The sequence below is a fragment of the Pholis gunnellus genome, assembly GCF_910591455.1.
Source record: "Pholis gunnellus genome assembly, chromosome: 8".
Classification (NCBI taxonomy): domain Eukaryota; kingdom Metazoa; phylum Chordata; class Actinopteri; order Perciformes; family Pholidae; genus Pholis; species Pholis gunnellus.
In genome coordinates, this window is record NC_136534.1 from 23,569,366 (window position 1) to 23,691,273 (window position 121,908).

A 121,908-nucleotide genomic window follows, 5' to 3' on the forward strand; every position below is an offset into this window, starting at 1 on the left:
GTGGTTAAAGTCAAAAGAGAGGCCGAGATAATCCCACCTTGAAAAATACTGGATCCTACAATTCCCATGATGCAACTTGATTGCTTTTTTGTTAGACCCTTGCTGCCTGGAAAACACCCACGTCTTTCAGACTGAACACCCTCCAGGTGTTGGTTGTGAGTGAACTGAAGTGTGAAGTCGATGCAGCCCTACTTCTGTCCTCATTTCTCTGCTCTGTTGGTTGAACTCTTGATGTTTCTCATGTGTTTCCACCATCTGCCTCCTCTCTCTCAGCTCTTGGCTGTGTTCCATCCCGACTCTTCACGCACTCCTCTGAACTCTCAACCGGTCTGATCACATGTTTGGCCAAGACTCAAATCTCAGTGCAGAGATGACCTCCTACTCCTGTCAATTAGAGTCCTTAGAACCTCATTACCAGCCTCCTCATCCGCCCACTCAACAGGGGAGTGGATGGAAAGAGGAGTCCTGAGGCTACACGGCACGGGGATCAATACCCGATTAAACTCATGGTAAACTCCTCGTGGTAGCCTTGATGATGTCCCCCAAGAATAGACTGTGCTCCTTTTTTTTATTAGATATTCCAAAGAAGATCATAGAAGACTTCTGGAATATAGACTGGACTACAAAGGGAATGTTGATATGATCTAAATCAGGGGTGTCAAACACCCGGCCCGCCACGTCATTTTATGTTGCCCGCGAATCCGCCAGCAAAAAAAAAAAAAAAGTAAAAGTCGGACTTGATACAATTTACAAATATCCTCTGCTCTCTGTATCGCACACGGGGGAGCTCCTCCCCGATCCGCGCGCGCACACCTCCACCAGCGTATGTGGCAGCAGCAGCAGCAGCAGCAGCAGCAGCAGCCCCCCTCCACCCCCGTCGACGACCCTTTGGGGGCAACCATGATGCTGATGCGGCCCCAGAGCAACAATGAGTTTGACACCCCTGATCTAAATCTACAGAACAGCTACTGAATGGACGTCGTGATACGATTGTTTTCAGTGGCACAAATAAACCTCAACACTAAAACAGTATGTATTGAAAAAGCTTTAGTTGATTGTGTGGAAAGATGATCATTTTACAAATCTATAGTATTATCACAAAGATTACAAGTACATGTAATTAATGACATTCACAGACATGTTTCTACATTTCATTATAAGTTATGTGGTTCACTGCTTTCCCCACAATGTGCCCTTTTTATTATGTGGAGAAACCGCGAACCACAGAGATGCACGAGGGAACTTTCTGCCCAAATGCGATGGCGTCTTTCTCTCATCGCAGCGGAGCTTCGTGTTGCCAGAACAGCTTAAAACTAAATGTTAGTTGGACCCTGTGAGTCACTACGTCGCATGCTGCTTCGCTGAAAGAGCTGCTCATCTACTTTATCCAGAGAGGTGAATCACAACCCTGTGATGAAAAGTTCAAAACAGAAGATGAATTACCGACCACAGTTTTCTGTTACAATCTTTCCAGCGGGAGATTATAACCCCTGATCTTTCCACACTGTCAATAAGGCGGACCGGCTCTGTGCAACCACTCAGAGTGATCCTGGAAATGTAATTTCTGCTTTGGCAGCCTTGTCCTTGTTACATTCATGCCAATAAAGCATTTTCAATTGAAATTGAATGTGGTGCATCATATGGAAAGGAGTAGCAAAGGGCTTCTCCCACCACTGTTTTATAGTGTTTTTAACTTTAACTTACAACACTGGTGCCAATAATGTATCACAATTAGCCGTTAAGTTTCACAGTAAAACAGCTTTACCATAATGTACTCTACGGTACAACAGCTCTGCTATTGGGTTTTATAGTACGATACAAAAGGCTTCTAAATTCACAAGAGGGATATTTACTGATGCATATTTTATATTGTATGTAGAGGGAGCCGGGACTTCAATAACGCGTACTCGTTTCCAGGTTGTAGGACTCATGGACGGACGGATGGAACCGCTCATCACGCTCTGCACCATAACTATATGAAAAGCAATTACGGTTGGGTCTACCTCTGTTTGTCTGAAGATATAAAAGTCTTTTAAACTGAATTCAGCTTTCAACGGTTTCCCTGGCAACAAAATCAATTTTGGATTTGTGCAGGATGTGACTGTCTGCCAAAGAGAATAAAGTGGGAACAAAATGTGTTGTGGGTGTTGTGACATTTTGGTCAAAAGCCTGCAAAACGAGGTGTATCAAAGTTTTCACGGATAAAGTGTGAACAGTTTTGATGTATCAAAGGATTTCATTACTCAAACTGCACTCTCAGTACTCGCTGCTGTCTGTCAGAATTGATGGTGATTGTTTCCGTTCCGAATCTGGCCCTTCACACTCATTGACGGAGCTCCTGAGGTAGAAGTGGAAAATACTGCATTTAAAAAAAAATGTGACAGGCAACAAAAATAACACTCACTTTGTGAATAAACTTTTCCTTCAGCAGTATATTAGAAGGTGACAACGCTGTGTGTGTTTTTTAAGATGCCAAACACTGAACGTCGAGTGGATTTGAAGCATTCTGGCTTTCAGCCCTCTGAATGGAAATCCAGAGTAAACCAGCAAGGCGTTTGCTGAAGACAGAGTTGCGTCATCTTTCACTGATTTATCACAGCTATGAAAACTCGTTAAAATCAGGGCAGATCTTAGGAGATTTATTGTCAATAGATCAGCTCCAGTTTTCACTTGAGACAGTCTTCATGTCTGCAAATGTTAAAGGATCAGTATGTTGAGGGACAGAAGGAGCCGGTTTCTGGACCGTCAACCACAAAAGGATTTACAATGGATTTTTTTTCTTGCAAAGCTACATTTTTCCTAAGGTGCATTAAGCTCACTGAATGTCAATGTTAATTTATTTGGTTTTGTTTCTTTCACACAGGCCATTTCTTTTTAAGCTATAATGAGGAACTTTAATTTCGTGTTGATTCTGGCGGCCCCTGTGGACAAAGGTGGTAGTGTTTTTGAGCACCAGAGTCCCTTTAGAAAATCTCTCATTATACTGCAGCTGGGTTTGACAGTCTGCCCCCTGGTTCTGGTTCTGGTTCTGGTTCTCCCGTGCCTCCTTTCACTCCAGCAGGCCCGGCAATCTGGTCTGTAATTACGTAGGTCATATCGAGGCGTCAGCATTAAATTGAGACTGTTTCATAACCAGTTAAAAGTTCCTCATAGTAACATTAAAGGAAGACATTTTGACATGCCACAGTTAGAAAAACACAGGTGTACATAATAAATGATTACTGAATTTGTTTTAGCTGACTTAGTTCCAGGGTCGAGTTAGAGTGCATGCTGGCTCACGATCCCATTCTCATGGTTTACTGGGACACTTGAATCAAACAGAGCCCTCGTTAATGTTATCAGAAGCACCTGTGCTTTTTCCTACTAAGACGAGTTGTGCTGGGGGGAAAAAACTACACACCTGGGTCAATCAATTAACTGAGGCACTTGAGACACACAATTTTGATTTTGGCCTACCTAGAAATACTTCCAGGCAGATGCATTTAAGTACATCACTTCATGTGACAGACTCCACACATGAGGCCTTTAAATCAGGCCTGACACCTACTCCCACAATATAAAGACAAATATATCTCCGACTGATCTTTGAAACGTGTACACTTTATCACTCAATACTTGCAAATGCATTTCATCCTGTTTGCCACGTGGGGGCAGCAGTGCACTGTGCTAACACAGTATTCCCATCAGTCCATCCATCGCTGGAAAAAAATAAAATAAATCTTTGCAAAAATAGCCCAGAAAATAACATCCATCATACACCCTCATAGAAAAACTGATGCATTTGCACTTAAAATGTTGACCTGCTGGATGGATAACCACTTTTCACAGCACATCAGTTTTACTGTCAACTACATAAAAATGTCAAATCTCGAGTGGAGCGAGTGACAAGAGGGATGATGCAGCATTCTTTTTTTCCCCAGAGTCGTTCAATCGAAGAAAAAATAAATACATTTTGTGGTAAAGAAATCAGAGAACACGATTATATTGGGACCATTTGCACTAAAAATGTCCTGAATGCACATGTTTAAGTCTTTGAATGCAATTCCTGCACTGACAGGGAAAAATAGAGGAAATATGGAGAGAAGTGAGTCCGCTTCTATATGTCCTTTAGGTAAATCAGACATTTACACTGGCAATAATATGCCACGTTTTCATCAAGTTTTGGTTCTCTGCCCTTATCACAAGTCATTTTGTTCAAACAAAATGCCAGAAATATAAAATGCATGACTTCCTGTGCACCAGATGACTTCGTCTTTGTGTTTAGAAATATAAAAGCTTTCATGAACTGCCAAGTCTGAATCTATATTTTTGATTGTCGGCCCACGACAACAACCTTTCCACTTAACAGAAAAATGCCAGGTAACATCAAAGGGCTGGCTGGCAGCCTGCATGTCATGTGTCGGAGGCACAACACGAGGTTTAGAGCTCCTGAAAAGTCACGGCCGCTGCCCGCTGTGAGCTCACCTGTCCTGGCTGTCGCGCGGTAACCCTGGGACGCCGCCACACAGTGACAGCCTCATTACAGTGATAACCTGTCCGGCTGAAAACATTTCCGCTATGTTTTTTTGTCCTCGTGATGTTATGATGTGCAGTGTTCCGGGGATGGGAGGGGTGGAGGAGGGGGGGGAGGGGCAGACAATTCTGCAAACTTCAAACTCCCGAGCTTCAGACTCCGAGATGCATTTCATCCCCGACCGACCTGCAGGCTGATGAAGGGGCAGAGGGAGCGGGTTACCACAGCGACACACCGCAGCATCCCCGGCTCATAAGCCGGCGTTGGTTTATCTCTATGTGGCTGATGCTTATCTTATCCACCCAGCTCTCCGGTGGCTCACACCTTGATAGTAAACAGGTCATATGGTGTTATATGAGCATACAAAAATAACATCTTCAAACAAGGCTATGATATTGTATATTGTCCTTTGATATTTGATACCTTGATATTACAAAAACAGCAATGCCCATCTGACCCAATGCCTTATTTTAATGCACATGTTTTGGATTGTTATCTCTGTACATTCCTGTGAACTTTTGCACGTTCCTTGGTCAATATGTTTGTATTTTATTGTCATTTTTTCTTTTTCTTGACTTTTCCAATACTTGCATTTCATTTTTATTTTCTCTGACTGTGTTTATTGTTATGCACCAATATCAAGGCACATTGTATGGGTTTTTATCTTTCAACAGTTTTGGCCTGGACCCCCTAAGAAAATAGGTTTTAAATCTCAATAGGACCATCCTGGATAACTATCTAAAGGAAACCAACCATTTGGTGTTTTACAGCCACACTACCGAAGTACTGAATTGTATTTTATTGTCCAATGACAGAATGGATAATTGTAAAATGTAAAAACTCAAAGCAGCAATGAATTTCCTCATTGGCTGCAGGTTGTGCCGGTGTTGTATTGCAGCGAGTGTAAATGTACTTGCCTGTAGGAGGCGACAGCAGCACGTCTACCTCTGCAGTTCTAAACTGCTGCTGCTATTATTTTCATTTCCTGAAGGTGGCGCAGGTCGTCAGGTGATACAACTAAACTATCACTCCCTCCAGGAAATACACGACACCTTTAGTTCTTTCTACTGATGGATTTACTCCTCCTTCTAAACCACCGTCCTCAATCCATCGTCGCGCTGTATGAATTACATTTAGACATACAAACAATCTGACGTTAACATTTACATAAACACAGTTTGCACGCAAATATGCAGGATGTTTACATGCGTAACGTAGCTCACTGGCTGCACACAGCCGAGAGGGAAATGAGTCCACTTGAAACACACGATCAAAGACGATCGCTTTAACTTGAACCGTAACACTTCAACTTTAGTTTACTTTAACACTTTTAGCCACTGTGCCACGGTCAAACACGTCCCAGTACAACACAGCACGCAACAATAGTTCCCCCCCTTTATACAAAACAAAAACCCCATACTCACATAAACAAACCAACCAATGTACAAACCAACAACATGTAAACAAGCATACTTAACAACGACATGAATAACCTCTATGGCAGTTAAATCTCTCGTAGTTGCCTCTTGTAGAGAATCTTGCAGCTTTCTCAATGTGAATGAGTGAGTTTGTGTTGGATCTGGGAGTTTTGTCTTCCTATAACTGCAGATAACATGGTGTCTAGTCATCAGTTTGACAGTCTAGTCTCTAAATTGGAGTTGATGTGTTGAAGACAAGACAAATGTTTTCATTTATTCAATGAGACGTTTTCAGCCACGTCTCCACATTGCTAACAGAATATGGAAACATGGACACACCATGACCTGAATGTCTGAATTTTATTTAATTGTTATATAGTTTTGAATAAATTTGGACAAAATATGTAAATTAGCCACTTCACTTTTAGTTTTTAGCAAAGTTTACTAAAACCAGTGCTCGAAGCGGGCCGGATTCAGGTTCTCTGGTTGATTAAAAATCATAAAGCCCAGCATAAGTGTTTCTGCTCCGCGCCTCATAAGCTGTATGGACATAAAAACAAGATGGAGAGCATCTGGACGAGCTGACGCACGACTCGGCACGGGGGGGAGGAGGGTGCTGTAATTTATCGAAACAATGTTCACGTCCTTTCTGTAAAATACTTACTTAACTACTCGGCATAACTTTTTTTAATTAGTGAACAGATATAATGAAATACAAACACAAAAGTTTTCTGAATCTGCTCTTTTGATTTACATAAAAGGATTTTTCAGGGCAGACATTTTCCAAAAGGTCCAAAATGATGTGATTAGTTTTAAGTAAAAAAAAACTTAGATTTTTCTTTCTTTCTTTCTTTCTTACTCTTCTTTTTAATCCTCGTATCTTGTATTCACTGTAGAAATCCAGAATGTATTAACGGTTGCTGTTAGCGGCCGTTCACACACCGTTCACACTGAATTGTTTATTTGTTAGGAACTATTTTTGGACTGATACACATTTGGACTCATTTGGTGTTTCTGGCTGCAGGACGGTGTCAGTACAGTCATGGTAATGAACAAACATGTCACCCACACCAACAGTGTGGCTCATTAAGGTGTTTTTAATAGCTTTTGGACCACAGAGCTATATGATCTATCAGGCTTTGGATGCACAGATGATACTTGTTAGTATTCATTGTTTATTTTAGTGTTTCTTTTAATTGGATTTGTTGACAGTAAGAAAAGAGAATATCACATATTTTCACCAAGAATTCTGAAACATTAAATGTAACACTGAATAATTTAGGATACCTACCTTACATAAGTACGATGCTTTCATCCAAAGCGCCACATATGTAAATGAACATCGATGTCGGTGGCCCCAGAGGGAGTAAAAGCATGAACTCTTGAGAGCTTTAATGCAGCTCTCTTCAAACCGAGCTGACTGAAATAAGCTCAATAAGTCTGAGCAGAAGATAAAATCGCTCTCTAAGCTGAGCGTTCACTCTGAAGGGCTCCAGGAAGGTTATATTAAGAGATTGTGATCTTCCAGCCACCACCAGCTTGCATAGTACCAGTGAATCTCTCATCCAGTATCTCCCAACTCTTTTCACAGATGCGTTCCCTCCATATGCGCCCAAATTAAACGCGCTAATGTCTTTTTTTCCCCGGGATGCTTATTTGGTTCCTTAGAAATGAAACGGAGCAGTGTCAGTATTTACACCGTCATGCATCCTGTTATATGAGACAGACATTGTCATGGAAGCTCACCTTCTACTAGTTCCCTGTCCTTGAAATTTATAGCATCTCTCAAATGTGTCCACACACGAGCGCTCACGGCCGGACGGTCGCTGTGTGTTTACTGCTCTGTGTTATTCATCAGGGTCAAAGTGTCCGTCTCACTTGACTGACACCAGTTTGAGCCAATAATTAATGGCTCAATAATTGATGGTGCCGTCAGATGGGCAGGGAGACTACGGAGAGGTGAGGTCAGCCTGTAGCGCATGCTAATGAGAGGTCACCAAACAACCCGCTGCCGTTCTGAAGACTGGACATTGACTGAGGTTTGAAGTGATGCATATTTCACTATTAATCGTTTTAGTTTCTTTAATACAGTAAACTACTCTATTTAAAAGTTTTCAGGAAAGCACTGGCTGAAAGCTTTTAAGGACTCAAATGCCTAAATTCATATATATATATATATATATTTGCATGTAATTCATCATTTTTGAGTAGTCACACAGTAAATACTACAGCCACAGCTGGTGAATGTGTGTCTTTGTAGAACATTTTAAATAATAATTTTTGCAAATGAATCATTACAATTCATTCATCAGTATTTGTGTTTTCAGTACTCGTTTTCTTTGAATGCTTTGCAATGACTTTATTTATTCCTCATTGAATTGAGTGAATTAATCACTTTTTGGGGGTTTTTTGCTCCTCGTCACTCTAAATTCACTTTAAATCCTACGTTTTTAAAGGAAAACTACGTTTCTTGTAAGTCTGCAACTAACGATTGTCTAAGTTTCATGGTTGTAAGTTAAATTATTTACCCTTTTCTTTACAGGTCCTTTTCTCTAAAGGTGTTTTTTTCCTTTTCTTCAGCAGCACAATACACCAAACTTTACAGTTTTATATTTCCGTCTACAGCCTGAACGTTTTTACAGAGGGGTGTTGTTCATCTATCATTCATAGCCTGATTTGTGTAATACTTTATTTCTAAAAACATGGTGAAAATAGATTTTTCTGATTTAAAGAGATATTTAAAATTCCCTCTTTAATGTCAACAAAATGAAAGCATAGAATCATGAACCCTGGCGGTAGGCAGACTTTCTAACCTTTGGACAGCGTCAGGCTGCTGTTTCCCTCTGCTTCCAGTCTTTGTGCTAAGCTAAGCTAACCGGCTGCTTACATATGACGGACAGATGTGAGAGTGGTATCAGTCTAAATCATGTATATCGCTGCCAGAAAGCCAAAGAGTGTATTTTCCAAAATGTTGAACTATTCCTTTAACCGTCTTGTTTTGGGACTTTACTCAAACGATTACTTTCGACTTGCAAAAGAAAACGACTTCGGTAGAGTGGACTACAATCAACATCAGAATCTAAAGAAGATGAACAGTTAAATAGCGAGAATGATTTTCTGAGTCAGTTGCTTTGTGTGAGTCACAATAACAGGAGAAGGCGATGCTGTCTATATTCATGAGCACTGTGATAAAACAGCTGTCAGCCAAGTCCTTGAAATGTTTTGGACTGCTCTCATTGTTCATGTACCCCTGTTCTTAGCGGAGTCCCAGAGTTTTCAAGAGCCAGATGCAAACCGGCGCCTGACAGTGAGACACTTCACGAGCTGCGTGTGATTGTAGTCACACTGAGGTACGAATCATGTCTGTGTTTTAGTCAAATTACAGAAAAACAAAAAAGTTAAATACAAGAAGACATAAAGCGTTAACTGCAAAATCCACTAATTCCACCTTCCTGACTGATTTTTTATTTTTATTTATATTATTAAACGAATTAAACCTGGACGGAAATATGATTCAAAATAGCTTTACTTTGTCAATATTTAGCCCTATTTGTAACATGAATATTTCGATATGTTTCTGTTTTATGTTTCATGAAACACTGACACTCTAGGGAACACAAATCAGAAGCTCTAATCCAAGCAGTATGTATTTTATTGAGCGCTGACAACAAAAACAGGTCCTCCAAATTAAACGACAAAATACGTTAAAGGCCCTCCAGAACAAGTCGGCACTCACTGCTGGAGAATAAATCAATATTGTGATCAGACATCGCTATGATGAAGTTGTGGTTATATTTTGGCACCAACACAACTTGGTTAAGGTTAGGGAAAGAGCATCGCTTGGGTTGAGATACATAGTTAAGGTTATAGGGGACCTTTGTCACCATGTTTACAGAAACAACCACATGATTAAGGTTATGGGACAATCGTGGTCATAAAAGAGCCCAATGTTTACTGACGGTTAGAAACGGGAAACGAACAGTTGGGTCCCACGTTTAAGTCCGACATTGGGGCTTTTTATTTTTACATCACTTGACTTTCGATTGACAGGAGACATAATTAACACGGCCACTAGACGGTCCCTTATACTTAAATCACTGATAGTAGCTACACTTACAAAAATGAATGCATTGAAATGTGTATTTTTGTTGCTGAAACAGTCACATTTTACTTCTGCTGCTTTCAAATTGAACCCTTCAGGTTGTATTTCTGACATGGGACGTGAGGTTTTAGCATTTGAGTGGCTGAAGTCGAGAGAAGGCCAGGTGACTGACAAAGGATATAAAAAAAGGATTTTGTGTCCTTGTGCCTTTTCAAAGACATTTTAAAAGTAACCTTGATTGGCTCTGACATTTTTTGAACTATCAGCATATGAACTTTTAACTTTTGAAAAACTTCCACTTAAAAAGTTGAGAAAAAAACTCATTTATTCATTTATTCAAATGGTCTCTTCTTGTAAAAACATGGTGAACACAACCTCGGTTCAAGTCGCCATCTGCCTCGTATATTGTTTGCTGCATATTATAGAAATTCTTATCATCCTAACATTGTTTTTGTGATTCTGAGGCATCAACAATAATCCAGGGTTTGGAAAACCCTTCAAGATGAGGTGAACTGTGTATGGGTTCAAATTGAAAATGTGAAGCGCACACACACACCTGAACGCATCATCTCCCCACAGGCTTACACCTGCCGGACATAAGAGTGATTTCAGTGTGTATGTGTTTGTGGATAGGTATATTTGTGAGTGTATGTGTATGTATCATGCATATATGTGTGTATGTGTGTAAGTGGGTGTGTTTACTTGTGCTCTGGGGACATACATCTGTTCACACAGTCACATTGTGGGGACCCGCCTTTCTTTTGGGGACAAAATGCAGGACCCCATGACGTAAGCTATTACATTTGACATGTTTTAAGGTTTAGGATATGGTTATGGTGAGGCTTAAGACGAGGCAAGTAACATTTAGGGTTGGGGTAAGTCTCCAGGAAATGAATGTAAGTCAATGTTATGTCCTCTAAAGTGATGAAAACAACACTGTGTGTGTGTGTGTGTGTGTGTGTGTGTGTGTGTGTGTGTGTGTGTGTGTGTGTGTGTGTGTGTGTGTGTGTGTGTGTGTGTGTGTTTGTGTGTGTGCAAAGGTTTATTTTACCGGTTTTGTGGGGACATAAATCTATTCACACAGTCACATTGTGGGGACTCACCTTTGTTATGGGGACAAAATGCACATCCCCATTCCTTAAACCAATACATTTTAGAGTGAGCACTTGGTTTGAGGTTTGGGTAAAGTTCGGTTTAGGTTAAGTTCGGTTAGGAACGTGGCATTCATGGACACAAGCGGAAAGAAAATTAAATGACTAAAAGAATAAAAACAAAGAATACAAATATTTAAAAAAAGGGTAAGAAGGTAAACAATTAAAAGGTTAAAAAGAACAAAGGAGCAGGTGCAGGTCCAAATATAAAAATCTGGTATGTTTAAAAGACAAAAATAAACAAAGGAATAGGTTAATAAGGTTAGGGTAAGAGTTAGGATTAGGCGAGTCACAGTGAGGATAAGTAAGTCTTCAGGAAATGAATGTAAGTTAATGTAATGTCCCCAAAAGTCATGAAAATGTATGTAGGTGTGTGTGATTATGCATAAAATGTGAGTGTGCGTGTGTGTGTGTCCTTGAAGTAAGTCTCAACCTTTCTGCTCTAAACCTATTTTGAGCTTCAGTGAGTCACTTGAAAAAGTAGCCAAGGTGTTCAGATAGCAACCGGTGAGCAAACCTTTCAGTGCCTCCTCTCTCGTTAAATCTTTATCTTTTGTTACTGGAGCCTAAAAGCCCTCTAAAAAAACAACCACACAGGACACTAAAACCAGGGTGCTTTTAATGCAGGTGTTCTGACAAATTCACAAGCGGGACCACGTTACAAGAAGATCGTTGCCCGCGAGAGAGCCTTTTTGTAAACGTACAAATAAAGTAAAAACGTCAAAGCCTTTAATAGACTGGAATGTTGATTGAGGCATTCATCACGACGTTGTATCAAAGCTTTTACACGGACGTGTAAAACGGGCTGCCTGGACCTGCCGGGAGTCCTGAGGGCAATGTCAGTGCAGCTCATGTCGAGTATCTGTTATAACATCTCGCCAGAGCGCTTCGGCCTTTAGAGGTTTCTCTTCTTGACCATATTTATATGAAAAATGAAAGACAACTTAGTTCTTGTTACGGTGCCTGCATAATAAATCTATCGCAAGACATTATTTTCTATTAATTATCTCCAATAACACTGAACTGTTTTATTTAAAGCTATGATTGCAGAAGCCATTCACCCACTTTCTACTCAGTATTATGTGTAAAATGTAAAAGGTTATACCTGTTGGCCAGTATTTTGAAAACAGATGTTGACACGCTCTTTATTGTTACCGTGGGGGTGCAGGGCTCCAAATAGAGTCATAAATAACTTTGTCAGACTTTGTGTTGTGCTATCATAATTGTTTTACAAGTCGAACAGTGCTTGTTGTTATTCAGAGCAGGTAATAACTGGACAATGTGCTGCTTTTATTCCATTGTTCTATTGTTTGTACGTCACGGCATATAAGGAAATGTCACATTCTTGGATCCCAGGAGCAGGAAATGTCACCTAATTTAGACCCAAGATCCGTGACAACAGACTTGACAGAAAATAATCCTTTTATCTATTTTTGGATCATAACGATGCTTCATCAGGCCTGATGATAATGATACACAGGTTTTGAATTAAATGAAAAAAGTGGCAGTTCAGTTTCCCATAAATAAATTCTAGTTAAGAGGTTTTTTTCCTCCTTCTGTTTTCTTACCAGCTCCTCTAAACTTTCTGCCAGTCGTGCTTCTGAAAACTGGATAATTTTAGCCTGATAATTAGACCGCATTGCCAGTTAATTTCATGCCATCGTTCAGACTGACATCATGTTGATATTAGCCGTGTTCTGTTCTGGGAGAGTTGTTTTGTTTTGCTCCAAATGATCAGATATTATTTTCAGGCGAAACGGATGCTGCAGCAGCTAGGAACAGTTAACAGTCTTTTTCATGTTAATCAAAGAAATATGACAAATTTAAGAATCTTTATTTCTTACTAATACTGCAAGCCTGTGCAGCTGTGTCGACCTCAGCTGTGCTTGTTGCCGTTTACACGGCTTTATTTTTTGCCTCCATTCTTCTGGCTCTGGCACAAGAACACAGGAAGTCCACAATCTTAATACCACAAACAAATCCACGATAGACTCAGTTGATTTTACAACTGGGAAAGCAGCCATCAACGAGAACAACCAACCTATAATTTGTGAGTTTTCAGCAACACAGTTTACATTCTTACTTTTGTTGGTTATTTTATTAACTAATTTTAGCAACATAATTGTTTTTTTGAGTCAGTGAAATGCATTTTCACCATTTTTTCCCAGCAATGTATTTGGACCTTCGTGTTAGAAAATAAAAATGACAAAATTATGATTTTTATGTTTGAGGTATTGTTACAATTTATACTTTATGTTTTTAATGTAACCCCAGTCGCCAGATGTTAGCATTTACCACTTTTGCAAATCAGAAATATGTTTTATATCTACCTTGTATCACACCTTGTAACACACGGTTTAGGCACCAAAACCACTTAGTTGAGGTTAGAAAAGAGATCATGGTTTGTATTAAAATAATAATGTAAAAACGTATCAGCGTAATGTAACTAGTGTAAAACAGCTGCTGTTAGTGAACATTCACACCAAACATGACGCAGTAAGCGTAAAGTCAACACTTACCTTCGGTTTACGTCAGGCAAACGCTTCTGATTCTTCTTGCTAAAACTTTGCTAAGCCTTCTAAGAATCTCTTCATTTTACTGATTCTAAAATATTCCAATAAAATAACAAACTTTTCTTCTTTATTATGATTTTATCTTGTTTCAGTTTTGAGGAATTTATAATGTCGACTTGGTTATTGTTTTTTTTACAAGCCTTTAATGTCAGTGTTTTTCATTATTGTTGTACTCATTGTCTTGTAACGGGCTTCAGCTTTGGTTCACTTGATTTCAGTATTAGTCTGGTTATAAGCTGGAGCGGAGAACTAAGACGTTCTCCGCTCTGAGTCACACTCAGGCGTATTCTACATTCCACCGCTCGCTTGGTTGGACGTCCAGCTGTTCACAGCGTTTTCCCCGCTGACAGCGACGGAGTCAGGCAGTGTTTTTCTGCTGATGGCTTTCCTGAACAGCAGATAGAGAGGCTCCGCATCCCACTTACAGATGTTTGTGATCATTGCTCCAGTGAGATTCAATGGAAGTGAGATGGGGCCCAGAGATTCTGTATTGGTTTTGGAGAGCGAGCAGGGGAAAGAGGCTCCCTCATCTGGCTGCACGGCCATCTTTCATGCCTCGGGGAGTTCGGGGGGTAGATGTGCTGCAAACGAGGGATGGATGAATAAGCTTAAGGGTTCATGGAAAAGTTCACAGACTGAACACTGAGTTTAATATGAAACGCATGAGTTATGGTGTTGTGGTGAATTGGGGTCCCTCCAAAAATGTCAGAGTTAGGGAGCTCCGACTTGCTTTTGTCAGTGATGTTATTTCCTGTATGGAAAAAAAGCCATGTGGTCTCCAAGATGTCAGACATCATGAATGTATTTATGGTGTGTGTATGTGCATGCGTGCATCAGTGTCTGTGATATATGGGCCGATGTTTGTCTGCCACGTGAATGTCTTTTATTGAATCCTCTGCGTGTGATAACAGCGGTATACTGCATCTTAGTCACATTTGTTTTTGATAGAAACACGTTAATTGCTGCAGAAAAATGTTTCCATCATGGTTACATCAATCAGTTTAAGATGTGCGGCTAACTCTGTAATTGTTTATTGTGTTTGTGCCGAATGTATCAATGTGGTGTACAACGTCTAAGACTTACTTACAGGACAATTATAGAGAAGTCTAGAGAAGAACTGCTAAATGTATTGTAAAGATGAAAGTATACAAACAAACTAGACTGGCGTCTGTCCAAAAGTGACGTCGCTGAATGTGATGTAGTTGCGCTGAAAACAAATTCCACAGACCCGGATCATGAAGGACAAGGGTTAAAGTTACTGTCAACAAATACCATGAGGAGTCCAAAACCAACAAGGAAATTCTCCTGCTAACAAGTAAAGTCTGTGTAGCCAAACATTGATATATATATGTATATTTTAGTCTATTATCCATAAACCATTAAAAACACAAATGAGTCACCCTGTTGCAGTGGTTGTTCCAGGTTGTTTGAGTCAATCCCACTGTCCCACTGCTGTAAATACTCAATATTGTGTTTTCGCCGTAGTCTGCTGGCGGAGCAGCATTGGAGCCGGAGACACCAACAGACTCAACAAACTGATTAAGAAGGCCGGCTGCAAACTGGACACTCTGGAACATGTGGTGGAGAGGAGGACACTGAAGAAACTATTATCCATATTGGATAACCCGGACCACCCTCTCCACCACCTACTGCAGGGACAGCGGAGCACTTTCTCCAACAGACTGATCCAGATACTGTCACAAGTACAGATACAGGAGAACATTCCTGCAATAAGACTTAATAATAAAAAATAAAAAATCATCCACAAGACTATAACACCGCTACACTGTTGTTTGTTTGCTGTGGTTAATCTTTGCACTAATGTTTAGTTTAGTTAATTTAATACTGTTTCATTGCATTCACTGTGCATTTTTATCGATATTCCAACAGCCGAGTCAAGTTCTACAGAATTTCGACCGGATCACAACCTTTTTGGAGCAGCAGGTGTTCCAGTTTAACGAGTGACCGTGTTAGCTGGTGACTTTCAGCCTTGCTTTTAGTAACTTATTTGAATAATCTTGCGTCGATTATAAACACAGATGAGTCTGTATTTTAAATTGATTGAAGGCTTTTAGAAGGATGCATTTAGCTGAGAGTCACCAGTTAACACGGTCACTCGTTAAACTGAAACACCGGCAACATCTCTATTCGTATTGTGCCACCTTGAGCCTTTAGTGTGGTTTTAGTTATCGTGAATCTTTTTTTTTAAAGCGCCTTTATATAGTTTAAAATAAACTCTCTTAATAAGATGTATAGTTACAATATTAGCACGAATCATAAAGTATTGAGAGATGTACTAACACACGTTTGTTGACGCTGAGAAAAATACAATTATCCTTTGAGGTAAAGTGAAGTAGAACAGTCGCCTCGTCAGCCGCTGCTGGAGAACAATCTGCTGCATTATTAATCCAGTAGGTCATCTGTCATTCAGTAAGCATGAATATACCCAAATGTAATACGTTTACCATCACTTGTGGACACGTCTGCTCTGCTGGCTCATTCTAGTTATATATACGATATGATGCTGTAAATAATTTAAAATGTACATCAGGATTATAGATTAGTTTTTTGTATTACAAGCACACATCGTGATACAAAGGAGGAGAGCTCACATCCTTCTGAAGCATATTTTGGTAGTGGTGGAAATGGAGTTGTGTTAGGAATTTTAATGCTGTATTCTGAATTTGAATTAAGTAGTCTGGATGTGTTCGTGCGTCGGAGGAACACAATGTGGTGGTAAGTGTTGCTGTAAATGCACAATTTGATACAAACTGAGTGAACATCCTTCAGTTCACAGCAAGAGATACATATTTCTATGTACTGTATTTTTGGATTCTCTTGTCCGTTTACAAAGTTATGATTTGAACTTCATCTGTATGAACTGAACTTCACATCACCAGCATTAACAAATTAGGACTCTTTTTATTTGAAATTGTTCACCTTTTACATACTTGACAGTTAATATACACAAGCCTTTGTGGTCCCTCTGGCCCGAGACATGGTCAGTGACGATGTGTGCTGGGTATCAACTAGGATGGCCTATGGTGGATGGGAAGCTCTCTCTCTCTCTCACACACACACACACGCACACACACACACACACACACACACACACACACATATCCAAATACACCCAGTCAAGCACACATGCAGAAGCACACGCTTGCACACACATACAGATTTGCAAGGACGGATACAAAAACACACATCACGACACGTACTCTAACAATCTAACACAGTCTAGCCAGCTAATGTAGACATCAACAGAGGAGGGGCTTAAAGTGCATACGTGAACAGAGGAGGGACTCACTCGCTCTTAAGATCAGTAACAGCCTTTTAAATAACGAGCGACAGTAATCCTCCACTAAAGCAATGATCTTAGTGCCACACTGTATCTTTGCAAAAAGCACAACCCTACTGTAGTTTAGCTCTAACTGTGCCTCGCGTCATGGAATAATGACACTGCATAGTTCACGGGGGGTTAGTCTTATACATTATTGCGGTACAATGTAGATCCAGGTCCGGGGTCCGGCTATGAGCCGGGGGCTGCAGGATGACACAGAAAGCATGTATATTGTAGTTTTCAGAGGGATTAGAGAAATAAATCCGTCATGAGAAGCTCCAGTTAAGTCTAGCTTTAAATGTGGGATAATCCATGTGAGGAGAGGTGAGAAGGTGTTCCCGGATGCATAGAAGGAGTGCAGATGCTGACGCGACTCCTCGTTCTGGTCTGGGTGGAGCACACGGTTTGGTCCTTGACGGGTGGGGCCGCAGAACCGCCCCGGGTCAAACAGGTCAATAGGGGGCAAATAGGACTTGTGGGTGGGAGGTCCTGACAGGCCCGGGGGCCGGGCGGAGCAGTGCAGCGGGGAGGTTCTGTGTCTGGAAGAGGGCAGTGGTCGGGCAGTGGTTGGTGACGTGGTTGGAGCGGTGCGTGAAGGCGTTGCTGAGGGCGGCGGCCACTGCTGCCAGGTGAGCGGGTAGGATCTGCGTGGTGAGAGGCGGACACTGGCGCTCCTTCAGCAGGGACAACGTTATCTGCTGGAGACAAAATACAGTCAGTACACTCTGTATGTTCACAGGGTGGAGAAACACGTCATGAAAAAGATTAAATTAAACTAAATCAACATTTTAAATCTCCCCATGAATAAACTTTATATTTTTATTCATGGGCTAGAAATACCTTTTTGATACTTTCAACACTACAGGTACCAAAAACAATACCTCACTGCGTGAAATACAAACAAAAGCCCTTTTTTCATTTCAACAAAAGAAGCCAATGACTGATAATGTTAAATATCTTCTAAACACAAGCTGTTGTAGTTAAGAACTAAATAAAAACCAGATCAGGAACTATTTCATCAAAAAACTCAAATCTGACTGGACATTTGATACTAACCCAATTTTTAGTGCCTAAATATTTTGCCAGTTAGTTAATTATACTGACAGAAAGTGAATCGACAAATATCTTGATCGTCAACACTTAATATCAACACTTCCTTTTTCCAGCATCTCAAATGTGAGGATTTCTTGCTTTAAATGTAAATTTAATAAGAACGTGCAATCTGAAGACGTCACATTGAGCGCTGGGATTGACATTTTTTTTTTAACGACCACATTTTTGATTGAATTACATTTTATTTGTATTGCCCAATATCTCAAATAATATATATTTGCCTCAGATTGCTTAACAGTCATATGTGCAGCATACAACATCCTCTACCCTTGCATTGGATAAGGGGAAACACCCCCACAACATTTTTATTTTAGTCTGCTAATCGATTCTTTTTTCAATGCAGTTTATCTGTTTTGTTGTCGTGATTTTCCAGACTGTTCGTTTTTACAATCCTGGATCAACAGAGGCAACATGGAGGTGTCCCTCTCAAACAATAGACACATGAATAAACAGAAGAGTGGCTGAGGACACAAAGGCAGTGCTGGCACAGAGAGAGTTGGGGGCCAGGGGATCAAACGGGTGCCAGAAATCAGCTGCTGACTGCTGAAAATGTTTCAGCTGATTTGTAAGACGCCACAGCTCACATTAGACATGTGTCTTTAATCACTGAACAATGTACATGCAATTTAGACAAGAGCCACTGGAAAATAAAGATGCTGAATCCAGACGTCTCTAATGTGTGTTTCCAGTGGTGATTTATTTATTCCAAAGCCAAAGTCCTTTCTTTCTGGATATTAGAAATTGAAGAATTGCTTGAAGAGTGACTATGGAGGTATGTAGTTTTTACTGAGGGAGACTAAAAAAAGGAGCGAATAAAAGAAACGACAGACGGCCAAACCTCCAAAAACAACCTAATAGGTTGAAAAGGTCGCCAAAGTTATCTGGCTTAATCTTCTGTATCAGTAATGGAAAATCTACGGTACCGCAGCACCGGGACGGCAGCCGTTGTCACGGGTTATCAATCACTGACTCAGGCATCGTAGCCCTATGGGAGGCATTCTTTGCTCTCCGCTCATCAAAGAAGCTCCTCTCCGTTAACTCAGTCAATGATGAGTTTCAGAAAAAGTCATTTCCCCCACACTGGTAACCTCCGCGCTTTGTCTCGGCAAACAGTGGGTGTGATTAATGCCGTCTTCTGAGAGCTTCTGTAGGATGGAAAGTCAGACACTCCCTTTATCTTTCCCCACATGGCTCCTTCATGCATCCTACAGATTAGGCGTCATGTGGCACTCCAAAAAAAAAAAATCCGCCTGACGTGCAAGAATGCCGAGGGGTTCGCCACATCGGGCATCGGAAAGTTAAACAATCAGCTTCAGGAAAGTATTCAAAAGTTCTTTTCAGTTCACTTCTCGTGTAAACTTGCACTGACACTGACGCAGAGGACCACACGCTGAGCTACTCCAAATAAGTTAAAACCGACATTTACAGCTGCTTATAAATAGCATTCGACCCCAGTCGGCGTTCCGCCTCCAGCGCGCTGACTCAGACGAGCCTTCATACATGGCGTTTTTGTCAATAAAATATCAAATTAAATCCCGCTGTTCCCTGCCAGTGCTCTTTAATAAAAAAAGCCAGGTAACAGGCGATCCGGTTATGAAAGTTGACATTTCCTTGGATTAGGTGCCGTCAGGCGGGGTTGAAGACACTTTGGAAGTTTTTGCTGATTAAAACAGAAACATCAAACTGCTAAATTTCGTTTGAAAGCAAGACATAATGACACTTATCATACCAATAACAGCTTCTCATGGCTTGATACATCTATTATAACTGCAGTCACTGTGACTGTTGCGATCGACACGAGGACTTTTGTTGCTGACGAAGATGACTGAGACTCACCGGCTGCTTGGTCTGGCCTTTCAGCGGTTTGCTGTAGGGGCTGTATTTAGGTTTGGCTGGTTTACCTGCTGCTCGGTCTTTATGACGCCGGCTGCTGATATGCTGTAAAGGAGACAGGAAATATGTTTATACTTGTTCATACGAAAAAAGGTGCCAGACGATCCACGAATGTCCTCAAATTCTAAAAACTATTGTCCATTCCCTCGTGCCAAGTTAATTTAGCTAATAAGTATTGTTAATAAGTTAGTTCATTTGAAAATAAAGACATTTCAAAGCAAGTTGGGTATCCCTGCGCTACAGGAAAAGTCTCGGGGTCATTCTGTGGGAAGCATCTTTTGATATTTCTTGTGTGCAAGTGGTCTGATTCACAGATAGCTTGTCAGACAAATGAGCTGGTTAACAGGAAGCTTTGACCAGTTTCATGGCAATCTGCTGACATGGTCGTTTTTTTAGATAGTGCACCTTTCTCTGGATAGTCCATAGACAAAGTGTGAAAATTGTCATTATGCTTTTATGACAGCGCTGCCCCTGTTGCCTCAGCCTCAGGCAGGTTTCAGGGTAAATAGCTTATCATGCGTTGAGGTGGGAACCTGACTAACAGAGAAGGAGAGGGCAGCACTGAAGCACACCTCCTCCCTCAAAGCGGACAGTATTACAGCTTTATTGCGACTGGAGACATCCGTGGTGAAGTACAATGCAGAAAGCATTTGCCAAATGATTAAATACAGTTGACAATGAGAAGTGATATGAAAGCTTTTCTGAAGACCAGAGATCGGTGGATCTGAATAAACAAAGAAAACACAGGAATCTGGAATGAAAAACACAGAAATCCTGTGTAACCTCGAGCCAATAAATGATTCAGTGTGGGTACACGTTGACAACAAAAGGCAGATATCTGGCTGTCTAAAGTCCTTGCAGCGGATTTACCAATCACACTTTTCCTCTGGTTTCGAGCTGGAACTGAAATTTGCCACGCTGGATCCTTTTCACAGAGAATCGCTGCTGTTTTAGAAGTACTCACTAAAAGCCCCTGCATGAAAAATTCATACAAAAGCCTGTCTTCTTTCCGGGAGGAATCTCAAGGATAGCTCAGGAAAAAGTATAGTGGATGAAATCCCCCCCCCCTCCCTCCCGTGACAGAATGATCAGCTACAAGAAAAGACAATTTGTGGGGCGCCCTAAAGCAACAACTAAGATACAAGTTCCTGCCATGCCACACTAAGGGAAATATCACAGAGATCAGATTCTTGTTAGCTCTCTAGCCTGATTTCCTTAACATCATGTCAACTAGAAACCCATTGCTTTATTTGAGCAGAGGGATTAGCAGAAACTTGGGTTATAGCTCCACTTCTGCAGCGGAAGCATAATTTCTTGGCCTTGTTTATGCTTTGCAAGAGACTTCTGATAGGAAACGCTTTGCTTCGACAGCAGCGCAGCAGGAGGAAAGGAAAGATCATTACTAGCGGCGGTGCATCTTTCTATCCAGAATATTTTTGTCTTAAATCCAACAAAAAGTTAAATCTCACACTGAAGCAAGTGAGTCTAAATGAGGAGGTTTTTCCAGATGAACATTCAGACCAATATTGTGTGCTTGATGACACATTGAGGCTATATGCAGCAAGAAAACTAGGTTTTAATACAGTCCAATTTAAGTCTTTCCTTTACTTACTTACTTACATTTATTTTTTAAAGCTTATGTCTGCAGGAAAGTTGAAGTTAGCGTTTGAGCATTTCAGAGTTGTCAAAGTCTTCCTCTGTCCCTCACCTGTTTTAGCTGAGTCTCTGAGTTGACGTGCACGTCGCACGTCTCACAGTAAAACGTTTTGTTCTGCAGGCCCGTTGTTGATTTGACGGTTGTTATAGCCAGTTTGCTTTTGACTCCCGGCCGGGGGAAAGACTTGATGGCGCCCACGCCGGTCCTGGCCTCGAGCATTGTCTTGTGCTTCGTACCTGCAGGTTCAAACAGGAAGCAGTCAGTACATTTACTTCACCCAATAGATGCTGCCTGAGGGAAAGGTGAGGTCAGAGGTTCACGGCTGTTATCTTGTCTCTGGTGCGGGAAATATGAAGGTCAGTGTTAAAGGGTCGTCTTGTAAATTAGACTACAACGTCTCAGATCAAAGTAGAGAACCCTGTTAAACTCAATCACACAAAATGTCATGGTTCCCACAAATCTCTCTTTTTTGGATGTCCCTGCAGGGCACTGTTAGCATTGATGTTTAGGTCAGCCTTTAAGTGAGTAAGGTTCGATTCCCTATGAAAGGAACACGGCATAACAACAGCTGCAGCGCTAAAATTACAATTTTTCGTGATGGATTGAGCTAGCTTCTCCTCAATGCTCCAAAATATAACACCACTGGAAATTCACTACATTTCAAACGTTTTTGTTCGTTTGTTTTGTTTGGATTTGCTCCCTTCGTCCCCTCTCGGATTGGGAAGGATTCTATTATATAAATACTTTTGATTTATCCTTTGGAGTTAATATTGGTAGAGTCGAATCCAACAGGTTATGTTCTATATATATTTATTATACACAAAATGAGCAGTTCCAATTCTCTGCAAAACTGTCACCTTTGGACTCAACCATTGCACCCAAAGACTTTTCCTACATCCCTCCCTTCACTGTTACATCGGCCAAAAGGATAATGCTGAGACGCCGGAGGAAATTCATCCACCAATTTATCAGGAATGGTTCACAACAATGGCTCAGCTGGCTGGGTAATGAAAGGGTCACATAGTCTCTGTTGAACAAGCTTGATCAATATGAGTTCACATGGGACCCTTTCACTGCCTGGCTATCTGTAGCTTTGAGGTCTCGTGTGGACTCATGTGCTTGAATGTGGAGAGGATGTCGGTGTGTTTGTGTCTGTCCTGCCCCTGTTGATTGATTACTTGACTTCCTTTCACTACCGAGATTCGATTTCGGCCTCGGGACGTCTTTTATCAGCAGATTGAACGGGTGTTATCAGAGGTTATCAGCCTCATAGATTTGGGTTGGAAGGGGCCTGCTACACCAACTAGTAGATTCCAAAGACCGTTATCATGTACAGACACGGTTGATCACCAATACGAATACAAGAACACGATGCCGACCTTTAGTGGGCAATGTCATTTGGATGGGAGCAAAGGAGGAAGTCACGTAGTATAAAGTGCACTTTCACCCATGAGACCGCTTTTACTGAAACTTAAAGTCAACTATGACTTATTTTACCGTACATTCGTACGCTAAGTTACGTAACTAATGTAACAAGTGTTCTTATTTGAACCCAAACCACAATCATTTCCTAACACTAACCAAGCAGTTTTGTTGCCTAAACCTAAAGTCCTTTTGTTTAAATTCACGAGTCAAGGTGTTTTGTCTTATGTACAAATACCTCGTAATTATTAGAAATGGCCAACTGGTGATAACATTTGCAGAAAAATGTCTCTCAGGCGTCTCTTACCGCTGTTGTGAGCCTCCAGCTGCGATGCAGAGTTGACCGCCACTTTGCACAGCGAGCAGTACAGAAGACGTCGAGCTTTCTCCTCCTCTGTTTCCGCGTCCGTCTCCGCCTCCGGTTCGACCTCAGGCTCCAGGTCTGGTTCTGAGGGCGAGTTGAGAGTCGAGTCCCCTCCAGCTGCTGAGGTAGTCTCCGGGGCAGTGGCCGCCGTGGTGCTCTGGACTATCGGCGAGGCCACAGGTGCCGGCGTTGGCATCGTGAGGGTCGTCAAGGATGCCAAAGGTAGCGCCGGTCTGAGCACAGGGGATAGCGGTACGGGCACCGCGCCAGGAACGGCATCTGCAGAGAGGAAATAGATTATTTATTTTGAATTATACGGCTCCATTCAACGTTTAGGGGCAAAGATGTTATGTTCATGTAATGTTCAACCAATAGGTGTTCTCTAGAGACTTTGAGATGTGGACTTAAAAGCAAGATTATTTCCACAGTTGAATCTGAGTGCTGTAACAAGATGGGTTTTTGTTAGGATAATGTGAGAGTTGGGAAGAAAGATAGATGTTCTGTTAATTTGCACAACATGTTGGCGTGTGAACATTTTAGTTTAAGACACTGCCAAAAAAACATTCAAAGAGTTTTTGAAGAAGAGCAGAATGTAGGGCTGGGCATTGAAAATAAAAAACACCTGTGCAGCATTTAGGAAATACGCTTCAGATATAGATAACAGGATCAAATATGGAAACGCTGCAAGACGCACAGAACACAACGGAAATAAGTTTAAAAAAACACAAAAGGTTCCAAGGAACAGACTTTAAGTGCTAATAGCCTCAAACACCAGAGATTAAGACGTGTCCACAACAAGCAGCAAGGCTCTCAGAGAGAAGACCCCACAGCAAAATACAACAGACTGCTTTCCCAGCGACATAATGAATACATGCTGCCTTTTTCATGGTAAAACACAAGGAGAAGATATGCAGGGTTGGACATTTTGAATTTTAACTGATGATAACCTGGTTGTAAACATTTCACAATGTGGGGATTATAAAGAATCTCGCACGAGGTGATTTTGAGCTTCAATGCATTAGTTTCGTAATGTGACACAAAATGTCCAAACTTCAATCGAAAAAGACTGTTTGTATGGTTTTGCTTGCAGATCATCACCGCAAGCGGTAACCGCTGTATGAGCGCTGTGCTGTGCTGTGCTGTGGCCATTGGGACTCACACAGCTTCCATTCAAATAATAGGTGTTTAATGAAGTACTTTATTGGTATCGGTATCACTCTAGGACTACTGGTATTAGTACTGTATTGATGATACCCAGCCCTACAAGTAGCCTACATTTATGTTAATGATGGTAAAGTATATGAATGATGAGTTATTCATGTCATATGTTCAATTTATATTATTGAAATATACAGCTCTGCAAGAGAAGCTGACCTTTGATTCACTGTTAATCCATTAATATGTCACACAAATAGCTGCTGTTATCTGAAAGAAATATTTTTAGGCACGAAGGCGGCAGTCGATCAATATATTTGACTCATAAAACAACACCACACGTCAAGTGTATGGAATACAGAGGACTTACTGCCACATATACGAAAATTTAATTTTGCCTTGGGAGCAGCATCTGATCGATGCCAATGCCTCTGAGTTCTCCGCACTCCGATGTCACAAAATGAAGATCAGCCAGCCAGGAGAGCAAATCAATAGTGAATTATGTCATGCTATTTTTGTGAGCCATCATATATGGGTCTCATTTATCCCAGCGGACGTGTCGGCTCCAGGTTGTATCGTCGCGGGGTTCACTTCAGGCAAAGGTTAAAAAAATACATCAAGAGGTTTGGAGCAGCAGGTATGTTTCTGTTCAAACCTGTGGTGAAAGAAGTATGGACATCCTTTACACGAGAAGAGTCAGAGAGGGCTTCTGGTGACTCTATTTATCCAAGCTGTGGTATTGAATGGAATCAAAGGATTGCAGCTTATTGCAACGGATGCACGTTGGATAAAAGCTTCGGCTAAATGCTTTAAAATGTATGCAAATGTATGCACTGTGGGTTTTTCTTTTCATCCATTAACCTTTGAAAAGGGTTTGAGGCATATTTATACTTGTTGTAATACTCTCCTCTTACTGTTAACTGACTCCAACTGTGAAATTCGCTGCACTTTTATGAAATCTTGAAAGTAATGAACCGAAGCAAGCGGTAAGAAAATGTACAAAAACAATAGGACGTCTGCATTGAAATGAGGGGCAAAGCTGTAGGAGGGTTTGTTCTGACATTTTGTAACAATATCATGAATTATATGATAACAAACGCTTCATTTTTTGGGCAGGATTGGTGAGCAACAAAGTAAAGCACAAATGATGGTATTTGAGAGTAACCTCCCTAAAGCAGTCTGCCAATGTATTGGTCAAGCTCCACACTCATTGTTTTGGGGTGTTGGCTATATTTACACAGCAGGCCTGCCTGTTCTGAATCAGCAACAAAAATACAACCAACAGCCAAAACAGGGTCCACCCTATAAATCTGCTTCTTATCAGTGCTTGAAGTGGAAAAAATCAAGTGCCAATACAACACGTATTCATGTACATGTGCATCGGACGTTATGAGCAATCATTATTATAGACTGAATTTCTTCAGTGAATAAAGGATTCTCGGAGATATTGCGTTTGGGGGTCATTATTATTTAAAAACAACTCAATTTCACATCATCTTGGACCCCTATTATTACGATAGATAACGCCCTCAAAGCTTGAAGACGAATCTTGCTATCGTCAGATCATAATTTGTATGTAATTTAAGTAATTATTATGAAAATGTTTGCCATTTAAAATCATATTCTGTAAATCAATAGAGGAGATTCAGAAAAAAAATTGAATTTGTTCAGAAATAAAAGCATAATGACAGTACGCTTTTTTGTTTTGACTGATTATTTTACAGACGATGTGAACATTTTTAAACACAAGGAAAAGTCATGGTGCACGAAAAAAGTAAATGAAGTGTTTTTTTTTTAATCTTCTACTTTGTTAAGATTCTCCATCCAACCTGGCTGCAGAAGCAACTAAGCAAAGTAACCAGCATCCGTCGCTACACCCTCCAGCTCCTCCTGGCGTTCTCAGGCTAGGATATTTAATCCCTTTAGTGGTCATCCCAAAGACCTCCTCCCACTTGGTAATGTCAGGAGTACCTCCACGGGGAGGCTTCCAGGAAGGATCCTAATCAGATGCCTGAACCATCTCAGCGGAGCCCTTTTAAAGCAAGAGAGCAGCAATTCTACTCCTCTCGAGCTCCTTCAGGATGTCTGAGCTCCTCAACTTATCTGTAACCGGGCTTTTTGCAACTGAAGAGCAGGAGCAAGGCCATTATTTCCAACGGGCTCTTTCCCGGGTATCTGCATGCGAGCCACAGCAGCAAGGTCAACTAAATACTCTGACCTCAACAAAATGTGTCCAGTGGGATTCAAGCGTTGTCGAGAGGAGAACGTTATGACGGTGACCATTTTACTAAAGAGAAGAGGGGGATACCAGGTTATGTAAGTGATACTGTGATGCTTTTAATTCTGTGCACTGCGTTAAACTCATTTTGGCCGCGATCCATTCTTTCGGCTGAATCAAGACCTCTGTAAAAAAACTAAGCTTTGTCCGCATTACTGCAGACACTGCACTAATCCGCCTGTCGATCTCCATCTTACCCTCAGTTGTGAACAAGACTCCAAGGTACTTGAACTTCTCTACTCAGGGCAGCTGAGATTGGGGATGCAAAGATACCGATGCTGATATTGCGCCGATACTGACTCAGATATCTTGATCTTGTATTGGTGACAATGGGGCAGATCTAATTAATTAAAATCTTATGTTTCTATACTATATACATTATGTATTGTAATTTTAATTCATGTATACGTTTTCACCAATTTGTTGATGCATTAAAACAGTTTTCACTTCAAATGTAATTCCTGTCCAAAATGCTGGTTTATTATTCTTAATAATAACAATTTAGTAACCTATATAATTATTTTTTTGTATTTTGTTTTACAAAGTTAGGTAAGTAATGCGAAGTCAAACCTGGTGTTGTCATGTACAAATGCAAGATTCAAGTAGTTTATATATATATATATATATATATTTAAACTATAAACATGCTTACATGGTGTGGTGTCTAAGCTTCTCTTTTCACTCTGTCAGTGTTGCTGCAGTAATTCTTTTAGACTATTTTGACTGTCGCTGACAGGATCTTTCCATCACATGACCTTAAGCTAGGTTGTCTAGATTACTGTTGCCAGCAGAGGATTGAGCGTTGGTGATGCAATGTGGTGCAGCTATGACTAATTGACCTCTACCTGTAAAGCTGTGTGTGTTTTCAGTAGACCATGCCGGTGGACTGATCTAAAGAAGAACATCTGGCATTAAAAGGCCATTATTCCAGGCTGTTACACTCAATACCATGACTGGAACATTTATTTAAAGCCTCTAGACGCTAAAAGAGGGGACCAGTGACTTCAGTTATTAGTAGCGCGTAATTTATGTTCTGTTTAATTTGAGTTCAGGCTGAATGCGCTACAGGCAAATCTACCCATTTCTTCCAATTTATAGAATATAAAAACTGCCACGCTTAGCTTTACAATCACAGCTTTTTGGAGTACAAAAAAGAACACTTCCATTTGAACTTCCGCTAATGCAACACACCTTTCCATGTTGCTTTCAAACCCTAATGGTTTAAGAGCCATCAACGACACAGAGTGTAACTTTGCATTACAATGTCCCATCAAGCCCAAGCCATTACCACAAGAACAATAATTAATCTGTGAACTATTTACGATGTGGCTGACCTTGTCACTCCTGATGAATAATGTTTATGCCACGAGCGGAGCGGCAGCGACCTCTTTGCCCTCTGCAATTAGCAACCACCTACTCCCAGTTGGCTCCGGTGTGCCAGGCATCAAAACAAACCTGAATTCACAGCGATTAACTCACTCGATGCAAAAAGCTGCCATCACACCTGCTTCTCTGGGCACCTTGTCAATGGCACGGTCACCAGGCCGAGTTTGGTTCCAGAAATGTGCAAGTGAAGGTTTGGCGTTCGTGTGAGCCGTCCGGGTTTTTACCTGCGAGTCGTCATTGAACTACTTTTTGGCAGATGTTCTCACCACGAGCGAGCTCAAAGAAACGCACCATCAGAATTATCTTGAAGTAGCTTTCAGAGGTTCTCCAGGCACTTATCTGTGCTTCACAGATTGCTTTTGTTTTTTTCTGTAGATGGCCTTCATTTTTTTTCCTCTTACATTTATCAACAGCTGAGAAGTACAATCTGCATCATTTTCTCACAAAGAGAACGTTGACTCCACATTGACCCGGTGTTTTGAACAGCAAACACCAGTTGGGGAGGTAAACAGTTCGGGAGCTGTTATTAAAGAATACTCCAGCACTTTGGCATTCTGCTTGTTTTCTCTGATATGTGGAGTGTGAAAATCAATATCAATTTCATTTTTTTTATGAATTCAGTAGAGAGATGGCTCCATGATTTTGTTTAGCCTAACAAACACTGGAAGGAGGGGGAAAACAGCCTCCAAAAGCTTTAAATATCGAGCATGAACGTTCATTCTTCAACCTGGAAAAAGTAGTTTGACATCTTATCTCAACTTCCTACTGGCTTCTCACAGCCACAGTCTTCATCAGGGTATGAAATCTGCTCAGTTTGTTGAGTATGCTTTGCAAAAGATTTAGTTTTTTACATATCAAACAAACAAGATATAACTAATCAGCTACAGAGGTGTTTTGGACAGAGTCAGGCCAGCTGTCCCCCCCCCCCCGCTTCCAGTCTTTATGCTAAGCTAGGGTAACAGCCTCCTGGCTCTTGCTCCGCACTTAACACACGGACATGAGAGTGGTATCAATCTTCTCATCTAACTCTCAGCAATAAAGTGACTCATTGTATTTTCCACAACGTCAAACTATTCCTTTTGAATTTAAACCCAGCTTGTGCCATGTTCTTGCTGCTAAGCTAGGCTAAACGTGTCAAGGACCTACCCTTGTAATGAAACACAGAGAGATAAAATTGATACACAGCTTTTTGACGAAACGTTTGTGTGCAAGCATATTTTCCAACATGACAGAGTTTTACTTTAACGACAGCAAGGACCAAGTCAGAGCTAATGGCTGTTTAATCTCTGTATGATAGAGTGAAGAAAATTAGTATTAATCAACAAAGTGAGAAAGGTTCTGTCTTCATCTGCCTACTCATTATATGGCCTAGTGGTTGGTGAGGCCATCCCATGTTAAGACATGGATGTCTTTGCCCTTGTGTTGGGGTGAACCCATCTACCACGGTGTCATTAAAGAGCCATTTGCGGATGGAAGGGCAGGTGATTAAAGTGTACTTTGGCTGGCCTAGGACGCCGTGCACTCTGGGAAGCCTCCAGTAATCCATATCCCCAGTCAGTGTGACCTAACTGGCTCTGCGAGGCCCAGTTAAGAACTCAATCCCCTCTCATTAATGGAGGTAATGACTGTGATCAATCTAAAGTTGGTATGGGGAGCGGAGCCCGACAGCAAGGTGGGAGGAGAAAGAAAGAGATAGAGAGGCCAGGTAAGAGAAAGGAGAGAATGAGAAACAAGAACAAAAGAGGATAGATTCGGAGGACAGATGGAGCTGGAAAAGGGGGAAAAGTTAAATGAAAGTGAAACTGGAAAAGTAAGCAAACTCGGATAAAACAACAGTGAAAAATCCAGTGTGTGGAATAAGGGGGAAAAAGGGGGGAGGCAGGTGAGGGGACGTGAGAAGGTGAGAGGAGAGAGATAACATTGAAGGAGAGTAATCGAGTGTGGGACACAAAGGGAGAGAAATTGAGAGGGTGGGAGTGCTGAAGGCGACAAAGATAGAGAATCAAGAGAAGAGCAGGACAGGTGCTGCGACCCGTCGAGACAGGACACCGCCTTTCTTTCTTTCCTCCATTTGTACCTCGGCCTCTCTTCACGCTCCCCTGAGATTTGCTTTGGCGATAGACGAGAAACGTCGCTCTTGAAATGCTTCCACTCTACTTAGGCTTTCAGGCAATCACAGGACTCCCCAGAGATCTGATTACCTTTCTCAATGAAGCCGGATTAAGCTCTTTAATTAAAATGATTGGGCCTTATTATATGCTGTCACAACTTAAAGGACAGAAATCCCTCATGGCTCTTGAGTTCTGTCAAATTTCATTTGACGGCAATGATTTTTCTTCTCCCCCTCCCCCCTTCCTCTCTTGTCAGTATTCAAAGTGAGTAAATGAGAAAAGTCACGGTTGAACGTTCCTAGAATAAAAGATTGATAAGGTGAAAAAAAATTTGCATTCACAAATAAGCGTGCATCGACGCTTGCAATCATCTTTTTTTGTGGAAGGGGGGGGGGGGGGCGACATTATCTCCGATATTTAACAGCGGCAGGAGTCACTGAATTGAATTCACACTGATTTATCTCTTTCCAATTTCATCCGAAAGCAAATGATCCGCGGCTAATTTCTGTTGGGAAGTTTTTTACGGTTGCACATCGCCGTCCAAAATCCCCCACAAATGAGAACATTTGCAGCGCCGCGCGCAGGTTACAGAGCCAATCTAATCACACACTCATCGGGTTTGCTGCCGTCTCTGACGTCTGTCTGTGAGCGCTTTTTCCAACCCGGCGCGTAACTACGAAAGACTTAAGACACAAAGGCAGTTATTTATTTTTTTCCTGGGTGGAGGAGGGGGGAGGGCGGACGGAGGACACCGGCAGCCGATGAGGGACGTGAGGAAGGAGGCTGTGGAGGGGAAAAAGCCTTAGCTAGCCTCCTGCCTCCCTGCAGCCGGCTCCGTTGTACAGCTGCTGTCAGTGCTGGCATGGCTCCCCTGACAATCTGCTCTTTAATAGCTAATATCAGGGTACATTTCCTCAGGCACTGGACTGGAACTGAGAGATGGCGGGCTGTGCTGTGGGCATTTCTCTCTCTCCCTCTTTGCCTTTCTTGCTCTATCTCTACTCGCAAGGACACACACACACACACACACACACACACAGAAACTTGACAGGCGGCCGCTGAGTCACCCTGCTAATCTATACTATCTCGCTGTGTCCAACTGTCGGTCCATCTCAGAACAGACACAAGTTCGAGGACAGGAGTGCATTTTATGAAATTGAACCTGCGATTACACGCTTTCACACAGACTCATTATCCCTCAGCGGTGCACTAAATGTGTTCTTCGCACATCAACTTAAACCGCCCCGAGCAGATGGACTGAATGAACAGTTTCATTCCACAAACAATTTCTTCCATTGCGTTGCTTAAGAAGTTGTGTCTCAACATTTCAACCAAGCAGTTTGTCTTTTGCTTGCTTCTGTTGTTACTCATACTTTCCTGTGATGATATACTGAAAACGGAACATATTGTGCCTACCGTGAATTATCATAAAGGAATCAACAAAGCTTTACCTTATTGTATATATTTAATTCATGTCGTTTTTATAAATTCCAAGTTCAATCACCATCTTCATTTTTAGTTTGTTTTCAGACCATTTCAGAACTGACTTGAGATGATGGGTTGAATGAACATACTGCTGAGAGTTCACTCCACTCATTAAAGAGGAGGGGAACTCCACAGTTGTTGATTAAACTTAATATCTTTAGTTATCTGAACTTAACCGAGTCAATCTCACATTTTTCAAAACTCTAGGATGACTTTTAGATGAATTAGTTGACTTGAATCAAATTTTAAGGGCAGCAGGTTAAATAGAGTTTTAAATTAATTGAACCAGCTTTAGATGTTTTACAGTGTTTTCTGACAAAATAACAGCTGCCACAAAAAAAAGAAAATTACTTACTATTACGGATGTAATCAATCCTCTTGTTAAAAAGCAGCTCTTGAACGACACAGGAAACGATCGGAAACAAAAAAATAAACAAATCTTACATTGTTCCGGGCATGGATATGTTGTGTTTTGGAATAAAATGATTACAGAGACCGGATATGTTTTTTTGTTGGTAATTTTAGAGCAAAACAAACCCATTGAAAGACCACTCTGCAAAAAGCAAACAGAGCTCTCCCTCCCTGTTGTTTACTCTCACGACGGCCATTATTCTTTCCTGATCTCTGCTTTTCATTAGAGCGAGCTCGGTGCCACTGATAAACCGTCAAATACTTCGGCCATACAGATAATGCAGCATTTACCCACCTCGACTATTCATTCTTCTGACACCCGAGCACATTAATATTCATTACCCAGAGCCATCTCTGACAAACCGCGCCCCCGTGCACTGTAGATACGATAGATGATGCAGGGGTTTTTCTTTGTAAGGGCACTGAAATGAATAGCCATTTGTCTGTGTAGTTATGAAGGCTTGTTGTTTAAGGTCTCTTGGTTTCTCTGCCTGTGTATAATGTATTTGGTATGTTCTGTAAGTGAATGTTTAATGTCCGTTCTGTGTAGAGTCTATAACAGATGGTGCAGGTACAGTGAGAGGACGTCTGAATGCCATCTTCACCGTCTAGCACTCATAGAGGGAGTCTGTATAAAGAGGGCTACGAATGCCAGCGTTCACCCAATATGGATGCAAGTTTAAAACTATATTTCCCTGTTAAGTAGCAGTATCACATATAATATTCTCTATCAGCATGATGTATATTTTCAAATAATAAAAACCCCAAACTTAAAGACAAATCCACTTGAGATCTTCTCTAGAATTTATATTTAAACTATAGGTTTGGTTTGTTGATGTTTTAGCTGCACATTATGAGTTTGTATTGACTGAAATCGACGAGTAATCTTTTCATTCTAAATCCAGTGTGCTGGAGTCGAGATGCAACACAACAAATACTGTATGTGTCACCACTAAACTACTTTTTGGCTGCTCTTATTTATTTGAACTTTTGCGATGTGAAATGCCAAAAATAATTGTTTTGAATCAATCAATGCTAACTTTTTCCAGATGCTCACCAGGAACAACTACAAACATAAATGTTGCTTTTGTCTGAGACTCTGTGATGACAAATGGGACGATCAAATAAACAGTCTTTATGGAGAATTGTGTTGTGAAATAAAAACAGACAGACCTCCGAAAATCTGAAAAGAAGCAGGATACAATTTCACATTAATGACCTTCCTTTTAAACATTAATGGGATTATTTCACAATTTTATGGTTTCATATTTCGTCTGCCGAGTGAAGCCAATGCGGAAGTGTCTTAAAACTAAAGAACGTATTGTCAGGAAACAAAAACAATGTGTCAATGTTCTGTGTGAACATTTTGCAAATATGTTAATTACATTTCCTGATTACACTTATTTAAAAAAATATTTGTGGGGGCATTCAAATTCTTTCCAAACAGTAGCATTATGCCTTTTTCATTGAAGTGTCTTTCATTGAAAATCTGCCTGCTTGATTATTAAATCTTGGATGCTCAAGGTTCCCACAGCACATGAAGCCCCCAGAGTTCATGTACTATGTGAAGACAAGTTAACAGTGAAGACACAGTTATAATAAAACTGCACAAAATGTGATCCTTTTGAAAGTTGCACTTTTAGAAATGCATCTAAGGTGTCAAAACTACTGTTGCTTGAGACCTCCAAGATGGCAGCCAAAGGGTTACGTCACCTGAAAGCTCATCTACGGTAAATGTCGACAAACTGGATTAGCTCAAGGGTTGATTAAGTGCAAATTGCTCCACTTAACGGTTTGACGTTTGTATAGCAGCTTAGTAAGTCTGTGGGATGCGAGGCAGTATGCTGCCAGGTGTGAAGCTCTGAAAATGACACAAAGATTAGCATGTGACCCCGTGTGAGGTTCAACATGGAGAATTAAGCACTTGCCAATAGTGTTTTCGCACCTACTTTTGAACTCAACAGAGAAACATTATTAGCATTTGTAGCATTTGTGAGGCAAAATCATCTGAACATCCCCACTGAGGCGTGATATGAATACCTGGTAGGGCATCTCAACCGTTTAATGGTTCAATTTTCACCTCAAGCGACCTTTAAGCTTCGAGCATGAATAGGTCAGACTTCACAAATAGGTCACGGTACACGATGAGCTCCAGAAATGTGCACCTGGCTTAAATACTTGTGGAACATTGGAAGAAGTGCATCGGCAGCGGTAAAAATGAATCCCAGAGCGAGACGGCTCAATGTGTTTCCAATTCCTCTAGAAAAACGTCTATTGCTACAGATAAAGGGGAAGACTTTCATTGGGCCAATTTCATGACATAATAATAGGCCGCTTAAGGAATATTACATCGGAGGAGACCAAGAGAGCGGAGCTCCTCAGCAGCCAAAGACGTTATCCTCCACACAACCAAGACGAAACACAGCAGATCAAATTATTTAAAATAATCTGCATCTGGTTCCCGTCGGGTGCTGGAAGTTGCGGTTCGTGTTTGTTTACTTTTTCAACACGTTTTAAAGCAGGGAGTTCCACCGAGAATAGGAATGTTTTTCGGCAGACACCTGGCCGAGATAACCGGATTTACACAGCCACCTGGCTGCGACGTGATGAATATTAAGTTGCACACAGTCAGCACGAAACAATGTGCACCAGCAAAAATGTAATTAAAAGTGGGATAACAGGCAAACGCAAAATACAAATCCAATATAGGAGGTTGCAACGTTTTCGGAAAACAGCAGCATGTTGAAGAATTCAGTGTGCTTCTTCGTACAAGAACTACAGCTTCAAGTTTACCTGATCTGAATGGCCAAATGGAGGACAGTTCACCCCAATATCAAAAATACATAATTTTCCTCTTACCTGCAGAGCTATTGATCCATCTAGAATGTTTTGGTTTGAACTGCCTAGTTTTAGAGATATAGGTCGTAGAGATGTCTGACTTCTCTCCAATATAATGGGACAATATGGAACTCTGCTTGTGGTGCCTTAAAGTGCCAAAAAAGAGTTGAAGAACACAAAAGAAACATCACTTTACAGAAATGATGACCCGGCTATTCAAGAAAATCTACAGACCTCGCTGTGAGCAGTTTCATACAGGAGCTATGGTTGAAAGAAAATAGTAGTATATTCGGGAGAAGGCAAACATCTCTACGGCTAACAATCTAGATGTATAAATAGCGCTACAGGTATGAGGAAGAGGGTAAACTGTCCCTTTTAAAGGCAAGATGAAAAGCCTGCCAGTATAGCCTCCCTCTCCAAGAACTCTGTTGCTCTTGTGTGTCTTTGCCGTGTCACCGCAATGAATTCAACACACGGTGATAATGGCACACCGTTACAGACATTCTCCCCTCAAAGGCATCCAATGGTGTTGCACTTGCTTTTACAAACAAAAAAAGTGACAAAAGTAGTTGTTCGAAGAATGAAGAAAAGAGAGCTTGAGAGGCAAATAAACCCACCAGCAACATTGTCTTTTAGGATAAAGAACAAGTTCATTTGTGAGACCAACGCATTTCAGATTGTGGCCTTCCTCAGGGTTATCATGCTCAGGCTGTTGTCATACAGAGGTCGTATCTATACCCACGGAGAGGATTGCGCTGTAATTTGTAGATAACCCACAAAATAAATTTGTTTGTAATCCACAAAAACCCACACAGGGCAGGCGGGATGGGAGGTGGATGGGTCAAACAAAAAACTGTGTTTCAGGACATTGTGCACTTTATATTGATTTATTTGTCACCATTTAAGTCACAGAACTTCTGTAGTCATTTTAACCCAAACCACAATCTTTTGTAGTTTTGTTGCCTGAACCTAACTACATTTATTTTTTGAAAGATTGTATGCTGGAAACAAGCGGAAATTGACGTATTGCTGCTTTTTCTCAGGAAAATGCACCAAAAATGAAGAATTACTTTTTCGTCCGATATCATACAAACCGTAGTATGAGGATACGTTGTTATATTACAAGTGATGCTGCAGTTTTTAAAGTTAAACCTCCCTTAATTCGGCTGTCAGAGAGATGGGGTTTAAGACACTTTAGTGACTGAAAACAGCCCTTTATTTCACCGCTGGGTCGATAATGTGGTCTCATTCCAATGAATAAAAGAGCCACGTTTTTCATATGGTGCTGTTGTCTGTCTGAGCGTGAGATGGTCTGACCGCCATCTAGTTTGAAGCATACTTATGCCCTACCTCCCTTTTTTTTTTGACTGCCTGGCTGCCCTGTGTGTCCTGCAGAGATCTCTGAACTCTAAAAATTAAATATATGAGTCAGTAGCCAGCCACTGGCAGAGCAGCCAACACATGCTCGATACAATCAACAGTGAGACCATCCAACACCGAAAGTAATTGGATGTAAATTGCCAGAAAAGGTTCATTCAACAAAAACGAAAACAGCAAAGAACATGTGTTGGGGAATGTGCAGCTAGCAGGAAAACACAAACCTTTCCTGTCGGTGCCGTTGGGGACCTGCGAGGTGTTGATGCCCTTGGCGGTCTCCTGGTTGGAGGTTTCCTTGGTGACCGCTGAGCCTTTGAGCTTACTCTTCGGAGCGTCCAGGGCTTTTAGCTTCTTGGCATGTTTGGTACCCTTATAGTGGGCCAAGGCCTGGCTCTGTGAGGAGAAGGAATAGCAGGCTCAAAATATCGCTGGGGATGCAGCAAAACACAGAGCCACAATTAAATGCAATATGAGAACTAGAGGAACACAGTTAGAGGCAACGAAGCACACGAAACATAATTAGCAGGGGACAGTTGATACGTCTCGCAGTCCTGTAGAAAGTGTAAACATTTGAAGAAAAAACATGTTTTATCTTACAAAACGATTGACACAGCCATGTAATTGGTTTTCTATGTAATTTAAGTGCTTTACTTTTTGGATGTATTGGGGGTAATGATTTCATGTTTTTTGTTGTGTACTGGAAAGGCTATATATTCGTAAATGCAGCATTTTGTTTATCAAAAATAATTAATTGTTAAATAAAAATGAACTTCTGTAGAATGCCTTGATGTCTTTTTGCTAAATCTGACATCAGTCATTTGTCCTCGTTTCCAGCTCCAAAATAGCTGTTGAGATTTAAAATGTATCTGGCTACAAACTATAAAGAAAAGACAATTCAGAGTGAATATGAAACAAATTTATTAACATTTGCATGTCACTGATTGAGAAATTTGTGTGACCCATGTATAATCTTTGGAGTGGCTGTTAGCTTTAAAGTCCGAACACGTAGTGCCGCTAAGATTCACCTTCACAAAACATTCACGAGGCACACAGAGGTGGGACACATGCAAAGACTTTGAGCTGTCCTTGTTTACTCCTGCACACCATCCCCGCATACTTTGCCTGTGGCAGGAAGGAAGGTATCAGGAGAGATGCAATTGCCTTTTGGAATAAATAAGTATGCCAACCATGCATCCCCAAAATCTGTTAGCATCTTTATTGATGGGCCTCAGTGGGGACATTCACTAAAGACTGCTGGGACAAAGAGACCATTCCAGGTACTCCACCATGCAAGCAACACATTAGTCTTCTTTCCTTTGTGTTCTTCTTCAGCAATTAGTGTCACTTGTTTTAGAAGTACTGAGACTCTGAGATACTCAAAGGTCTCCACTGCAGCTAACGGCGCTAACGGCACTAATAGTGCTGACAGAGCTAACGGTGTTTACCTGAGGGGGAACTGGAGGTTGGGTGCTACGCTTTCGTGACATCGCTTGGATTGGGACGGCGTTATCAGCTTTAACCGACATCTGAACGCAGTGCAGAGCGGCGGTCGTGAACTAGCCGCTCTGCAGAATATTATATTCTGTTTTTATCACTAACAAATGATTTTAATCTTGTGGCAATGTGGAGTCAAGTTTAGAGTCATTGCATACTACTGTGTAGATTATTACTGCATCATATCATGTCACCATATCATATGTGCTGTATGTAAAAAAAAAAAGAAGAAAAAACTAAAGTACAATACTTGAGTAAATTACCTATTTACATTCCACCACTGTTTCTAGCAGTTATTGTTTTAATTGTAAGAAAATAAGATCAGTCAAATTGGCCTTATTTAATTAGAATATTGATTGTTAACTTTCTTGATTGTGTGTGTGACAGCTTAAAATAAGGAGACAAGTAAGGAGGTTTCATTATACGAAGGGAATAAAGTTGCTGTAGCTCAGTCATTTTGTCGGCAATGGTTTTGAAATTGCTGAGGAACCTTAAACATTTTCCCTTCATCCTAGAAACCATTTTTGGATAAGGTGTTATTTTTTTCAAACTGAGTGCACATCTTGTTCTGGCATGAAACTATTCATTTTGACTCACATTCATCACTGTCCAGATCCCAAAGACATAACTTATTTTTTTTGTCAGGCGACTCAGGTGATATGGATGTGTGTTTAATGCGACTACACCAATAATTCATCTTTCATTTGAAAAATGAAGTGGAAGAATTGCTTGAATTCCAAGTTTGACACGCGTATGATTAACACAGAGGGATACCATTTGTTTTCCTTGCAGGTGCTCTGTGAGGTGGAAAAGACTTTAAACAAATCGTAGTCGGAGGTTTTTTTTAGGATTTATAGAAGCTGTCTGGAAACCTGAAGGTCACAGTTTAAATCACCGTGTATCCATCAACAGACATGTGGCCGTAAGCAAGATTACCCGTTTTGACAATGTATGTAAACCTGAATGAGAGTGTCTGCTAAAATGTAGATGGAGCTTAGTCCTCCATTAACATATTTCCTAAATATGATGTGGTCCGACCTGAACCAACCCAGTCGCCAGAAAGAATGTAGGCATTGAAGGTTTTTTAATGCAAACCACGGGATACACTGAACGTCGATGTTTATGAACCAAAAATACATTTTATAAATATGATTCATGAATACCTTTGCAGAAACAAACAATGCCACGCTGTTAAATTTGTGAAACGATTGGCTTGATTAAGGCAACAAAAAGTACTTTGTTATAATAACATTACGTAATAACATTACGCAACAGCATAGCGCTACAACGCAGCATAACAATGTTTAGGTTATAATTGCAAAGTCAACGTTTACTTTTGCTTTCACACAGATGAACACAGGGGTCTTTAGATATACTGCATCACTTGCTCTGACCTCATTAAAGAATGTCCAAATTCAATTTATCCGTGGTTTGCAGAAGCGTACAATGCTATAATTCTTTTGCTATAACACAACATTTTCTGCCAAATATTGAATTTATTTTGTCATTTTACGTGACAGATTTATACGTATATATTTGTGCTCCTGTGAGCTCAGTTTTTAGCAATATTTGAGCTTTTGGGTGATAATGAATAGGACAATACCCAAGGAACTTTAACTTTGATTGTTTGATTGATTTTTACATAAACTTTTTTTGTTCATGTTTCTAGTGCGAACACTCTAAAATACCCTTTTACAGCTGACGTCATCAGATATATGCGCACAGCATAACCTAGTTATAACAGCACTGACAGCACAGAAATGGAAAGTCCATTTGTTTAAATTGCATTGGCGATCTTTGGTGGATAATGTCCCGGCTGTACTACCGTTGCAAAACTGCATGCGCACACTTACGTATGCAATCATTGTTTGGAAAATGTGAAAGGGACTATAAACCGCACAGTGCACTACCCGGTCAGCCCCAAATGTCTGACAATTAGCAACTAGCTGGTGAACATAGCGGAGTATTTAATGGCTAAAGAGCCAGATATTCCCCTCCAGAGTTACCCGAGTCAAAAAGGTGATCGAAAAGATTCACCGGAAATGAGGAGGGAAGCTTCAAATGTTTGCTTTCACATCCCAGTGGCTCAATTATCGGATGATTGCAACAGTGTAGTTTATAGGTTCATCATCTGCATGTTTGAAAAAGGTGGTTGTCTTTTTTTGTTGTTGTGGGATTCACCAAACATCCTCCCTTCTGTATTGAAGTAATTCTATTTTCATCTGGATAAGGTCTTCAAGACAAAACATTCGAGTGAAGCTACTCTAAATACTGTGAACAGTCACTGTGAGTCACTGCAATCATCCAAGGATCTGACTCAGCAACTTGAAATGTTGTGTTTGTATTTCAATGTTTGAATGAATGAACGCTTTGTACAGAAATCTGAGCAAAAAAACCCTCATGTTTGACAATTTAGTTACAACATCAAACTCGTCATTGGAAGAAATTGGATAGTTGAGGTATCAAGACAGGGGGGATGCTTGTTCTAGAACATGTTCTGGTTTCGTAATTAAATTAACTCAGCATGATTCAAACAAGATTGCGATAAATATCTCCCATAAACAACAGAACGTTTTTTCAGAACAGAAGGAAAGCTCAAAGCGTAGGAAACTTTACAAATGTTACAGCTGCGTGTGTTTTCAGTTGCCATTGACTCCTGCTTCTCATTAGGCATCCAACAAAATGCTCATTAATTTAATGTTCAAATAAAAGAATCTCCAAAGCCCAACATTGATGTAATGGAAGGTAAACCATCTTAAATCATTTATATTTGTGGCACAGTTTACTCCATTTTGTTATTAATTCATGAAGTTGGAGTTGTCTCCCACTTGTATTTATGGAGTTCATGCACCATTTTTAGTCAGTCATAAATCTTTACGACCTACATTCCCAAGCCAAGGCTCGCAGCCAGTTGTATTATGGAAGGACAGTGTTTTTTAAGGGCAGCTGAAAATGTAAATGAAACCTTAGTGATGCCGATTTTAGGATGGCTTTCCTCTTGATGGTCCTCCTGGTTGTTGCCACAACATCTCAAAAACTCCCCCAGCATACTGTCCCCAATCACAAACAAACAAAGAACCAGTGCACATTGCCTCAGTGTCTGTGGGGGAGGGTAGATCAGGTATCATGGGGGAAAACCTGATTCCTTGTGTGAGTCAAATGTGCTGCGAAGGACATCTGAACCAAATGGAAATAAACAGATTCTTTAAATATGTTTCCCTCTAGCACTGGGCTGCAACCAACTGAATATATTTATTTTCCCTCAATAAAGTCCAAATCCGGCCTCCATCGGTGTTTACAAATGTTAGCTGTTAGTTTGATGTATGCTATGAAAGAAGTCAGGAAAACGAACTGAAAGTACAAGAACTGCAGCAAAATGTTAAATATTACTATGTATTACAATTGTTGAGTGTTAATTCTGATGCATCAGTGTGTGAGCAGCATTTTACTGTCGTAGCTGCTCGAGATGGAGCCAGTTTAAACTACTTCATATGCAGTTAGAGAGTTAAGTGCAATAGTTCAGGCTCCTCCAAAGGGTTGCAAGACAAATATGAGGGGTCACAAGATGATGAAGGGCCCGATCAGACAGAAGCATCATTCATTCATCATTTAGCAGCATGGTCTGCTACGTGCAGGAGCAACATGAACAACTTGAGCTTGTCTGAGCAGACAAGGGCCTGAATTCATTAGCGATCTGATTGTGGTGACATTTGCTGGATAGCCAGATTTATACAACTGGACCGAAGTTGTTTTCAGTATTAAAACTACTTGGAACTTTTTTTGGTAGTGTTGAACGGTAATGTTTTTTGCCTAAAAACAATAAAAAAGATCTGTTGAGGGCCCAACAAAATTCTGCTACAAACATTTTTATTTATTCTTTGGACTCACAATTATCAGCTTCTGTTATACAACACATTACAACAGACTGAGCCTTTTCATTGTTAAAAAAATAGTTTAATATGCAATTCATAGTTGAAATCAAACATTTAAAACATGTAAAAAGAGTTTACAACCAGATGCATTTAACACCAACATGGTGATCTGTCCTTTATTAACCTCAGGCCTTGTGATAAAACATTTTAAATGATGCTCTTCCTCCCATTACGAAGCTGACAGATCAGGACCATTGAGAAAACCATGCCCAGAATCATCAGGATGCCAGATGCAAATGCGATCCACATGAGTTCGTCTGACACTCTGTCCAACCACGTCATGATGTACGTCATGCACAGTGTCGAGTATATCTCCCATCCGTCCAAAACCGTGCAGTTTCTGGAGGTGTCTGTGCAGTTGCAAGAGTCGGGCACCACCGTCGAGTTGCCCCAGTCAAGATGTCCAACAACGAAACCACAACAGAACCCGGACCTTTCCACCTTCTGAAACGACACCCGAACTTCCTCGGGCTGTTCGCTCAGCGGGAGCAGCTGCTTCACGCGTTTCCTCACCAGCTCCTGGGCTGCTGCGGTTCTTGAAACGGCTCCCAGCGACACCACGACCGGCAGCATGAGGAACATTCCGAGGAGGCCGTTGAAGAACAGGACCAGCAGGCAGCGGCTCTCCTTGGCTGCTCCACAGCAGCCCAGGAAGCCAAAAACCAGAGTCATGGCACCGATAAACATCAGGAGGTGTATGGCCGGGAAAAGATCATCTGTGGTCCGGTTGTCTGCTTCGTTGATCCTGATGTGTGTGGACAAACTGACAATAATGATTCCACCCACAACAAACAAACAGTTGAAGATGAAGAGAAGGTATTTCATGACGTTGCCGACTGCCATTGTTCAACTCCACCATCAAGCCAGGAGCCAAATGACAAAGGCCCTACCACCAGGTGGTTAAATAGCTGCTTACATATGTTAAATGTGGGTGGAGCTTTGAAGCGGATGTTGGGGGCGTGTTCAGTGGGTGAGGGATCCCTTTGTTGAAAGGAGAGAACAATGAAAACTGGCCTGAGGTGGTAAAGAAAAGTTGTTGTTTAAGTAAATCGCAGCAGCTCCGGGTGTCACAGCCCTCCAGAGCAACTCTTGTTACTCACACAATGGGATGGCACGGAGGGAGAAAAAAATCTAAATTCATTGGGATCTAACAAATGATACCTCTTTCTGACCAAAGGAGCCACAAACTAAGGAGCCACAAGAGGCAATATCTGAAACCTCCCTGGTAGACATTATTAATAAACTGCTGTAATGCTCCAATAACAAAAATCCACATGAATTTCTTTGGGATTAGCAGAGAGTTATGCGGCTTAAAAACAGCTGTCAGAGTTAAGGAGCAGATCAATTGTACTATTTTTTTTACAGTTGAAACAGAAGTAATGGTTCATTTTCAGAGGCAGACTTCTAAAACATAATGAGTTTAGAACTGTGTTTGTAACCCGCTCTCAAAAAATAAAAAGGGAAAGTAATCAAGTTGATAAAACACAATGTCTTAAATAATGTCAAACAATTACATTTCTGTTTATTTCATTGAGCTGTTAAAGGACTGGGTTTCTCATGGACCTCGAACAGAACAAAACAGTGTTTGTGTCACTCACAAGGAAACACGACAGTCATTGTGTTCAAGAAAGTTATTATCAGTTTTGTGATTAATTCATTGTGTGCATTTATTTGAAAGACATTTCATTTCTATTTCTGTCCCTTATCGTAGATGTCCTGCTGTTATACCGTTGCTTTTAAATGATCCTTTTGTTGATATCTCATTTCAGTGAGGCCCTTTTCGTGGTTTAGATTTTAAATAAGTTTTGTCTCAAATCGTTCCGATTTTTTTAAATCTCTCTTTCTTTGGATTTCTATTGTAGTCAAACTCCACAGAACTCCGTTTCTACTCCATGTCCAATTCATTGATAACAGTGGCACGCAGCGCTTGTTTAAACTGCCAGGATGGTTCTTCAGAGCCGCCTGTCTGATGGTTGATTAGCTTTTGAAACACCCCCCCTACACACACACACACACACACACACACACACCTTTCTGATGTCAGATTAGGAGGAGGAAGCTTTGTCTGATCATTTTATTAATTTAAACAAAGATACAACATTCACGCCAATGAATGTTGTCAGGGTTCGTTCTCCCCTAAGCTCCTGTTTCTCAAGTCTTAAAACAATATTTATGTCACTTTCTGCATGCACATTATGTCATTATTCCCTTTTTATTTTACTTGCCCATCCTCAGAGAGGGATCCCTCCCAAGATTCTCTCCCTGGTGTTTCTTCCTTATTGTCCCTACTAAAGTTTTTTTGGGGGAGTTTTTCCTTTTCCAATACGAGGGTCCAAGGACAGAGGACTTCGAATGCTGCACAGATTGTAAAGCCGCCTGTAAAATCGCCACTCCAGTGTGACTGGTCGGGACTACTGCACCTCGTATTATCTAGTTCTACTGCGTGACAGCATCTTTAAATTGAAGGAAGCTTGAGGATTGTGTTTGACCCGTGAGCCCTGATAGTTTCCTGGACATCAGAAAGCACTACTTTTTTTCTTTTTTCTTTTTTAGCCGTGTTTCCACTGCAGGACTCAACACAGCATTTTGGTATCAGGTCCTTTTGTCTTATTGTTTGTTCACTGGCAGTGTAGGCAGGATTCTGCTGATCACCAAAGCAACCCCATGTGAAACTGCAGTGACATCATCAACGTCGGCAACCAAACGGAGCAACATCCGTCAGTTGTACGGCATAGTTTTGCGGGTTGACATAAACATTTTGTATTGCAGAGCCAAGAATACCAGCGTCGCACTAGTGACGATTCTCTGCGACCGTTAAGTGTTCTGCAGTGTTTTAACTCCACCTTCCAGAACCTCGACTGAGGTGGTACTAAAAAAGAAAGTAGCAGGTACTATCCACAACTTTTGATAAACACAAAAATAACCATTCTAATGTGTAACGAATTGAACTGGACTGCTTGCTGGAAGTACGTCTTTTGCAGTCCTTGAAATATGGAAGAGTTGAACTTTGGTTCCTCCAGTAGAGATACGGGACGTTCTTGAGTTCCTTACATGCTCTAAAAAGACTAAAAAGAGGTGATATGTACATTTCTTCATGTCTGTTTCAATAACATGTACAAAAAGGAAAATCCCCTTTTAGATTAACAGCTTGTAAAAACTGCAGGTAAAGAGCTAACGGAAGTGCTGTAAAAGCATCAAATGTAAACAGGTTATCCAGCGTTCCCTGTTAAAGGGAGTAGATCAGTCTGGTGACTCGCTCGCTGTCAACAAATTACAGACTTGAGTCCAGTTTACGATCTCGTCTCATAAACATGATCGCATCTAGTAAAGCAGAAACAGCTCTTTTCTCTTCATGATCTTCAGCTCATTGACTGGTTTACATACAGACTTTCCCAACAGAGCAGCTCGGATCCATTTTTAGCAGAACACCACAGGCTTCCTGCTCGCCATCATATCTCGGTCCACTTTATGATAAACTGCCACTGGAGAAAATTGAGATACTCTTCTGCTAACGGAAGCTGTGGTTTCACAACAAAGAGAGGAAAAAAACCACACCCTGAGGGTATGTCAGACCTCCCAGCTCAACACAGCTGTTGATTGACAGGTAAACACAGAGTCGGTCTCCCTAATGAAGCCTTAAAATAAACCGCTGACCAACAGTAAATATACACAGAGATAGATTTCCGCATGTAAAACATAATAACCTCATCCTGAGTAATCGCCGACACAGTCAGCGTGGGAAATAGATTGATTACTCCTTTAATGAAAGAGCGATGACATTACTATTTAGGGATGCCACTGATTTAACAACATGCAGCAGCGCCAGTGATTTTCCTTTCAAATATTTTGATTACTTTTAAAATGGTATGGAAATTGAGCGCGAGGGGAATCGAAACCCATCTGCTGGTCCATCGGTATGATTCAGCAAGCTTGTATTAGTGCAACGCATTTCATTACTGTATCGCAGAGTGCACGTATGAGCTAATGACTATAAACATACTTTGTAACAAGATCTCCTTCCTGGAATCCATTTTGCTCACACGAGGCCTTATATTGAAACCAAAGATAAAAGACCAGACATCCATAATCGTGCTATCATGAGCTAATCATGAGCCTAAGTTAGGATAAATGCAATGCAGTAAGAAGAGGAAGACGCTTTCACAATAAAAGCACATTAGACATTAAACTGTTCAACAGCTCAGAACAAAGCGTTCGTACTCGACTCCGTCTCTTCTGTTGTTTTATCGTCAGAAAGCTGATGGTGCATTCATTTCAATGTGAATGGGTTTTGTGTTCCATTGACATTATAAAATGTTTTGTTTTGCGTGCAATTGGTCATTTAACACATCAGTACAACCACGGTTGGGTTTAACCACTTGAAACCACCAAGAACAGTTTGAGAAACTCAGAAACTCAACTTTTTTTAAGACACGAAAAAGCTTCAAAATTCACAAAAGGGGTATATACTGCCATATTTTATATTATAGAGCAAAACGTTAAAATCTCTAAAGCTGGTGTAAACCACAGACCAAAAACCCGTTCCGAACACTCATTGACTTCAAGACAACGGACCCAGAAGGCCAAACATGCCAACTCATTTCTGTGTTTTAGGATTCTCTGCAGCGCTCTATATATCTGTTGATATTCCCTTATCGCAGATATAACAATAAATTGCAAAACAGAAATGTCAAAGATATGATTGAGGTAATTCAAACACAGTCACTGTTACATAGTTTGTCCACCAGAGAGCTATTTTTTTATTTTCTGACAGATAGCCGTCACTCGCTAACCAATCATTAACCGTTAACCGACGGGATTTGTGTCTTTCATGCAGTGGTGCTGTGGTTGAAGTGCCTAACAAGCCGTCCAGCTGCAACGATAACCCGGTTAAATGGTTAATTCTCTCTAACACACCTACGTGATAGTGTTTAAAGAAAGAGAAGGGGTGAGTGAGAGCCCAAACATGAGACATTAATCAGAATACAGATAAAAAATTCCCACATCTGCAGCTTCAGTCTCAAATGAAAACATCTCCCTCTTGTCATGGCTCTTAGGATATGATAAAAACTTCACAGCAAAGAACCATTTATACATCTTTAATGAAGGTGGTTTAAGAGATTTTTCTTATACCACCGTCTGTGAAAGATGTCGTTCAGAGATGGTTGTAATGATGAGTAAGTCCTGCTGCTTTTCCTTCACCTTCTGTAGCGCGACACAAACTCACAGACATTTTTCTCACATCTCTCGGTGCATCGGACGAAGCAAAACCTCAGCAAAATAGAAGCTAACAATGTGTGATTTTCTATCAACGTTTCGTGTGATTCACTCTCAACACCTACAGAAGACTGAGTATATGGACTGTATTTCAGCACCTTTTTGGAGTGGAACCTTCCAGTGACTCACATTCACTATTTTCTGTCCCCTTTCAGCGACAGAACAAATCCGTTGCCAATTATCACGAACCTCTATATCAACGTTTATTTGCTTTTATTCATATACAGTATGTCACACTGCGTTCATTTGCGTAACTCTGAACAGAAGCTCATTTGTCGTATAATCTGTGCATTATTTCTATATTAACAACACAGCGTGTTGATGATGGTTGTCTGTAACACAAGTGTTTGAGTCAGTCTGTGGTCTGAGATGGCCGATGCTGCAAGATGATTGGCCGGTCTGCGTTGGACGAGCGGGACTTAGCAAAGGGTCAAACTGGTATCATGTTTTAGTCATTCACTACTTGGTAAGATGGTTGCTGCTGCCTACAAATCAGGTTCAATACTACAGTTCAGCTGACCTCATTTAAAAATGTATAGGTCAGACCAAAAGGTCATTCAAACGGTAACACTGTTTAAATTGAAATGCTCCGTTGCTGGATGGACACAACTCGAGATGAGCTGAAACCCACAAAGACTGGACTCCAACAACTAACGACTGAGTAAATACACCAGACAACACGCTGAGTGCTCAGTAACGACTGCAGCTCTGGTGGTAGATGATCTACATCATTTAAGTAATTCACTTTTTAACAACATATGACCTGCCCTAACAGAACGATAACTATGTGAAGGACAACGCGGCTGACACCAGAGCAGGGGAACCACACTTCTTTATAGTTTGTAATGTGGTCAGCGGATTGTTTCCTGTTTATTTCACTCGCGACTTTTGAACTTTCACTCCTCTTCAGAAGAAAAAGTTGCTCACCTGTGAGTTGAACCTCAGCTGGCAAACGCTGCAGGAGACGTGCCTCCTCTTTACAGTGGGAGGGAGGCCGAGGGTGTGATGGAGGACGGCTTTCTGCACGGGGTCCATCTGCAGACCGGAGGGAGACACACGGAGAGATGGCTAATTAAAAGAGTTGCTAAAGCTGACCTGTAAATCACCTTCAGTCGTCGATCACTCGCTGGGCTGTGAAGTGAAAACAGGCTGCCTGGAGCTTATTTTAGAGAGCCGGCCGTTCATCTTTGTGGCTCAGACATTAACACTCAAGACACACTCGGGTGTTTGGCTGCGTAGATCTTACTGTAATCAAATGAGCACTTGGGGGACACTACTGGCGTCATTGCATCTCTTTATCATCACCATTTCCCTCGAACAGACTAAAACCAACAGTGAATTTAACCTAACAAGTGTCTTCTGTGAAGTCACAGTCTGTGTTAATGTTACAGTGTTTGTTTGCTGTCCAAAAAAACACATGAAAGAACCGTACTTTTTGCATTTGGTGAAGTATTTCTTCATTGTTTTCTGTGCGACGCATTGACATTATTGCTCACAGCTCATTAAATGATGAAAGCAGTGTAAAAAAAAACAAGAATCACACGCACGAGGCTGACGTCTTTGTGTTAAGTAAAAAAGCTTTTCTCAAAAGCGACGCGCAAGTGAGGTACAATTCAAGCCACCGTAGATCAGAGGAGAAGCCGTCGCTGCGCATAAGTGCTTCAACGCTCCACTTTCCGCCTAACACAAGTGAGGCTCGCAGAGCCATGAAGTAACGTATAAGTGCCGAGCAAATGACGCTCTAGCGACAAGCTGCAGTCGTTGAGTTGCCTCTGAATAAATTAATTCATTGTTTTGGATTGCAATGAAGAGATACTGTATATCAGCTAATGCTGGTTTTGGAATCCAGCCGAGTTCTGTAGAAGCACAAAGCAGCATCAAGCTGTGGCTTCACAGATTAAACCTGTTGGCAAGAGAAATTCATTGAGCCTCATGCGAGCAACAACTCGTACGAGCATATATATATATATATATATATTTTAAGTGATTTGTTAAAGATCAACATCTTTCCTGTATCGTCTCATCGGCCTGTGGTAGTCTGCAAGGAAAGCAAATCTGAATCTTAATGTGAGTACAGATGGAGATTAAATGTCACATAAATTAATTCACTTAAGTAAAAATTTAAAATTAACTGTGTGCAAAATGAATATTCTGTTCATAATATCGTATTTATCATGGCTTGTCAATTCACTGAGAGGTTTGATATAATACATATTTTGCACTTGGAATGATTTTATCTGCATATTTTGGCAATTTATAAAGTTTAGTCAACATTGTGTTGTTCTGATAATTGTAGCCTACTTATAACATCGAGTCCAGTAGGAAAGGCCAGCGTGCATTCTGCTTGTTTTACTGCTGAGAGGAAAGAAACGAGAGCCTGTTAACGCCGCCTATATACATTTATTTGGTCTCATTTATAAAGTATTTAACATGTGTATGTTTTTAAAAATCTGTGTATTGTGTAAAGTGTAAAGTTGCGGTTTATCAATCGTGTATCCCTTCCAAATTGCTTGTTTACATTTTCAAGAGAAGGTGAGGTGGAAATGGCTGTAAGAATGGTCAAGAACGTTCATGTACGCACCGATTCGCTCTTTACACAACTTATAGATGAGGCCTATTGGAATTGTTTTTGGAGTGGATGCTCCAGATAAAAAAAGAACAAAAGTAAAAAAAAAAAATTGCATGTGAAGATGCAGGGGAGATGTGGCGAGCTCACCAGCGAAGGAAAGTCACCACAAACACCACAAACTCCAGTGCACTGCGAAAAACAGAGAGCTTATCCCGGCGGCAGCAGCAGGATCAATCGTTATTGTGCTTCGGTAACATTTATACAAATGAAACTTGCCCACAAATGATAAACCATCGATTTAGTGTCGTGCAGTCGAGAGAGTTTGTTGAATCCGAACACTCGTGCAAGCAAGCCAAACACACACACAAAAAAAAATGAAGCACATTTTGTCTTTGAGAAAACACGTACACATAAACATGAAAACGAAACCAGCACAACAAGCACATGCGTTTTCATCTTTTAGACTCGGCATGCTGCTGCATTGCTGCACGCTGCCTGCCTCCCTCTGTGTGGTGACAGGGCTTTGAGGAATGAACAAACACATCTGCCTCGCAGTGAAAGTGTCTCAATAGGCACCACTTGGCTACAGAAGGAGGAAAGGTGCCGGCAGTGTGTGGGAGGATTAATCCACCTTGACAATTGTGCTGCAGAAGGTAGGCGCAACAATGTTACGCTGTCGCTTTCTGCGGACGCTGTTTTTTCATTATTTGTTCATTATTTGTTTATTATTTCAAAAGTGTTTGTGTGCAGAGGTGGAAAAAAAAAAGTTTCCTGAGATATTCACCTTTGGAACAAAAGTGGAAAACTACGAGTCCTTACTAAGTGTCAGTAATCATCATCGTACAGTATAAAGTGTTGGTGGTGGTCTTTGCTAAAAGGCTGATCTTTTCATCGTCACCAAGCATTGGCAGTAAAACCAGCCGAACGATTCCTAAAGGGCCGAGCCAGGAAAGGCGAGTAATCAGGTGCAGGTGACAGCAACGGCTGGAACGCTACCGTGGCTTGGAAACACACGCGATCTGCCAAAGAATGGCTGAGAACTGGTCTCAGTATCCACACTGTGACGGACTGAATGAGGAGCAGCTGGTTAAGCAGGTGACGGGGGGTCGGGTGATCTCTAGAGGAGGTAAACCCGCTAGAGGGCAACCAGTGACGTAAAAACACGGAATGGAAATTTCCAGAAAAGACACAAGTTGGAGAAGGAAAAGAAAGAGGCTGAAGAAAGGGGAAGAGAGAGGCAGTGCAGACATTAATTTGACAGAACAGAAGCCATGCTCTACGGACAAACTCCCAACAATTCCTCCAGGCTGGTCAGTGTTTCCCACCAAGAGCTTGGACACAGGATGACCTGGCTCAGAAGGACTGGATGGGGGATGACTGGGTCCCTCGGAGAGTAAGGAGTACTCGGGCAGAGGCCTGATGCGGACAAACTGGAACTGAAGCTCGGAAAAGGCAGACTGAACAGATTCTTTAAATACCCAGACACACCAAACCGACATCAAAGAACTAGCGTTGATGAAGGCCAACTGCTTTTTCCGCCTGGGTCGTGAACCGAAAAGTTGCGTTTGAACACCACGAAGGCTACAGCCAACTAGCATCGTTCATTCTGCGCCTGTGTGGATGGAAATAACCGGATGACCTGTGACTGCGAATATAAAGGCCGTTGTTATGATACACACATGAAACAGAGCTGCGTTTGTCGGCCATTTTCTCACCACGTAGCCTCAATCCAGATGGCGATGTCGAAAATAATTATGAAAATATTTGTGAATTGGAATGAGATGTAGATGAAAAAAGAGAACAGCCTTCGGTGTTTTGCCTCTTGACCTCAGTCGTTGGCTTGCTTCCCTCCCTTCTCTTCTCGTGCACTGATTCGCTGAAGCTAAAATAGTCAAACGGAGGGATTTCTGTCAACGACGGGCTCGGTTGGCGATAAAACAATTCGCTCAATCGGCCGAAAAGCCAACGAATCCACAAAAACTGGGGCCACATATGCTCACCAAGGGCTCGACACTTGCCGACTGGTGTGTCACGGCCTTTAGAAAAACAAGCTCTGCTAAGGAAACACGACATGGGTATGAAGTGGTTGCAGACTGTGATAGAAGGTCAGACACAGATTCAGGCTGATTCCTGGCACGTACACACAGGCTGAGAGGCAGCTATAGGCTCAGACTGAGAAGAAGAAAGAGGCACTGAATGAAAAGCAACAACTGGGTCTAACTGAGGAGACGCATTGAAGTTCAGACAAACAGCCTGTCAGAGACCAATTGAGAGGCAGAAATCGATTCAGGTTCAGACAGAAGAGACAAGTTCAGGCTTAAAACAGACACAGATAAAAGGGGTGAAAACTCAGCCGTCACAGAGAGGGACAGGGTGTAATAATAAACTGTATATATGTAGACGTAGTCAACCCATTGGTTTGTGGATTGCCGTTTTGAAGCCTTGACTTTGGCAATTTCGCTTTCTTGGATTACAGTCATCATTTTGTCAAATATGGTAACAGAAGTTACCATATTTGGAATGCGGAGGAGTGACGTAGCGACGCCGTATACGGCTCTGGTAGTGGCAGCAACCTGTCAGTCACAGTAAGCCCCGCCCTAAAGCACACTTCACTTTATGGTCCGTTAAGACTCTAAATGGACCATCATTTACTAAATGAACATCATGCTATTTTGAAGAATACTTGAAACTAGAGATTGAGACCATAAACTCATGTTTACAATGTTTACTGAGGTAATAAATCAAGAGAGAAGTAGAGTCATTTTCTGGAATCGAAGAGGTTCTAATGAAGTATACCGGTGCCTTCAGAGACAGAATCAGGTTCAGCCTCGGAAAGAGGGACGGCGGGGACATATAGTGGATTTATTGCAGGGTTGTAATGGGTTGCTGGAGTTATGGGCTCTCAATATGGTTCTGACTGACTTCAGATTTAATGCCCAAAAACGCAATAAAAGAGTTGCTCATTACTGATTTTTGACTGAGCAGTGAAGTCAAAATCTGTAAGTAGGCTATCTGTAGTGCATAATAAAGTATATTTTTTCATCCTGTTTTTAATCACTTACTCCTTTTATGTCCCACGTTTCACAGAAAGTGAGCTGTAACTGTAATATTTTTGAATGGTTCCACTTTCACAGATTGGATCCAGTCAATTTCTGTCAAAATGAATACACTTGGTTTTATACATGTTTTTAAAATCATGTTCCAACAATTAAATGTTCCTCTCAGCGAAACAATTACAGCAATTGAGCTGTCAGCGAAGTGAGGGAGTCTCACATGAATCGCTGGCAGTGCTTATGTTCACAGACAAAACTCAGCGTCACAAAGTAGTCCTCGGTGGGTGTTTTCAGACACTTATGATCCACTGTGGCACTCAACATAAAATGATTTCTGAGGAGTGGCATTGTGTTTCAGCTCTGCACCAAATTTATATTTCTGATAGAAAACGTCTCCACAAAGCGTTGACACAGAACATCTCGTTACTCGCGCTTGGTCGAGACCCACGGCGTCACTTTCTAACGCACTGGGTCAAACTATGACGCTCCAATACAGTCGCAGTAAACACGTGGTTACTGCTGTGAATTCAAACAATATGTCTTGCGTTTTTGGGAAAACAAGATCATGGTTTGAGTTTATCAAGTTTGTCAAGTAAAAAGTGAAAGGTTGTCAAGTTGTTGGTTTCACACAGGACACAAACTGTCATGTCCTGTGTTTGTTTGTCCCGTCCATACTCTGCCTTTTGGGGTTTTATTGTATGCCATCAAACACTTGGGGCATTTTTTTCTGAGCGTCTTATATTGACACTCAGGATGAGTGTACATTGCAGTCATTGAAAGCCCGGAGGTGCCTCGTGTGTCGGTATGAGACAAAACGTAGTTATTTGACCCCATGGGAATGAGACTGGACTGGAATAACAAGGTGTTGGTCTGCAGGGAGACTCGATGTGGTTTAAAGTGTCAATTGGTAGAATGACCCAAGATCAAACACAGCGTTTACAGCCAAAAAGTGTGATTTAATTGTTGGTGGAGACCAAAACAGATCAAAAGAGTAGAATACATATCGGGCTTAACATTTATCAGTTCACTGGAAACACAAATCCAAATGAATGCTAATGTTGCACCATGTCTGCTGAATGTGTAATCTATTGTTCACCAAACACATTCATCATATTAGCTTTATAAGGATACAATACGTTGAGTTTACAGCATGTTCCACTGTCGTACGTGGCCAAAAGACTAATGCAGCATTAAGGCAGAAACAAGCCCTCAGTTTTGCTCTTAAGGTACATTTAGATGTATTGAAAAATGAAATTCAGAGACAGCATAAATTCATTGAAGCAAACTGTGGCAATGTCAAAGCCCTGTTATGTTTAAAATGGTTACACTTCAGTGAAAATTTGCAGTTCTTCTGAATTGTATAGCTCATGAATGCCGTGACAATAAAAGCTTTTACGGCTTCAGCGGCACTCAAAGGCAGAATGATATAATACACACCTACTTAACAGTTGGAAAAAAAAATTGGGATACATTATCTGCTTTTAATGGAGAATAAATTTACAGAAAATATCTCTGAAAATGAAACATTTATATTATACAGAAGAGCATTTAGCAAATGTCAAAACTCGGTGACCGACTGCTATTAGACACCAGAGTTTGAACCACTATATCCATATCAACGAAGTGTTGTTGATTGCTCTGCTATGCTCAATCAGCATTATGAAAACATGCTGCACTAGATGTGTAGCCAACGTCAACGAGGTAGAAGCAAATAATACACAGTGAAATGTGCAGCTTTTCACCGGGAAAACACTGTAAAGTCTGCATTACATTACCAGAGCAAAGGACTCTCCTCTGCCTGTGCCCTGACACACACTGTGTTGCTAAATTGGAGAGAAAAGAAGGAGTTACGCAACACTCTACCTTTTGTACTGTAAATATCACCCAAGTCTTTTGGGAAGGGAGAAGAGGATGACACATTGAGTTGGCGAGGCTCGCTGGCAGAGGGGAAAAACACTACAGCAGAGAACCAGACGCACTGCAGCCTGAGCTCTGGGAGAGCTTACGCCAGTTAAAAACATCTGGGCCACGAGAGAGCCGGATGACCTCTTACTAGAAACACGCACTGGGCTAGAAACATGTTATTTGAATCGGTGGCGATGAGGCCGCAGAACATGGCACGATCCTGCAAAATCATCAGGAGAGATGTAAGTGCGTGGCAATATCATTAATCACCGGGTATAAAGTGGATTGAAAGTTCTCGGTCTAAATTCATCCCACTGCGCTATTCTTGGCAGTTGATTTACCCACAATTCACCGCTGAAATTCCACCTCCTCCTGTGTGTCTTTTCCATGTATCCCTTTTTAAGAAATCCCCCTGACATGCAGCATTTCGTTCCCTCCCCGCACTGAAACACGATGTGTTCGGGGCCTCGTCTGCAGAGAGCAGCTGCGGTGCCAGGGACATGTTATTCCCCGAGCTCCTACTCCCATCAGCCACCCACTGAGCCACACACTCCACATGGGCCACGCCTGCCAGCGACGGAAATGTCCCCGGAGCAAATGTACCGCGACACACATGTTAACGCACGCGCAAAAACACGCACAGCAATAGCCAACCCACGCACGCCAAAGCGCATCACACATGCCCGATTTTGAAGCCTGCGGTGCACGGTGAACTCAGTGTCATCTTTCAAAATCACTTCCTTAAGCGCTAATATGCAATTTTTTTTTCCTCAGTTGGTTGAGTTCCAGCAGCATTAACACTTGTCAATCATCCTGATGAGCCGTCTGCCTAGAAAACAGCTTCTTGCCTGAGGATGAGGTAACCGCAGAGCCGACGCAGACGATCAGAGAGCAGACGGTGAACGCAGCCAAGCTGCAATTAAAGAAAGAGATGTTTGTAGTGTCTTTGAACAGGTCTTGCACTCACATAAACATCCTTGACATTGCCGATAAAGCAATTGCAGGTAAACACGGAGGGTTTAGGATCTTAAACACAGAGTCAATGGCAAAGCCAGTATGTTTGGTTTAGCTTATAAAGATGTTGTCGAATGCAGATTTATTTTGCTTCATTTTCACATTTTAAAATCTACAATTTCCCTTTTGTAACCTGGCAGCAACCTCCGGTTCTGTTGAGTGAAGCCAATGCGTCTCAAACAACCTGCATTCTCTCTAATGACCATCAGGGGGCGACTCCTCTGGTGGCAAAAATAAGTCAGATTGTATAGAAGTCAATGAGAAAATGACTCTACTTCTCTCTTGATTTATTACCTCAGTAAACATTGTAAACATGAGTTTATGGTCTCAATCTCTAGTTTCAAGTCTTCTTCAATACAGCATGATGTTCATTTAGTAAATTATGGTCCATTTAGAGTCAAACAGACCATAAAGCAGAGGATGCTTTAGGGCGGGGCTTACTGTGATTGACAGGTCGCTGCCGCTACCTGACTAGTATACAGTGTCTCTACGTCACTCCTCCGCAATCCAAATATGGTAACTTCCATTCATTGGCTGCCAACATCTCAACGGCCGTAATCCAAGATGGAGACAGCGAAGTCTTCTTGCACGTCTATGTTTTTAACCTCCTATTATGTTTTCTCTTTTCCTTGGTTTGATGCCTTTGTTTGTTTTTTTCACTTACAAAATTTGGAACAAATTTGATTTAATTTTAAAGCTTGCAGTTAAATAAAAACTATGACATTTTAATGGTTGATTGTAATCGCTGGCCTTCTGAGAAAACCTTTCAGGAAATGTAAGTTGACCCGTTTTTTCCTTTCACTTTGATCTCTGTCTGTGGCTGTCGCCTTCCATTCTTCTGTCTGTCTTTGACTCGCACTGATGTGTCTTCGTCAGAGGAGACGTCGGCAGCGTGTCGACAGCGAGGGAGAATGAGCGGGTCATTTACCGGATACCATCTGACAGCCCACAGAAGGCCTGTCCGTCTCAAAGTTCAGCACAGACGCCGCCGCTGATGCTGACGCTCCCGCACTCACCGCTGACGGATAATGTGACAGGACAAGACAGTGATGAGCTGAGATGGCGGCCGAGACGGGCCGACTCGTACGACTGACGCCTGATAAAAGGGACAGAAACACACACTGTGTGCTCTTAGTCTCGGTCGTGCGAGGCTTCGTATATACCGGCGGTGGCTGATATCGGTTTGTGTGTGACAGAAGGAGTTAGTGTCACACAAACAAGCTGGCATTAAAATGCCCAACAAAGGATCGAATAATCAATTACGTGACATTTTGGTTTAATACGGCTGCCTGAATGCTTTCTGAGGAGATTAAAATGTCTTTGAAGGAGCAGTAAGTCACATATTTACTGCACGTCGAACATGTGTTCATTACTGTATTACGTGATGCAAGTTTGTAAAAGCATGATATTTGCTTTTTACAGCGACATATGGCACAACCTGCTTTTCGCTAAGGCATCATACCTCTAAATTGTTAATTATTGATTCTATCATGGTTTGTTTACATCAGTAAAGCAGTGAAACCAGTCTGTATTAGGTTAATCATCAAGCAACGCACACAATGTTTGTTTTCCATCAACAGTGGCCTAAAACTCAAACTTTTTCATTATGCATGTGAGTGTATATACATGATTTATGTGGTCAAACAAATTACAGATCAGAACATCTTGGACGTGTACATCTGCTCTCTATGAACAACACTGAAAGAAGGAACCAATTCATCGTTTAGATTGAAAAAGAAACAAGTTTTCACTCTTAAAAAGGTTCAGATTATTATGTTTTTGGATCTATCACCTCTATGGTGCTTTCTCACCCATAACCTTTTGGATCAACCACAGGATCTTTTTTGCCTGAAACTAAAACTTCTACTAGATATGTCTGCTGATCCTGAACTGTTCTTATAATCTTATAATCGATCTGTATAAGCCATGTATATATTTATGTAAATCATCGGTCGATTTGCAGTGCTAAAAGTACTAATAATGCTCGCGATCAGTTATTTATTCGAGAGCTCTTTGTGACACCAGAGAACATAATAAATATACAACTTTAAAGCACACAAGTGCAGCATGAGACTTTGATTTCCACCTGGTTCCATTTCCAAATGGACCGAACCGAGGGCACCTTTCAACACCATGGATAACAGATAAACAATTATACTTTGTCTCCCAAAATCCACATTTCCGCCGTGCTCCACCGAACATGTGGGCCGCTCTAATGGAGGAGTGAGCCCTTTAGAAAAGACCGACTTCCTCTTCCTAAGCAAACCTTAGCGTAGTGACTGTTGAAAACATGGAACATTTGAGTGTTTTGCTTGAAACTAGGTCAGTGCTGGACAAACCAGGACGTCTGGTCACCGTAATGTAGAGCCACTGACTAAGCTGCCGTATTCTGACAACTCTGGTTGTAAAAAGAGGTCTGATTGTATAGAAGTCTATGAGAAAATGACTGTACTTCTCACTTGATTTATTACCTCAGTAAACACCTCGGTTTATGGTCTCAATCTCTAGTTCCAAGTCTCCTCAAGATGAGCGAACGGCCAAATGCCAAACTCAAAGTTTGCACAAACCAACGGGTGACGTAACCACGACGTCCACCTGTTGTATACAGTCTGTGGTGCGACTTCATGTCGTTTGTAGAAACAAAAAAAGTCAGTGTGAACACGAACTAAAAGGAAACAATGTATCTTCTTTTTTTTTTCTGGGTCAAGACCAAACGAACCAAACTGCAGGTGTGCGAGCAGCCTAAAATTAGGGAGCGATGTCTGTCAAGGTTAAAAGCGACTGTTGACTGTTGGTAGGTGACGGAGTGTGAACCGCTTCCCCCGGTGTCAAATTCTCACACTTCAACCATCCGCGCCAGCTGTTGCTGCCTGTTTAAACAGCCAGACTCGTTAGTACTAGATTCTACTCCCGTTGTCTGAGTTTTGCTGAACACTGCTGCAACTGTATTTCACCTCGATCTTAAGTCCACATACGTCCTAAACATTTTGTGTTCTCGCTGCAAAAAGGCACCGTTCAGAAAACACGGCTCTCAATGTGCTTTAAGGGATATAAAATAGTCAAATATTCACATTTTAAAAGCTATTTAAATAAGGCATTTGAATAAATAAAACAAGAATTAATGGGCCCAGACAAAAGCCAAACCGGCGGCACATACGCATTTTAAATAATAGGGAATTTCTTTGCAGCGCTGGCAGTTTTAGAGGCTTTACAATGATGTCTCTCAAAGGTGCAGAGCCGCTGGTCAGCACATACCTGTCCAACAGACGCCTGTGTTTTGATCCATTATATACAATGTAGGCTATATGTGATGTATGTATATGACTGAGGCACATAGTGTTTATACTGGGTGTTCTCTTCACATGCTCCGGAGGTACTGAGGAATCTACTCTGTAATAGCAACATTTACATTCATATCTAATAAAATACATAAAGGAAGAGAGAACGACTGGTCAACGAGGGCTCCGCTGGTGAGGTCTAAATGCTCTATTCACGGACGCCAGCCCCGCTCACTATTAACCAAAGTGGGATGAATGACCTGTCGAATGTAATCCTCCCCTCTATGTGTCTCCCAATTACCTCCGCCGCCTGGCCCAGTCCGTTAGTTCATCATCAGATTGTTTGCCACACGGGAAGGACTTCAGGAAATTAGCAAGTCAAATCCGAGCGGGGATTTCATTGGCTTATAATGAACGAGATCAGGCTTTCAGGTGTTTCGGTACAAAAACACAGAACTTTGTGAGACAGGAGGAAGGTGAGAGGGGAGTGACCACCAGAGGATTTATCAGGTGGAAAATGCAGCGATGAGTCCAGCGGTGAGGTTTTAACTGTAAAAAAATCTGCGTTAAATCACTAAAGTCAGTTTGTAATGTTCTCAGATAACACGGAGCCTGAAATAATTAGATTGGACTAGATTGGCGTTATTGTCCAGCTCAGTGGATATTTGTCTTTGGATGAAGTACCGCAAAGTAAAATACGAGACACATAATAACTCGACACACCATTAAAAACATACAAATATACAATAGTGCAAATGGTTATGTAGCAGCAAATAAGTCTCATTTTGTGGTGAAATGGCAAAGAGAATAAAATCTATTTCAGTCAGGAACACTCTTGTTATAGATTTTAACCATTTATTGCAACAAATGGAATACAGTTAAACTTGGCGATAATGGCTCCGCTCTTTGAATGCTCCCCGGATTAGCCAGCAGCTACTGAGCTAAGAGCGGGAGCACCGAGCAATAACCCCCAAAAACAACGGAACCAAACGCCAAGACTGATAAGACGCCCATGCGAAGCATCAGCCAGACTATGGAAATCTACAAACTAAATACACCAATAAATAATATGAATGATTAAATCTGTGCCAAGACCTTGTAATTGTAGGAGTTCAAGTTTGAGTTTTTATCTTATTAATTGATCGGCCGTAAGAGTAAACAATAAGAAGCTTCTTTGTTACTGACTGACAATTCTTTTACTACATTTTCTCAGTTTCAGGGCTCCAGACCGTACGAGTAGGAACAGGTGGCCAAGTAGTGCCACCCGTTTGAAAGATGGATCAACGGATGAAATGTATGAACGAAATAAAGAATTAGCTCTGAGCCTGTTATATTTATTCGGAAATTGTATTCTAAAGTGTGCAATTATGTGCGGCTTTGGGTGTAATGACTCTGACAGACAGACGCACACACGTGGAAGAGAAGGCTGATAGATAGGAAGGCAAACGCGAGAGATTTCATTGTCGAGTGCTTCACTGGATGGGAAAATTCACACCGTCTGTGGTTTGAATGAAATTCATGTAATCTGCTCTCTGTCTTCAAACACTCGGTTTTAACTGAGTTTCCAAAGATCTATTCGATTTTCCTCAAAACTTTGGGGGAAAAGTCTGTTTCCACTTGATAACTTCATGTCCCTCTTGCACATTACGCTCAAACAGGTCAGTGTGTTGAGCTTTTTGCTAAAATGTAGAGCTTCTGCTTATTATTGAAGTCCAATTAGTTAAGACAGCATGATGAGGAGCAGGAGCAATGTAAAATACATCCTATCAACACATCGCATTCTTTTTTTTAAGGAGCAAGGTTGCTTAGTGATGGCAATTAAGGAATAAGATCGCCAAATGAAGGTGAAGAGACACATAAATAAGAAGAGGCGCTGCATGGGCCAAATGTTTTACTGTAGGGAAGGTCGAACATTGCACTTTATTTGCTTTCAATGTCTTTCTTTCTGTGTTTGTATACAAACAGTTTGGCTTAAAATAAGTATGTTACACATTATTTTAGTTACGGACATAAATTTAAAACATTTTTATTTGGTTTCACTTGGGATGCAAATGGTCGTCTCCCGCGTCAGAGTCCTGTGCGTGTTTGACCTTCCCATCCACCAAAACCAAAATGGACTGTTTCCCTCCAAACCTAATTGACAATGCAGTTTTGTTGTATTGGACCATCATTTCAAGAGACCAGACTGGCTCCAGACACCACTTCTTGTTCGTCTCCTCTTTTTCCATTTCTTCTCCCCATTTTTCTGTAACCCTGACCTTTTTTTGTCTGCACTTCCTTTTTTTTCCTTCCTCTGCTCCATTTGCACTTGTCTCTCACAGATGCTGTGTTTTTCACCGAGTATGAATGTTCCCTCCAGATTTTCCCATTGCTCTTCACCGCTGCGCTGACCCCTCTCACACCACTGGGCCCTCTCAGGATGAAATATTGAACTGGGAGAGCTCCCTGAAGGCATTTGGCAGGTACCCTGTCTGTCCCCCGTCCAGCTGAGATAAAAGATAACAATGTAACACCGTAACCCTCCTCCTGCACCAGGTTCTCCCATAAAGCTCCAGCATAGAGTTCTAACTGGCTGCGATGCTTTCACGTAGACTGTTTAAACTAATCATCCATTGTAATCTGATCTAACTGAAGGTCTAATGGGCTTCTATTTGTGATATAGCAGTATTGCTTGTCCAAAAAAATAAAGCTTTTACATCTGCCATCCTAAATCATCAAGGATCAAGAAAAGGTTCACGAACATTAGTGAAAAGAAATGCTTTGGCCTGTACAACATCACTGTACAGTGCAGGTTATGCCCTCCAGCTGTTAAAATGCATGCAAAGTGTGCATACTTAGCAAAGTTGTAGCTCACACTTAAATAGGTATAACATTGGTTATGTGGCAGCCAGAGACAGACGGACACATGCATCATTATGGAATACACCCGGTGACGGCCTATTACATAGAAACACAACTGTGTCATCTGTAAATGTGTGGCGTGAGGAGTGATGACAGCCAATGGGAAGAAGTAAAAGCAAACTGAAATGCTGCATGTGGTCAGTATGCATCCCTGAGATTGTCTCTGTACAGAAGAAGGCTAAATCGCCATCTACAGAAACCCGAACATTAACAGAAAAAAACCCAGTAAAAAGCTGTTACAGTCATTGTTTGATTGACATTTAATCTCTCTGACATTCAGTGAGAAAAACAGCAACAGCGTAGTGTTAAACATGACGGCAAAACAAAGAACATTGAAAAACCATCTGCAAGGAAAAGACATGGAGAGGTAATATTTTGCTTTTGATAAAGTACATGTGCTTCAAATAATAATGTATTTGTCTTATATAACATATACCATAATAAGTTCTGGAATAGTGCAATGTCAGGACATTGAAAGTCTTTTTCCAAATAAATCACCATGCATGCGGTGAAACCCAAGAGGGTGGACTTCGATCGTGTTTTTTGCTAAATTCCCTCACAGGCTAATTTCTAATCCATCATTCTATCAGAGTGCTTCAGCTACACCCACAGGATGGAGGAGAGTGTCTCACTCATGACAGGGTTCAATAAAAACTAAGATTAAACGATTTATCTTCTCATAATATTCCACCATGAATATCAAACAAGGCTGATGCTCTGGTAATGAGAGAGGAGCCCGAGGAGTGTGGCCATCTATTGGATTTCCAAAATCAATGCCCTTTGATAGAAAAAATGCATGAGCCACCTGCAAACACTGGATCTTAACAATGCAACGTGTGCGTCGTACTCCCTGTAACTTTCCCCACGGGCCCTGCGGGACATTAAGTTTCTAAGCCTGCTTTCATTGATGTTGCTATTCTTTAACTTCACTTTGGAAAAGCTTGCTGAGCAGGCGTGCTCTAGATCAACACTCCCTGCTTCTCATTTATTCAGTTAAAACATGTTTACACTTGCATAGCACTTGTACTCTTTGGCTGAATTTGAGGGGGGTTTCCTTAATGGTTTTGTGCTCTCCCTTAAAGTGCAACACAATGGCAGTTATTGCATTTTATTGCACTTGGATTCTCCCAGGCAGAGCAAAGAATTCAAACCACTGACTTTCTGCCCAGTTTCTTCAGTTCCAAGGAGGCTGCCACCTTTTTATGTGGGCTTTGTGGCAGAAATGATTTACAGTTGACCCTTGTTTGAGTTATCTGGGCACACGGGGGGACACATTTTTGTAAGCTCACGAAGATAAAAACACTGCTCATGAGAGAAATACATTTGAGAAAGCTTTACAGAGGGGAAGTATTGCTGAAGACAAACAGGGTGTGTCTGAAGACCTCATACGACTGTGTCCGCCCCGGGCTGTCTCATCAACACATTGATTCAATCCGCCGAGTCTGTCACTCCCGTAAATCCCCGGGTCAACCTTGTCTCCGTGCAAAAACACAACGTTGTATTCTCCCTCCGGGACTGGTGTGTATTTCATTATGGGGAAAAATGGTGTTGCAGGTGCAAACTTCTCGCACTCGCGCTCCAGCTGGTTCTGTTTAGACAGTGAAACATAGTACAGCGTGAGGCCAACGCTAACGCACGCACACACAGTGGAGGAGATTACTGAGGGACGGATGTCAGAGATGGAGCATGCTGGGAAGCTCACACACAGCTGTCTTTTAAGGGCACTAGTACTCGGATTTCTACTTGGACATTTGCAATGTGCAGATTGTTATACTGTAGTTTCATTGAGATAAACAATTCCTGGAGGCAGAAACAATTTCCGCTCGAGTTAAACCTCAATGGGAAAAGACAAACCACTGCTTCTCTGGCAAAGTATCGGATCAGACTACTGCCCCCAGTGAGACAGAAGAAGAAGATTATAATATGAAGCCACTGTTCTTGCTTTAAACTTGTGCAATTGAAACTTTGTCCCAGCCATACTATCCCATTGTCATCTATGATAATAGTTGAGAAACCTTTTGGCTTGCGACCCGAGCCATGTTTTCAATTAAAATATTTTCAGAGGCTTGAAGACATAACACCATTTTTAGGAATAATACAGAAACAAGATTAGAGATAGTGGGAAATAATACAAAAATCTGTGTAGCAGAAGTATGTTTTATTATAATCGTGTGAATCAATTGATCCTTTACTAAGCTCCGCCCCCTTCTGCTACTTAGTCAAGCTGTCAGAGCTACGTTACCATGGAGCCCACACTGTCACTAACTGCAGTCCCTGAATAAATATGATCTAACTTTTGGAAAAAAAAGAAAAAAGCGATTTCTTTGAGACGCAAACAGAAGGGTCTACAATGTGTGTTTGAAGGACATATCCAGGATGTCAAACTGATTGAAAACAGGTTGAAAAGATAAAGATAGAAGCTAAAGCCTACAGATCACAGCGTAAGCACCACATCACCTGGAGATCGAGACAGAAGACAATGAAATTAAGAACCAATGCTGTTTCTGTAAAGCCGGGTTGTCTTTCTTTACTGTTACAATCATTAAAAAGCAAAAGCAGCAAGTGTATACATTCAGTATATACCTTCAGTAGTTAGCGGAGCATAGAAGCGCTAACGCTAGCTAATTTGCTAACATACTCTGCTAATGTTACCTCCACAGGTTTTACGTAGAAACTATCTCCTTCCAATCTCTCTGGGTGGCGAGTATCACGATTACACAACGTTTAACCATGACGAGCTCCAAATCCACAAAACCAGCCTGAAAATATACAAAATCTCAGACGATTGCACGAGAGGCTATGGAGCAGAGCCGGATAGTTGTCAGAGCTAGCCAATGCTACATTGTGATTAGCATTGGCCAGCCATTGTGAACAATGCAAAACTTTCTGCTAAAGTACACTATACTTTCACGTCTGGAGCTGTTTCAGAAAGTTCTCCCGTCCTTTCTTTATCTGTAACTCTGGTGTTTGGTATGAAATCCATACATAGCAAGTTTGTAACGAAACAGATACAACTGAGTGGGTGGTTCAGGGGGGTGGACTATAGCCTTAAACTGCTGATTTTAACTGCAACACACCTTCTTGAATTTTCCAAATTGAGTTTCGTTCTCTGTTTTAAGATGACCAGATGGGCATCTAAAGCAGACGTATTTTTCTTATCACTTCAAAAGAACCCCAAGCACACAGTAACGCCATCAAATAAGCAAAAACAGATTGCTTCAGTCCGCCATTCCTCTCCCACATCCAAGCCTCTGATGTGCGGAGAGAGTGTGCCCTGAAACACAGGAGGGAAACAAATATACCTCACCGCTGTCCGACTCGCACCCCCTGTGTTCATCGGTTATCACACTGTGGCTGACATTTCACAGGATTCAAACACCCAGAGGAGCTTTGAGAGTTGTTAGCCTGACTGCGGTGCACAGTGCCAGGAGGTCACTGAAGACAAGGAGGAGACACTGGACTACAGCTACATCGGCTCAGCTTCGCCTGGGAAGCTGGCGCTAAGCACCTCCATAAAAAATCATCTTGAGCTCCCCACTATTATCTCTGCATTCCACCGGAGACGGAGCGAGCGGTGAGCTGGCAGCGATCCAGAGAGAGTGAAATATTATCGTGGGAGAACACATCAAGACGAGGTCCACCAACATAAAGCTTCCACTCAGTTCAGGGGGTTAAAAAGCCCCGGAGCCCGAGCTAAATGATAAGGACCGCTGTGCCGCCGCATTAGACAGATATGCACTCCACTCCACCGCAGCAGGTGTGACTCGCTGGAGGGGAAGGCGGCTGGCACACCGGTGGTCCCGCTCGCTCTCCGGCTTTGATCATTCCCCACCGTTTTTTTTGCGGGCTTGCACGCTTTCCCCCGGGAATACAATTTATTGAGTCCATTAGATGTTTATGGGACACGTGTAAATCAAATAAGAGTCTGCAATACAGCCCGACTCACCCTTTGTTCTTTTCATTTTATCTTCATACAGAGAAGGATTTGAGCAATCATTCGTCATTTGAAAGTCAACTGTGAAGAAATGAAGAGGATAAAGCTCATGGGGGGAAGGGGGGGGCTGCCAGTTCTGGAAGTAGTTTTCCCTTCCTGAATCCCTTTTTGAAGATTTTCTTTAAATGAAATCTAACGAAATAGAATAGGAGTCCCCTCGATAATGTAACAATACATAGGTTTAGATTGGAAAGTACTATATTGTGAGAAATTTGTCTTATTGTAAGATAAATAAACACACGTGTAGACGATAAAATGAACAATGACCCCGTTGTATTTAGTGTTCCGGCACCATTCCAGTGAGGCAGCATGCTCAATACCAGGGCCCTGACCCAACTAAATGGAACCGGGCCATAGTTAATGTTATTAATTACACCTGTGTTTACCCTTCAATGACATGTAAAAATGGCTGCTGTGTAAAGGGCCGGTAGGCTACAGATGAGCCTTTGCATCTGTTGCTATAGAGAGCTTTACATTTCATGCTGTTTTTTTGCCGTTAAACTCACCAACAGGTTATTTTTTAACCGTAAGCAGTGTGCGAAATACCCAGTGGCAATCAACCAACCAACCAACCAATGAGCACGACATCAAAACCTGCAGAATATAAATCAGAAATAAACCGGTGATGTTATTTATGGAAGAGCTACTGTCCCATAACATTAAGACCAGAACCCTGAACACACAAAAGAATTCCACTCACTTCACTTTGTTACTGTTTGTGCTTTGTCAAAGTGCACGTTTCCATTACAGCCGCTGATGCTAACGTTGACGTAGCGCGGGTGTGTACACATTGAAATGGACTGTGATGCTGTCGTGGGTGCAGACGGAGGCCCGTGTGTTCCCTGCTGCTGCAGGACTACAAAGCAATTTCCCAGCGTGCAGATCTGCGCGCAGAATCGATAAATCACAATCCTGATTACTCTACAGGGGGAAATGGAGTTTGTATTGTTTCGCCAAGACAAATGTAAGCTCCAGGCAAGATAGATCTTATTTCCAGGACCCAATGAAAGACAACCCAAACACACATACACCTACTCCACACTGAAAACTCCTTTTCACACTTCTCACTTTCATTACACACCAAAACTCACCCGTTGCTGTTGCGCTGCCCCCCTCCCCCTCCCCCCCTTTACCACCCCTGGTTTCTTCTCCTGTTTGCGCCATTTCTTTCAAGGTGGCAAGTTCAATAACTCTTCCACGATTGAATCAATTGAAAGTTTGCAGAGCAATCCCAAAAGTTCTGCAAAGCTCACTTTCTGGTTGTTTTCACTCTGAACTGGCCTCTTCCAAATTTCATTACAGGTCAACAGCAACACATCCTGACACAGACAGTATGTTTAGGTCAACAGGTGGGTCAAAATGATTCGGTGGTACAACTTCAAGGATTAAGTTCCATAGTTTCACATCGGTTGAAGGATTTAATTGCTCCTTAAACGGTTGAGAGCATTTTTGAATTCCTTCAGAAGAGCGACGTAATGAAATGTGACGCGATGTTCATCTTTTTCGTTTTAGATGCTCTGAATCCAAATTCTGGCCCCAAAGTGAAACAAAGCAAACACTGAATAGCTTTCTAATTAATATAGATTAGCCACTGATGTGTTCATCGACAGGACAAGCAGAGGTGCTGCTAAGAATGGGAACAAGGCCCCTGACTCTGATGGGTCTAACTAGGTTGGAAATATAAATTCAATCCTCCACAATTTAACTTGATGTTGCATTTTCTTTTTTAATACACCACAGTATAGTGAATTGTCCAGAGGTTCAGTTGATAGACTGTGAATAGATTAAATAAGAAGATGTGAATATCTGTTTGTTCCAGAGCCGGCAAGGCAACAATACAAATACAAAAAGAATCGATGCAAAATAAATCCCAAATTATAAATGTGGTTCAATAGATAAGGGAAAGTGTGAGGCCATGGACAATATAATGTGAACGGAGATGCTTGGATTCAATGTGTTTTTGTTTTGAGATATGTGTGTGGATATAATTTGGATTTTTAACAACTTTGTGTTCTTTTTTATGTCAGAATCCTAAAAATATTATTTAATTAATGCACGTAAATTATGAATGTGTGCACGCAGGAGCACTATCAATTGTGTTGCCTTGTTTTTTTACACCCACTTCACTTCACACAGAGCGAAAATTGGATTTTAGAAATGTTTGCAAATTATTTAAAAAGGGGGGGGGGGGGTAAATATCACATGAACACAAGTATTCAGACCCTTTTGTTACGACACCTCTTTGAGCTCAGGTGCCTCTTGTTAATCTCTGAGATGCTTCTTCACCTTGATTGGTGTCCACCTGTGGTAGATTCAACTGATTGGACATGATTTGGAAACGCACACACACCGGTGTGTGAATGAGGTCTGATGGGGCGGGTAAAACTTCCAGAAGGACAACCATCAGTGCAACACTCCACTGATGTGGACATTGAGGCAGCGTGGCCTCTCCTCAGTGAAAGACATGAAGGCGCCTAAAGGACTCTCAGACTGTGACAAACGAGATTCTCTGGTCGGGAAAACAAGATTGAACTGTTTGACCTCAATTCTAACGGGGCGCCACTCATCACCTGCACAATATCATCCTGACGGTGGAGCGTGGTGGTGGCGGGATTCGTGCTGTTGGGGTGTTTTTCAGCTGCAGGGACTTCAGGGGAACTACTAAGCTGTGCAGAGATATCCTAATGAAGACCTGGTCCAGGACCTCAGACGAGGAAGACCCAAAATCCAGGTGTACAAAGCTTGTTGTGTCATACCCAAGAAGATTATAAGACAAGAACAAGTACAATGATACGCCACTCGTATTCGGAGTTCATATTTGTGGACTCAGGCAACTGATTTTTTGCTAAGTCGGGGTTTATGGATTTCATCAAACCCAACTTAACGAAAAAGCAGTTGTCTGACGTCAAACAACAATTCTTTGGAAAAAACGTGACAAAAAAATATGGAGGCTGCACAGCTGAGACTTTAGTTGTGTGTACACTTGCCAAAGAAACATCAGTTTGTCACGGTCAGCCTTGGTTTGTGTTTAGCTTTGGCGTTGTGCACCTGGAACGCTGAAAGGTTGGAAATTTCAACTGGGAAAATTTCAACCTGAGTTGTCTGGAGAGCAGCATATGTACTGAGTTAAAGATCTGAATACTTGTCCATGTGATATTTTACTTTCCTTTTCCAAAAATGTGCACCAAAAACATAATCTTGTTTTCTCTTTGTTGCTATGGGGTAGTGAGTGAATATGTTCTTTGACTTTAACTTTAGGCTGCAACATAAAGTGAAAACTTTTTTCTGCGTTCAGAAAAGGGATCTGAACGCATGTAGATGAATGGATAGATACTTGAGTCCTGTTTTAAAGCATGAAACAATATAAAAAACACCTGTATAGAAATATGACAAATTCGAATAACACATCTATAAAAACAGACTTTATCAAATCAGTCAACCTTGTGATATTTAGGGTCAGGCTGTAACCTCTGAGTCTGAAAAGTGAAGCAGATGCTGAAGTGCCTAAACCTGCATTCTTTCTAATGACCATCAGGGGGCGACTCCTCTGATTGTATAGAAGTCTATGAGAAAATGACTCTACTTCTCTCTTGATTTATTACCTCAGTAAACATTGTAAACATGAGTTTATGGTCTCAATCTCTAGTGTCAAGTCTTCTTCAATACAGCATGATGTTCATTTAGTAGATTAGGGTCCATTTAGAGTCAAACAGACCATAAAGCAGGGTATGATTGAGAGTTGTTCTTACTTTCATCTTTGAACTTTAACTCTTTCACAGTGCGTTTTTAGTTAATGAGTTAAATGTAACATTTTGATCACCTACAAATATCTTGTTTCCATGTTCCTTTTGTAATTCTGGTTTTAAAAAAAGCAAGATGGCTTCTGTCAAAATGCCGAACCGAGCCTCAGACCTAGCCTAAGACCTAGCTTAAGCTATGTGGTACGACACGGTTACAGCGTTCTAAACGGTGTGCTCGGCCCGACACGTTTTTGGATATGCTAGAATGCAGAAAAGCATTTTTTCATGGTCTTTCATTAAATATTGTCTCAATAATTGCGGAATTGTAATCCTCACCCTTACAGTGGGCTGTCATGACCCCCACCCCTGCAGGACGCCTCAGTGAACCGAATCAATCATCCTCTGTGGTCATGCGCCAGCTAGTGAGCCTTTCGGCAAGTGCAGGACTGCATATTTTAACGTGCATGTGTTGAACCCCAACGATATGACGCCACGACATCTTCTCTTTTAACCCTCCTCGTGCTGATCTCATGGCTTCAAGGCGATAGTCCACATGGGTGACGTCACGGTGACTACGCCCGCTTCTTATACAGTCTATGTCAGGGGGTCAAGAAACAGAAGTAGATATAAAGTAGCTCAAACTGCTCCACACCTGGTAATAAAAAAGCATGACCTCCTTTCCTAAACTACATTTGTCTGAAAGCTCCTTTCAAACTTGAGCCTCCTGAAAGACCTTTTTTTACCGCCGTGTGTCTCATGAGCACATGTAGTTACATGCATGAGGTCTTTTTTTATGTCTTGAAGCCACATTTTTCTGTTACATTTCAGTGAATTAAGAGGCCCACGAGGGACAAAAGACAGCAAGAGGGATAACAACCGTCCTCTCTCTCCCTCTGGCTAAAGACTCCCTGATTGTGTCAGACACTCGGCCCAGAACACGACTTTGTTATTAGTCCCATTTCATGCAGGTGTGGACATGCACACACTTTTCAATATTCTCTATTTTCTTTTGTACAACCTGTAAAAAATAAATCCAATAATGTTGGAGTGTTCCTGGGTTGAAGTGTGTTCTTGCTGCGTTAATCTATAGGATTATTTTGTGTGTGTGTTTTCTCCTGAAATAAGGGGGCGTAAATGTTTATTGAGCCCCGGAGGCCCATAAGCAGATCTGACCTCATCTCAAGCAGATATAAAGAGAGTGCTGTCTGTGGGAGTTCAGATGGAAACAAACTTCAGCCTCATCTGCAAATCACAAAATCTGCTGCACTCCCATTGAAACAGCTGCTCGGTTTCTGTGCACGATTTATAATCAGAGATCCACGTCGTCTAATGAACTGCTTGACTGAAGCCATATTGCCCATATGTGGTGGCAGAAAGCAACATTCTAGTTAAAGCAAAGAAAGTTATTTAAGAAAATATATTAGCATTTACATTTGTACAGCTTTATACTTTTTACTGCTTCATTTACTCCATATTTTATATTTAAAAAAACACATCTATAATATCTATTTTTCTGTCTTTTTTTCTTGTTTCTTCTATTCTCTCATTACTTTCCTTTACCTGTCCTCCATTTTACCCCTGTTGCCTTCTTCTCTTATATCTGTCCGCTCTATTCGTCCTCTTTCTGAGAAAGTACCTCAGATACGTTGGCAACAGGCAGCCAGCGTTTCCAAGCAGGTATTTTGGTCGGTGACGCTGTTGCAAAGCCAACGGATCAGTTTTTACCTTTCCTCAGAGCCTTGCAACTACCAACAACACAACAGCCCAGCTACTGTCAAAAGAAAAGCTCAATTGAATTAGTGAATTAGAAACCCAGTTCTTCGTGCGATGATAAAGGCGGAGCCAAACACCTGGTAGAATTAAGTATCAGGCTTTCTTACTTATTAATCTAACTTAGGAGCTTAATAACTTCTTTTTTTTACAATTAACATCACTCCGGTTGTTCCACTTGTCCACCATTTCCGCTCCCTGGGGATAGCTACTGTCAGCGGTTATGTTGAGTTATGAGCCATTTTTGTTGAGTCTCTCTGGCCAGCAGCGCTGCAGTGAAAATGTCGAGGGCTTTTACCACCAAAGGTAAAAACGTAAGCTGGAATGTGCTGCTGTTGACAATAAATAAATGAATAGTTTGCCTTTGTATTATTATTTTATTACCGTCATAAGCGTAGGTGCTATTTAAAACTCGAGCGCTATCCTCTTCCTTTTTCCCTGGAGATTGAGACCCGGTGACAGAAATACAAAGTGAAAGTGAAGCTTACAGGGAACTGATCCAAACCCTATTAGTGTCTCTATTCATCGACTAATAAACCTTTACTTCATAATAATGAATCAAAACAAAATACTTGTCTGTTGCTACTTTAAGTACAATTTTGCTGCCAGTTTTTTGATACTTCTCCTCCGCTAACAATATTTAAATCCAGGACTTTCCCTCTGTGGCGCTGATTTGACATTTCATCACTTCCAGCACTGTTTCTAAGACGTGTTAAAGATCCTTTCCCACCCTGGAAGCCACCGTCTGTGCGACACATGAAGGAACCCAATCAGACCTCCGCGCTGGCAGACCGGCTGCACGTGTTGCACCCTTGAAACCAAACTTACACTGTTGTCGAAGAAGAACAGTAGAAGTGTGTGTGAACTCCATCTCGTAAAGCTTCACGTGTCACCTCTTTTACAGCTCTGCTGGTGATCAACGAAAACCAGGATATGGAGGAAAGTTTGAGAGAATAAGCCACAAAAAAGGGAAAGAGGCAGCGAGAGAAAAGAGAACGTGTTTGTGGGACACAGAGCGAAGGGTGATTATTTTGTGTTAATCTAGTATCAGCTTTCAAACACTTGGAGGCTTCCCAGTGTATCGCTCACTCTCTGCAGACAAGTCAGTTAAATACAGATTAGACGGGACAAGAAAAGGGACGCGGCATTAGTGAACTTTCTCATGAAACAATCAGTCTCCCGTTGCGTTATCTGGGCTTTTCTCCATGATGTCTTCTTTTTTTTTGATCCTTCATGTTTCTTTTTTTCACTCTTATCCAGCTGTGCACTGTGTTTCAACCTCTGATTCCAGACGATTTCAAATTGCGTTGTCCTTCAAAAGACACCATTTGAAAAAAAAACAACTCTTTAGACTTTTATCTGTCAGGGTTTTTCCTTTTTTTTTCCACAGTCATCATATTTTTTTGATGACCTAGCTGATTCGGCCACATACTTCCTCATAATTACTTTCTTCTTTCTAAAGAAGAAGATCAATAGATCCATACCAGTGTACACATGAGTCCTGCAACAGTAAGTGCATGTCGGGTGAGTGCTCCATTTAAAAAGGCAGCGCCTCACCGATTGCAAATCCAATAAGGTCTGTGTAGGAGCCAGCTGCCGCCGTTGCTTTATAGTAAGCTGTTAACAGCAGGTCTTGATGCTGGAGAAATGGTCGATTAAAGAGCTGCTCTCTGAAACGTGACACCCCAGTTTAAAAAAAAACAACGAGCTCTAAGAGAGTTATTTTAAATGTCCACATCAACACAACAAATAATAGTGAAGCTGTAATAATATATTAACAAAGCCGAACACCAATCACAGCAAAGAACAGAAGCGGTCATTGTTGTGTTTATGGCTGCAACTAATGATGATTTTTTTATTATCGATTAATCTGCCGACTTAATCAATTAATGGTTTGGTCTGCAACATGTCAGACAATACTGAAAAAGTCCAAATCCCAAAGACAATTGGTTTATTCCCACACGGTACAAAGAAATGTAGCAAACCCTCACATTTGAGTCGAACAAGGAAACCAACAATCAATTATCTAAATAATTGTTTCTGTCACTCGCTTCAGCTCTAATTGTGTTGCAAGAGGTTGTGGGAAAACAAATGCATGTTGTCGGTGAACATTTTCCTTATTTGTTGAACATGTTGCAACGTGTCTTGACAGATATGTTGATTAGTGACATTATGTTATTATTAAATAATAATTACAGCACTACTTGTGAAGAAAATAGGAATATCAGTGAAAGAAAAGCTGAATTTAAAGTAAATATTCATTTAAGCTTTCGTTGTTGTGAAAAATTGCACATCTGTGCACGTTCAGCTGACCTGCTGTTGAAGTGTTTGTTCATTAAAGTGCAACAGTTGAACATTGTCTCTATTTTCCACTAAATTTGATCGTTCTCCCAGAAACAACTTCTTGAAAATGATTTCAGAAATCACAGACCAGTCGAATAAAGTGTCGCCAATTTGCGCTGCTTTGCAACATTTCTGCGGTGGAACGTTTGCTTTCTCCAAATAGTGCACGAACCTATTGCAATCTCAGGAGGAGGTGACACCCGTCAAGACTGTCGTATTCAAAACTGACATTAGAGCAACATGGAGCACGTTCTTTTGCAAACTTTCATTGCTCTCAGAACTCACAAACGATGCAGTAAAAGGCAGTCTTAGCTGTTACTGTGAGAAATAGAGGCTTTCAAAGAGACATTCAAAGCTCCGGCACTTACTGCATATTTTAAACACACGTCTGTAATGTTTTGGACAAGTAGAATGCCAACTGGCTCTCAGCATTTTCTACAGTAAAATATATCTTATATATATATATATATCTTTATTTCTGTGTCAGAGTAAAATGAAAACAGATGTGAATGTTAACAAGGAGATGAGTACTCGAGAGCCAAATTCCTCAAAGAGAAATAATCTGCTTTCAGTTAATGAGTTTTGATGTGAGAGCCTAAAGACAGAGCTGTCAATAAATCTCCACGACAGAGTTGAGAATGCAAACTGTCTGGAGAGGAGAGGAATCACAGTTTCCACGTATGCGCCTATGCTTTTTTTTTTTTTGCCTCGTTAAAAGAAAAAATGTCAAGAGAAACATGCTGAAAAGAGATGAGATGAGGGATTTTTTTACATTGAATGAATGTTTGCAATAGAAAATCATACATTTCTCCCACAGAAAGATGTTCTCCTCTCAACCTCTCAACAGATTCCTTTCTTTTTTCAAAGCATTTAAAGCATCATTTCAATGAGGTAACTGTAAGAGAGAGCATTTTTGATATATACATTTTAAAAAATGGCAGATGCATGAACCAAAAGAGGTGAAGTGAGGTTGAACCTCACGGCCCTAAAAGCTAAAAGCTGCTCTGCTGCTGAATCCTGAACAACAGAACCAGTCTTATCTCCTACAATCCAAACCTCAGCGGGGGGTCAAACGGCATCTGAAAGACTGTGAGCGAGATCTCGTGACCCGCAAAATGAATTGAGGACGTGACTCACCGCGTTGAATCCCGTGAAGAGGCTCGCCGCTGTGGTCGTGTCCAATGGAAACGGGAGAAAATGCTTCATGCCCAGCGAGGTCTGGACGGCGGGCAGGGTGGGGCGCATCAAGGTGGGCATGAGGCCATTTTGACATGTGTTACCTGTGGGAGGGAGAGCAAAGGCACCGTGTTGAACAGCAGACGGCAACGGGGACGGAAGCCTCCGCCAAAATCTTTCAGTTTTACATCCAAGTGAACCTTCAGAGTGTTTGTTTAGTCTGCATAATAAAGTGTAACATCTTATCTGTGTTAGTCATCTATGTAAATATTGAACACCGCCAAAGCAGACGTCCTGAGTTGATTTGATTCAAATGAATGCCTGGAGTGAAAATACTTTTCTAATTTCCTACAGTTGGCTGTGACTCATCTAATAGCATGGAAATCCACAAAATCTCCAATTTCAGTGGTTTTTAATGAACAAGGTTTTTATTACTTTATCACAAATTCCTCACAAGTTCATTTCCCATCTCAAATTTTTGGGGATATCCAAAGTGTATTGTGACATCCAATGTGAGTTTGTGACAAAATAATGTCATTCAAGGTCCACTTACACGCTGTTTCTGAGATCTTAAGTGCTGGTTGAGAGCTCCAGAACGAGTGAGTGGAGATAAGTTGAGACTAGTTTAGGTCTCATGCTCAAGAATTAATTTCTATGCTCAAATAAATGAATGAGATTTATTTATTATTTTTGTATCATTTGACTAAACACTGTACACTTTCCTGTTTTATTACATACTAACATTATTCTGTCTCTCAGATTGGAATAGATTGCGGCCGCTGACAGCACTACAAATCACTTCCCATCGCTATCTGCCCGACTCAGGGTTCCATTCACAGAAGATATTGCCCTCATCAGCACTTATTAGCGCAAACACGCCCATAAAGTTTTGCGTCTGAGTCAATTATCCATGTGGAAAAGTATAAATGTTTACTTTGCGCCAAGAAGACAGTCAGCAGAACAATAGCAGAGAGACAAAGAAAAAATGAAAAGTCCGACAGAATTCCTCAAAACTTATGGCACGGAATTTAAATGTGTTGGAGAGAAAACCACAGAAATGTGCTTCAGTTACCACCAACTCTCTGAAGACGCTAATAATTTCACTGCGCCTGCGTGTGTCTATGAGCGCTTTGAACCCATAGCGCAGTAATGGGTTTATTATTTTAGAATTACGAGGTTTCTTTTTGTCTTCTTTGTGCATGTTTAGCGGTCGCAAAAGCGGCCTTCATCTCGGCTGATGAAGGCCGTGAGATATTGATCCCGAGGTCAGGAATAAAATTCCCCTCTCAGGATAAAATAATAATAATAACTCCAGTGTTGGGTATGAAAAACCTTGAATCTCACAGCTTTCAGAGATTCCGATTCTTTGTTGTGATTATTTAATTACATGCTCATCAGATTCCCTGTAATATCTCCTGTTTGGGGGAACTTCGACTTGTCATGGAGCATCTGTGTATTTAAGAGAATAGTCTCCATTGGCTGAAAGACAAAACGAATTCTCATGAATTTGTTTTCTTCTTGTAATCACAATCAGACCCAAACAGCGTAAAGTGTGGGGGCCAGATGCGCCTTCCCCACTTCTAAACCCCCTACCTCAGGGGCCCTGGCTCGGGGCCAAACTCTGCTTTTATTTTGATCTCAACCAAACACCTGCGAAGTTCCGTCACTGCTTCGGTTTTCATGCTCATCACGATGACAACATCTGTCTGCAGAAATAGTCAAAACTGCTTTTTTTTTGGTAGTTTCCGCTACAGTAGGTGACACCAGGACCACATTGAGCCATGATGACTCACACACAGACCCACACGTTGAAAACAATAATTATGCACCGAGAACAAGTTGCACAGTCAGAAAACCACTGCGTGATGCTTCGAGGATGTTTATCTCTCCGAAACAGATGCTCTCATTCGGAAATTGTCCCCTCGAACTGACGCAGGATGACGGCGGCAGGCACAGGGTGTCTTCAGAGATGAGTCAATGGCAAGAGAGGCCTGGCCCTCGCATCTCCAGGACAAACAAAAGTAAATACTTCACTTTTATTGTCGTGTGAGACTGCGCCAGCAGAGCGCTACATAAACCACCAATTGGAAACAGCGCAGGGCTGATTTCAACACTATAGGATTTAAAAAAAGGAAAAAAAAAAGGGCAGAGAAACCGTCCCAGCCCTCCAAAACACTGGGAATTAAAGAAGCCATTTCGCAAAGCAGTAATGAGAACCAGAGGGATTTTTTTTTTTTTTTTTATCGCTGCACATTTAACAACAGTGGAACTCTGTGCCAGCATGGCACTAAAGCGCTGGCAGATACAGTATCACACCACCGTCTCGAGACAAATAAAAACAAGGTTTGCCACGTTCGGGTCCCCAGGCAGTGGTGAGGGGTAAATGAAAAGCAAAAGTCATAAAGACCAGAGGAGAAAAGTGAAAAAACACAGACTGCCCCCCCCCCCCCCCTTCCCTCACTCTGTCTTCCCCCCCCCGTCGCCGGAGCGCTGCCATCTGTTGGAAAAAGAACACACGCCGTCTCTCATGTGGCGGCACGTCTTCGACCCAACTTTAGCAAAGCGTGTCCTTCTGTAGGGATCATCCAAACCGCGCCAACTCCTCGGCATGCCGGCCTGACGTCAGCCCACAGGCACGCCTCACCGAAAAAGTCAAAACAGGGCCGTTCAGGCACACCGGGCCCGACGTGTGGGATTAGTCTGCAGCGAGATGAAGAGTGACAAACTGAGACGTGAATTCTGTTTGATCGGGTCGTGTTTGGTTTGCTGAGTGAGAGGAGATGAAATCTGACGTGTCACCTCGGCTAAAGTCCGAGAGCTTCTTTTTTTTACTCATCACACAGAAGTGTTTAGCCTCACAATGAGTTTTTCTTTTTGACACCGGCGGAAGAAGTGTTCAGATCCTTTACTTGAGTAAAAATAGCAGTAGGATAATCTAAAAATACCCCATTACAAGTGTAAAGCCTGCATTCAAAATCGTACTTCTGCACATAGACTAGAATAGGACCTTATCCTACTATTGTGTTACGGTTTAATGTTGCAGCTGGGCAAAAATAAGAAGTAAGAGCTACATTTAACTGCTTCGTTTAAACTACAACAATGCATGACATCTGATCGTATGCTTCTAATAAACAGTCTACAGTGATGCTAGGATCAGATACTTCCCAGCTGTCTGCTTCCATTTTACGCGTGTAACTGTATTTTGCAGGATTGTGTGTTGCTCTGTGAGCAGAAGTTAAAACCTTATGATGAGGCTAGATTGAAAGTTTAAGGTTCACCCGCGTTATGTTACGATTCATCCTCAGCGGGGCTTAAACGTCTGAAACTAATTTCATGACAATCCAATTGTGGGTAGAGATATTTCGGTCTGGATCAAAAAAGTGGACCGTTCAACAGATATGATCTTCTTTTAGAGTTTTCAGGGTGGAAATAGTCTTTTAAAAGAATAGAAACTTTTTTGAACCGGCTTTCTGAATCAGCTGAAAAAGCCAAGGAATTAGACTCGACAACCAAAAACGTACATACACAGAAATACATACAGATAAAAACAGAAGGGACACAAAAGGGGAGCTGGAATAAATGTGCAATGATTAATGTGACTGGTTTCTTTATATACATGAGGATGTGAACAATAAGAAAGAAGAGCGCATCACATGTCTGATAGCATCAAAGACATATCTACTGAATAAAAACAGATCAATCCACACACCAGGGAGCTCCGCTTAGATTCTTCTTCTAAGCACCAGGCTCTTCCTCAGACTTCTGATAAGAACAGAGAGGCGCCATCTTAAATTACCCATGATGCATAGACAAGCACATGTGACCAAATATCAAATATTAGTAAGAAATACATGGTATATTACATACATGCACCGATATAGTAGATTATATCAAGGATATGTAAAAAGTACAGAAGGCACATAAAGATAATGATGATGTAGATTTCCATCCATGGAGCCCAGTAAAGGAACTAGCTGTGTGTACACTACAGCTGTGTGGAAAAGTAGAGTGTTGGAGTAAATGAACTTACCGTCCCTCACTGGACACACTGTTTACTGGACTTAACCTCTCGTGACCTCGCATACCTTCCTAAAGCTCCACCCGTTTGAGGTCTAACGAGGCAAATTGAATTTATTTCGTCTCCTGTTGTGAAAGGTTGACGTGCAGCAATCACAATCCAGCAAAACATGCCCGAACATAAAGACGCATTCCTAGCCTGCAGCAGCCGAGAGCGTCTCAGCTCTCTTCAGCCTGATCGTCTGCTGTCGCCACCAGAAGAAGGGCAGAGACCTGGCTGCTAATCTGACCTCGAACCCGAACCTCTGAGCACCACACACACACACACACACACACACACCTACACACACACACACACACACACACACTCACACACACACTCAAGATGCTCCAGCACTCCGGCAGAGGGTAAAAGCCTGTTACAGCAGGCTCTGGCAGAGAAGCACAGATGGCATCATAATTATCACTTTGTTTGTGAGAGGTGTCAATATTTGACTTGATTTTGTTTAATATTTGAGTTCTATATTTTGACTCCAGCGAGTGCAGAGTGCAGGGCCCAGGTGGGCTGAGTCTCTCCAGCAGACGCTGTCATCTACTCTGCATGGAGAGTCGCTCGGGAGACTCGCTCCACGTCGAAAAGGTCATCTGGTGAGAGTCATTAAAATAACTAGCAGAAGACTGTCTGAGCAGCCCGGGAGTCAGGCACCGTAATCCAGTGGAGGAAAAAGAAGAATTGAAACTTGTCTTCAGTCTTATATTCTGCATTTATTAAGAATCAGTCAAAGCCAAACAAATAATAATAAGAAAACCTCATTTTAATGAAAAGCCAAGGTTATATGTGTGATCTCCCAGCAGCACTGATGTGTTTACATAGTGAACGAAGTGGAGACTCCCCACTATGAGTCGCTGAAGGCAAAGTATGTGCCGGTTAAATGGGAGAATTTGAGGTTGTTAATCTATGTAAAAAATGTTGCCACATATTTGTATTTGAGGCCTCACAGGAAGCTGCAAAACAAATCTGAAAGCAGCAAATCAACGGATATTAAAATACATTACAACCACAAATGGGCCTCAGAGGGAATCAGCAGCTGTGTAACCACACATCCCCCGTCTTTCTCTGTGCATTTTGTACAGTGTTCCTATGAGGGAATACTACCTTTGCATGCATGATTAATTAATTTCAGCATATGCAACATATAAGCATATTACTGAAATAATGCAAGAATTCAAATTTGATTTTGCCCACACTTTTTTTTTCTTCAGTTTTGGGTCACTCCCCCGCTGTCATCCGCGTCATTTCCAGATGCAGCAGGCAGCTGTCTCCAGCAAAAAAAAAAAAGCTCTGAAAACCCACTGTGTGCCACCTGCCGCCCAACAAACGTCAAAGTTAGCTTTTCAACATTCAGGAAGCCAAAGAGACGGATATTTAGCGGACACCAAATCACAGCTGTAGCAAGAAAGTAAATTGCACTCCATCCATCACGTCACCAGAAACACGACTCCAAGTGAACGTCGGGCTGGATGTGTCCGCACACATTTATCCATGTCATTGTTTAATATTTAAATGTGTGTGTGTGTTTGCCAGTTTCTTCCTGAGTGGCTAAACAAAACTAATGAATGCAGCTGTGAAGTCCTTACCGTGTCAGTAGATATTGTGCTTCAGGGGCTCGTATTCTTAAACACCATTCTAATTAAATTACCACAAACCAGTCGACGCTCAGTGAACCTGCGGCTTTTGGAGATGTTTTTTTTTGGGGGGGGGGGTTTGCCTGCTTTGCCCAGAAGTGTAATGATGTTGAACTGAGATGCGATCTGACTTCTGGAAATCTTTGAAACGGATCAGAATTGATGAAAAGTTTTCACCCACTGGCCTTTGTTTATCCATTCCCTTTGAGGCCTTGTTTAATGACGCAGGAGCGCGAAGGCATTAAGAGCAGCTCATTGGACGAGACGCGTATACGCCGTGGCGTGTTTCAGACTGTCCTCTGCGTTGCCCTTCCTGAAAGATTCCCTTATCTCTGCTGAAGCGTTCCTACTCCTGCGGCAGTATGTCGAGAGAGGGAGAGAGTTAACATGATGTCTGGAGGACGCCGACTGGCATTAATAATTAATCATCTTGTGCTGCTCTCCTCCGCCGCCTGCCTCGATCCCGTTAGCGTCCTGAACCCGGCTGCTCCTCCGATAAGATCTGTCCAGAGAGGCCGAGAGAGCCTCCGAATAAAAAACGCCCGCTCTTGCACAACCTTCCTTCTTCCCTCAGCAAACATAAATCCAATTATTGGATAAATCTGAATATCACTGGAAGTCATTTGTATGCCAGTGACGCCGCGGATGTGATTAACAACGTCGTGTTTTTCATGGAGTGTGCTGATTGTATTCTTTGGCCCTTAACATGCTCTGAGATCAGTACTTCCCCTCAAGCGAGGGGGATAAAATCATTTCACCCCTATTACATTGAACAAAGTGAGCACAAAAGGTAGATTCAAAGCATTCTCTCTCTTTCTATTTTTAAAAAAAAAAGCCACACTTTCACTGATTTTCCAATTAACCTTTCCAGGATGAACTCTGCTTTCTTGTGAGATTCCATAAATCTCACCAAACGCACGGCTCGCATTTTGGCTCCGAGGCGCACAAACACGCGCCGCCTCCATCCCCTGCAGATTAGCATTACTGTAGCACTTGCTGCTGTCACGAGTCTAGCTGGCTGATAAACACAGCTGTCTCTGACCGGGATCCAACAATCACTGGACCCGTGTGCTCTGTAATCTGAGGTTAACCAAAGGGACGTTTAACGTGCCGCTAAACGCCGACACGCCGGATAGATTTCCTCGCGGGGCCCAGCGACACTAATAGCTTGTATGATTGCAGCACGCACTCAAGACGTATTAGCCTGCTGGCTTACGGTTGCTTCACTGCCTGCTTTTGATGTATGTGGACAGCTTTTAATGCAAGAGGTGCCTTCACTTCCTCTCTGGTTTATTCTTATTCTTTTTTTCATTTTGGTGCCTTGTTTCAAAGAGGTGAAGAGTCTCATGATGAATCTGTCAGCTGATATTAATCACTTCAACTAGCAGCAATGCAGAGCTGCTGAGCAAGCGGTAGTATTAATCCTTTTACAAGATACCATCTATTTTCTCTGTGCCGTGTAGTCGTGCACTCACGATTCATAAATGTTAGAGCGACGCACATCCTGTACGCAAACACTGACCTTTACTCCTCTCGTTGTTTTGTTTAACACTGAGTGCTGGAGAGAAGATGTTTCATGGCATTTTGTCTGACAAGTAAAAAAAACCCACCAACCACAGAAACCCGCCCGAGCTGCTCTTTTTCTTGAGGCTGTCTCAAGCCTCTCCACATTTTTTGGGCTAAAAGGGGCCAAATTCCAAAACCCATCCACCCACCCAGACCTGCATCACCTCTTTGCTCTCAAGAAGCCGCACACCTGACCAGACATCTGCGGTGGTTGTCAAAGAGCTGAAGCTTGTCTGTGCACCTGACAGCTTATTCATTTATACGCTGCCCAGCACTCCCCCCCCCCCCCCCCCCCCCCCCCCCCCCACACCCTCTGCTCTGTGTATGGCATAACAAGAGAAAATCCCTCTCGCTCTTACGAGCCACGGTCTGTAACTTCAGATCGCTTTAATCCCCGTGATGAAAAAAAAAAGAGTCTTTCATTTAACAAATCACCCCCTCAGAAGTCCGGATCCCTGTGTAATTATTCCTCCTATGTGACTGTAAGCCAGCCGTGAGAAGAGCACTTGACGAGGAGCCACTCGCGCATTAAGTCTTCCTAAGCCTCCTCCATAAAAAAAACTAATGGAAGGGGCCTTCCTCTGAAATATCCTACACGGAATATCAAGTGGCTCTCGACGCTGGCATCTCCGATCTTCTTTGGACAGTCAGCTGGTCAAACGGCCACGGTGGAATCCGGAGCTTGTATTCTCGGGCACCGAAAACACAGCTGGGATTTAGTCCAACAAACCCGAACATGAGCGTGAGGAAGTATAGGTTACCTGGTGAAGCAGGTTCATTCAACAGTTTTAGGAGCCCTCAAGTGTGCAACTTCACGCTTTCCTTCGTCTCTTTTCCTTTTTTTAATTTTGTTTTATTTTGTGCTGTTACAGCAGCCGGCTCTCCTATATCCATCTCTTTCAGTTTGCGGAAACAAGTCACAGGCAACCCTGGAACTCACATAGACGAGGAGTGTGTGCACTTATATTCTGCATTTGACTGTGATAAAGCACACACACACACACACACACACAACAACAACAACCCAGGTGTGTAACTTCACCCTCTTTTTCCTCTAATGGAAACCAGCGCTTCTTCTCTTTGTGCTTTCAGTATCCAGAACAAGCTAGAACACACACATGAGGATGAAATTGCAACACATATCAATGCAAACTCACCAAAAAACATGCTGCTCTCCATAGCTCCTCAGAGTCGGGGGTCTGCTGTATTTCCTCTCTGGTGCCCTGCCAGTGTGTGTGTGTCCATGGACAGCAGCCTGGGCATGTCTCATACACTCCTCAGGGGTGTGTGTGTCTTTGCATGTGTGTTCAAATCCAACTGCAGCGTCAACGGCCGGTCTGCATGCTGCACTCCGCTGCTGTCTGTGGACCTCCGTATCTGCCTCTCTCTCTCACTCTCTCTCTCTCTCTCTCTCTCGCTCTCTCTCTCTCTCTCCCTCACTCTCGCTCTCCTCGCACTGGTCCTCCCTTGCCTGTCTCGTCCCCTCCCCTCCTCTTTAGCTCCCCCTCCTCCTCCGTCTTCCTCCTCCTCTCCGGCCCCTCCACACACCGGATCCCCTTCGCTTCTGTCTTTTCTCTTTTTCCGAGGTGTCTTATCTACATTTCTTTTTTTTTTCTCTCAGCAACAGCCTCCTCTCCACAAACGTGTGTGTGTCTCTCTCTAGGTGTCTCATCTTTGTTTTATGTGTCAACTCTGCTTCCCTCACTCTCACTCCCTTGCTTTCCCCCCGCTGTCTCTCATTTATTTGATCTTATTCCCCTTTCTCTGCTTCCATCTCCGGCTCGCTCCTTTTTCTTTTTTCTTTATTCTGACTGTTCTCTCGCTCTCCCCTGGTTCTTTCTCTTCCTTATCTCTCTCTCTCTCTCTCTTTCTCTCGGTGTGTGTTTCCACCTCGGTCGGCTAAATATCTTTGCAGTGTGTTTTTTTCTGTTTTTGTTTCTCCTCACTTACTCTTTTTGTCTCTTATTGTTTTCTCCCTTTCACTCAGCGCGTGTACACACAACAACAACGCAGATTGCTGGTAGAAATCAGGTTACGGTGGAGATTGGAAGAGAGTTTTCACCCCACGCTGCAGCTTCCCTCGGCTCCTCGGAGCGTTTTATCTTCTTGCAGCTCGTTGTTTTGGTTTTTGAGCGGCCCACATCTTTATCGATTTGTTTTTCTCTCACTGCTCTCAGCCTCATTTTGAGAGCGCTCTCAAACCTGACTGCCCAGCACTACACGGTCTTACTACGTATACTTTCAAAGTGGTCAGATCGTTCTACTGTTCATATTACACATATTGAACAATATATGGTAAATGATGTGTTTTTATATGTGGAAGACGGGATTCTTTTGTTCAAGCAATCTGCAGAACTTTGCTAGTAACCTCGTGCTTGTGTATGTAATCGTTTTCACACATCTTTACCATTTTTCTCCTGTAGACGCAACTGTGGTCCATGTTGAAAATCCAACAAATGCATTGAGTTCCTTTTGATAGAAGCGACCCCTCCGTCAGGTTTCCCCGTGTCCCCTGTGTCCCTGACGGACTCCCCGCCAGGTCCAGATATGTAGCCTGTGAGATATCTGTAATGTGTCTGTAAGGCATCGGCGTGCATCTTGGCTCACGTCCTTCAGTTCACACATTTTGTGCAGCCCTGTCTCCGAAAAAGTACGTTCCCACACGATGAAACTGGGTTGTAAATTAGGTTTGGAAGGAAAGGTATTTTGTCGCTGCTTCCATTTGCTTTTGACGTATCACGAATACGTTTCACATAAGTCAATGAATGTCTGTGTGAGGAGGAGGTCGGGGGAGGTGGATGTTTCGAAAAACACAAAGCTCGCACCCAGAAAAAAAGTACTTTTGTTGCATTTTTGTTTTGTTTCAATTCATAGTCATTTAAAGCCAAACCATAATGTTTTTACTAACCAATTAGTTTTGTGGCGTTTCTTTTGTTTTTGTTTCCATTTACAACGTTAATCACATTTAAAAATGCAACAGCCAGCCGGGAGAAAATAAGTTTCCCTCGAAAAGTAATTGAGTGTGCAGTTCAGTTGAATGGAAACATGATTGTTTAGGAGATGCAAATCTGCGTCTGATCCGGGGCTTTTGTCGGGGATCTCCAAAAACTCTCGCTGAGTGGAAAATCAGGACTAAAGTCATGAGTTGTGAACTGAGAATAATGAGCCAGATATTTCCTACGGGAGCTGGTGGAGACCAAAACAGAGCTAAAAGGAGACTTACATTTAACAGGCTGCCTGAAACAACATCAAATGAATGCTAACGTTGCTCTGTGTCCAAGTGGACAGAAAAGGTATTACGTCAAGGATGAAGAAGTATTATTTAAACAGACGGACAGAAGTATCTTCCATTAACATCAATACAAACCGTGTTAAATTAAATGTGGTGCAGCTCAGCAGCAGAGCGAATTGTTTTAATCACTAGCTGTAACATCTCTCAACATATCTACTGCTGCTTCGAAGCACTCCGATTAGAAACTCTTTGAGTTCACATGATTCGTATTGACGTTAAAAGCTGAGTTTTTTCTTTCTAGTTACTGCAGTATTTTTATTGGCTGTTACTTTTCTCTCCCATCCCCAAACTTATTTTGGAAGAGTTTGGGTGAAACAAGATGTTGTTCCGTGATGTTTAATTAATCATTTTAATTCCTTGTGTGTGTGTGTGTGTGTTTGAACATTTGGACTCATGGCGCAGTAAGAAAACAGGCTCTGCAGCGAGAGAGCACACTGGTTTTCTTGTTGAACCTGATTTATTTATACTTACGGAGGCTACGGTAAGTTTAAATTCTTCTCAGACTTTGATGAAACACTTTTGCATCGCTACATCTTTCCCGGTCCAAAGTCTTGTTCTTCAGGAGAAATTTAGCGAGGTGATTATGTTTCTCTAATCGCCTCCCCAATTATGGAAACCAGGTTTCTTGTTTACATGACATTTAAGTAATCTGATTACTTGCAGAAAAGCTGACAGTAACACAGTTACTTAAGTGCATGTGAGTGCACTGATTGATTCTGCTTTTTGTCCTTCCCTTCCTCCTCTTTTACACCTCCATTTCACTCTTTGTTGATGACACTCGCTCTTTTGTTTTCTCTCTGACACTCACACACACACTCATTCCCAGACTGTCTTTTTGTTGCATTTCCCTTCCTTCTGTCTTGTTTTGCTCTCACTTAGTCTCTCTCTCTCTCTCTCTCTCTCTCTCTCTCTCTCTCTTTTCCTGATTCGTTTTCCCCCCCTCTCTCTGGTTGGTTGTAATCAGACTCAACAGGAGCTGATATCAGGCTGCTGCTGCTCTACTCCTGCAGCCATGAGACCGTGCTGCTGCTCCCCTCTATCTCTGCTCTCCACACACACACACACACACACACACACACACACACACACACAAACATGCAGGAATTTTAGAAACCTAGCACAGGAACAAAACATGTCCCAAATGGGCATCTACTACACACAATCACAGTTACAGATACACACATGAAGACAACCTCAGCAAGAGATATGCAAACACACACACACACACACACACACACACACACAGATAGATCAATATGCACGCACCAACAAAAACATATAAACAAGGGTACGTACAGTATACAGACTTTGCTAAACATTAACCGCTGCTGAGCACATAGTTACATTCACACTGTACACAAAGGAAGATATGAATGACATAAAACTAGAATGATTTGGAAGATTACACATCATTTATAAATAGATGATGAACAAGGAAATTGATTTTCCAGTTACATGTCCAGAAGCAATCTTTGGTTTGTTTGGTTGAAAGTGTGATTTGTTTTTTCCTGTCGGCAGCACATTGAGGAGTCTTTTAGAAGAGGAGAAATGTTTTGTCAAATCAAAAGCCAGGTTGTTGGGTTTTTTTGGGGGGGGGGGGGGGGTTTGGCCTTGTATTTATCTTGCGGCTTATGTTCTGACTCAAACGTAATCCTCAATGCAAAACGATGATTACATAACAGCCACAAACTGAGAGCTGACACGTCGTCACCGCTTCCCACCTGATACGATGTTTACTGTATGTAATTGCAAGGAATTGATTTGTCCGCTTTGTCCACACGAGCTGCGCGAGGGCGTTTAGTCAGCGGCACTTCGTATTATTCGTTTTTCTTTCGTCGAGGCATTCATCAGAGGAGGCAGCGGTGCTGGATCTCTGGACTTTAACAGCTGCAGACCTCAATATGCCAATACAGGTCAAACTTCAATCATTTTAAATCACTTTTTGTGCAGCACGACTTGCTGGCTGCTAATTAGTTTTGACAACTACCTTTGCAAAGGTGCGCCATATCTTCCTAGCAAGCCAATGACAGCAGACTGGGCTTTTTCTTAAAGAGACAGGTGCTAAAACAGAACGTTTCAGACAGAGGGTGAACACAGGTATATATTCACAGAGACAGTATGATCAAAAATGTGGTTTTTGAACATTAAATGATGTAAACATGTTCTTGTAGAAACCTAAAATACAAGTATGACTTTTGAGTCATAAGTCGCGGTAGATGGCAGGTTGTTATTTCTGGGTAAAATTCACATGGATAACATCTTGTCACACCTCCTGTGATTGAGTTCATAGGTGTGAATGAAACTAATTAAAGAGAGAGCAGAAGCACGTCTTACAACGTCATTGTATTTACTTGTAATCAGCTTCCACGTTTCTTTGTTGCATCTTGCCCTAATTGATCTGACAAACATTTTTGAGTCGTTTTTTTTCTGGTGTGAAAACATGCTGACAGAGGCAATCAATGACTGCATGTTTGTGTACACGTGTTGAAACATGGACAATATCTCCAAGAAGCATATCTGTGCACTTGTGTCTCCGCACAGATGTGTTGTGTTTGTACAGCGTTGATAGCAGAAGTTCAAAGGATCCCGAGGGTCTCGATGTGTGTGTATCTGTGTGTGTTTTGGATGCTATTCCTGCATGTGTTTAACCTCCACCTGGGTTTTGGTGCACACACACACACACACGCGCACACACACACACACACACACGCACGCACTGTCTGATTGGCCCACTGTAAGGCTGCCGCTGAAGGTCAGACGGAATTGACCGCTCCAGAGCTCCGGCCGCCAGTATCGACTACGAATGAGGCGCTTTTTTTGATCAAAGCGATGTCTGCCATGTGCACAGACACACACACACACACACACACCAGCCAGACAATTGGTGACATCATCAGCTGTCTTCCGAAGAGCGAAATAAATAAATAAATAGGAATGAAATATAATAAATGTTCTCAAGAGCTGGTTGTGATTCCTCTCTGCTATCGTACCCTTCAGGCTCCTCGGCTGCAGCCATTTTGCACAGCACAGATGTTTTCAATTAATCCTGAATTCCCATTCTCCCTGTCCGCCCCTCTCCCCCGCCACCACCGCCTCCCCCACCTCCCCCGCTGCGTCCAGCTCCAGTAAATAAGTTTATTCTATATCTGAGATGGCAGCTCTCCCTTTTTTCTACTCCTTCCTCATTGTCCTACCTCCCCCTTTCTTCCATCTCCCTTTCCTTTATCCCCCCCCCCTCCATCCAGCCATCCTCCTCCGTGCTCTGGCGGTGGTGAATATGTTTTTTAACCTTGACTCGCAGGTGTCAGTGGCAGAATGGGGCATTATTTGTCACCATAAATAGCGGTTAAGGAGCGGCGGCAGCCCTGCAGGAAAAAAGGCCCAGTGCGCCGCATGCGAGTGCAGCCCGGGATACTTCATTAATCTTGCTGTCACTTCCGTGACACTTTTCATTAGTTATAGGGCTATCTGATCAACAGGCAGGCTCCAGACTTTGAGAGGAGAGAGGAGAGAGGGAGAAGAGGAGCTGGAGGTTTGTGGAGAGACAGAGAAATGAGACGCCAAGAGAATCAAAGGAGGACTTCTTGCTCGTGGGAGGTGGACCCACGCGGCGCCGCTGAGTGGCCGGCTGACCCTTTACGAGAAACATGTGATACGCTAATTTAATACATGTGCTTGTTATCTGTTATAATTCATTTTGGGTGGAACATCTGATCTAAATCTCTCTTCCTTTTTTTAAAAACAAGCAAACACAATATATCGCTGGATTCAAATCTACTTTAATTGAAAGTCTGCAGTTAAAGTTAGATTTCAGATTTTCATGATGTCAAACCTCGCCATCGTTGGCACTCTTCAGCGTATTCACTCTCTGTGATTATACCTTTCTATGTGGTAGTTTTTAATGTTACAGTGGCAGGGTCCGCCGCTCCTGGCCCCGGATTCAAACGGCCAATTCACACGATTCAACTGAATCAACACATGCTTGCAATCCGGCCTCGCTGCTTGTAATTCTCTCTCATTGGCATCAGCCTCGCTGCTTCTCCTCTTCTGTCGTGTTTCTGAAAAAAAAGACTAACGAGTGCCTTGCGCTTGCTGTTACCACGGTAACCAAATGAAGCAGGACCGAAAATCTTAAGGATTACTACTTCATGCTTATTGTCACCTATTACCTGTAATTACCTGCCTTATTTGGTGTATTCTGATCCTCAGGAGGGGGAAGTACACTGACAACAAGAGAAGAATGTGAAGCATTTCTTTTTCAGTGTGCTTGCGTCTGACTTCACTTCTTATTCTCATGCAGCAGTTGTTGAGATGAATATGTATGTCGGCTTTCCCCACACTGACAAGCCGGTGTTAATGCACGATGTTGTAACACTCTGCACCACCTATTATATCGCCACACCTCTCTGCAGCGCCGAACTGAAATGTCATGACAACAGAGGCAAACAAACAAAACAAAAAAATACAAAATGAACAAGCTGATGCGTTTCATTCTCTATTCGCATGGGATGGAGGAGCGATCATGAGTCATTCACGCAGAGAAATATCACAACTACATCAGGTTGAGAGAGAGTTCGGGCTCGACTGCGAGCTGTTTCTACACCGAGCATTGCACTGATGACCGTGATGGAGGGTTTTATAAACTGCACGGCTACATTAAACTGCGCCATGTCAAATGCGGCTTGTGTGTAACCCACCTACACGTGTTGCCGACGGCGCTGCGGCTTGCCTCCCTCCCACTAAGCCTTCTGGGATAGAATCTGGTTTCCCACCATTTCCTCTCCATGTGTTTCACATCAGCGGGTGAGTGGAGAACAGACGGGAGATGACCGCTCATACCTGTAGGGCAGAGCACTGGCTAAACAGAGTATACTTGGAGCAGCTTTTATTCTGAAATTCGACACGCAGCCACTGAAACAAGTGGCAGTATCTCGAAACAAAGCTGGCATGCGAGTAATGCTCATAACTGTTTCCAGTTACAGCCGTGCGTCATCCCAAGATCTCGCCGTTGAGAATAATTTAATTCTTTACGGGATATTGACTGGATCTTTCAGTCAGGTTAGATGGCAGCCTGCAGCGTTTAAGATATAATAAGACACGTAACACCACTGAAGTTACACTTCCTTGCTGTTGAGATTGAAAATGGAATAGAAATGGGGTTTTCAGGTAATCAGCCTGAAAATGCTGCGGCTGCAAACTGCGCGACGCTAGACCGCTCACCAAACTGTTCATCCGTCTCTCATCCTTTTTTCTTTCTTTTATATTTTTTGCCTCCGAGTTTCTCAGCAGAGAGGATCAAAGTGTCCTCACAGCACTTTTCAACATCCACCGCCACCGCAGCCCCCTCGCTTTTACCCGATGGGGTAATTGGAAACAGATAGTGTGCGGCACCCTGGATGGTACTGTGATCGTTAGCGGCAAAGGTTTCAGAGCTGGAACAAGAAACCCCAAAAAAGAACAATGATTGCAAAGCAGTTTGAAAGAGTTCGACTGCTGAATAGTGTGTCTGTGATACTTGATTTTAACAGCCTGAACATCCTGGAAGAGAAAAGTAATAAGTGTGTTACTCTAAGTATGAAACAACTGGTACTTTAACTTGTTAGCATTTGGGGATTTTCTACTTTTCGTCCATTAAGAAGAAAAAGGTTCTTCGCTCCATTTCATCAGACAGCGGTAACCTAGTATTTAGATTAGCATTTTAACTTCAATATGAGATCAATATTATTGTTGTCTGATTCAAAATATTGTATCTCCGAAACCATTAACACTGGAAAAAAAAGCCTTGTTTAATCTCAATGGTATCAGATATCCAATCCTCCTTTCCTGCTCTTCATCCTGCCTTGGTTCCCTCCTTTCCTTTTTTCCTTTTGTTTTTTGCATCCTTTCGTCAACAGTTCTAAAACCATAAAAACAAAAACAAACATGAAAACTCCCCAAACATGGCAACCCAGGGTCCAAGGCTTGAACACCTGAGACCTGAGAGTTTAGGTGGTTGGGTTTAGGAAGGCGGCAATCTCCGGTTCTGCCGAGTGAAGCCGATGCGAAAGTGTCTTAAAGCCTGCGTTCTCTCTACTGACCACCAGGGGGCGACTCCTCTGATTGTATAGAAGTCTATGAGAAAATGACTCTACTTCTCTCTTGATTTATTACCTCAATAAACATTGTAAACATGAGTTTATGGTCTCAATCTCTAGTTTCAAGTCTTCTTCAATACAGCATGATGTTCATTTAGTAGATTATGGTCCATTTAGAGTTAAATAGACCTTAAAGCAGAGCATGTTTTAGGGGGCGGGGCTTACTGTGATTGACAGGTCCCTAACAGAGACGTATACGGCGTCTCTACTACCTCCACTCCTTAAACACAGTCTAAGGTTCTAAGTAAATTGAAGTATTTATATTTCAGTACAATTTCAGCAATATACAGAAAGTACAAAAAGTTTTCTGATTTTCTAATTCGATACTTTAGAAAAAATATGTGAATGGAACGGCTAATATCAATCAATGTCATGTCATCAACCTTTGACATGATGGAGTTTCCACCTTGAAATCTCGTTTTCTGCACACGTTTCATCTGTTCGTTTAATTGATCCATTATATATCGGGAAGAATGTCGCGGTGTCCGGAGCAATGAAAGACAGCTTCAAGGTAGTGAAACAGTTGAGAAGATGCTCTGAATACTTAAACGGAGGAGGAACTGAGACACTCTTCCCTCCGTTTCAACTGAATGCCTCTATCAGACTGTGGACAGACTGTGGACTTCAATTATACTGAATGTGTTGTAAGTGAATCCTTAATTTAAAGGCCTAATCTGTTCCGGTGACTCTTTACCATACAATATATGGGTCGGCCTGCCTTGACAAGCTGCTAATCTTTAAAGAAATTCGATTCGTCAGGCTTTCAAAGAAGAGTTGTTGAGTCTCTGTCTTTTTGACCCAAAACGCTGAAAAATTCTAGTGTTTTAGTATGAAAGTGGTTAACTTCAAAGATAAAGCCAACCCGGCTCCAGAAACTAGTCTGGAACATTTATTTCATTGGATTAAAATAGTGCGAAAAGGCTGGTAACCTTGATCTGAAAACATCCCACTGGCCAAGCAGAAAACATCAGGGAAGTCATGCTCTAGCAATAAAACCAATTCCAGATTTACTCTGAGGCTTGGCTGTTGTGATTCCCTCCACCTCGACTTCCCTCTCCCTTTTCAATCTCTCTCCCTTTCTTCTTCCTTTTCACTTTATCTGTCTTTACAGCTTGTAGAAGCCGAACAGGCAGTGACGAGCTGAGGTATTGATCTCGGGGGGGGGGGGGGGGGGGGGGGGGGGGATCGCTGCAGTCTAACGAACACAAATTGGTGTCAAAAGCTCATCACTCGACTAAAAGACAAGTCTGCCTCAGATAAATGTTTACCGCCGCTCAAAGAGATCTGAGGGGGGAGACGAGATTAACCAAAGTGCTTTGACAAAAGAGGCATCAAAGTTTAAAGATTATTAAAAGGGAAAAGCTTTCTGAGATCAGATCTAAATGTCAGCTCTGCTGTTTTTTTTTAATCTAGTCTTGGACCATTTTACTCCTTCCCAAAGTGTTTAGACATAATACGGACATGCAAGGCTGTAATAAAGAGCCGGCTCAAGTGGAGGCCTTCGGCTATGAAGTCACTCTGTCCCGAAAAAAAAAAAGGGAAAAGTCAAAACAAGAGTTCTGAAATTCCTGTAAAAACACGGGGATGTCTGGTGGACGCCGGGATGATGTGATCGAGGACAACAGGCGTCCCAAGTGAATTTTGTTCGTCTGCGCTTCGACCGCCAGCGGCTGTCACTCCCCCAAAAACTTCACCGAGGACTATTCACTCTTCCCTCTACCTTTTTGACACCAGAGCAACGTTTGAACCTCTTCCTCTCGCCAAACTCTACACGCAGGGTTCCCAGTTTTAGCAGCGTCTAATTGGATACTGATGTGTTCCCGATGACCTCCTCCTCTCTGCTCCATGCGGTCTTCCCTTTTAGAAGCCATCGCCGGCGCTAAATCCGCAAAAAAAAAAAACGAGCACCGAGTGCAAGAGATGGCGACTATCTAAACATCTGCTTTTTTACAAGGAACAGAAAGAGTAAACTGTTGTCGTTGCAGCGCGGCCTGCCGCTGCCCGTAACCCCTGGAGATGCAAACAGAAAACGATTACAAACGAGGACACATAGCGTTACATTAATTAAGACAAAGTGCAGGCGTAAAGACTTATCGGATCGGACGAGGTCTCTGCTGCGGCTGAACATGATGAAATATTACTGGCCGGCTGCCTGGCCAATCATCTGACTCTTGTTATCTTGAAAGTATTTGCTGTGGAATGTCATTAGCCACACACCGGAGACGGCTTTACGAGCGCTCCAGACCGACTGTTCAACGTTGCTGTGACATGGTCAAGACGAGCCTGATGACTTAAAAACTTCAAAGTATTGTCCGAGAGGCTGCACTTTATCCTGCTTGATCTCTGGCTGGGACTCTTTCCCCTGTTGTTGTTGGACCGTCTCAGAGCTTAATTGAACCTGCCAGGAATGAGCCGTTTCTCTGGGAATAAATCAGAGGGCTCTCTGAGTAACACACAGGACCCGCAGCGCTAAAGCCGATCTGGTGCGGACGTATCGATTGCAGACCGCGCGGCTCAACCGAGCCTTCAGGATGTTCTGGTCAATGCGGATCTGATTTGCATCACCGTCTTAGAAAGCTGAGTTGAAAGCCCCCCCCCCCCCCTGAAATATCCAGAGGAACGCTTGCTGTGGCTGCTGAGTGTGTATTGAGGTCATTACGGAGGCCAGAGGAAACGACAGCTGAGACAAAGCAAGACTTATCTTTCCTGCACTTACTGTTTCATTGTGTTTCCGTCTGGATCAAAACGCCGAAACAGCGGCGAGAAATCTTGAAATTCTGCTTGTTTGTTTGGTTGGTTGTGTTGTCAGCCGGTTTATCCATTTCTATTTCATAAAGACCAACCCAATGAACTCAACATAATCTTATACATAACGTAACAATTTCATTATTATGTAAATATATTTCATTCTAATTTGACATTGTTTTTTTCATTAGCTTTATCTTATTCATTCATCTATTTTAATGTTCCAGTTGTTTGAATATAGAAATAATCACTTTCTCTTACCGAAGAGACATAGCTGCTCATTATTAGCAGCAAAGGTATTAGAAACTAATTATAAGAAGCATTAGAAACACAACCATCCACTACCCTATTAATAATACATTAAAATAGGTTGCCCATACACTAGTGTTAATCAGAATTATTATCAGTTTACACATGACAAATAAACTACACTAAAATGCTAATTACACGCCTGTGAATTCTCACATCAAAACCTTTCATACTGGCAGCGATGTGAATTTGCTACAGTTGTAATACTTTTTAAATAAAAGATTCCAACAGATTTGCGCAGAATGAGGACCAACTACTGGGATCCCTGAGACCCAGAGCAGCGTCTGGCAGTCTGTCTGAGGTCCTAAGCTACTGTACAGCATTAAGTAGAAGTATATCTACGACTTTTATTGTGAATGGTCTTTGACATGCATTCTTTCTATTGGCCATCAGGTTGAAGAAAGAAGTAAGATTGTATTGAAGTCTATGGGAAAATGACTGCTTCTCTCTTAATTTATTACCTCAGTAAACATTGTAAACATGGGTTTATGGTCTCTATCTCTAGTTTCAAGTCTTCTTCAATACAGCATGATGTTCATTTAGTAAAGTATGGTCCATTTAGAGTCAAACAGACCACAAAGCAGGGTATGCTTTAGGGCGGGGCTACCTTGTGATTGACAGGTCGCTACCAGAGCCGTATATCTACGTCACTCCTCCGCAGTCAAAATACGGTGGCTTCCGTTCAAGATGCCGAACTCTAGGCTTCAAAACTGCCAAACCATCGACAAACCAACAGGTGAAGCCACGACGGCTACGTCCTCTTCTTACATACAGTCTGGTAGAAAGGAGTACATTTTGAATATGTCAGTTCTGCACCACGTGATTGGTTGAGGCCTTTTAAAGGCTTCAAGTGTCCCGTTTCTTAAACTGTAGAAATCGTCAATGCAGAACAAAACCCGGTGGATATTTTCCTCACATGCAGTGCAGCTCTCAGGCTTTAAAAGATACATTTTCCTATCAAATCTGTCTTCATCCGTGTTTTTTTTTTTCAAGAACCGAGAATTTCCCTGACATCAGGAATGCACCAGCATGTCATACGTCCACTCGCCGTGCTTAAAATGCATTTGCGATCCGATCCAAAGTTTTCTTGGCTGATCAACAAGGGCTGCCTTTGTAAACCATCTGAGAAAATGTTTGCTGTATTTTTCCAGTATCGTCGGATTAGCGAGCTGAGAGGAGAGAAGAGGAGCTGCAGGAAATGAACGCAGGAGGTTGGCACTAAAGCCGACGTATGAACGAGACGATCATTTCACAACCAAAGGACTCGTGTAGCGCATCTCATCAGTGAATTGTACCCAGATCTCATTGTCGAGTGTGTTTATTGCATTTGCAACCAGCCGGAATCTGCATTGCCTCTTGCTTATTCTGTGATTTCTATTCTTCCAGGACTTGTCCGGAGGATTTTTTTATTATTATTTAAGCACAGAAATGAGCAACTAATGTGGGCAAATGATTAATCCCTTTATCTACAAATTAATAATCAATGTTTTAATTGATCAAATTTAGAATTTAGCCAGCATTAAGTGGATACACTCTCCGTTTTGGGAATATTTTACATACTTTAATTGTTGTTTTTACAGAACAACAGATGTGTTTCCGTTCTGGTTCATTCAAAAATAAAGAACAGTAAAGGTCACATATTGTAGAAAATGAATGTCTTTTTTGATTATGAAGCAAGTCTAGGTGCTGTATAACTATTGTGAGAGTAACAAAACGCTCAATCCACGAAGAAATGCGCCCAGCCCGTATTCAGAAACTTAGCCTTTAACAATCTGTCAGGACTTTCGTAACGCTGTGATGTCACAACTAGTAGAGGTAGAACAAAACTACTAAACCAGTAGAAGTGATGGAAAACTGTGAAGACACATGAGGAAGACCCGAAAACGCCGACAAATCAGAGCAAACTGGACTTTCTCCGGGAGAGGGGCTTAAATAAACGTTAAAACAGAGCGTTTCATAGTTACAGGTATATTCAGAGTGACGGTATGAGACAACTAACGTGTTTTTTTAACTTTGAAGCATGTGAACATGTTATAACAGAAACCCAAAATACAAGCATGAACCTGAAAATGAGCGTAATATGTCTCCTTTAAGTTTCTTTTTTCTTTTTGTCCCCCTCATACCGTTCCATCTCTGTTCTTTTGTTTATTTTGCAGTTGTTGGTGCCTGACATTTGCTGCGGCATCATTGTTTTCACATTTTCCCCCCGTTAAGCTGCCCGAATGCATTTCCTCCACCTCAATTCACGCTCCGCTGGAAATTCTGCTCATATATTTTTTTTTTTATATTTTCTTCCATAGCGCTTCAATCATAAATTTAACACAATGTATAACTCAATAAAAGACATAACCTCGAGGTTATTTACAGGGAGCTTCACACTGCTATCATCCGGGCCCATAATGCACAGAAAGAATGTGCACCGTGTCACGGGATGACACCCAAAGCCCAATAAATCCCGCCGCTGCCACTGCACGACAAGACAAATGGAAACCTCCTCCACCCGAACTACCTGCACCCCCACCTTCCACCAGCAGTCACTGTCAAGGTCATCCAGAGCGATGCACTTTGTGTGATCAGCACTCTTTATTTTACGCCATCGTAGTCCTGCAGCCCATACAGCTGAGGAAGTGTGTGTGTGTGGGGGGGGGAGGGGTGGTCAACGCGTGACGTCTGAGTGACGGCTGAGCGAAACGACTCTGCTGCCCTGCGGAAACCACAGACAAAAGGAAAAGCATTTATTTATTCACGTTCCAGTTTAATTAACATCATGCCAAGGGGTTGAAAACGACGGCAATATTTTTCACGTCTCCCACCTCGCTCTGCAGTCAAACCCGTGCTCGTGCCGCGATGCGACCAAAACTTCCCTGGGCGTCTTTCTTTCATTCATTTGTTTTTCATTCCCTCGTCACGCACAATATCTCAAACACAGATTGCAGTTTTTCTTTATACAAACACAGCTGCATTTGGGAGCAGAAATAATCATATTGGTTGGTTAAACCTCAACAGGCAGAGTCAACAAAACGCTTTTTGTTTCCGAGCCCAAAAAAGCTAAATCGTCAACTGATGGAAAAAAGGAACATTGATGAGAATTTAAATCTAAATATGAATAGTAAACACTAAGTCTGGGCGACATTTGTCAACTATTTTGAGAGCTACCCTTTATATGTCTTCACACATGACTGTTCTCACACACTGTTCGTGTAGCTACACCGATACAAAGAATAATGCACTTTACTTTTATATCTATCCAATGTACTCAATTTATATGTAATCCACCTAACTGTGAGCCAGGACAAGGGGGATGTAGCATAGAATCTGGGCAGATAAGTGGGTCTAAAAACATCGGACTATCAACCAGGAGCCCGCTGTTTGTGGTGGTCTGATACCAGAAGTCATGTTTGTCACTCAACTGCCATACTTCAGTTACATCACTGTAGTTATTTTAACCCAAACTTAACTTACCTTATTTGTCACGTAATGTCCGTTGCGACAGCTAAGAGCTAACCTGCTGTAGCTAGCGAGCTAAGTCAGACAAGTATTACATAATAGTGTCTCCATTCTTGTTTTTACTTTTTCGCTTAGCCCTTCTGGATTTCGGCCGTCGGCATGTTTTTTTAGCAACCAACAAACAGAAATTACCATATTTGGAATGCAGAGAGGTGATGTAGAGATGCTGGATACAGCCCTGGTAGCGACGTGTCAATCACGATAAGCCCACCCTGAAGCATACTCTGCTTTATGGTCTATTAGACTCTAAATGGACCATAATTTACGAAATGAACATCATGCTGTATTGAAGAAGACTTGAAACTAGAGATTGAGACCATAAACTCATGTTTACAATGTTTACTGAGGTAATAAATCAAGAGAGAAGTAGAGTCATTTTCTCATAGACTTCTATACAACCAGAGGAGTCGCCCCCTGATGGTGATTAGAGAGAATGCAGGTTTAAAGACACATTGGCTTCACTCGGCAGAACCAGAGTTTGGCGCCTGATCCGGACCGAACAAAAGTGGTGCATCAAAAGAGCAAAGCAGGCTTGCCGCCTGCCTTCTATATGTTTATATATGTCTTGGTCGGGTTCTGTCAAGTGAAGCCGATGCGAAAGGGCCTTAAACTTGCATTCTTTCTAATGGCCAGCAGGGGGCAACTCCTCTGGCATCTGGCATCATTCACGACGTCCACTTCTCATATACAGTCTATTACAAGCTAATAATTTGTAGTGCACGTGTGCTTGTTTTATTTTGCCGCTCGCCTGTGTAACATCTAAGAGAAAATATAATTGCTGCCATGTACCAGAGTTACCAGACTTCTACAAATTACTGTGCACTTCTTGCCATTTGATCCTGAAACTGGACTGGCAGGTATGTTTTTCATCTCCTTTCCTTGTATCCTGTAGCGCTACAACTACACGAATGCAGCTGCTCTTGTTGCTCTGCTGCTTTCATCCCTCTAACACGTCAAAACATGTTTACATATTTGTTGCTACATGTTTGTGAGGGTGGCTGTCTCATACACGGTGGAATATGTTTCCAGCTATTTTATTTCAACAGTTTTATTGAAAACAGCAAAACAAAGTTAAGAGAGACACGAGAAAGGACGGTGCTGCCATGTGAGTTTACACAAAGGTGTCATTGTTGCGTCTGATGTGTCACGTAGGGCTGAACATTACAGCAAAAGGAGAAGCTTAAGTAAGATATTAGGAAAAATTGGTGCCATATGGATCGTGTTAAGCGAACAAAATCGACCTTGTGCATTCAACAGTTTGCTCCGAATGATGAGTGTGATGGGAGGCTGAAGAGAGATTACAATAACAACGTAATGATGATTAGATATTTAATTATTGTTAACTAAAGAGGAACATTACAAAGCTCTCACCACAGTCAGCTCCAGGGAGGGAAAGTATTTTCGCCGCTGGCTCCGTCAACAACATGCCAAAGCTGACTCAGCACAATACAGAAAAACCACACCAGAGTTAACAGGCAAATTACCAACGAAAGAACAACCTACTGAAGGCGAGAACAAATTAGCAGCAAGTTCATTAAAATGTTCAGTTGTTCCATAAACCCTGAAGTTTGTGGTTGAGCGCTGCTCCGGCCAACAAAACAGAGTTTTAATCGTCCCGAAGTGAATGTTAAACCTCCCGAAGTCTAAATGTTGTTTCTCTACTTTGTCATCTCAAGTTGGTGTTAGTGGCATAATAAAAAAAACAGCATTAAAATGTTGGGGAAATAAGAAATTATAGACAAAAAGTCACACTAAAAGATTTAACAGGATTGACTAAAGTTTTCCAGATTACTTCTAAGTTAATGCTGTGAGATATGTTAAACAATAACAGCTATACAGCTTTGTTGTACAAGTACCTCACCAGTGTACTTCAGTACAGAACAGGAGAAAATGTATCTCTGACCGAAGTTTTGTAAGATGTAAAGTGTTTGTGACTCCAAACTCAAAGTACTTTTACCTCCAAACTGAACTCAGCTGAAGTACTTCTGCACGTTTTGTTACTTTAAACGTGTTTTGTTGTCACACTGCTCAAAACTCATCACACAAAATATGTTTTTCTCAGCATTTGTAGGAAGGCTGACCCAAATGCTCTGAAGCTTCAACTATTGCTGTGGTAATCAAAGTCAAAATCAGTATTCAAATGCATGTTTGTGTTGTTTTATACATGCTTTACCCCAAAAATCCCCAATTAGCAAGCACTTTTTAAAATTATTTTACGCTAATGCTGTATTTCAAATCTGATATTGTGACAGCTCTAGTGCAAATGGTGCAAAATAAATACAAAATATACTCTAAAGTTGAAGTGCCGGTGCGGATCGGATCATATCAAGAAGATAAATGTCGTATGATTTCGGGGTGAGAATGTTTTGGTCTTTAGTTCATTAGGGGGAAGTTCGAAGCTTCGCCCGCCACGATCGCTTAAAGACTGTTAAACGTACAAAACTTTTTAGCGTTTCGTGGCAAAAAATTACATTTAAAAAATCTGAAACATATCAAAACATTTGTCATGTTTCATTTGCAATTTAATTCCAACCATTTTTAGGACAGAGCAAATTGAAAGTAAATGTTTTTTTGGGGGATTTTGGTAATCTTTCCACAGAATCACACCAGCAATGGGTAAGAATATTGCAGCTGCAGTGGGAATACCGTCCTCGTCTTTCCTTTTGCAAATGAATCCACAGGAGTGCGAAAAAAAATACCCAGAAATAAAAGGCCCATCTCGTCCAGCAGCTGTTTCCCGCTGTGGCTTCAGGATACTTAGAAGACTGTTTCATGAATCTTTCCATCATGCATGCGTTCATGTGGTTCCCTGCCAACACTGTTATGCTGATTTGCAGGTGAAAAGATCAAAACAGTTTCAACAAGATAGAGAATACAATCAAATTAAATAGGACATAATATGATGCAGCGTCTATAAAGCCTGTAAAACAAGGACACTAAAGGAAGCAGTGAAGACAAAGGCTTCATGTTGTGAATCTCGAGGAAGCTGCAGCCGTGTCTTGACTTATCAACGAGGCCGTACAGTCTGTGGAGTTTCATTAGTGCAGAACACTGGGCTAAAAAAAAGAAGCAAGGAGCCCTGCTGCTTCACGCTCATCATCAGACGGAAAGAAAGGAAGAACATGAGAGGTAAAAAAAACAAAAACTAACAGGGACAAAACAACAAGTTGAGTTTACAGAGAGCCTGAACGAGGTGAGACAAAAAGGAAGCGGTGACACTGGCACAGCACCAACACTTCTTTTGTTTTTTCTTCCTCAGATCCTATTTACAGACTGCCCCTGAGATCCGCACTTGCCGGTAGGGCGACAGCGAGACACCATCTCATTTCACTCAAAGTGATGAACACAGCATTTCCCCGAGGCCTTATCTGCAGCGGCACGCGGCGCGCCGCTCCACTTCGATATCTGCACTATACGTGTAAAGCAGAGGAACGTGACGGCGCTCGTGGAGCCGACTGCGCGTCGGGCCGTTATCACACAAACGGGAGCTAATGCGTTCAAACACTGCCGCTGCTTTTTCTGCTGAATCCCTCCTGCTCCATCAGATGAATGTGTCATTAGAAGCCAAATAGATGAGTTAAACTCTCGTATGAATCACGCAACGGCACAAATGTGCTCCCATTTCTACATGCAGGGAGGCCTGGTAACCCCTCACCTGACAAATAGGAGCTGACAACAGAGAGGCTTGTTCATTTATCAACTGAGGGAATATGAGAAAGAAAAAACCCTTTTGCATACAGATTGCAAAGCCTTATGGGAAAGTCACTCACCAAAGAGGCACATCTGCGATAATCTAAATCAAAACTTAGCGGAGCTGTCAACAAGTTAGATTTTCTTTTTTTTTTAACATCACAGCAAGCAGATGTAGAACGTTCAGCTCTTAACAGATTTAAAATTCTTCATATCTTTAAAAGACAATCTGACAACACGTGAACTGAGAGGAGAGCGGCTCTGGTCTGTTTCACATCAGCACTATTTTCAGTATAAAAATGCTTCTCCAGAGACACGTTCCACTCTGGGAAGCTGTGTCACAGTTTCCTGATATGGTGCAACGTAATCTGAGAAAACATCTCTCTTGAGTTTGTTTTTCCAGCGTTAATTAATTCGGGGAATGTCAGCTGTGCACAGCGTGGCCCCCCCCTCTTCTGTCATTCAAAACCCACTTCCACTGTTTTTCCCCAGCACGGCCACAATATGATGGAGCTTCTCATGAGGACGCCGCTTGTGGAGGGAGCGGGAAGCATCGTTCATTCATTTTACCCCTAACCAAATAATCCCAGTCAGTCCGGGAACTAGTGACTCTCCAATCACAGACCTGATCTCTAACGTCTGCGGACGGTTGTTCGCTCTCATATGTGCACTGAATGAGATATGCTTACTACTCTCATTATATGAATAATTTCTGTCATATGCATTTAATGTGTCTCCTCTGTTGCTCTCCCTAAGGTTTCTTCCTTTTCTTTCTCCCCGTTAAAGGGTTTTTCCTCTACCGATTTGAGGCAAATTTGTGATTTTGGGCTCTACAAAATGAATGGAATTGAATTGAATCGCAAAAAAAATAGCTCATAAACATTTTGCGTTCACCGTGCATTTGTGAAAAACCGCTCTCCGTATTCACTATTCCTTTGTTGCAGGTTATATAACAGTGTAACAACAGTTTGATGCACTAAACTCCATTTGCTGAGTTAATATATTTAGCGCTTAGAAATTAAACATCGAATTGATTACTTTTTGGTTATTAATATCTGATGATGATGCTTTAATTGGTTTTCTTTGTGCAGCAGAGTGCGCTCCCTTCCTGGTCCAGATGTTAGTGAGGACCAAAGAGGTCAACGACAGGCTCATTGCCTCAGAGGCCGGCTCGCTGCGTGGACGCGCTGTGTTGCCCGCTGAGGTGGATATTGAAAAGACAAAGAAGTGGACAGCCCAATCCATTACAAGGCCTCTAGAATTACATTTTCCTCAGATACAGTGGAGCCCCGTGAGACCCAATTCTCTGTGTTCCTGGAGATGGAAACAATTTGGCCCAGGTTGGCTAATTCTCTGAGACTATGTACTTGCTGACAGCAGAAATGGTGTGAGACGGGTCTCAGAGAGGGAATTTGCGACTGAAATTTATTGGACATTACTCAAGAGCGATGTACTCCCCCCCCCCCCCCCAAAACAGACTTGAAACATCTGGCCAAACCTCCACCACAGATGATGAGTGCGCTTTAACTTCAAGCTTTTTTCCTAATCTGACATAGTGCTGCAATTTTTGTGTCAGCGGGCAGAGGAACTAAAGCGAGAGCTACGCGCGGCTTTTGTTCAGCGTTTCAGTTCAAAACTGAAGAGAGAGGGAAAAAATGAATTTGGAAACAGATGGCTCCCGTAGAGAATGCCTGAAGAGTGGGTTTCAAATTATAAGGAAATTAATTATATGAGTTGTTATTTTTTTTTCACTATTGAACTGTGCCCTACTGACTATTACCAAGGGACAGAAGTGGAATAAAAATGTGGTTTGTGAAATGAAAAGCTGTGTCTTCCATAGACATGTGGATATGTTTTTAATGGCGCTGTGGGATTTGGGGTATTGTGCTCAGTGCTTCAGAGGGGAAGACGTTACAGAGGGCATATCGGGGTCATCACAGCAGCTGTCTTGTTTTGATGACATCAGTATAAAGAAGTCTTGAGAAAACAAATGTTTTCCTACGATGGCGAAGGCACTACTACTCCGATCCGCCATATTTTGCCCCTGATATTCTAACCCAAACCTCAATCCTCATTTCTACAGCTTATTTTATATTTTATACGCGCGAGCCTCTGCAGATGGCGCGCAAGCTCAGAGGCAAATTTGTGATTTTGGAGGCGTTTATGCATAAATGCGCCATTGTTGCAATATTCTCTAAAATCGCCAGAGGGCGCACGAACAAAATGTAACGTGAAGAATCAAAAAGACAACGAGTGTAACCCATAGATATGCCCATAGACTGTAGGTGTAACCTGCAAAAAGCCATAAAACAACCTCCACAATGTCAAGGAGGGATTGAAATTATCTGTAAACTCATATCTCATATTTATGGCCTATTTCATAGCCTTTGTTCAAAGCCCTGTAAAGACAGAAGTCAAATAATGAATGCATTGTAAAGACACAAAGGTTAAATATCCTGTAAACAATTTTATTTGGCTGCAAAATATATTGATTGAAATGATAATTTTGAAGCCCTCCTGTTTTTAATGCATCTAAAAACGATTGGCCTTCTTTGAATACTCCCTAGACATGAAAACAGTGCTTTTGTCAGTGAACTATTTGTGACAGTCACGTGATTGCGCGGCAAACTTCACTTCGGCAAGTATAAACTACGCTAAAAGCTAACGAAGACAACAAGCACCAGCCAATCAGAGGCAGAGGAAGGCGGGCCTTTGCCTTAGTATGATTCGCTCAGGATATCGACCAATGCGTACCTCTGCAGGCAAGATAATCTAAATGCATTACATATGTTATATGCATGAACAGAATTGCAGTGCAAAATTTTTATTCATGCATACACTTCAAAGTCCCAGGGCTTCTTTTAAGAATATCTTAAATCTCAACTGACATTTTGTGAGACTGAAACACGACTTTTTAGTGCAGCATAAACTAATTTTGGCAGGTTGATAAAGGCTTTAAGTTGAACCAGCTTAGTTTTGCATGTTTGCATATTTTCAACAATAAAGTAGAGTTAAGGCAGATGGAAATGTCAATCATTGATTGATTACATGTTTTTGTTGCGGGAGGAAATCGTAGCAGCTGGTAGAAAGGCGCAGACCGGGGATCTAACCTGTGATCTTCTTGCTGTGAGGCACTAGTACTAACCACTGCAGCACAGTGCCGCCCTTCATTAGTTATGCAGGTATTTGGTTAAAAACCAAAGTGTTGGACAGTAAGAAATGTTCACCTGATGCTAACACTTGACAAAAGGTCGGTTTCAAAGTTATTACAGTTCCTCCTCTGGGGACAATAAATCCTGCACCAAATGTCACAGCAACGCATCCAATAGTTGTTGAGGTATTTCATTAAAAAGCCAAAATATCAACTTCATGTTGGCATGTAGAGAAAAGGTCAGGGGATCGCCAAAGTTATTAGGATGCATTGTCTGGGGACCATGAATGTCTGTGCAATCCAGACAAGTAGATGTTGAAATGTTGCCGTTCGCGATGATGGAGCTTCATGACAAATGTAAGAATCAACAAAGTTGTTACTGTTCATCCTTCCGGAGACCAAATGTCAGGGCAATTCATCCAATAGTTGTTGAGACATTAAAAAAACACAAACGTCAACATCAGGGTGGGGTTTGAAGAAAAGTCATGTGATCACCATATCCAGGAAGATGCATCATCTGGGAACCATGAATGTCAGCGTTTAGTGCCGATTCATCACCTAATTGTAGATTTCACTATATAAGTGACCTGTTGTTGGTGCGAGATATAAATTAAGAATTAAGGGGCTCACCAAACTCGCTAGGTTTCATCCTCTGGAGATCATGAATATCTGCAGCAAATTCCGTGGCAATCTATCCAGTGGTTGTTGAGATATTATGGACTTAAGTGGACGACTGGCAAACTGACAATCTTAGAGCCTTTACACGAAGACAATCTCCATTTCTTCTTTTTTTACATTTCTTTTTATTTACATACTAACAGCTACATTTTTGTCCAAATTAAATAAATTGAATGGCTCACTGAGCTCGTTACAGGACTTTTAAGACCAAGCACACATCCACACATTTAATTCACTCAGCAAACCTCAGTCATCCTTTTCACAGCTTTTAATTGGTCACTGCTTTGTCTGGTTTCTCTTAATGGTTTTTGGTAACATAACCGCAGGTGCCCCCGAATTGTCCTGGAATGTTTAATGCTCAAAACAACAAGAAGCAGCAGCAGCAGATATTTACAGATTCGGAGCATAACAAATGAACACGATGCCTAAAAATATATACTACAAGCACAACAAAAAGGTTGTGTGGCAGACAAAAAGTGGAGTGGAGGTTTCCCATTCCTATAAATATGTTGGCAGTTTTGATTGTTTTTCTGCTTCCATATGGATTTTCGACCCCAAGAGGACAGAATGTTGCTTTTAAAACAAATGTATTGAGTTTTTGTGGCCATAACATTTCATGCTTAGACAACAAGCACACAGAGCAATGTGAGGCTCCAACAGAGAGCTGCAGGGATGACGTGTAATTGCAAAGATGCTAACTAATTTCCTGGTATTAGGACCCATTCCTGCAGCACTCTTTATTAATGTTAGCACAATGGTCACTGGTGTTGACGTAGCTGTGGTTCGGTTTCGTCCACTCTCATATCATACTGGAAAAACATCTGTGGTTTTACACGAAATCAGTGAGCTGGAAGCTTGAAGATGTAAAAAGCTGCAGACATGTCGATTCTAGCACACGGAGAAATTTAACTCATTATTATCATCAAAAGTTTTACAAAAACAGAAGCTACTTCCCTTTTTTTTTAGTAGCCTAAAATTAGCTGTTAGCTGTGTAAAAACTGCAGGACCAAGTCATATAATTATCACATCCTGTCGAGGTCACAGAGCAATGTTTGTATTATCACATCTGTGTTAATACTTTCTATTAATTCAACATTCATTTGGTCAGAATGTATTGCAGATTTGTATACAACAAAGCCTGCACATGCTAATTGTTTTTATACTAATAATAGTGTCTTCTGTCACGTCTGTATTTCCCCTCTACAAACCTTATTATGACATCTTAGAGGGAAAGAAAGTGGCAGACGAATGCAATTTCCTGTCAACCTCGTGAAAGCAGCGTGACTCCAGTTTAGAGTTCCTCCTAAAATTGGAGATTCCAACCACTTAACCCAAGTCAGACGCATGACGCCACTCAGCAAGACAAATACACCTTTTGATCCCAATAATTCAATCATCTCGTGCTCTCCTTCCAAGGAATGTAGAAATGGCACCACCAGGTAGAAATGAAGCTGGAATTAAACTTTGTGTGTCTCCGCGTTAAAAGACACCGTGACTAGTCGGTGAAACAGGATGAAAGATTTCTGTCGCTTGTCCCGTTTTGGGGGGGGGGGGGGGGGGGGGTTCTGAACAGTCTGCACATCGAGAGCTTTGTTCCAGATTTGACATATCTGAGGGTAACATAAAAAACCATTACAGGCCTCAAAATCATGACACTTCTAGAGTTTATATCTTTTTTTTATTTAAATAAAACTCTGAAAAGACAAGTAATAAAAGACATTACCGACTGTGTTTGTGGTTAAAAGCGTGTAAAGGACATCATGCTGTGTCTGGAGCTGGGAAGCTTCTCAAAGCCAGTGGAGAGGGGACACACACACACACACATAAACACACACACACACCATTTCCTGTGTTTCTAACCAGCGCTGTGTTCACAAAAAAAGCCCCCCGAACATATCAAAGTGACAGCTCTATTGACAGCACGCTGGTGACACATTGAACCGGGGCGAATAATAACAGAGACTCAAACTGAGAAATAGGCCGCCCCAGTTGTCCTTTGTCAGCGATGCCATTAAAATTCAGAGGAAAATATCTGGCTGAGAGACTTGTGAGCAATTACTTCGGTGGCTGCTGTAACTGCAAGATAAATGCTAACCTGATCTAAATCAGTGCAGTTCAACAGTTCCATTAATTTGTCATCATATTTTAAATGAAAAGTTTATGTTTCTTAATGTCAGGTGCAGATGATGAATAAAACCAATATGAATGTGTCTAAAATCCCTCTCTGTGAATCTTCCTGTCCATTTATCTTTCCAGTGTATACTCTTCTTCTGCTCTCTCACCGGTCGTATCATCTCACTACTTGTATTCCAGCCGACTCGGGGCTGCAGGTTATTTGTCATCCCTCATTTCTTCTTTGATCCCACTGCTTTCCGAGGCTCAGGCGATTCGAGCCACCGCCGTCACCCCGTTCGTAATTAATAGCAGGCATCTTTCAGGCAAATTCTTCTCATTGTTTCCTTTTTTTTTTCTTCCCTCAGAGCCATCCAGCTGCATATGTGCGAGTCCCACAATAATCGTTTTTTGGCCGTTGTTGCTGCAGACTAGCAAGGAAATATACTTAATTTCAGTGGAGAGAGAGAGAGAGAGAGAGAGAGAGAGAGAGAGAGAGAGAGGGGGGGGGGGGGGGGGGGGGGGGGAGATAGAGTGGCTGTTGCATATGCGTGCCAGTGGGCAGGGGAGGAATTTTATGTTCCTTTACTGGCCCATCTTGGACCTCGGATGACGTCATTTCCTATTAAAATAATTGGTCTTGATAAGAAACAGGAGGGCTTTGATATTCGCTTCGTCCAAAAATATGAAACTAATTATTATTTGGGATCAAGTGGTTTCTTATTGGAAAAGGCAAGAGAATATTGCCTTCTTCAGGGAGGAACTCTCTGTTGTTGTTCACTCATCTCTGCTTATTAATCATAAACAAGGTTTTTAATCAGGAAAGAAATAGAGCTCATATGACCACCGGGAGCAAGAAAACATTAGCGGCAAACAAATGCTGTGTTTTTGCCTGGGAAGCGTGCCAGAGCGTGTAAACTAGGTCTTTAGTTCTCCGCACAGCAGGTTTAGTTGTGTCCAAGCCCCTTTTCAGCTTCTGCTTCACGCGAAGAGAAAAACTCAAAAAGGAAAAACAGACATATTTAATGGTAGCATACTTAAGTTAATCACTTAAGGCTTTCAGTTGATGAAGACAAGGTCACAGTAAATGATTTATGGACCAATTTTCAGGCAACCTGTAATGTGTGAAGATGATCATAATTTGGATTTGAATCTGGAGGTTACTGTATGTCCCAGGACTCCTTTGAGCTCACACATTTAATTAAGATAATTGGAACATATTTTATCGGGTTTTAATAACCACCACATACTATGAATACTCACCTGCGAATATTTCACTGCAAGAAACAGCTGCAACACTTTTTCAATAAACGGTTCAAATATATTCACACAGGCAGAGGGTCAACTACCAGGATCCTACTGACCCAGAGCTGCATCTGGCAGTCGTTCTGGGGTAAAATGTTGAACAGCCTAAGTTACTGTAAGGTATTTTATTGACTTCCCTTTTAGCAAAATGCTCTGTGTGAATTTGAGTTCCCTCCAGGAAACAGTTATGCAGTTTGGGCTTTTATTGTGAAAGGTAAGAAACAGAAGGATCCGGTCTGCTCTTCCTCTTTCAAGGTTGAAAAGAGACCTTTTGAGTTCGGCATCTTGGATTTTTGCAACCAGTGAACAGAAGTTACCATATTTGGCTTTAATAGCGACCTGTTAATTCACTGAAGCATCTCCTGCTTTATGGTCTGTTTGACTCTAAATGGACCATAATCTACTAAATGAACATCATGCTGTATTGAAGAAGACTTGAAACTAAAGATTGAGACCATAAACTCATGTTTACAATGTTTACTGAGGTAATAAATCAAGAGAGAAGTAGAGTCGTTTTCTCATAGACTTCTATACAACCAGAGGAGTCGCCCCCTGGTGGACATTAGAGAGAATGAACGTTTAAGGCACTTCTGCATCGACTTTACTTTTCAGAACTAGAGGTTGCCGCCTGGTTCAGACTAGGAAACCTTTGTGTCGTTGTACAACATTGTGAGACAAAAACACAAGTTTGAAATAATATATTCACATGGGAATTAATCCCACAATAAAGGCTTTTAGTCTGGTGTTGTTTTTGAGGTGACCGTTAAAGTGACTTGTCGGTAGCTGTACTTCAGGAAAGCCATTAATTGAGCGAGGATAAGGTACAAAGGGCAGCATGCCTCGTTGGTGAGGTATGCTGTTGTGTGTTCTTATACAATTAAAAGGGAACACATGTGGATATTCCTCTTAGTATATAGCTTTCCGATTATTCCATATAATTATGAAAGCTTTTGTTACTAACCCTCAAAATAAATGATAAATCACAACTAAGAGCTTTTCTGAAAAAAAAGAATCCTTTCAAATACGAAAGAAAAAGAGGTGTCATGACTCACCATGTCTACTTTCCATGGATATTTGTTGCTGCTCTTGACTGATTCAAGCAGTCCTTTGTCCTTTTGGCAGCGCCAGAGAGAAGTCCTCACATGACATGATCTTTAAGTGACTCAATATCCACTGACAGCTGGTCGCGAGCTTGCAGGTGTTATGAGCCGTTTGAGACGAGCAATTAGCTTCCAGAAATACGATTGTTGGCACTGCTCAATAATGGTGTTTTCCAAAATGTGCCGCATGATCTGCTGCATATGCTGTGATGTGTCTGGTGTCCAGGTCATGCTTTGGCAGACAGCTCGGCAGATCTTGATGGATGCCATTTGCAGTTTCATCACTGTCTTCATGAAAATCAAGGAACACAGATGTGAAATTTTTCTATTTCCCTTTTTTTTGAGGCACAAATTCACCTTCGGTCAGGGACAGATCATGAAAAATAACCTGCATGCTCCTAAAACATTTATTGTGATCGTCTGTGCTTTCGTTCTTCCCAAGTGCATCTTCTTCACAACATCTGAGTCCTGAAGAAAAGCACCATTGATCTTAACCTGACAGTTGGTAGCTGAGCCTGTGTTTCACCCTATGGCACACACACAAGACCGCACGATTTTATCCTTTTCCACAGCAGACGTAACGACGGCTGCACCGATATTTGACAGCACCTTTAGCTAGTGCGGACTTCTTGTTCATTCCTGTGGAAGCATGCTGAGTTAGGTCATTCTCACCTCCATGGCCCATTGACAATTCACGACGGCATAAAGCAGAAGGCTTTTTGTTTCCAGTTATCTGTTGCAGCTCTTTGCGCATTCAACACAAGTCATCTCCACTGTCAGCTTGTCATGAACTTCGCTCTTCTTCCCTGCAAATTTGCAGAAATTGTCCGATACGATACAACCAGACTACGAACTACAACACCGTATTTAGTCGTTATCTACATCGGTACTCAGACAACACATAGATAGATATCGGTTTTTGGAGATTCTCCCCCAAGAACATTTGTTTTTCTCTTTAAAACTATGCAATTTCACATCATTCTGGACCATTGATATTACTATTATTATTACTACAAGCTAGATAAACCCCTAAAATCATACTCTGTAAATCAAAAGAACAGATTCACAAAAACTTTTAAATAATAATATTTGTTCACAAATGAAAAAGCACTTGACTATTCTACAAAAATTACATTATATCAACATTATATGAATACACTACAGCACCCTCATTCAGTTTTTTTAATCCACTATTAAGCCTCACACAGACTGTTCACCACAACAAATAAAATAAAAATGTTCTCTTAAGCCTACTGGTATTCATGTTTTACAGTCAAAAGACGGATTTTGGGTCGAGTATCAGTTTACAAGCTTTTGATATCAAATCAAGCCCGAAAGTCAAATAATAACCAAACAACATGAAAAGACATGCATGAATTCGGTTCCAATAAAAAGGCTGTTGATCGTCAGTGTCACGAGGTTGGAGGTTCCCACAGCTCTGAACGCACCACAGCACAAAAACAAATGTCAGCAGCTACGCACTCACAGAGCCGCCTGCAGCAGACTTTTCAAATCAAATAACGAGTGAAAGCATGAGGAAAAGCCCTCTTAGGGTTCTTGAACATCATTATAAAAGATGCATAAATGTAGGAGGGGAAACAGTGAATTCTTCAGCCTGGATGATTAGCAGTACAGAGGGAGGGGGAATTAGATACAACAATAAGACAAATGGAATGTGGCAAACATTCACTCTGGCTTATCCAAGTGTTTCTCAAACTGCAATAATGGCTCGTATATTTAGACTGCGGTAATTCTATCTGCACAGATCTAAGTGTGTCAGCACTGAGCCTGACAACATGTTTGCGAACACGCTGAGCACATGGGTCCATCTTTTCATGGTCCAAAATTGTGATCACTAGATAGGCTCCCACCTCTTCTTGACTTCCTATATTGTTTTATATTTAGCAGGCGGCAACCTCCAGTCCTGCAGAGTGAAGCCAATGCGTAAGTGTCTTAAAACATGCGTTCTCTCTACTGACCAGCAGGGGGGCGACTCCTCCGGTTACAAATATACTCTGGTTGTATAGAAGTCTATGAGAAAATGACTCTACTTCTCTCTTGATTTATTACCTCAGTAAACATTGTAAACATGAGTTTATGGTCTCAATCTCTAGTTTCAAGTCTTCTTCAATACAGCATGATGTTCATTTAGTAGATTATGGTCCATTTAGAGTCAAATAGACCAGTGTGATATTGAAACAAACAAAAACAAAAAAAAGATATATACTGCAAAATCAAACAGGGTCCATGTACACAGAGTTGGTTCATGGATCAATCGATTTTCATCCTGCAACACATTCTCTTTTATGCAATTTTACTCTCCTATTGTGGGACTAGTTGCAAGCTACTTCCTCCTTGTTTCTTCCCGAACTCTCTCTTTTTAAGAAACCATTATTTCCCTTCTTTTAATGTTTCTAGCAACCCTCATCACACAGGACCCATCACACCCCTGAAACACATCACTGGTAAACAAAAACATTTGCTGGTTCCAGCTTCACAAATATGAGCATTTGCTGCCTCTATTCCTTTTATACACTTAAATAAATACACTTGTATTACACATTTCTGGGTTTTGGATTGGGTGTTGGTCCCGACATTCGTTCTGGCATATTATGATGGGCATTTTTTCACTTTTTCTTACATTATATAAACAGTCAATTGAAAAATAATGGTGAGATTAATCTAAAGTGAAAATAATCTTTAGTTGCAGCTTTAGTCATACACAGGGAAGATGGTTTTAAATGGCACCGTGGTCGGATCAAGCCACAGGTATGCGCTCAAATGTAGTGAAATTAACCATAAATACTTTTTCCGCCTCTTTCCCTCAAATGTTGCCTTTTTAAAACTGTACTTGCGGTGCGGTGAATGTTGTAGTTTGAAAACCCAAGATGACGATACACCTATTTGGCATGAAAATATTGTTAAGAGAAGACAAGACTGGAAACACGGCGGTTTGACGTGGAAGCGGCACTGTGGAAAATCAGCGTGTGGAAGGTTTCTTTTGGGCGGATGGATTGGAACGGTGTGTACAATTAACGTCAACTCTGATGACTTCCGTACGACTGATGCGAGTGAAGCTCTTATTTAACCACCACGACCTTTAGATTAGTTTTTGGAGAGTATATGCGCTGCCAGATGTGAACAGTGTGACCTTGTCTTAAGCAGAAGTGGAGTGCTCGTTCAGAGGACATGATGAAGCATATGGCAGCGAATCAGAAACCTCCGCCGTGATGAGCTATTATCACTCTCCCCGGTGTCACCCTATTTCATTCCCACCTTACCACTGACCTTCATTGAACAATGGATCCTGCTGACTTAAAGGTTCCTGTGTCCTTTCTGCATGGATGATGGACGCCCCACATGTCCTCTTTCTTACCCAGCAGGATCACTGAAACGAGGCAGATGGCCGTGTCGGGGGTGGAGACCCACGGCGCCGCCGATAAGGATAGTCCGGCTACAGTCTTCTTCTTGTTCTCTGGAAATCGACTGCAGGCTCTTCAATTATTCACACTGTTGAATAATGTTCGTTCTCCTCCTTTATCTGCGCTTATCCTGACCGCTGATCCTTATCTGACGGTTGAGTAATGGCAGAGTCAATGGGAGGTGGCAGGGTTTCAATAGACGGCCGTCGTCTTTGGATGTTTAAGCTGAATTACGGCACAATTTAGGGCAAGAATGGCGACGAGAAGTTCATATTTCACGTAATGAGCTACACGGTCGATGGCGAGCCTCATTGACATCTTAACATCAGTAACGGTAATAGAAACTGGAGCTGTTAACAATTTTTGACTTGTTTGAATTCCAAGCCGACAAATCCTTAATGTACTTTTGATAAGTAGCAATTCTATTAAAGATATCTACAATTCATTTATCACCAGTCAAAATTGGAGATATTGAATTCAATAATACATTTATTACTAGTGGAAATGTTCCTTGTAGATATCTGTAACTTAATTACAAATAGTAAACTTTTACCTTTGACCTTTATTCAAACTCAATTACAGACATTTGTCACTCAATTTTGATGTTGTAATTCCAAGTCAACTTATCCATTTTATAGTTGCAATTCTATTGGAATCAAAAGAATGATGAAATAAAGAACACAAAATAATAATTTTTTTCAAATTACCAATATGTGTAGGTTGTTCTTACTTTGTTGTGATGTAACTTACAGACTAAGTTAATACTGTTAAAAGTCTCGTTATGAATGACATGGATTAAAAAGATGTGACTGTGTTTTAGTTGTTAAAAATACAGCAAAGGAGACAGCTTCATCAAAAAAAACAGGCTAGCTGCATATCTTTAGCAGAGCCGAGTGAAGAGCCGCTTCTCAAACAGGCTGCGGTAGAATCAAAGGTGTTGTCTAGAGTAGCGTTGATCAGATCCACCAGCCGCGGAGCATGCTGCGCCTGAACCATCCTCATAAATAGCCCAATATTCCAGCAGTTCATAGGAAGAACCCACCACTATATGTGCAGCATTTTACTGGAAGTTGCCCAACAAGAATGAGGGCGAAAGTACCTGAGGCGGTGTGGGCGGGACATCAAGTTTGCTTTCTAAGAACATTTAAGTCGAGCAATAGGCCATGCAGTAATAAAATATTGATTTATTTTTGACCAGCGCTGCCTAGTTTGACAGTTCGATCTGAGTTTCGCGAGCCACGGTGTGTGTTCGCTCCGGCTGGTGGGCGGAGCTTGTTTTTGGGCTCTACTGATTTCAACATGGCGGCCGGGTCACAAACTTTCTAATTTTACAGCTGAACAGTTCCCTTAAATGTGTTCAGAAACACATTTAAGGCGAGAAACCTGCTGCCTTGCGATGGACGGACTTAATTTGCATAACGTTGAAGTTGGGTCATGATTATGCAAATTTAGATACGGCGAATGGTCAGTCGCCTCGCCGTGTCGCATCCATCATGCGACGCGCGACCGGCTTTCTTGCTCTCCATAGAAATGAATGGGATCCATCAACTTCTCATACGTGAACGGATTTGGTGAACCTCTACCTTCAGTGGGTAGAGCATGTCCTCCCTCAGGTTGGCGGTTTGATTCCCCGACTCCCCCTCTACGCATTGCCAAAGTGTCCTTGAGTGAGACACTGAACCCCAAGTTGCTCCCCAGGGGCTTTACAGCTCCTAATGCTCAGGATGGGTTAAATGCAGAGGTGACATTTATTGCATGTACCTGTATGTGTTTGACTATTGTCATAAAGTTTAAGGTCAGACAGCAACGGCTGCTGGTGTCAATTAATCAGGATAATCCATAGACCTCAGTTACACCTGGGGCTGTTTGTGTGGTGGAGAATATTTCTCTTTGTTGACTGAACCTTGAAACATTTTTGATTCTTTAGGTTGCACACATTTTCCTGAGCTGGATAAAAAAAAACCTGGATGAGTCGCTGCTGCGCTCAAAGGTTTTTATCAGAATTATCTGTCTGAAGTGAAAAAGACAAAGAACGTCAAAGTGAATTTTCATTTTTCAAAAGGGGGGGAAAAATTATCAAGAACAAAAAACATCTGGTCTGGTCGCTGTGCTACTTTCCACAGCTTTTCCACTTCACCCGGATTGTTGTCAGTTAGCTCAACATATGTCTCGTGGAACATGACTAATGATGACACGTTATGTAATCCTCGTAAAGAACAGATCATTGTTGGAGATTAGTCACAAGGCTTGTGATGGAATCGCCTCCGTCTGTCTCGGGGCACTGCCAGTATCAAAGAGCAGAATCTACTGAGTCTAATGGATACTCGCTTCGGCTTCTGGGAAGTCTCATAATCTTGCATTGTTTTTGTCCTCGTAAAATGCCCGTTCAAAATCAAATTATTTAGCTATGAGTCATGTCACCCATTTGGGCGAGTTAGCGTCGCCTGATTGCTATCCCGCCCCTCTGCGGAAAGAGAGTTTATTTATTATAGCGGCAGTTAAACTAAATGTCTTTACGTTTTAATATTATCTGCGATTTAATCCTCTGCAGACTGAGAAATAAAAAACAAGTTTCCCGGACAGCCTTGTAGGAAAATATAAACGCAGACAATACCAGTTTTGCAGGGATAATATATTCAATTTTGCAGTCTATTGTGTGATCCCGTGCATCCGTCCCATGGGCCTGCAAGCATAATGATGTGTTAATGTGTGTGTCAGTGCTTGCGGTGCGCTGACAGCTCGAGAATGTTCTGCCTGTTAGGAGACACAGGCATTGCTCTTTCTTGTCAACATACTTTCAGGAACGGAGGCGAAAAAGGAGAGCGAGCGCTCTCTTGTCTTGTCATAGTGAAGAATGGCTCTCGTTTTTTTGGTTGTTAATGCGCCTTCAAAATCTTCGTAAATCACTGAGTTTTCACCTTTCAGTGGAGTCAAGTAGGTTCTGCTTTTTGTGAAACTGAGTTCCACGCTGTCGAGCTGAGCTGATACACTCGTAAAAATGATTTCCAGCCCTTCTTTGTACACTATCGTTAACATGATTACATTTTCTATCACCGAAGACAATCGGGTGAACGGCTTCTCCTGATCGTCTCAGTGATTAATTAAATGATTGAACGCTGTTGTTTTTTGCACTTACTAGACAAAGTAAACCCCAATGTTGTATTTAAAAAGCAAACATTCTAAGAGGATCATACGTAGTTTCATTAGACCTGTAGACCAATTATGAAAGCAGGTTGCATTCAACAATAAATAAAGTAAATATGATATATGTGTCTCAGAATAGAGATTTCATGCATTAAATACATTTATTTTAGATAATAATGTTTCAAGCATCTGCATGCAGGCCTAAGTCAGCAGCCCATTGGTCAATTTCAGTCAATGAACCCTCCTTCGATGCGTCAGAGCCCATAGAATTGAGCTGGGATGACGTGGGAGAGATTGACAGCACTCTTAGCTCGTCAGAATCAAAAACGCGCCGTCTCTCGTGAAGCGTAAAATCCGATACGCCGAAAGTGAAATCCCTACCCCCTGCTTCCCCGGGTCAAATTCCACCCCTGTCTTAACGGAAAAGGAATTATGACAAACAAGGACATCCGTTGGAACAGATTTTGAGAAAGAATAGCCAGGAATGTATCCGTTCTCTACACGAAAACCACGATGAGGTGAGGTGCGTTCTGATAATTATCGATAAAGCGGTTTTGTGGTTCTGGTGCTTGTTGGCTGATATCTCTGTAATGGTTTCACGGAGAGAAATATTGAAGATATCTTTGGAATCTGTGTCGAATTCTCTTGCTTTCTGATACCTCGGTTGTCCGTGTTAGCTTTTAGCTTTGGCTTGGTAGCTTTGTCCGGAGTGCGTAGCCAGCGGACTCATGGCGAAAAATACGTGATATTGTGGTAATTCTTTTAGTTGGTTGTTTTAGTTTTGGAGAATTGTGTTTGGAGTGTGCAAAAATGGCTTACATGATGTTATAGCCCAGACCTTTTCTTTAACTGGGTATATACTGTTTATTTGGAGCTTTGTTGCTGCAGGACATAGTTTACTTCCTGCAGTAGAAAGTAAGCTCGGGCTCGTTTGTAATGTTCTTGTTTAAAACTGTAAAATGGTCCACAGGAGCTGGGAACCGGTGGAGAAGACGTAATAAGACAATTTGTAAATAGATACTGTGGTTTGGTTTTAAGGGACTAAACCAAAGTTTGACATTATCCAACTTTAACTGAATCTACAATAGCAGCTCTGTTCAAAGATAGAGGGCCTTATATAAAAGCAATCTAAAGCGCATCGTCTAAAGTTCATGGCGCAGCAAGTAAATAGATTTAAGCTGCAGATCGTCAGTTTAATTAGAAATGATGAAGAAAACTCAACTATAAGCTTTTGATATTTTTCTTTGCTTGGAAAGTTTACTGCGGGGATTTCCTGATCAGCATTTAAAGTTGTATTTTTTATTTTATTTTTTCCCCCACTTGCAGGAAAATACACGTCAACATTGTTTGCAGAGCATATCTACGATCTGAGCTCTGAACAGGAAAGCATGAAAGTGAAGAAATTTGAATGATGGAGGTAAAAAACTAATCGTGGGCAGATGTCCCTTCCCCCGAGGAGAATGCCTCCACTGCCTCACCGTCAACAGACGAATGTTTCCGAGGCTGCTGCTGGGAAGCGCTCCGCATCTGTTTTGATCATCAGATTTCTGACAGCAGCGCTGATTGTTCATCACGTAGCATGTTTGCAGCCCGAGCACCTCCCTCCTCCTCGTCCTCCCCTCGTGACTTGCCTTGCTTGCAGATTTTCCTCCATATGCAGCACTTTGTTGGATGGCATGCATCTCCTGATGAATGGGGGGAGACCTTTGGCCCCCTGGAGCACGGTTTGAAAACGAGTCGAGTCAAGCTGCAGGCGGAAGCTGGCGTGTAATAATTCACCACTGACATCCCATACACTTCCAGAAAAGAAAAGAAAATTGCCGTAAATAAAAAAATGTGATAATTATTAGCATTTTTACAACATCAGCAGAACAAATTCACAACCTCAAAATAAAACCAAAAATAAATCCCTGCAGTCTCTCTGCTCGCTTTCCCAGGTTTTAGCCTCGAGGCTATAAAAATCCCTCTTGGACCATTTTCTCTCTGTACTGTTCCAAGTGAGAAACACTATGCCAGATTTGCTCAACAGGAACAATTAGAGCTGACCAATAGTCGGAGCCTTACTGGTGGTTTGGCCCCACGTTTTCAGCCTGGTTTTGTCACAGCGGGTCAGAGAGACAGAATACATGTGAGGATTTCCATCACCTCAGCTCGTTACTACGCCGAGAGAAGGACCCATATGGACTCCATATGCATGGCCAACGTTACCCTGAACGGGTTAATGTCGGTCATAGCCAGGTTGTCACGCTTCAGGGGCACGCTGGCTTTGATGGACCACCTCTTGGTTTTAACGCCGGAGCCGCCGGGGATCCGTCCGGCGAACGCCTTTCCTGGAACATCTGCAGCCTGTGTCGAGTGATTCATTGAAGGCGTTGTCTTTAAACTGTGTTCTTAGCTTCAAGATAAAATCTTCACGTACACTAATAACTAAACTACGGAGATGACAGCCAAAAGGTTCTCTTAGAAATTGCAATTTATGCTGACGTCATGCTCCTCTGCGACCGTTTGTTTGGCTCAGAGAACACTGTTTGCTTTCCACCTCGCACCCTTGCGGCGCTATAACTCTTCAGAAGAGCTCATGCGCGGCAGAATGGGCTAATTGGGTGGAAATGTTTCACCAACACGTCTCTCTAGAAGTAGCATGAGATGTATCCAATCAATTATTCAGAGGAAGGATGAATAAGGAGCGCTGGACACACACACACACACACTCTTCAAATACTATTGGTTCATTTGTGGACCGTCCGTCTGGTTTGTTGTATGAAAGTCCTCCTGTTCACATTTCTCACATGGAGTTTGGTTTCAGTTACTGGCCGCTTCACATTCAAACATCTGTGCAGCTGTGTGCACTTCACTGTGCAGAAGAAGAGTCGCTCTTATCCCTTATCAAAGCTTTTTAAATGAACGATATCTGCAAAAATCACACACGTCAATTTCTCTGCAAAAAAATAATTACAAAGCATCAAGCCAAAGATAATGTGAACCCTCAGCAGTCTAGCTGGACAAATCAAACGTGTATCTTGGAAAGTTATTCTCTCCTCGTTGTGTTAATATCCCTCTACTGCAGAAAGAGAAAATGTTTTACTAAAAATATGTAACTTTGGAAGATCCCCACTTGATATAACAAAGTCAGACCAAAGCTTTCGCTGAACTTTTAAATAGATTTTTGCACCGAGTGAGGACTGTGGATTTTATCTCTTATATAATAATATTATATAATAATAGTATGCTCGCAACCAGCATGGACAACAGGAACAATCACAAGGATCAATAAGGCTTTTTAAATATGTGAACCAGTCCTTTAACTCCTTGCACAACTGGGAGATTTCGTTCATAGTGTCGCAGCATATTTCAGTTACTGTTGGCCGGTTACTCAAAAGTGTTTACTGACGATGAGGAAGGTTTGATATTTGAAAAAGGAATGCAAAGATCAACAAAGATTCTAAACGTGGTCGGGCGCGTAGCTCCCCTGTTTGGAAGATAAATCCAGGACGTCAAACTGAACATTTCAGCAGTGGAAACAGGTTAAAAGATAAAGATAGAAGCTACAGATCACAGTGTGGAAGTGAGCATCACACTCCTTTAAAAAGCAAAAGCGGCATGTGCAAACATTCAGTATACTTTCACTACAGCTAGTGTAGCACAGAAGTGCTAACGCTAGTTAATGATGTGCTGGCATACTCGGCTAATATTAGCTCCACAGGTTTTTTTTTATGTAGAAAAATAAGGTTTTAGAAACGTAGATCTTCTTCCAACCTCTCCAACGTTTAAAATCTCCTACACCTTCCTGAAAATGATCAAAATGTGAAACGACTGCATTGAGAGTCTCCGGAGCAGAGCCGGGTCATTACGCTATGATTGGCCGGTCTGCAAAGGGTTGCTGTCTGATATCTCTAAGGGTGTCGACATGAGGCCGCTCATATTCACCATATGATCAGTATAGAGTGACATGAAAGAAGCCACAAAGAAAAAGAAAAAAAATAACACTGTCATCCACTGATTTCACTGCACAAATCTGAAAGCTGACTTCCTCTCATATAAAGCCCATCGGATCGTGGACTCCGTCTCATCTCTGATTTCAAAGCCTGATATGAGTCACACATTTCTCTCTCTTGCAGCAGTAGCTGCTTTCACCGCCACATCTCCCCTCTGTCCTACATCTGTTCCTGTCCCCTCCTCTTTTTTTTTACGGCACACCGTCCTTGAACAGTCTGATAGGTCCTTAAAATCCAATTCATCATTATAATGTGTTTTACGCGAAAAAGCCTCCAGCCATTATTCAAATGGCTGCGGGTTAAAACCGGAGAGACTGGAACTGATCTCCCTGGATGTGATGTGAGTCTACGAACGAGATCATGATCAGGAGCAAATACTATATACAGCTGCCATCTGTGCGTGTGTGTGTGTCTGTGTGTGTGTGTGTGTGTGTGTGTGTGTGAGTGAGTGTGTTTCTTATGGCAGTAGTCATTTACAGGATGCAGTGTGGCAGACTGGGGGATCGGGGGAGGAGAAGCGAGGAGTCGGGCTGACGGTGGCGTTCATTACACGCATCAGTGCACACACGTAACCCCGGCCACAGCCATCACTCACTCACACACTCTCACACACACACACACATACTTCCCTACAGGCAGAGAGGACACCCCGCCTGTGATTCACCTTTCTGACTGTCAAACACTTTTTTTCTTTTTTTTTTTGCACATCTACTCTTGCATCTATTTACTTCCCTCTCTCTTCACTTGTTCCTCCAGAAACATCGTCATTAGTCTGAAGGTAAAAGTTCAACAGAGACCAAACAGATAAACGATTTCTCATGTTTCCACCAAAAAGAGGAAGAAAATAAAACGTCTACTATACAATTATCTCCATCAGTTGCTTTTAGCACCTTGTAAAAACCGTTAAAAAAGAGTCTCCAAAAGACAAACTTTACTAGAGTAAATAAATGGGTTCACGTGCTTTTATGTGAGTTTATTGCACGTGTGGATCTGCTGTTTCTAAATCTGTTGTTTTTAAATGT

The 121,908-nt window shown here is 41.8% G+C and overlaps 1 protein-coding gene across 2 annotated transcripts; it reads right to left on the reverse strand.

Annotated features, from left to right (window-relative positions):
- Positions 1-16,716: 16,716 nt before the first annotated feature.
- On the reverse strand, positions 16,717-83,708 carry znf385d (zinc finger protein 385D). Of its 2 annotated transcripts, none has more exons than XM_079165359.1 (8): positions 83,460-83,708; positions 74,995-75,137; positions 48,218-48,325; positions 36,815-36,983; positions 23,493-23,828; positions 21,815-21,999; positions 20,050-20,151; positions 16,717-17,795 (listed from the first exon to the last, which is right to left on the reverse strand). In XM_079165359.1, exons 1-8 carry the CDS (start codon positions 83,479-83,481, stop codon positions 17,553-17,555), a joined length of 1,308 nt encoding a protein of 435 aa, XP_079021485.1. In that variant the 5' UTR covers positions 83,482-83,708; the 3' UTR covers positions 16,717-17,552. The 2 variants fall into 2 exon arrangements, with proteins under 2 accessions (XP_079021485.1, XP_079021484.1); XM_079165358.1 differs by having other exon boundaries at positions 16,717-17,798.
- Positions 83,709-121,908: the final 38,200 nt, after the last annotated feature.

Bases quoted from the DNA above. Each gene is read 5' to 3' on its own strand.
- znf385d (XM_079165358.1), bottom strand. From the start codon at position 83,481: ATGGAGAGCAGCATGTTTTTTG. The intron at 36,984-48,217 runs GTGAGCAACTTT...TTCTCCTCACAG, and splicing joins AGCTGAGGTTCAACTCACAG to AGCCAGGCCTTGGCCCACTA. The intron at 20,152-21,814 runs GTGAGGGACAGA...TCTCCTTTACAG, and splicing joins CAGAGACTCAGCTAAAACAG to CATATCAGCAGCCGGCGTCA.